Raw genomic sequence first — 144,179 nt, 5'->3', positions numbered from 1 at the left:
TTTAATGCGACTTTGAAAATTAAAGTAACACAGTTAACTAATGGACTAAAGAGGAAAACAAACCTTTTGACCAAATTTGGTGGGCGTAAACGGCAAATCGTACATTTATATATTTGTGTTACCCGCGTAACGTATTTCGTGGTCATTGGAAATACGGGGCGTCCGTCATCCCCTTCATCCGCCCAGTCTGACATTTAAAATTCTTGCCGGATTTGTTATGAAACTTATATCATAGTTTTTAGTAATAGTTTGGGCTATTTCGAAAATCAGTGCCGATCCCAATCATTTACTTTTTAAAGAGTTATGGCCCTTGGATACATTAGGTATATTAAAAATTGCATTGTTAGCACTCTCAATGTACAATTCTTGCCAGAATTTAATGAAACTTATATCATAGGTTTATATATGCAATGTCTTGGACGAATTGAAAACCTAGATAACAGTTTAAACTTATTCATTTATTAAACTGTAAGTGGAATTAATATAACAATTAGCTTCAAAGTGAATTCGAGTGTAAGAAAGATTACAAGATCGAATTATAAATAGGTCCATAATGTCTATTTTTTACGAACGAATAAAAATGATTATGCTTTTATTCATATTATATAAGTGTATTATGCAGTACGATTTAAACGCGCGTCTGGTGTATATACAAAATTTAGTCCTGGTATCTATGATGAGTTTATTTACAACCACTGGGTCGATGCCACTGCTGGTGGAGATTTATTTCCCCGAGGGTATCACCAGCCCAGTAGCCAGCACTGTTTATGCTGACATGAATTATCATTGATATGGTTATATTTATAAATTAACTGTTTACAAAATTTAGAATTTTGAAATAGTAAGGCTTTTCTACCTAAGGCATAGATTACCTTAGCTGGGTTTTGCAAAACTTTTATGAATTTTGGTCCTCATTGCTCTTCAACTTCGTACTTTATTTGGCTTTTTTGGATTCGAGCGTCACTGATGAGTCTTTTGTAGACGAAACGCGCGTCTGGCGTATATACAAAATTTAATCCTAGTATCTATGATGAGTTTATTTACTCGTTAAACCATGTTTTCTTGTATGCAATAAAGCTTTGATAATATCAGAAAAAGCTCTGTCAGTTTAGTATTTAATATGAAAAAATTGACATTATTAAACGTTATCGAAAAAGATAATTGAAAAATTCTATGATACACGTACGTTTGTGCTTAGTACAATTTTATTTAAACTATTTACAGCCTTATTTCTGACCCGACAAGGCGACACAGATAATTAGATTACTATTGGTAGCAGTATTCCATTCTGAAATAAATAAAAGATTTATTTAGTTTTTAGATTTATGTTTTGTTTAGTTGTTATTGGCTTGGAATATGCAGCTCACAGATCAGTTCTTTCTTTGGTGTATTTGTTACATGATTACTTTGCTCTGTATCGATCTGATCAGGTAAGTCCTTTTTTTAACTATTTTTAATAAATTTTTGTGTTTGTACCTGTATGCCCAGAATAGGACAAGAGGCTGGTTGGGATCCCGCAAACATTTACACCACGTCATATATGTAGTCCATATTTTTGATACACTGGCTGTCGTTTTTCTGTATATCATATTTATTTTTTTGCTTATTGTTATTAACATAAGTCAGGCTGTAAGTTTTCTAATTTGATTTGCTTTATCTTTAATTTTTAAGAGCCTTTAATTACTTACTTAGAGGCTGTTTTAAGTGTCGAAGGCCGAACGTTGACCTAACACATCATTATCATTATAATTATTATAATCACAGAACAAGCACATATAAAGAAATCACTGGCGTATATTATGTATTACTCTAGTGATTGTTTTATATGTGCTTGTTCTATGATTATAATAATTATAATGATAATAGCTTTGCTTTACTGTAGACGACTTATTTTCTCGAGCGGTGTATTTTTGCGAGTATAAGATCATCGTTAATATAAAAAAAGAACTCAGATCTACCTGTCTGGGAACAAAACAACAACATAAGAAAATAGCGACACTATATTGACTCAAAATAGGATAGAATGAGTTTAACATGAAAACAATTATCACCGAACATATTGTTTAACCGTATTTTAATAGCAGTACATAATGTTTGTCTATTTTGATCGGAACACTTCCATCATTATCGACAGGAATCACATAACTGAACCATGTCGAACATGAACTTAACCATGACATTAATGAACCAAATCATGACACCGAATTTACTGTTATCTTAAATTGAGTGCAAATGTAGGGTTTTTTTTTCGGAATAACTGACACCGATTTAAACCGTAACGAAATATGTGATGCAACAGACAGTTAAGAAAAATATCTGTACTTTATGTATTATATACGAATAATATCTTATAGATTTTGACATACGAAAGCATTATTTTGTGTCAAATTATAACTTTATGATGAGAACTTTAGTGTACTAATATATTAGCAATAGACAAAGATATGTTGTGTAATATAGTATAATGGACGTGACATTACTATGTAGACAGTACGGTAGTTAGACATACCGCGTAGTCCGGTTCCCGGGATGATCCATTGATAACTACCTAACTCAGGATAAGATCTCGGACAGTTACCAGGTAACGAGAGTTGGCGTATTTGGCGGGATTGAGAACGCAAGTACTAAGAGAAACCAGAGCTATAGTAGAAGATATTCGGTGAGTTAGTACAATTAGGAGCATTGCATTGTATGACGAATATCAGTATTAATTTATAATACTCGGAAATCACATCACTGGCGCTTGGCGAGCAGGGTTTCCTGCGGAAAAGAAGACTTTGGAGCGAGACACAGAAGTGAGTAGTCACGTGTAATTGCGGAGTTCGTATTGCTACATGTAGTATATTTATGAAGTGTTTGAACACGGATATACAATAAGCATAAAAACTTGCGTAAATTACAGTGTTTACAAGTTGTTGCATAATTGTTACACGTTTGATAAAATTGTCAACTTTGCCCGGAAAATGGCGAAATTAACCGGCAACAGATAAATTTAGCAATTTTCCGAAAAATAGCCGTTTTTTGTGTGGATAGCCACATAGCACATACACATTGAATTTTTTTCTGGTTCAGCAACCAGTGATTTAATTAAATTGTATTTGTGTTAATATAACATTATGGCAACATTAGCTTTTCAGCAGCAATGCATTAAAATCAACAGCTGTTCTTATGAAGAATTAAGGTTGTTGCCTGGTGTGGGAAATGTAATAGCTGACAAGATTATGTCTATGAGAGAGACACTTGGTAATATTCAGCCTGAGCATCTTATGGAAATACCAAGACTAAAAATTACTGAAGCATTGATAGATTTTATAGATTTTTCACCGGTTATTCAGCAACCTGAATACACTTCGCAGCCACAATTCAGTTATGAGTTACAAGATTATGTTGACATGGGTGAGGTGAAAACAACTGCATTTCATTCAGGACATGCTAAACAAGATGCAGAAACTCATGACTTTTCAGATTCAGACACACCTTCTGATGAATATTTGCTTAAACCTGAGCATGAGGAAGTCAAGCGTGATTTATCACGTCCCAGTTCAGCAATGAGAAAAATTTTAGATTATACAATGCAGTATGGAGACCATCGGTACTCATCAAAAACCTCCAGACCAGATGAAAAGAAGTCGTTATTTCAAACTGAGTGTGACGATCAAGATAAAGTTCAAGATTTTGCTAGTGATAGACAATCTAAGCCAGAAAACATCCATAGAACAGATAAATTAGGGTACACGAAACCAAGAATCAGATTAAATGTTAGGGAAAATATTGACAGTCCTGATAATTCACGTTACCAAACTACCCAGCATCAGACACCACAGTTGGGATGGCAGCAAGGTCCCAATGAAAACATTGAAAAACGTGATTATTAACGAAACCATGATCCAAACCAGCAGACATCACAGATAAGAAGGCAGCCAGGTCCCAATGAAAACATTGAAAAAAGTGATTATTCACGAGACCATAATCCACATCAGCAGACATCACAGGTAGAAAGGCAGCAAGGACCCAATGAACACAAACATAGAACAGAAAGGCCTGTTCCTGTCCCAAGACTTCATCAATGGTTAGATTCACATACACCATCAACTATTGTTCCTCGTAGGATACCGTCACCTGAAATTCAACACAGAATACGTATACCTTCACCAGAAATCAGACGCAGAATACCTTTACCTGAAATTCAACGCAGAATACCTTCACCAGAAATTTTTAGGGAACCAGTATATTCCTTGAGAACACCAAACCCAGCATACTCCTCTACAATGAACAGAAATATGTATACACCTAGACCATTTTCAAGTTATCATGAGTCACCGCAATTAATGCCTCCAGCTAGACCAAAATCAAAGAACTTAGAAATACCAAAAGGACTGAAGTATGATGGTTCCTCAAGTTGGAAAACTTTTTACACAAAGTTTCAGAGGTATGCTGATCGTTTATCGTGGACTACCACGGAACGAAAAGACCAACTGTGTTGGTGTTTACATGGTAAAGCAGGTGATTACTATGCAAATTTAATCGACTGGGACCAGGGCGTGGATTATTTTGATGTTATTCACAAACTTGAGAAAAGGCTTAACTTTCAAGACTTGCCTGAGACGTTGCAAGTGCAGTTCATGAGTGCACGTCAAAATGCAAATGAGAAATTGGAAGATTGGGCAGATCGAGTTCTCTCGTTAGCCTGTAAAGCATTTAGAGATTTTCCCGACAATTATATGTACACACAAGCTATCTGGAAAATATGCCAGGGATGCTCAGATAAAGAAGCTGGTCAACATGGAGCCACAGCCAGACCAACATCTGTTGAACCAGCAATCGATCAGATAAAATGGTTCCAACATAACCACACAGCTATATTTGGTAAACCAACAGGTAGACGTGACCCAACACCAAATCAGGATGAACCTAGTTATGATTATGATAGCGACCTAGCTGTTCACGCTATTGGTAAGGCGGACACAAAGTCAGAATTGTCTAAACAAATGGAAACATTGCTAGAAAAGATGACTGCTATGGAAGCATTGCATAAACAGGAAATAGGCGACCTTAAACAGCAGTTTCAAAAACAACAGCAGGCAAAACAGTTCCCTGCACAGAATGAAGTCCAGCCAGCAGCCCAACCATTTAGCCAGCAAACCAACAAGCAAGGTAATCGCCAACAATGGCGTAACAGAGATAATAGGCAAGATAACCAGCGCCAATCACCATTTAAAAGGCGCTGGGGACCCATACCACCTGAAAAATTAGCAAATATGGCCTGCTATTTCTGTCATCAGTTTGGACACATACAACGAGACTGTCCTGAATTACAGTCGCCGACAGGAAATAGTTCTCCAGATTCTTTAAACCAGAAAGAGTCGGGCTAGAAGGCGGAACCCTGACTCAGTCCAAACCTAACCGCCTAACATTGAACACTATTTCAAACGATATTAACAAGACACCTGTTTCGGGGACTACCCCGTTAAAAACATGTGACAATTCAACATCTACAGATGCTTTGTCTAATTCACCATTGCACAAAACGCAGCCTGATACTGATTTACCGCAAGTAATTGACCTTCAGATGCAAGATCCTGTACATTTAGGAGGAACTATTTGCCAATTAGGTTCAGCATCTATGCTTCGATTCACTTTAAAAGTACAGGGACAGTCAGTAATTTCGGTAGTAGATACCGCAGCAGAAGTAACAATAATTTCTGACAAAGTTTTCGAATCTTTCATTAAGAAACCACCCATCAAAAGAAAAACGACAATGCAGGCAGCAGGGCGTGGTATGCATATGGATGCATTTGTAGTGGGACCAGTCGAATTGAAAATTGGTGAAAGAACATACAGGACAGATATTTATGTTGCGCCAATTGATAATGACATGCTATTAGGACTTGATTTTCTTGTTAGAGCAAAAGTGATACTAGATTGCAGAAAATTGGTATTTTTCATCAATGGAGAAGCATTACCTATGATCCATGGAGATGTTGGACTGGTACTGCCTGTAAACAAAATAGCAAGAGTTGCTAAAATTACCGTTCCACATAGAACAGTCATACCGCCTAATTCACTTGTACAATTAGAGTCAGATTTGTCGGCAGAATTAACAGATTTTATAATTGAACCTAATAAAGAGATAGATTTGTTAATCCCAAGTGGTTATTACAATGCTAGTGTTTTGCCATGTGTCAGTTTACTGAATGTAACAAATAACAAGATAGTTTTACAAAAGGGAACTCTACTAGGCGAAGCAATTGAAGCTGATGTAGTTGAAACGGGGCCAGCCTCGTCAGTAGCAACAACTGGAATAGCCAGAGATAACAACCCACTACCGGAACAGTTACAGAACATATTGGATAAATCCAGTACACTCACTAAAGACCAACAGTCCGAAGTTGCGAATTTACTTCATGAATTTGTTGATGTTTTCGCACAAGTTGATTTTGACTTGGGAACATTTAGCCACATTGAACATGAGATTGATACAGGTGATGCGCGCCCTATCAAACAACGAATAAGACGAACACCCATGTGCTTTGCACACGAAGAAGAAAGCCATTTAAAGAAAATGTTAGATGCGGGTATAATAGAACCATCTATATCAGAATGGGCATCTGCGCCAGTACTTGTGCGCAAGCGCGATGGTAACGTGCGCTGGTGTATAGATTACAGGAAATTGAATTCCGTGACGAAAAAAGATGTCTACCCGCTTCCTCTGATAGACGAATGTTTGGACACTTTGGCAGAAAATGAATGGTTTTCAAAATTGGACGCAAATAGTGCGTATTATCAGGTAAAAGTGAAGGACTCAGAAAAGAAAAGACAGCCTTCATCACTAAATACGGATTATTCCACTTTGTCTGAATGAGTTTTGGCCTGTGCAATGCCCCAGGGACATATTCAAGAGTAATGAATCTCGTTCTCCGAGGCTTAACATGGAATGTTGTACTTGCCTTCCTAGACGATATTCTAGTAATGGGAAAGACATTTGAAGACCATTTACAGAATTTAAGATCAGTTTTTGAACGTTTCACAGAGTATGGGCTGAAATTGAAACCCAGGAAATGTGATTTCTTTAAAAAAGAAATAGACTTTTTAGGCAGAACAATCAATAGAGATGGTATGGCTATTGGCAGTGAGTATGTTGAAGTTGTCAAGAAATGGAAAGTACCTACGACAACCAGAGGGGTTGAACAATTTCTAGGCTTTGCCAATTACCATAGAACTTTCATAAAGAATTTTGCAGATCTGTCTTACCCTTTGTATCAATTGACCAGTAAGAAACCGTACAAATGGAGAGACTCGGAGCAAGAGGCTTTTGACAAACTTGTAGAGGCATTGACAACTACTCCTTTATTGGCATTACCCAACAATAAAGACCCGTTTATTTTGGACACAGATGCTTCCAATTTCGCAATTGGAGCAGAGTTGATACAAGTCCAAGATGGCATAGAGCGTCCAGTTGCATACGGAAGTTTTTCCTTGACCCATGAGCAAAAGCGGTATTGCACGACAAGAAAAGAATTGCTGGCTGTAGTGAAATTCACCAGACATTACAGACATTACCTTTTAGGACGAGAGTTTATAGTCGGTACAGACCATAGCAGTTTAACATGGTTGTTGCACTTTAAAGAGCCACAAGGACAACTAGCTCGATGGCTAGAGGAGCTAAGCCAGTATCACATGACGGTAAAACACAGGCCAGGTAAAAGACACCAAAATGCGGACGCATTATCACGTCTGCCAGATTTAGCCTGTCCACAGAATAGATTAGCAGCTGGAAACATGCTAAAACACAATCTACCCTGTGGAGCATGCGATTACTGTACTCGTGCTCACCAAAGTTGGCTTGGTTTTCAAGAAGACGTAGATAATGTTATTCCTTTAGCTTCACATCAGGACTGTAAAAGTTTTTGAACCTATAGGACACACACAATACTACCGAGTTCTTTGATTTCTGATGACAATTTACTGAAACAGGACAATACCCAACATATATATGTAATTACAGAGGACAATACTAGCCCAGACAGTTCAATACCACAAGATGAGGACCAGAACGTGACTAGTCACGTGAAGGAGAATTTAAGTACATTTCAGGTCCAGCAACAAGTATTTGAGAGTACAAATCAAGATATAGTAAACCAAAACCAAAATATTTGTCACAGTTCAGTTGAAATAGTCACTACACCACTTGGTATGTCAGTTTACGCGACATATTTGGACTTCCCAAATGTAAATGCCATTACTGAGACAGGTATAGAAGCTAGTACTTATTCACCAGAACAATTACGAGATTATCAGTCTAAAGACCCAGACTTGGAGTTAATACTGGTATGGTTCAGGGACAAAACAGAATCATCAGAAGCTACAATATTCAGATGCAGTCCAATAGCTAAGAAATATTGGATAAACAAAGATATGTTTTACCTAGACGATAATGGAATATTGAGAAATTTGGACAAGAAAGACAGAACAGAACACCAAGACTTGTGGTACCTAGAGATCTTGTTGAACAAGTGATATCATTATGTCATGATATTCCTGCTGCAGGTCATCAAGGTATGAATAGGACCACATTGAGAATTAAGGCAAAATATCAATGGTATGGTATGACACAAAAAATAAGAGACTTTGTGAAGACATGTAGTACATGCAATCTACACAAGAAGCCAAACAGAAAGGCTAAATGCCCGCTTACCCAGTTTCATGCAGGTGCACCAATGGAGCGAGTCCACTTAGATTTTCTAGGACCACTGCCAGAGACGAAATTTGGGAATGCTCATGTACTAGTTATGGTTGACCAGTTTTCCAAATGGATGGAATGCATTCCGTTACCAGCACAAACCGCAGAGCATACGGCAAGAGCTGCAGTGAACGAGTTTTTTTCTCGTTTTGGATTCCCATTTCAAGTTTTTACAGACCAAGGACGCAATTTTGAAAGCAAGCTTTTCAAATCCATCTGTGAAATCTTGCAAATGCACAAAGCGAGAACTACTCCGTACAGACCATCATCAAACGGACAAGCAGAACGTTGCAACAGAACCTTAATGGACGCAGTCCGTTGCTTCGTGTCGAAACAACAAGACAATGGGGATGAACATTTGGCTCAGTTGGCAGGAGCTGTTCGATCGTCAGTAAACAGGAGTACTGGTTTTACGCCAAACATGCTGATGCTTGGGAGAGAGGTTAACCAGCCTGTTGATTTATTGTACAGTGTACCTGGTGCTAAAACAGATGAGTCACAAGATGAGTATGTGATGAGACTCCGAGATGCCATAACATCTGCACACGAAATAGCGCGCAATACGCTAAAAACTACCCAGAATACCATGAAACGTGATTATGATGTACGTATTCTGGAAAGAGAATACAAAATAGGAGATTTAGTTTATGTTTTAGACACAGCAAAAATTAAAGGTAGAGCGAAGAAATTGGACCCACCTTGGAAAGGTCCAGGACTTGTATGTGAAAAATTATCTTCGTATGTTTACAAGATAAAACTACAAAAATCTGTACTGACAATAAATCATGACCGTTTAAAGCCATGTAAGGACAGAGAAGTACCACCCTGGTTAAAACAGTGCCAGCACCGGTTACAGGACGGTGAAGATGTGACTAAGGCGACTAACCCAGACTTGTACTGTTTGTGCAGAAAACCAGATGATGGACTGTTTATGATACAGAGGTTAACACTCCAATGCAACAGCAGCACGCTCAGCAGCCAGAGGCTGATCAGCCGGAGGTGAAACACTATGGAGGAAACAAGCACTCCACTTGTCCTATACTAACATGTGGAGAATCTACCAAGAAACTGAAGCACCACTGTTGGGTGTACCATTTACCTTATATTTTCAAGGACTTGCCACTAGACAAATTTGAGAAGGAGCCCAGTTTCCAGAAATTAAGGGGAGAAGCCATCCAAAAGTTGGCTTGGTGTATTGTTGGCCAACGGGCAACAGTGTATGACTTGGTACGATACGTTAATTCCAATAACATTCTGCCAAGAAACTGCACGATGATGCAGAGGTGCCAAGACCAGATGAGAAATGTTACAGCCGTGATGAACTGGTATCCACCAGCTGAGGATATTTACACCATGTACCCAGTTAATTCGCCAGCAGTATTGATGCAGTGGCGCATCTTGATAACGCTGCTAGCACAGTTGTCACCAGCAAGAAGGGCAGAGTTCCGAAGAATAGGGTGTGATTTCGTCCTACCCCAAATGGCACGACAACAGCCTCCAGTGAAGAGGAAGGCTGAGACAGCCGTAAAGGTGCCAGTGGCAAAGTCATATAAAAGCAGTCGTCCAACTGAGGGACGTATAAATCTAGCCAATCAATCGGGCAGGGCCCGTGAGAACAAACCACCAATTGTTTCAACGGTGGTGAAAACACTAACCAATTTACAAAATCAACTTGCAGGCAAACCCCTTGATGCAAGGGAAATACTGTATAGAAAGAGACAATCCCGGGATTCTTCCCGTCCTGTCGATACCAAAAGTCGAAAAACAGAAAGTCGTCCTGTTCCACAGGTATCAAATCCAGTCGTGGACAAAAATAACAACGTTAACAGAATACAGAAGGTCACCCTTGTATCAGAGGCCTTTGACAGCCATTTCCATTTGGACAGGGCAAGTTTTTTGCTAACCGGTTCCCTGGAGATGTCTGTTGAACAATATCTCCAGGAAAAATTAATTCCACAGCCAGATATTGCAGTAGAGGTGATTGGAGGAGTACTAGTATACTGCGACCCGGATACATATCCGCAAGTGTTACCAGACACCTCAAAATGGAAGATAGCCATAGGGCTGCATCCAAAAGCTGCACCCTTTTTTTTAACAATGACCAGTTTATAGCAATGCAGGAGGCATTGAGTGACATGCGTGTATCTGCACTGGGGGAAATCGGGTTAGACAGGACCGTCAACCCATTACACTGGATGTCCCAGGAGAAGATTCTTGATAAATTGTTAGGATTGGCTAGACCAAACAAACCAGTGATTCGACATTTGCGTGGCCAGGCCACGGAGACAATGTCAGACGCTGTGTATACTAGAGCGTTGGAAATTGTGCAGAACAAGTGTGAGCCGGAGCAAAAAATTCATCTCCATTGTTTCCATGGGAGTGCGAGACAAGTGGAGACTTGGCGTCGCGCTTTTCCGAACACTTATTTCAGCTTTTCTTGAAAGGTCAAAAATTTCCATGAAGATCAGATACTGGCAGCCAGGAATGTCCCAAACCATCGTATTTTGATTGAGACAGATTCACCATATTGTACTATCCCATCCAACATACGGATTAATAATCCGCGTAGGATTGGACAAGTAGCATTGATTTTAGCAGGCATCAGGAGCCAACCTGTGGCCGAGATATTTGCCATCACAAGGGACAATGGAAAAAGTTTATATGGCTAAATAGTGGACTATTATGTATGTATTGGTGTAACAACCTGCAGGAGACAGGTTAAATCAGACATGTATATATAGGATGTATAAAGCAGATTAATGTGGACTTGTGGATAACGAAAATCAGTTGTAAATTTTGATTGAAAATTAGATCATCAGTGAAGATTGTTTACATATATCAAGGAATGATATGCTAGTTACAAAGTGAATCCGCAAAGCGATAACGGAGAAAATGTGAATTTTGAAAAAATATATATATATATATATATAGGTGTGTTGTTAATATGTCGATCAACATTGGAATATGCATTATTCAAGAAAGTTGGAGATTAATTTTTTTTATCCCCGTGGTGCAACCAGACGGGGTGGACTAAAGGAATATAGTGAAAATTCAAATAGGAAGTAAACTCACTCCTTTCAAAGTGGGGAGGAGTGTTGTGTAATATAGTATAATGGACGTGACATTACTATGTAGACAGTACGGTAGTTAGACATACCGCGTAGTCCGGTTCCCGGGATGATCCATTGATAACTACCTAACTCAGGATAAGATCTCGGACAGTTACCAGGTAACGAGAGTTGGCGTATTTGGCGGGATTGAGAACGCAAGTACTAAGAGAAACCAGAGCTATAGTAGAAGATATTCGGTGAGTTAGTACAATTAGGAGCATTGCATTGTATGACGAATATCAGTATTAATTTATAATACTCGGAAATCACATCAGATACTTACCAGCTTGAATTTACATTCAGAGAGTCCTTTAGCGAAAAATCAGAATGTTTATATTGTGTCATTGATTGTCAATAAAATCTCTTAACACAACCATGTCTAACTCAACCAAACTATGACAAAATAACTGAAAAAAACGCCCCTCGATATGACGACCTAACTACCCGTGATATGTTATGATATGAATGTATTGTATGAAAATTATGTAGAGTCGTATCACAGTACAAATGATTAAGTGGCAAGTACATAGTTTACCTCGCAGACCCGCTTGTTTTGTCTGCAGGTAATACATTTCCATACCATACAATCACATTAATATGAGTTTTATTATAGTCAAAATATTTGAAAACTATTCGACAATCGTTCTCCTGTGCATAACGTACGGTTGTACAGAGCTATCAAAATAATTTATATATTGTACGTCGGAAATGTTTGAAGATCTATGATGGAGTAGGTTCATGAAGGGCGCAAATTGCCCCTTAGATATTTTAGACAATTCTAAATCAGATCAAAATACTACAAATTTAACAAAACTATATTTCTGATATTACTATCAATACAAAATGAGTTCTTTTCGTACATAACAATATCATTTATGGAGTTATGACCACTTAACTATGCATCATTAGTGTTGTAACGTTGGATTTGGTATTTAAAGCCAATTTTCTGTAATTTCTGTAATTCTGTAATTTCAGTTTTCTGTAATTAGTTAATATTTCAGTTTCATTATGTATATCTCTTTCATATTCATTTGTTAACATTTACTGTTTGCAATAGCATTAAGTATTCTATATAATAAGGATGTTCTTATCCCGTGCATAAAAACAATGCCGTATTTGTCAAAACCTTTTCAACTTTTAATCTTCAGTGCTGTACAACTTTGTACCTTTTTCACGTTCGATCTTTTATATCTAGGCGTTATGTATTCAGGTTTAGTTTTCTGTAATTAGTTAATACTTTAGTTTCTTTGTGTATATCTCTTTCATATTCATTTGATAAAATTTACTGTTTGCAATAGCATGAATTGTTCTATATAGTAAGAATGTTCTTATCCCGGGCATAAAAACAATGCCGTATTTTGCGAAACCTTTTCAACTTTTGATCTTCAGTGCTGTACAACTTTGTACTTTTTTCACTTTCGATCTTTTATATCTGGGCGTCACTGGTGAGTCTTGTGTGGGCAAGGCGCGTTTTTGGCGTATTGAATTTTAAACCTGATACTTTTTGTTATCTATTAATCATGTTTTTCTGTGTCTAATATGTTCTCCTATTTATTTGTATTGTAGTCCTGTAATATTATGTTGTCATTTCAATGTTATATTTAACTTTGCCATTAAAGTGCGAGGTTTGGCATGCCTTAAAACCAGGTTCAACCCACCACTTTTATTCCCCTTTAAAAGTGTCCTGTACCAAGTCAGGAAGATGGTCATTGTTATATATTGTTCGTTTCTCTTTGTGTTGCATTTTAACGTTGAGTCGTTTGTGTTTTCTCTTATTTTTGAGATATTGAGATAAGACGTGGCACGGTACTTGTCTATCCCAAATTCATGTATTTGGTTTTCATGTTACATTTGTTATTCTCGTGGTGTTTTGTCTGATGATTGGTCTGTTTCTGTGTGTGTTGCGTTTCGATGTTGTGTCGTTGTTCTCCTCTTATATTTAATGCGTTTCGCTCGGTTTTGGTTTGTTACCCCGATTTTGTTTTTTGTCCATGGATTTATGAGTTTTGAACAGCGGTATACTACTGTTGCCTTTATTCAGCATACTTTACTTTGATCACCATCCCTGATGAGAAAATAATTGTTTCTATGAATTAAATATAAACACTCGCGATTTTTTTTTGCAGAACAGTTTGGATTGTAGTTAACGGAAATGTGATCAATGCAATATCAAGGAATACTAGATATCACCATAACCTGTTAATAAGACTATACACATGTTTCGATGCCATAACAACACCTTTGCAGTCATACTGGAATGAGTAACATATCAATCAACCTTTTCAGGCTTGTTGTCTCCTCCTATTTTAATTATCGTAGATAGTTCTTCTGTTCGTGTGTATACTTTGGACTTAAAGGCTTTACCTTTAAGATTGAATAGCAATGGCTTTTCTGTTGATCATTTTTGTCTTTCTTTTATTATATTTAAGAATTGCCACCTAGTTAGTGGATACTATTAAGGCAGTTAATGACCGCCTCTGTCGGGCACAGTACAGTTCCCTTCGAAATCCAGTTTTCCCTTATTTTGAGCTATTGCTATCACTTGACTTTTGTGCGCTAATACCCTTTAATTATTCACTCCATTAGACTACTCAATCAGTAAAGTATGACATATTATTTCATTATGGCCTTTGGTGAAAGAGTTTATTTGTATCAGTGTGTATCTTTTACTGTACTTTTCTTCTTTTAGAATGTTTTGCATGACTTTAGTTTTAGACAAACTTATCTTCATTCTATTAAAAGAATGGTAGTGTGTTGTTGTTGGAAATATTTGTTAGTGAACGATCCAATGTGTTTTTATTGATGTCCATTGCGTGTTTGCCTGTTGATGGGGCTGGTGTTAAGTCATATTGTTCGCCCGACTTACCATGTTTATCATAGGAACCTGAAGTGTTGACATCAATTAAATTATAGATTCTTACTTGAAATTCTCAAAGTTATCAAAGGTAGCAGGATTTTTATTTAGTACGCCAGACGCGCGATTCGTCTACATAAGACTCCTCACGCTCATATCAAAATAGTTTTTAAAAAAAGCCAAACGAGTATAAAGTTAAAGAGCATTGAGGATCCAAAATTCCCAAAAGTTGTGCCAAATACGGCTAACGTAATCTATGCCTTGGATAAGAAAATCCTTAGTTTTTCGAAGTTATTTTGTTGAATTTTGTACCATATGATAAAGTAACAATTAATAAAGTAAGAAATCAAATTTGTAATGAAAAAAAAAATGTTTAAATTTTGGCGGAATTTTTTGTACCCTCGAGCGTCCTTAAGGGCATAAAACCATTCTAATTATTCATTAACCCCATTCATCAATATATATTGTTCGTTTGGTTATACTCTTACTCTCTTTATGTGTTACAGACTTGGACGATTTTTCATCTTTAATACGTACTAGAACTTCAAAATATCGAAGCTTCTGTTGCCTTTTCCCTTTCTCACACTTATCCATACCTGGAAAACTGAAAGGTCATTACAATAACTGGCGAGCATTTCGGACAAACATTCTCTTGAACCCAATCACAGAATGAGTTACCTTTGTAAGATTTTATTTGAAACCTTCCAATTGCTCTTTATATGTTTTAAACTTTTATCGAAATACGAGAAATTTTATTGTTTAATGTACAACAATGTTACATTTGCTCGCATTCACTGTATTGTGCTATTATTCATATTTGACATTTCGTACATAACACCCCATTGTAAAATTGTAATTCATTTTGTGTTTTTAGCTCTTTACCATTTTTTAGATGGGTTCTTGATAAAAGTATCAGCTGATTGTCTTCCTGCTTTAGCCCAATCGTCAGTTTTACTGGATCATGTTAATGGTCAGGCGATTACACCATTTTTTTTTGGTTTTTTATTTGGAGAAGTGATACACTTAAAATGTTTAGTGATGTTGTATGAGAGATATCCCTGGCATCAACTAACCAAATAGAAAAAAATAATCAGACTGAGTTAAATTTTCTTCAACCATGTGTCAACCTTTCAAACATTTCTCAGAATTTTAATTCATTGCATAATAGATGCTTAATATTGTGAAAGATGTTGCAATCTTCTAGTGAGGTATTGCATGCTTAAACATCAGCGGGTTATGTACTTTGAATTTGCTTTCAGTCATAGCAATCATTCATCGATTTAGTATGATATTGTTTAATTGAAGTTTTTTTTGTGTTTGGACTTTAGTCTTATGATTTTAAAAAGTGTAAGATTTTCTGTTCATTATTTCATTTTCTATTCTTTTATATGATTGCCAATAAAACAACTATTTACCAGAGTGCAGATGACGTCAATATAAGCTGGAATAATCACATGCATCTCGATCAGCCGCACAGTAGTATAAAATAGGATACATTGACGAACATGCAATGAAAATTTAGTTACAACAACATACACAAGACTGTGATACCGGTATAATATAGAAAATAGAAAAATGCAGATGTATGTAAAACAGTGCAAACTTTATAAACGTAGTGTCACAATACAATTCGCAATTAAAAATTAAAAGTCTGGAAAAGTACTTTTATATTATAATCAAGCCGTCTTTAAATGTCAGATACCATTTCATGAGACCTTATAGACCCATTAGCCTTCTGGTTTGTATTTCTTAGTTATGATTTACCTTGGCTAAGCATCGAATTGTACATATATATTATTATTGAAAGGGACATTTGCTGTCAATATCATGTTCACTGATTTTACTCAAATTCTCATACTAAATCACATATTCATATTTCAATAAACAGTTAACAATTCATATACTAGATAGTATATATTAGAATTTCTTGCGGTTTTTTTTTAATTCTAAACGCCATCTTATCTACTATCGAGATGACCTCCTGAACTTGTCGACGGTAACATAATATGATCTAAACATAAATAAATAGGTAGCGACCTCGTGATATTCGATTTTCTTTGTCAGTTTGATTTCATGTTATATATAATTTCAGTTAATAAGCGTTTTTCCTGTATAAGAATATATTTTGTAGATCAGTCAATCAAATACTTTATCTTTGTTTCAAATTCGTGTTGATATTTTTTTCCTTTTAATGACTGAACATGCAGAATTAATGCGTAATCCAACTCTAGCTTAGAGGGCTGATTGAAGGTCAAATGAATGCGAATTAAAATGAGATCGAATTGTTCACTCAATAGTGAATAATTCATCATCGATGTTTCTTAGCTTCTTTTGACCAAATTTACCCATATTGACCGCTAAAAGATTTTGTATATATCTCGTAGCTAATGCACCTTTAAGCGGCCCCTTTTGATAATTGAATTTTGACACATGCATAATACCATTAGTAAATTAAAAGCAAACAATATGTTCTTTGAATACAATCTGTACAATATTTGAATTTAATCTTCGAATTTATGATTCACTTCCTTTGAGATTGTCACTGACAGCGATCGTTTAGACATTTATCAATTAGTTATGTGGCTCATACACACATGTTTTGTCTTTCCACAAGTAAAGGTCTATCTCGGGAAGGTCTCTACAGAAAGATACTGGACTGAAAGAAAATATAATAGAACATCTTTAATTTGTAACTCATAATGTGATCTATGTGAACATTATCAGCAGCTGTAGCTGTTATAATTATCAGACATAACAACTTTATTTAAAGTTTATGTGACTACTAAAAGATGGTTGATAAGTGACCAACTGTGATCTGTATGTGTGATAAATCTAGGAGTCTGTAAGATTGTCGTATTCCTATGAAGTTTGGCTTTTACCGACGACTAAGAAATCTGAACATAACAGAAACAACATGGAACAACGCACATGTTTAAAGCAAAAGGGGCATACTTTATATTCATTACAATTTCACCAATACTATGTCCCTCTATGCACCAAATTCATCATCTGTTCTATCGCAAATAGATGGACGTACGATGATGTTTGAAACAATGTAATTAATAAAATGAAACTGTCATAGTTTAAGGACATTTTTTTGTTATCTGTATCAACATCAACACCAAAGAGGAGTGTACTTTATTCTCAGATTTGTGGACTACTGATAATATAAATAATATTTGTTTAAACAAGAAGCTTTGTAACCGCCGGGGAAATTTCAGTATAATGGCATCATGCGGCTGTACATTTATTACTTTGACAATGGTTTTTTGTTTTTCTTAGACTTCTGTTTTGTTTTCCTTCTCTTTTTTATGAACTCAACCAATTTAAAATGTTTGCCGTATTCCGTAAAAAAAAATCCAATCGTATATTTAGAAATATCTTTTTTTCCGTTCAAATGAGTTTCGAGATTTTTTTTATTTCTCATTTGTATTCGTGTGGTACTTGTTCCATTTGTGTCGGACATACAGAGATTCGGTTATTTACATAAATAGAAAAATATGATATAGTGTTATTTCGACTATGGTATTTGAAAATATATCGTTAATTGAGAAAATATTGGGTTTTGTTTACTGTTCATGCAAATTGGCTACGCTATTGACGAACTAATCAAGCTACCTATGCATAACACGGTTATACAAAGTACTCTTTTTTAAGACTAAACAATTTATGCCTGTTTCTCATCTTCACGTATACTATACGCCTTGTTAATAATTTATCAAGATACTTACTTCTTTAAAGATGGAATCATGAATATATCGTATTGCATCTCATTCAATCCAAAATTCGTGCAGTATATTTTGGACAATAGTGAAGTAGATTTTAAAGAGTTCAACTGATCTAAAATGAAAAAAACGTTCAAAATTAAAAGAATTTACAGGTATATAAACAAATATGTAATTGTATATATTCTATGTTCATGCTTATGTTATAAATCACTCAATTTACAAGAGTTTACATATGACTAAATATATTGCTCAAATGAGATATTCATTTATACATTTGTGACTGATCCATTTTAAGAAATAAACATTAACCAAGCTGGAATGACTCAGTGTATTTTTTTAAGTTTAGAATAAAATTGAGAATGGAAATGCTGAATGTGTCAAAGAGACAACAACCCGACCAAGGAGCAAAACCTAGCCGAAGACCACGAATGGGTCTTCAATACAGCGGCGAAATCACGCACCCACACGTGCTTCAGCAGGCCGCTAAACAAAAAAATGTATTGAAGAGTATCTTTGATTTGTGAAAAAAAAAAATCTCTTTTTTTTGTTATTAAATACTGAAATATAGAACATAATGCTACCTTTTGTGAAAGCAAAATCTGGATCAGATGATTCATACCAGTATCGATCTCCAACTTTGAAACGTTGAAACTGAATGCCGATAATACATGAAAAAGTAGGTCCAACACTACCGTTTTCGCCTTCTTCTAAGAGACCGCCAATAAACAAATCAACGTCATCCACTGATCTAAAAAATCAAAATTGGTATAAAGATTTTTATGTTGGTCATGATCGAATTTTTATTTTATGAAAATTCACTGATGTTGATGTGTAGGTAAATTTTTCATACTCGTCGACTAAATGTTTCATATTGAATTTTTTTTTATAAAATAATATTGAACCCTCTTAAAAACCGCTCTTGGCATCATCAGTCCGGAATGGTATGCAATCACAGCTTCATACGTTGCACCCGTTATGACACGCAAAAGTTCGCAGATAAATCTATTTCGGTGATGTCATAATCAAGGAAAAAGATAATTTCGAATGAAATACTTCAAGTTACCTATTAATAACCCTTTTGTTCAAAAGCTTCAATTTAGCAGCAATCCCCAAAAAGAAATATGGGAAATGATAGGTCTTAAATACCGTATAAACTTCTAAATCAATATTTAGATCCTACAACGCGTTTTTGTAGTTTTTGGTGAGCTCATTGGTAAAAAATGTGGTACGAGTTCACGGTAGCTATAAATTATATGATATTTTTTGAAAGCTTCCTTTATTTCACTTAAAATATTACATAATGAATTTTATAAATATTGAAACATTCATTTTAATCTTCATTTGAATTATAAAAAAAAAACATACCTATATACTAATGCAAGATTCGAGCCAAATTTTCCAAAGTCCTCAAAACGTCTCAATTTTTGTAGTCCACAGAATTTCCTCCATTCATTGTATGCAGGAACACCTTGGTCACGTCCTCGTTGTATATTTAAAGCAAACAGATCTGAACCTGGTGGTGACGTGATGAAGAATAGTTTGTCACGTAATCCTTCAACTAGGAAACTGAAACAATATAATTATTTTTCCATTCCGACATTTTTTTCCGATATGTGAGACTGATTTATTTCATGGGTCCGTTTTCCAAAGAAATCTACGAAAATTGGTATCCAACGAATAATAATGAATCCACAGTTGCTAAAGAAGCAAACGGAAGCAAACAGGGTAATCGAAAGTTCTGAATATGATCGAAAATAGCTGAGTTAGGGGAACAGAGGTACCAAAAGATCTGAGTATGATCGGAAATAGCTAAGGAGGCAAACAAGGGTGCACAAAGTTCTGAACATAAATACTACTAATGATGCCAAAGTAGTCGTTCAGGCCCTCTTCCAAATGTTACATCTTTCGTCATCTTGTGTTTTGTAGACTCATGAGTAGTTGTTTCACTTGCAATCATATCATCCTTTTCCCTTTTTTTAAGTATTTTTCATGAATCAAGAAAATACCAGAGTAAGAGAAAAACGTTATTAGTGATACAAATGTAATCAAATAAGAATAAAGTTGGCAATCATGGTCACTGTTTGAACAATTTCATAGGTTGTTTTCAATGCTAATCATGTTTGCAAATATTCTCCAAACCATATACTTACTACAAAAAGCAACATTTGGAACAATATTTGTTTTTAATAAATTTACTTACTTGTCAATTTTTAATGCTGGTTCCGTTGCGAGCCATCTTGAAAGATCTGTAACATGTTTTCCATAGCCGTATTGCCATAAATTAGGACTTAATAAATTATCTTCTATTTTATGTTCGAATATAGTTTTGTAGTCATCTTTTAATTCAGATTGTTCAGCCATTACTTGCGAATGTCCATAACGCCATGGAGCTATTCCAAAACTATTGAGACAGGAGGCGTCAACACTATCATCATAACAATTATCAAAACCATTTGGTTTAGAGTATAAGTTATATTGTCTCATTGTATCTTGATCAACAACAAGTGGTAGAAAATGATTATACGTAATATGTTGAACTTGCGCTATGATAATGCGACGAGTTTCTTGGAAAACCTTTTCATTACTCCAACATGGATTTAGCTCGTGAAGTTGTGTAGATAATCGGTTATGTTCCCTGACAAAAATCAAATGGTTTAAACCCAGATTTGGTGATTCGTGATTTCGCTTGTCGCCTGAAATAGTTAAGTTCATTTAGAACGGAAAATGAAATTGTAGGTACATTTATTCTAAATAATACAAACAAAGGATTACAAAATGACGAAAATTATTGGACATTACACTCAAGTCCATCAACTTTCATCTACATGTTATAAAAAAGACATAAACACAACGAGAAAAACATGGTTCAATATCTTGAATTAGACAGACATAAATTTCCTAGCGACAATATGTTAATATGTCAAAAAAGTAAAACAAACTCTGGCTATTTAACAAATATATGTTTTTGGGAAAACAAAAAAAATACATGAAAATAACTGTAGCTTTTAACTAGATACAAACATGCACTAAGTAATTGAGGTTTGGATGCACATTGATTGTCACGTGCCATACATGAATTTCAAACTGGTGTACGAGAGGAAGCTCTGGACAATGTTTTTTTTATTTCTTTTAAAATTTGTATGTAAATGCATACCAACTTGATAAGAAAATGTTTACAGCAAATCTTAATTCAGTGATATGCACTTGAACAGTATCATTCACGTTAGCTATATCTTATTTCATTTTACAATTCAAACATGTGTAGCCGTACTCAAAGACAGTGACAAAACAACAATTATAGAGAAAGTTTCACAGTCAGAAATTTGTCAGTCATCGGTAAACCAAAAAAAAAAATATATATATATATATAACTATTCCTCTTTTTCAGCCAATCCATATCTGAAAGGCTAAATCTATATCCGCATATAATCTTTAAAAACATATCGGTTTTTAGATAAGATATTAAAAAGACTGATTTTACACCCTGAACATGTATGAAATAATTGCAACTGGACATAATGCAAGCAACACTCAACCAATCAGTCATAATTGTTGATTTTAGGTAGTTTAGGGGTATACCACCATCTTGAATCGTACAATCACAGTAAATAATCGGTCTAGTTCTTCGTCAAATTCTGCAAATTTGTAGACAGATTTGCAATTTATTGGTTACACTGTGTATTTATACAAACAAAATTTTGTTATTCTTTGCATTATCGAAAATGTTTTAACAAATACCAAATGTTTGTGCTTTTAGAATTATTTTTTTCAAATAAGCCATACAAGGGGAAAACTCTTTTAGTACAAAATTTATACTGGACATACAAGGAAATTTTCATTTTTTACTTGTAGAAAGAAAACAAGTTCGGTGACCATTTTTTCTTTTTATTTTCTTAAAATATATTATAAAACCCATCTTCTCATATCTTATTATACAATTCTGTCTCATAGATTTCTTTTCATGCAGAAAAGTGTGGGTTTTTTTTTTCACGAACAATCTAAGCAATTTTTGGCAGTCGTACCTTGAAAAATAGTGCGGTACCCATACTTTTTTTGAAAAAGCTTAATAAAATCTTTATTTTGACAAAGTATAGGAAAATCATGTCATTTTTTCATACCCCTGAACTACTTAACTCAGTGTATATATGAATATGAAACAATTGGTTTACAATTTATAAATTCATATGCATAAAAGGTTTGTAAATTTTATCATATTTGTGGAACATGATATACATGCGACACAATGCTGTAAAAAGGTAATCAAGTGTAACTTAATGACATCAAACAGGTGAAAAAGTTGAACAATGACGATGTGTTTAAGTTCATTTGATAATAAACTGAAGCAGTCAGTTTTATTTTACATCGATTTAACAAAACTCATCATTTTTATCAGAATTGAGATTTAATACGCTAGACACGCGTTTCGTCTATAAGATGTTTGAATAACGTGTGCTGGTTGTTCTTAACTTTACTGTTACCTGCAAATGGACATCTATCATTATTTGTCAATTTTAAACAACTTCCCCCTTTACGTGTTGGTAAAAGGTTTCCTGGATCTGTCTTCATCAAAACTATAAAAAAAGTACATATAGAGTGAACACATCAGATGATTATGATAACCTACATGTTTAATTAATGAATATTTTACGTGATTCTTTTTTCACATTACACAACAACAAAATGCATTGTCATGAAGTTTTCCTACAAAAAATGAGTTTAACTGAATCATATATATTGGAAAATCTTAATGTATATCGAATGGTCTTATTATCGCTATATGTCTGTTTCATTAAAGACCGTCAACTCATAATTTATAAAATCTCAATAATAAACATAGCCATAATATTTTGCTTAGCAGTCCAGAGTTCATATTTAAGAAAAAAAAAAGCATTTGTGCTTAAAGGAAGAACCAAGCAATCAATCATTCCATGTCATCCATTATATCAGCGTCAGAGACCCTCGAGGAGGGACATTTCCTATTAACAAGGGGATAAGATGTACCGCTGTAATAAGTCATCTTTTTAAGCTTGAAAATATGTGATTTAGTCGGGAAATTCATCAGAAATAAATGATAAGGTCAAAAAAAGTGTTTTAACTTTTAAACTACCAATTTTCTTGGATTGACGAAAGCTTGCATTTTCAAGTCATATGGTTTTGAATTGCGGTTTTCATTATACACTATGTCTTCATGCACATTTTTATTTTATTAGGGAATCTTGTGCATGCTGACTGTTGTTTTGTGACATTTGAGCAGAATATTTTGATTTTGTAATTGTGACAGAAAAATAATGTTATCTGATTGACATCTTCTTATTCCAACAGGTGTGTGTATTATTTTTGTTCCTGGAGAGAATTAGTCGCGTTTGTCAGTATCTCCGTATTTTCGATGTTAAATTTCAATTGCAAAGTCGGGACTGGTAAGGAAAATTAAATCCGTATGTATATTTATCATGTGATATGTAGAAAAAGACTGACATGAAACAATTGAAAATTTAAAAGAGAAGAAAAGTTGAACAATGAAAATTCAATTGAGTATATCTACACATTAATGACTTACAGCTATTAGGTACTCTAAGTTCTAAAGTTAAATTATGCTGGTTCCCATATAAAAATGAAGCATCCACGTGGGAGGAGAGCAGATTAATCTGTTCCCAATAAGCTGAAAAATAAAGATTTATGATGAATTGTTGATTGTTCTTTTGTACTTTCATTTGCTTTTGAATTAGTTAAACAGCAAACACACACTGATGTGAATGTTTTAACAGGTCTGCACATTAATATTGAAGTCAGATTTCATGGTAAGATATTATTTTAAATACTATTTTTAAAAGTTGTAATATCAAAAGGGAAAGACGTACTTGTAAACTACAGTAATAAATATACCCCATCCCTTCACAGTACAATACAAAATGATTTCGACGAAAACTATATGTAGGAATGAACATAAACGGCTTTGAATGCGCACATGTTTTGTACTTATTTCAAACTGGATGTGCATTGGTATTCCCTCAAGTAGATAGTGTTTATTTATTGACATACCGTTTAACTGGTACTGTTTCTATAACAACATTTCTGAATCTTAAAAAAATGCCTGGACAGTATCACACACAGCAGAAATGTTTACGTCAGAGTATTGTTTTGTAATGTTTTAAGCGTTTTCGTACTTATATGACTTATAAGATACGTTTGGTGTGAATTAGTTGACATGATAAAAATTTGTTTCGTGTTGTAAAAGGAAAGTAATAAACCGTGAACAGAATAAAACTTACAAGGCAAATATGGGTCTTCTTTTGCAGGTTTTGCTCTTATAAAGTTTTTACATCCTGATGGAAATCGTTCATCACCATAAGAAACATCAAGAGGAAAACATACATCAGGGCTATATAAAAGTAATTTAAGAAATGCTGACCAAATATATTAAATATTTCAGTTTTTTTCCAACAATGATTTATTTTTAAAACAATTGTTCAAAGAACAATTGAAGATCTTTCCAACTTACATGTTGATTTCTAAGATTTAAATAATAAATATATTAAAACTTATTTTTTTTAATAACAAAAATGAAGCATTACTTTTAAAAAGAACTATGTCAGAAGATAATTTATTTTTTTCTCAGAGTAGAAAATAAAAACAGGACGTAGTGCCCTTGATTGCTTAAACTTTTATATTGACACATTTTATATTAAAGATGTCCGCTTTGTCAGATTTCTTTATTAATATACTTGGTAGGGCACTCCTGTAGGTTTTTTTTAATCATTCCGAGGATGTCCAAATTAAAAGCACCTTTTACATTCATACATTGCAATTGTCCTTTAAAACCAATAATGATAAAAAAAAAAAAAAAAAAAAAGATAATTAGAATCTAGGTCATACTTCCCAAAGTTTGGATCTGATCTATTACAACAGTCAATCCCTATGAAAACAAAACAAATATTTGTTCTTAACAATATTACACTGGTTTCTACATCCATACGATACATTTAAATGTCTATTAAAGATTATTACGATATCACTAATCTGTTTATTTTAATTACTTTTTGGTTTCCACAATCTTTTTTCTACATTTCATTGTAGTCAAATTTATTGTAGCACTCTTTTTTTTTAATAATGTGCAAGTTATTTTTCAATTTATGACGCTTAAGCCCTTATATCTGAGATTTTTTATCATATATTGTTGTCAATATAATAGAATTCAATTCAAATGGCATACATGTACATGATTGATTGATTGATTAGTGTTTGCTTAAGGCCACATTAGCGCAAAAAGGCTATAACATGGCAGACATACATGTACAGTGGGAAGTTTTACTAGCTTTAAAACCAGGTTTAATCCTATATTTTTCTACATAAGGAATAGATGTACCAAGTCAGGAATATAACATTTGTTTTCCATTTGTGTAATCGATTTGAACTTTGATTCGGTGTTTTTGTTATTTTACTTTTTTCTTTCTTTACATTAAACATTGTAGTATGTGTTACATTAAATAGATATATACACAGAAAACACTATCTTTTTCAATATTTTGTTTTTACGAAACTGTTTATATTCAATATGCACATAGAATATCAGTTTCATATACAAGTGTCTTGCAGTATCACATTGTTTATCAAGTAATAATTATAAATATCAATTTAAAAGATTCATTCAAATCAATACTTATTAAAGAGGATTAATTAGTTTAATTGAATATCATTTGCCTTGATTCAATTGTATGCTATTTGTTGGATTCTTATCAATAAACTTGTTATAAATATATGTCAAATTATTTGACTATACCTGATGGTATATCCGTTTCTATGAAATCATGCGCCAGTAATTGCCCGAATGCCATGTGTTGCCCTGTTCTGATTTTATCAAACTGATTAAATGGTCCTAATGCAGGATCAGAAGCTACATTACTAACCAGTCGCGGATCGGGAAGTCTGTTCGGAAAACCTCTTGGCAAGCTTTTTCCTGTTGAGAAATTGAAACATTACCTAAACAATTTACGTTTTGATATACATCAATATTTATTATGCGGAATGAATAAATTATGTTGCATGTTATCGGTGATCGAAGTATTAAGAAAACTCTTAACAGTTGACTGACAGTTATACTGTGGATTGATTTAATTTCGTGGATACCAACTTTCATTTCAGGAAAACTTGTATATTCGTGGATATTTAATTTCGTGGTTGTGGCAAAGTCTGCATTCATTCCTTTAGAAAATGTGTCATTCGTTGAACATCTAAATTCGTGGTTCTCTCGTACCCACCAATTTCATGAAATGCGGTATCCAACGAATATTATACCTGCCAGTCGTAGCCAAGGAACTGCATCCAATCCTGGTGTATCAGATTAATCTAAAGTTTTTCGATCGTGCTGGCGTTGCTTTGTAATTTGTTTTTTACTGTTTTGAATCTTTCCTTTCTTTTTTACTTCTTGAAGTCATAAATAAATAATAAATGAATATTACATTATAAAAGTCATTGTATTTACATGAGCAACACGACGGGTTCCACATGTGGAGCAGGATCTACTTTAACTGCTGGGGCAAATGATCTTTGTTTTTCTCATCTCTTAAACATTAGAATTTGAATATTAAAATATATTGATTTCAAGCATCACTAATGAGACATTACTTGTCGAAATGTGCATCTGGTGCACTGACATTTGTATATCTTTTATTTTATAACACCAAATAAAATTTCAAACAAAAGCATTCAATTATTTCTTTAAAAAACACATGATTGTTGTTTGCCAATCAAAATAGTTGAATAAAAAAGGAAGATTTGTTTATTTGACTTACATATCAATATTATATATTCTAAGCTAACTGGTTTTAAAATATACATGTGTTTATATATTAAAAGTTAATCCCTTACCGTCCTCATATGATACCATCGGTCTTCCACTTATATCCTTCAGTCTTCTCTGAGCTGTTCCAGCCTGTCCCCAAGTTGGATGTCTTAGGTTGTTACAAGACCCATCAACTGATCTATAGCGAGCATTCTTTGGACAATCAATTACTGTGATAATAATCATATCCGAAATAAATAAACATGGAACCAGTATAAAAGTTTCATTGTTTTTCAGATTTTGACATTTTGATAAGTTTGAATTCCGCTCGAGGTATTTATCCTCCCCTTTTGAAGGTTATTCAATTCCCTTAATCGATTTTTGAGATCTTAAATTCATTGTCTAATTTTGGCACTCCTAAGATTACACTTGTTACACAGGTCAAATATTTCATTGATTCCAGTCACGTATTGTGAAGCATTTCAATAACAAAAAAACAAGAATAAAATATATCACACGTTCGAGAAAAAATAGATAAATTTGATAATAATGAAATGGAGAAAAATTAAGTTATATCACCTCATCCAGCCATCCGAACAAAGAAAAGAATAAAACTAACAAACTAACTAACTCGATGGGATAGAACTAAGACAAACATATATCTATAAATGGAATTCCGTCACTGAAGTTAGCAAATGCCAACTGGATTTTGTGTTTGCATGCTTTATATTTTTTTGTCGACACCACAATGATCGGAACAAATAAAAAAAATTCTGTTTATTAGCGTAAACCAACAAAAGGGATAAAATTAAAAAAAAATAAAAATAAAATTACCTTTGTTTTACCTGACCTTTTTTTTTTTTTATTATTATTAAATTACTGACTGGAAATGTGCTTACCTTTGTGATAGTAGCCTGAGCTGGCGCTATCGATAATAATCTGCAACGTTGAAACATATCACTGAATAATGCTTTAAAAGTATCTCAACTGACAAGTACAGTAAAACCTGTAAAAACCGGGCGGCTACGGGACCATGAAAAAGGGCCGGTTTGGGCGGTTATCCGGTTTATTCAGGTTTCCGTTTTGACCGGAAGTTAATGACTTGTGACCTCCGATATTTTGCATGTAAAAGTTTTCTCTGATTGTAAATTATATCTGATAAATTAAAATACTTCACTTCGTTTTACATTGTTTGCATTTGCATCACAATGCTCGCGTTTTTTGAATTGTCAATCGAGAGTTTCGATTTACTTCCATGATCATTAATTTGAAATGTTGGAATGGCCGATTAAAAAGCCAAAATATTATCAAACGTAATTCCATCACTATCGAAACGATGTCCTACAGCGTACAATACCAATTGATTGTTGTCATCTGGGTGTTTTTCATTATCAGGGTCATTTGTTTAGGGGTTCACAACAGGGAATCCGGGACTTCGAAATCACGATGTAAATTTCTTACTCCACGATTTAAATTTGTTTATCCAAGTTACAACGTAATTTCACTCCGAGATATATTCGTTGTGTCTTTTCGTTTAATTGACAAGTTTATAATGTTTAAATAAATAATACAGCTCACTACTGTACGATTGTAAGTTCACAGTTTAACACTTGACGAATTGATTATCTGAAAAGCCATATTGTATAAACAAATATGTTTTGAAATTAATTAGACAAACCGGTTTTCACAGGTAATAATTAATGTAATTAAGAGTATTGGAACTTCGTAATTAGACCGGAATTCGGAATACACAAGGTCCGGTTTAAAAAGGGTATTTTAACAAAGACTTTGAAGGGGGAAAATTGGGACTTTCATTTTCGGCCAGAATGGACAGGAAACCGGTTTATTCAGGGTCCGGTTTACTCAGGTTTGACTGTACGTTGTTATCAGGGGTTTTTTATAGTGTAGAAAGCGTATTTTTCTCTTTACAAATAGCATTAAATTTAAAGTCACTGTTCTGTCTTAATGTCATATATATCCCAGCCATGAAAACTATAAGAAGATAATGGTAACCGTATCTCAATTACACAATTACTATTTGAATGATAATATTGACACAGATTAACAACTTCAAACTAAAATAACATGAACACGTGTGTGCAAACGATCAACTTTGTTTCTATCTTTGTCTTGAATTGCAGTGAGTTTTCATTATTTCAGTTTTCATAGGGATAGATGTATTCATTAAAGTTATGTTAACATTAACATGTTTAACCCTGCTGCATTTTGCGCCTATCCCAAGTCAGAAGTCTCTGGCCTTTGTTAGTCTTAATATGTTTTTTTTTTTATTTCAGTTCATGAATGTGTTTCGGAGTTCGTGTGACGTCTATTTTCACTGAACTAATACACATTTATCATCTAAACCGTTTCTAGATACGGGATTTCCTCGCTGTTTTGAAGACCCATTGGCGGTATTGGGCTTTTGTCTGCTCTTTTGTAAGATTGTTATTTCTTTGACACATTCTCCATTTTCATCCTCCATTTTGTTAGCTGAGAATTCGATGCTTACATCAAACACAAACTTACCAACACAGTAGCTACTATAGTGATGTAATACATTTTAACTGAAATAAAAAATGAAATGGACAGTTAGAGAATCACGAATATTGTGAAAAGCAATTTCTTTGGGATTTTTTTTTGTATAAAAATAAGACAAGCACAAGATAAGGGTTTCATAAATATTCATGATAAACATATTAGACATTACAGTTACTTAAATGGGCACTAGCTGTTAAATTCATAGTCACCGATTTGACTCAAATTCTCATATTTGATTTATAACAATGTAAAGCATTTATCCAAACTATCAAAAGTCTAAAATAAACAGTTTACAGAGCATGGGGTAGACAATATATAGGTTCGTTTCGTGTGTATTTTAGTCCAGACGCTATCTAATTAACTATCAATTTGACCTCAGATGACCATATAAGCGATGTAAACATAAATAAAGATATGAATAGATTAAACCAACACGTGCAATTGGATTTTTATAGATCTGTTTGATTTGATTTTATAGATTAAAAATAGATGTTTCTCATTGCTTTTAACCGTATTAGAATGATTTTATGTGCATCGAATTAGTAATCAAATGATTTACCGTAGTTTCACTTTCATTGTTGACATTCTTTTTTCTTTAAATAACCAGTACACGTACAATGCATGCGTTGTCAATCTCTAGCTTGGGGTTAAATTGAAGTTCACATGAATACGGATTTAAAGAGGTCGACTCATTCACTTGCAAGTGAATAAATAATTATCAATGTTTCTTAGCGTAATTTGAAAAAAATTAACCTTTTTGGCTGCAAAAAGCGAATTGTTATTTCACTATTTCACTTTCATTATTGATTGAACAAAAAAAATCAAACTTTAGACTTTTTATATATCTCGTAGCTAGTGCCCCTTTAACATGTATACGTTTTACATCAATTAGAAAATAATTGATGACAGCCGTAGATTTGTTTACATTTAACCATGATTTGGTCATTCATATAAGATTATTTTATCTTATTTCTTAAAATTTAACATAGTTATTTCGTATAATGGTCAAACAATCTGTAAACCTTTTAGTGAAAATCAAATTAAATCTTTTTGAGTTACAGGAAATGTAAGTGAAACTGGAATGTGGGTTTTTTTAACATGTCGCGCCATATCTCAAAAACGAAGTATTATAACTACATCAAACTTTACATACTTCTTAGTTATATAAATCTTTTAAACTTCTGTTTACTTTTTGATGATGTTTAAAATTTTGATTTAATAGAGTGATTGATTTTTTTTTTTTGGTAAAACAAAAGGGGGGTCACTTTTTGCGATGTATCTCAAAACCTATTTATGATTATTGTTTAAATTTTACTCACTTCTTATTCATATTAATCTTAAGATCTCTATACTTTTTGGTGATGATTCAAACTATTATTTTAGAGTTATTTAATTTTTTGTAAAAAAGAATAGAGGTTTTTACATGGTCCGCCCTATCTCAGAAACTATTTCTGATTATTGTATACAACTTCACTCATAAAACGACGGGCGTATCATGCGGTCATGGCGCAACTGTTTATTGCCAATTATAGTACAAAATTCCCCTCTTTGACAAATTTAAATTAGTTTGAAGTTAAGTGAAATAAGGGATACACCTTTCATTAGGAAATGTGTATTACCATAATTACCTATTTCCAAACGTGCCCGTTTAAAATAGATTTTAACACGCCAAGTTTACTTTACAATAAATATATATTTAAATTCTCGAAAGACAATGTTCAGATCCGTGTCAACGTTGCTTTTTATTAATTTGTTTGTTTAAAAAAAGCAAAAAAACCCGGGTGCTATATATAGACGAAACCGGGTGATTGTGTAGTTAACAACATTGACGAAACCGGTTTATTTTAATTTGACATGACCCTTTTCTTTCGTTCCATACACAGAAATACAAGTATTGAGATGCTCATTTTAACTAAATTTGCAATCTTCGGGTCAGTATATATCTTCCCGTACCTTTCTTTCCGTACAATGTGAACAATTTAACGAGAAATTAAACAATTTCGAGGCAAGATTCACTCAATTCGTCATTTTGACATGCATTTTTACTTATTTCTCCGTTAATATAGAACAGTTGTAAGAAATATTGCATATCACAATAGAAAATAGTTGTATATGTATATATATTCTTTGATATCATGAAAAAAATAAGAAAATAAGGAGAAATCTATCTTTCTTCTGTCTATTGATGTTCCGTCATTGTGCCCGATGTTAGATACCATCGATTTCGAACAAATTTTGCCGGTGTGGTTTAGACACAGTGAATAAAGAACCACAAATAAAAACCGCGGGAAACACATAAATCCTACGAGGGGACAAAACCGGAACTACAGGGTCCTGGGTTGCAACAAGTCTAAACAAATTGAAGCAAATCAAAATACACCATAGCCTTACAATATGACCTGAACACATCCCAGGATACTATAGATTAAACAATATGAACCCCAGTTTTGGTAAAGACAAATGACCCTTGGAGTTTAAGAAGTTCCTGTTCCAATTTTTGACACAAGATTTGTTGCTCATTCCATGCATAACCTTCAAATTACATTCGCATATGGTGAAGATATTAACGACGATGGATTTATGACAACAAATTTTACAAATGACCGGGGTAGTCATATATGACATATGCATTAAATAACGGTCGACCATGTTATAATAGCATTCGTAAATTTTTCGAACGTCGCCAAAAAGATAAAAAAAAAAACTTCAAGGTTAGCAGCAATCCTCTATCAAAGAAATCCCCATACAATGCGTTAGAATCAAGTTTAAGATATATACCCCGTAGTGAGGTGCATATTATATGAACAAATTTCTCAGTGCTATTTACTATTTTTTTTATATATAAAATGCGATATCATCTACAAATAGGTTTGAAAACATAGATGTTAAAATATATATGCTATGAACTTGCCTTTGTGAATTCAATTTCTTGCAACCAGTAATAATTACGAGACTGTTATGTTGCTGATTCCGTTGAATTATATATGACTTCTGGACTATTACTATTTAATTATATATGATTCTGGATTATTACTATTTTATTTCAGATTTTCTTAGATTATCAAACATGTAACATGCATGTTATTGCATCGAAAATTTCCACTGCATTTGTGATAAAAAAAATATATATAATAAAAGATTTTCATTAAACATACCATCAAATACAAATGATATATTCGAAGAAATATCAAATAACTTTTTTTTGTAAATTCAAATTCTTACATCTAAAACATGTGACGAGTCTGTTCTATTGTCGATTAAATTGAATTAAAATGACTGCCAAAATAGTTTATTTAATGATTATTTAATTTAATTATTTATAGAAAAATCGTAACTTTACATAGTGGTCCTCCCATGTTTCAACTGTTGCAGTTTACTTCCACTACATTTGTAACGAATTCATTTGTAGTCATACACTACGCAGTTATTTACCTGATTAAACATAAATAAAAAGCTTACACCAGCAGAATATAAGTACATCTAGTGCACTTTTGTGTTGTTATGTTTTTTCTTCACTGGTTTTGTTATTGCATGTTTTTCTTCATCCAGTTAAGTAAACTTACATCACAGTTAATTGTGTATAGTGACAAGTAAACAGTTTACCTTGTTTACTATAGTGTCTTTTTGTTTTGTTTACGCATCGTTGTCAATATAATGAAATTTGATGCGACTGTGGTACAAGTGAGAGGTTTAGTACTGTCTATACAACCAGGTTCAATCCACCATTTTCTACATTTGAAAATGCCTGTACCAAGTCAGGAATATGACAGTTGTTGTCCACTTGTTTGATGTGTTTTATCATTCGATTTGGCGTTTGGTTTGTTTTATCGTTAGATTTTTGCCATTTGATTATTTACTTTCCGTATTCAATTTTCCTCAAAGTTCAGTATTTTTGTGATTTTACTTTTTGCAGATCAGCCTTTTTTTTGTCTTTATTTAATAATTTTACTAACCATGCAGATACATCAACATCAATTTTATTATATACTAGTACGTGTAAATTAGTGAACACATATCGACATGACTATCAATATAATTCATATATTCTTTGCCCAAATTAAGTTTAGCCCAACAATGGCATATATAAAAAGGAGTAGGTTAACAATGGGCTTAAACCAGCCCTAGGATATTTCAGAATGTAATATTAATGAAGCCAAAATACTACAAATTTAAAAGTAATGATAGTTGAGATATTACTGTAACTCGCATTATATACTATGAAGTAATGACTACCTGATTATGATTTGATCGAGTGTTTTTCTTACGTATGATAGTATGTAGCATTCACTTACTTTCGCTCCCTTATCTATGATCAAGAAAATATTTGTTTATATGAATCCAATAGAAATCGGCATCTTTTGTTGAAAAACATTTTAGATCTTAGATGGCAATAAAGTTTACCTAAAAATGCACAAACTCGTCATATTTTGTCTACTTCTTCAAAATCATGGAGAGATTTGATTAACCAAAATAGTTCTAATAGTTCTTGAAATGAACCCATTTAGGAATTTAATTATTATTTAATATGTGATGATTTATAATAAAGTTGAAATGCAATGCCATATTTTGCCTAACGTCAACCATGATCTTTGTGTTAGCAAATCCATCAGTGGTACCCTGCTTCTGTGACGTCAAACTAATTTGGCAGATGCGTGCGCCAATTCAGTTCCAAGCTTACACAATGAAACAACTCATGTCAATCGTTGCAATATAAATGGAAAACAAAATTGTATTTGATCAACGCTAAGGAGACACAAATAGTGTAAATCGCACATGGAACTCAGCTTCAATGGTGGGTTAACATATCGTATGTGATGACTAAATTTATTTCTTCAAATCTGCATGATTATTCCTAGATGAGATTGTGTGAGATTTGAACTTTTTATTTTAAAACATTGCTGTAAATTACGAGGTCTTTCTTTTATATAGTATGGTTAACAGGTTCTGATGTACGGCTTCAAGTGTGGTATATGATTGGTAGTAAAAAAGATGTCCGAGATACGGAAATGTTGTCGATGCATTAATAAAACTTACTTGAAGAACACTCCGTTTGCTTACAGACAATTAAAAACCAATAAATTAGCCAACCACTACACATATGTTGTCAATCCATTACAATCACTTTGCAATCAAACAGGTGTGAGTAATAAACCCACAAACTTGCTTACAACTTTTATCCCACGTTGAAATGTCTTCACGGCATAGAACAATATTAATTATTTTGATTTTGTAGTTGAAGTGACACACCAAACACATGTATTCTGAAGTAACATTGACGTCAATTTACTAACCAGAATAAAATACGCATACTGAACTGAATTTTCTTCAACATTTCAACATTTCTCCAAGTTACTATTCGTAAATGATAATAATACTTAATTTTGAGTAAGCTGATGTTATATTAAAGTTTTGCATGGTTTTATACCAGCAGGTAAGTACTTTGGATTTGTTTTCAGAAAATGCGACCATTCGTAAATACAGTGTATTGTTGTTTTGGTTGGGTTTTGTATTTGGACTTTCTTCCTCCGTTTACATCTTTTACGGTACTTTATTTGTATATAAAAATAGAGTAACGCGGTGGGGTTGTCAATCAGACAACTATCCATCAAAGTTTTAATAAGTGGATGAAAGCAATCATAAGCAATCGTAAGGCCATTATATGACGAGAAGCCAATACCGTATATTCGGCTATCAAAGACATCGACAAGAAAAATGTAAAACAGCTCAACTGAGTAAATAGTTATCAAAAGTATCAAGTTTATAATATAATTCGACAGACGTGCGTTTCGTCTACATAAGACTCATCAGTGACGTTCAGATAAAAATAGCTGTAAGGCCAAACAAGTGGCTCAGGTAATCTATGCCTTGGATAAGAATAACCTAAGTGATTAGAAAAATGCAGACTTTTGTAAAAGGAAATTTATAAAAATGAACATTTAATTGATATTCATATGTAAAGTTACGGCCTAATTTATAACACAATAATTTACGAAAAGCAAATATGAAAAACATAAACAAACAAGAACCAATGACAACAGGCTCGTGACTAAGGACATGTACATAAAGAAGGTGGCAGGGAAAAACTTGTTAGTGAGTGCTCAACCATCCCCTAAGCTGGGACATTGATGTGAGAGTAAAACATATAACAAATATAAAAATCTGTTGAAAAGGGCTAAGCTCTTCGGGTCGATTCAAAGCCGAATAAACATATGTTTGATATTTTATATGATGGTAAATGTGAAACCTATCCACCAGAGTGCAGATGATGTCGGTATAAGCAAATATTGGTCACCGTTATGTCTTTAACAATGAGCAAATCCTTTACCATATAGTCAACGGTTATAAAAGGCAACAATATTAAAATCAATTCAAATGAGAAATTTTACGGCATGATATATGTCAAACCAAGTAACGAAAAACAGCAACCAACCATAACATGATACTCATTTTCTATTATATTTGCGTGAGATGACAGGGGGGTGATTGAGATATTGATATAAGTTTAACCTCATAACACATATGATAGGGTTTAACATGATAGTATTACAAATAGATAGTACTAAATCATATGAATCGACGAATTACTGCATTATAACTTATCATTTTGAAATGTATAACATGCAAAATGTGAAATTATAGATTAACGACTGTTTAGGGATTATGTATGTAACTATCGACGTTTGATGTTGTAAACAACATCTCTTTTGTTGATATGTTAATTATCTGTCAATTACTATTAATAAATTAAAATGTTGAATTATTCGAAATTAAAATGTGACACAATCGTTATTTTGAATTTTAACACGAGACAAATGCAAATTCTAATAAACAAATTGATTTTTATATTTCTAAATTTTGCCTAAAAAACAATCTATCTCTTACAAGAAAATGTTGCGTAGTACAAAGATAAGAAAAGAAAGAAGGTAGGAACTTCAATTATGAAAAAGCATATAAAACGTAGAATAAGTTGACTTTCATCTGCAAAGCATACTGAAACAAATAATCATTGTCAAAGCCAGGACAGAAAAAGTAATCAATTATATGAAAATCCAGAAAAACGTGAACATACATGATCAAACAGTAAGAACTTAGTCGAGAATTTAGAAAATATAATAATCGATAACAATATAATTTTTGTATATGTTGTCGATATTGACTCAAACTGCAGTGTATATTTTCAATTGTTTTATATATTTTTTAAAACAAATATCAAACGAGAAATGCCAACACCTGACTAGTGATAAACAAAATAAAATATGGACGACAACAACAGCCTCATATCTTGAAACAATTGAGTAATCTGCATAGAAATTTTAAGAAGGGGTTTGGCAACTAATCCGTTCTGTTTTCAACTTATTCAATTATTTTATTAGTATGTCCTGTTTATTTTAGTTAATGACAGATGATAATGGTACCTGAAACATTAAGAAATCAAAATATGTACCTATATAAAAGTTTTGTTGGCTGTTAAGACAGGCTTACCTTAAGATATAGATATAATTGACTCAATGGAACAGAGCTTTGCTACTATACTGTGATTAAAGAAGGACATTCAATGCTTTTCAATGAATAAAGTTAAGAGGATTGTGTATGCAGTATGAGAATGAAGTTAAAAATACATTCAAAGTAGTTGAATTTAATTAAGCGAGATCAATTCGTACAAATGTTAATTGGCTTTGAATAAGATTTTCTGTAACACTGAATAACATTTAATGTAAGACTAAATACAACAAGAATATAACTACAGGTGACATTTCATTCGCTGTTGGTGGAATATAAGGCGAGTGACATTTTCAGAAAAGACGCTTAGTTAGTGACTGTAATGCACCCACCTAACACACAGCTGAAATTTTTATATGTTATAGTATAATATCTGAACTTTCTTTTTTGGTCGGTCGTAAAAGAATCGTACGGTGCAATTTTTGTAACAATTGAATTAAAATCGAGAAATAATTCCAAATTGAAAAATGACCAACAGTGTTGGAGCGTGGAAAATTAACATTCATCTTTATTTTCTGTTGCCACAATGCTAAAATTGTGTACGTTTAATATGTCAATGTATAAAAACTTACTTTAAAAAAATAAAAGAAGTAATTTTTGCGAAAAACAAAACGATTTTTGTAACATTTTTGTTATTTATAAATAAAATGGTGCGAATTTTCATATTTTTTTTTTCATTTGATAGATATTTTCGGCTTGAAACCCAAATTAATGATGTTCGTATTATTCAAAAGTTCGTTACTTGTTTAATACATATCGTTATCACTGTATTATTCTGGATTTTATACACTTTTACACACTCCCCCTTATCAATCAAATTTCCGAAATCGCTTTATCTGTTAATTTCCCTAAAGTTAACGGACCTAAACGCTTCGAAAAAGAGTATGAATAACCACGAAGGCATTTTTTTTTTGGTACAAATATTACGCAAAGTAATAAAAAAAACTCAAAGGACCATAGAAGCTGAGACGTCAAAGTTTTTTCTTGGTAGAAAACCAATATTTTACTATTCTTAGTCAATTTGCACTTATAAAAGGCAGATATTATGAAAAACTATTGAAACAAATACTTATTTCTCAATTAGATCAATGCACATTTTAGTTTTGCAACTAAAAGTACGCAAAAATGTGTGAAATCTGATATTTTCCCCATGAACTTGAACGTGAGATATGTCCACCTTTTTAAATTCCTACCGTTTCAACCATCGAATACGGTAGACCTATTGATGGTGCAAATTTGGCCAGTATTTTAGAGAAAGCATAGTGTATGTGCTAGGACCACTTCAAGAGCATGTATGTTGACATGTTTTAAAAAAATATATGGGGATTTCTATTCATTCAGTTGACAAATTTTGAATTCTTCGTAGATATTTGAAATACAATAAATGTTCTACCTCAGGCGAATATATTACTTAAGCCGTATTTTAAATAGGATTACGTGTTTTTAAATATTCTTCGACGATTTACTTGGTTCGAGCGTCACCGATGAGTCTTATGTAGACGATACACGTGTCTAACGTACAAAATCGATCATATGCCTGATGTCTTTCAAATTCATTTGTAATTTATTATGGTTGTCGTTAGTTGTCTTTTTGTGATTTTTGCTTTATTTGTAGTTTTCAGCATAAATCAAGCGTTTGGGTATCTAATTAAAATTGTTTTAGAACCTTTATAGCTTATTATACAGTGTTTGCTATTGCTTCTTGCTTTAGGCCATACGATAAGCTATAGTTTACGTTAAAGCATTTAGTCTCTGGTATACATAGATCATAGTGTCCTTTTAATCATACATATCAAAGGTACCGGGCTTATAATATGATATCTTCAGGCTTCTTATTCTAAATACAGGATTAACAATTTAAAAGTAGCAATGTCAGAGGGTCAACGATGACCAGACACTTCGTTGTATTCTTGACATGGAACAACTGTGTGCTGTTTAAGAGTTCTATAACCAGTGGAAATTATGGTTGTTTTTGTGCATGTATAGTTTATTTATTAGATATATGTACCTTTATCAGCAGTTAGTTCATGCTCTTACAAGTTCTAACAGCGGGGTATCACAAATTATACAAAATTCATATTGACACGTAGATAACTCTAAAGTGTCCGAAACCAAAAATAAGTATGTATAAGTCTAATCCCGACGATTTGAGCAAGCTACATATCAGACTTCCAACCAAAAAGATAGCAATCGTGTCACGCCTACAACCAAGTGCATCATCATTCAAACAATATGCTCTGAACGCTAGCAAACAAAGGCATGACGTCATAACAAACAAATATGGCAGTAGGGTTACCCAAGTATGAGTACGGATGTCAACAATACCCCGGTCCTGTAAAAAAGTAAAATCACAAAAATACTGAACTTTAAGGAAATTCAATTCGGAAAAACATAATCACATAGCAAAATCAAATAACAAAACACATCAAAAACGAATGGACAAGAACTGTCATATTCTTGACTTGACAGGCATTTTCAAATGTAGAAAATGGTGGATTAAACCTGGTTTTATAGCGCTAACCCTCTCACTTTGATGACAGTCTCGTCAAATTCTATTATATTTACAATGATGCGTTCACTAAGCAGACACAATAAATGGAATAGTCAAAATATGGGTACAACAGTCATCATCGTGTAACAATGTGGTATTAAGAAGTCATACTTTCTTCAGGATTTGATAAATTTGTTCTTGTAAAGGAAACATATATGCATTAGGGAACTTGTGCATGTACTGAAAGCATTGTAAGACTCTGCTACACAGAATTGTGTCAACAGCGAAGAATCAGGAATTGTTCCAATAAAGCAAAAGCTTCACAGCCTCAGTTTTAAAATATGAATTTCGGTTGTCTTATATTGTAAAAAATTACAAAATTGAAAATTGCATTATTTGTAATAAATTAGATTTATTTCGTTTCTTTTAAAGAAATAGATTCTTCACAGAAACTCCCCCAGAATGACAAAAAAACAATATATAGGTTACGCCGAACTAACACGCCCCCCCCCCCCCCCCCCGCAAATTCATATTAGCTGATAAATATCTAAGAGATCTAAGTTTTGAATAGTAAGAAATAAATGCTTGCATTTTTAACTGCAAACCCTTTGACTGCACAAATGTGAGTGAAATTAAATGTAAAAAAGTAAAAAGTAAAAGTAAAAAAAACGTTAAGAAATTAAAGTGTTTGTAAAGTATATAATCCCAAATATGAAAATTAAGGTCACCGTGGGAGCTAACTATAGTTTGTAAATTACCGCATTCTAATTTTGCATCTGGGGTCAATTTCATAACACATCTTTCGACTAAAGCCAAGAATAGATCAGTTTACTTACGATTGATATTGTCTTAAGTTTTTTTGTGAAACCGACTTCTGTATCTGAAGTTTGATAAACCTTAGTTTGCAGCTATATATGTCGCGGGTAGGATTCCATTATGATTGGATCCATATCACGGTGACCTGATTTTAGTTGATGACCATTCCCTATTATGTGATGTATATGCATACTCAGTTTGGAAAACCCAGGTTCAACCGTTCAAAAGATATGGACCGGACACAAACCAGACAAGCACGAATCAAACAATGTTTGAAAACTTGACGGCTCAAATGTCAATGTCAATGTGAAAATGAACTTTTTTAATTTATGAAGAACCATGTGCCATCCTATAATACATCTCTGAACTAAGTGTGTTTAAAATCACATTAAAAGCAATGCATTTTCTTTTTAAAATCATTGGTTTTTGGATGAATTGTATATCTGTTTTACACTAGTAATGTTTTGGCCCCTTTATAGCTTGTTGTTTAGTGTGAGCCAAAGCTACGTGATGAAGGCCGCACTTTGACCTATAATGGTTAACTTTTATAAATTGAGATTTGTATCATCGGCACTCATACTACATCTTCCTATATCTATGGTTGTTCATATAAATTCATTTCTTTTGATTGGAATTTTTCATTTTGCTTGTTGTGGTTATGAACGACTGTAAATCCTTAGATAATCAAACTAGATATCATATAACCAGTTTGTTGCATGTTTTCTTTAATTAACTAGAACAGGCATTAAGCTAGGGTCAAACATTCATGATTCGGCGAATTTGTCCCGATAATCCCGTTCTCAATCCGAATCTATTCCGATTTTTAACTTTCGTATGGTAAAATACTACCGAGTCTGTCAAGATTGAGTCCCGATCCTATCGAATTTGATCAGACAGTGACCAGACAGAAACCTACGCTGAAGAAAGTTATCCGTTAGAAAACTGTCGTCATATTCGGGATGATCAGGTATACTGTCGGAAAGTAATCCTATCACGGTCCGCTCTACCGCATTGCAAACGGCTTTGTCTGATCTCCGTTGTATTGTGTTCTGTAATTGTCGGGAGTCTGACGTGGGTATCATTGACGAATTTCGTTTTAATAACGGGACTGTTCCGGAACGGTTTCGGCAAAGACGGTTCGCATTCGACTAGATCTGGATGTAATCTAGACTCAATTGGCAAAAAAAAAACGCAATGAAAAATTTCTCCAGATCATTCCCGTCCACAGGACGCCATCCAGAAAATACAGAACATTGTTAGGATTTTGATCCGATACAGCAGAATCTATTACGACATAGTCACGCTTGTAATCCGACTAGAAAAAAATCGGCTGAGCTTCGCTGAATGTTATGGTACTCACTTAACTGTCGGGTGCTTAGCTGAACTTTCCGGACCGTTAATTGAGGATATTAATCCGACTTTTTCACTTTTCGTGTCTTGTCGCTGTCTGATCTCAAACGGAAGCAATAATCGGCAATGTGTGAACGCCGCATTAAGGCCGATTTAAGATTAAACACTAAGTCAAACTACGTGTCTCGTGGCACAAGTCATTATGGACTCTAGAATTCTTAGATATTCAAACTAAATTTGGTACATTTTTCAAATAAAATTGAGAATGGAAATGAGGAATGTGTCAATGAGACAACAATCCGACCATAGATCAGACAACAGCCGAAGGTTACCGATGGGTATTCAATGCAGCAAGATTATAAATGAACATTATTTTCTACGAATTAGAACGAGATTGAACCCAGTCAATCTTGAAATTCAACATTTTAAAACTACAAGAAAAAAGTGGAATACAACTCGTAAGAAAATAAAATTTTCCCTCTTTAACAAATGCCTGATGAGTGATAACTAGATTTAAAACATGGCATTTTGTAATACTCATATCAATTCTATTTATAACTATTAATAATGTCAAATTATAATGGGTATCATAAAAGGCGAATGCAAAGAGTTATATGTAGGTTGAACTACTCATTATGACAACAGATGGCATTAGAGTTGATTCAATAATACGCCTTCTCTCGTCATAATGAGACGCTTAACCTAGCTCTGTCTGCATTCAACGTTATTCTTTTGATTTTTCTAATATTGTGTTTATTTTTTTAAAACGTAAAAAAAACAAAAAAAAGTGCAAACTTTGGTCATGATCGTGCATCATAAAGATTATAGCAGAAACGCGTATCTAGTGTACACTAGTTTATTTTCTTCTATCTGAATCTTTTTTTGTTAACCACTTAATAAAATAACATTTAAAATACTTTTTTACAATAAATTCATTTTTGAAAGATCTTTTGTATCTATTTCGGTGAGTTATAATTTAGCCACTGATGAGTCTTTTGTAGACGAAACGCGAGTCTGGCGTACACAATTTCAATTCTGGTTATATATGATGAGTTTACCTAAGCACTAAAATAAGTTACATATCTTATTATCTTCAAATATACAGACATATTTTTTAAATTGTGTATGGAAATGGAGGATGTGTCAAATGGACAACAACCCGACCATAGAGCAGACAACAGCCGACGGCCACCAATGGGTCTTCAATGCAGCGAGAAACTTCCACACGCGTAGGCGTCCTTCAGCTGGCCACTAAACAAATATGTATACCTGTTCAGTGATAATGGACGTCATACTAAAACTCCGAATTATACACAACAAACTTAAATTTTAAAATCATACAAGACTAACAAAGGTCAGAGTCTCCTGACTTGAGACAGGCGCAAAATTGCGGCGGGGATTAACATGAATTTATCTCAAAAGTATTTTAAAATTTGTTATTTTTATGTTGAACATTGTTTATATAAATCGTGTTAAAATGTGCTATTGAATTGATGGGTAGATTTCTGTTGAATTAACCTAAAAGCAGAGAGTCCTTCCTAAAAAACATTTAATGTTGTTCAAAAAAATATGATTTGAGACTGAAAAACTGTATGTAGTTTTTTTTATAGTTCAAAACCTTACGTAATAATGATTTGTAATATTACCTATGTAATACCTTCTTTCCCAAAGAACTGTATTATATGGTTAGAACATGTCCAAGAATTTTGTCATATTCCGGAACTTATATCTTCTTTACCGTTTTAAAAGTAAGTGGCCCCCTTCTTTTAAAGTTGTTCAAAATACTAGTATAATAAATTTTACCCTTTTTAAGTTAAAAATTCTTCTTTTTAAAAGTAAATGTTTAGTTTTATTCATTACAATGTAGACTCTAAGATAAGTTTGAGAGAATAATCATAGACGACGATAGGCCAAACTCATCTCATTTAGGGGGGGGGGGGGAGGGGATACTGAGAAAAAAGGAAAATTTTAAACGAAAATATATATATGTTACTTGGCGGAAAAAATAATAAAGTGGCGAAAAAAATAATTGACCCAGGGGAAACCCTGCTATGTATACTTGGTATTTTCCCTGGTTATCCAGATACTAATTTCACACTGATACTCTGCTGACTGATTAAGGTAAAAACAATTGTTATAACTGCAAAAGTAAGTCCATTAAAGAAGCTTTTATATTTTATTAAAAAGAATATAATATAAATTTCACATTAATAGTATAAACAAAAATCCGTAATGATACAAGGCCAATATTTTCATACGCAATACGCGCGTTTCGTCTTTACAGGACTCATCACAGGCGTTCTATTCAAATCAGTAGAATGCCACATTAAATGCGATATAACTTAATCATTGCTAATATTTTCCTTTTGCGTTTTGAGTTTATCACAACTTATGACGGACTGTAGAATTCTTAGATATTTGAACAAATGTCATACACCAATTTGTTGCATGTTTTCTTTAACAAGTTTTAACAGTCATTAAGTCCGATTTAAGATTTAACACAACATGATACTTCTTGTCTCTTATTTTGCTCTAGTAAACATTCCTTATGGTATAATATGTTAGTATCGAATGCATTTTAAGTGCATTTCAATAATCGGAGATCTTAAAAAGAGGAATTCACAAGCAGTATGATTTTTAGATTAAAAAGATATTCAAAATAGTTGCATTTTACCATTTTATATCCCTACAACTGTTTGTTCAATTTCAATAATATATTCCTAAGGGAGGAATTATATATGATTATAATTGAACATGAACGTACTACGAATCAGAACGAGAAAGAAACCAGTAAATCATAACCTTCAACGTTTAATAAAAAAGCGAAATACAACTCTTCAGAAAAACTGATTATCACTCTAAATGAAATGCCTGATGAAACATGAAATATGAAACATGAAAACTTAATTAAACGCCTATTTCTACATATACAATATGTATTCAATGGCGTTGTACATAAATGACATATAAAATACAAAAATACTATACAAAAATACAATATGTATGTACTATACCAAAAATTGAAAATATACACTGTGATACACAAGAAAAAAGTCAGAAAAGTTCAAAATAATTTTCGAAATACAATGTTTTCAACCGACATTTAAAAGTATCAAAAGATTCAGAGTTTCTTACATTTGTACCTAGTTCATTCCACAATTTTGGCCCAATAGTACTAAAGCTTCTTTCTGAAAAAAGTTTTCTTTTTGTTATATGGGACTGCATAACAACCAATAGATGACTTTGACGACCTTAATGAACGTTTCGACACTTGAGGATTTAAAAAATTGATCAAATATGACGGTGCATTACCTACATGACAGTTGTACACATATGTTAAGATTTTGAATGTAATTCTGGCTTTGATGAGATAATAAGATCTAGTATAAGGTATTGTGTCATATTCGTTTTTTCGATTCTTATAGATTTGTAATGTTTAAAGTCATATGAAACGAGTGTCTGGTGAAAAATAATGTTTGTCAATTTCTTGAACCAATGCATGTGTATATCATAAACTTAGTCTTCTGTGCACGATTTTATCATTTTTTACACATATATATCGTATAATCGTCAAAATCCGAAGTTTATCGATTGTCACCTTATAGTAAACAAATTACTAAAAAGCATGGATATTGAGCACGTGTTTAACATGTACAATCAGGTAATAGTTTATTTCAGTGACAAATCTATGCGTATTGCGATCAACGGATTTTTACGAGAAGGTTCACGCTTAGGTCATTTTGCATACGGAAAATATGTCGGCGAATTGCTTCCTGGACGCAAGCAATTAAAAAAAGTAAACTCCTTCTAAATGTGGACAAATAAAAGAATTTTCTTTAAAAAAAATATATGTACATAAGTTTAATAATGAAAACTATCTATTTTCTTATAAAAAAAAACATATGCATGTTTTTTTTTTTAATCTGAGGTTTCGTATGACTTTAAATGATTAATATTATAAAATCAAATTCAAATAATTAGGTTGAGCGTCTAATTATGACGACAGATCACAGTATAGTTAATTCAATTTTTCGCCTTCTGTCATCATCATACGCATTTTTTTAAAACACGTTAATAACAAATCGGAATGTAATTTCTCGTGAAAAAGACACGAAATATCTAGCTTTCACTTATCTATACTAAAAATACGCTGAATATTCACATTACATATGGTAGATTGTCCATCTGTATCAATACCAAAGAAAAAATTAAGACATGAAGCATACCTTCTAGTTTCTGTAGTATCCTTTATATCAAGTTTCTCTGGGTTATATGAGATATGGCCAATTGAGTGACAGGACAATATCAATATATCTTATAATGAGACCAAAAGATACATTTCTTTAGGTGATCAGGTCCTGTATAAATTCTGCTTCCATATGAGTACAAAAAAACAAGTTGGTCAGTAGTGGTGAACAGTTGGAATCCACAAAACCCACAACATATGTTGGCGATGAAAAAAAATCTCTAGTATCTTAAGGTGGTACCCAACACTTTGACTAAAATTAATTTGGCTCGTTTCATTTTCATAAAATTGTGTCAAAGTATTTACTTTGACCCTTTAACAAAAATATAAAATTTTCAAAAACTTTCAACCAACCGTTTTGTCAGAAAATTTACACTGGTTATATAGCAGTTTGACAAACACCAATTTAATCATTGAGAAGCTTAATATTCCCTTTACAACACAACGTAATTAAAACGTTAAGCTGACTTTACAGAGTTATCTCCCTGTAGTGTTAGGTACCACCTTAATACTCTGGATTCTTTATTTTTCATTGCAGACCAAACTTCGTGGATTTTGTGTGTATAGGTAAACTACGTGTTCAAAATTTCATCCGAATCACATTTTTAAGGGCTTATAGCAGTATTTGACCAAACCATAAATTAAATATCTACTAAATTATTAGGATTTTCATTTGGAAATATTTGTACCCACGAAATAAATGATTCCAAGGTATTATCATCTTCTATGTGTTTGTCTTTGGGATTGTCATGATTCTTCTTCAAGGAAGATTTTTCATGACCTTAAAAAAAGGAATTTGTATGTATAATTTTTATATTTAGTATAAAATAAACTCATCATAAATACCAGGATTAAATTTTCTATTTACGCCAGACGCACGTTTCTTCTGCAACAAACTCATCAAGCAATCCAAAAAAGTTAAAAGGGTCACATAAAGAACGAAGTTGAAGAGCATTGAGGACCAAAATTTCTCAACAAAAAAAAAGGTCTGTTTGTAAGACTATTTAGTCGCTAGTTCTTTGATCATTCGTTTAAAGCGTACAAACTACTACTGTTAATTGTAAGTTCGAGGATAGCTCCAAGGAGCTAAAGGAAAGAGATTAATTCTGATTTCATAGACATTTTTTGACGACGAACTGTTCAAATTTAACCCACACTTGAAAATACATGTTAATCAAAAGTTCATCAAAAAGTGTTGCTGATCTTTGATTCACAATAGTCCCCAAAAGACGTTGTAAAATTAAGATTATAATAACATTTTTATGCTAAGATTTCATGTTTTTTTAAATGTCTTGACGTACATATGAAACCAAACCACACAGGAATGTTATTTTGGCGCTACTTACTAAAGTGAATAACAAGATTGTGTGAAGCAGACGACATTGACCTTTAAAAGATCGTATTGACATTTGATGTCCAAAAATAGGCAAATCCGGACATTTATTGACTTTATCTACTGACTACATAAATTTGGGATTTATTATTATTATAATATTCTAATGAAACTGAAAATTAAGATAAGATAAACAATAATTTTACCTGGCGTAGCCATGTGTAAAATGTATTTCGACATTTCTCTTCGAAAAATGACGGGTTTAATGGAATAGAACGTATTAATAGTAAACTTTCTTTTTTTTTTCTCCGCAATAGGTTATCCAAAATTAAGTGTATATGGAAAATTATGTGAAAATATCAAATGTGGCAATTGTTACCTGTCATACCTTTAGTTTCATTGATAAAACGCAATATGCACTGGTCTGCTGTCCAGTTTGACGCTCATTTAATTTACTGCACACATTCATGCACGGTCTGGTTTAATCATTTTACTCGTATGGAAAGCATAAACTAGGTAGGGGAAAATCCAATCGAACAAATGTTGAATATTATGGCTAAAGGAATGAACATTTTATTTTTTTCTATGTTGGTAGGAGGTTTTCCCGGATTGTATATTTGTCATTAGGTTTTGAAAGTACGACTTGTTCATAATCTTGTAATACAAATTTGCAATATAATATCTAAAATTTCAGGTTTTCTTTCCACATACATTTAATCATTTAGGTCCCATCCATTTAATATTTCATCCATGCTTTTTTCGGTAAGTTTATATGTTCATTTTGATTTTTCAAATGAATAAATCCAACCCAGCGTCTGTAGATAATCTTAATAAAAGGGTAAACGAAATTTCATGCTGCAGCTCAGCTGCAAATTTCAACAAAAAGATCACCAGAAATTAACAGAGAAACAGGGAAAAAAATGTCATCAAAATTTCTCGTAAATTGTTCAAGGAGAGGTTGGTGACTTTTTATAATATAAATGACATTATACAAGTACATGTTTTTTCCTATTAAACACGGCTCATTCCGTGTTGATATCTTTATGTTTTTCCACAGTTTCAAAAATATACTTATTTCTTGTAGCAGTCGGAACTTTCTGTCTTTATTCTGGTTGATCTGCCTGAACGGTAAGTTTTTGATTTAGTTGGGATATGATTATCTTAAAGCTTAACTATTGGGTAAAATCACAAAGTTATAGAGTGGTAAAAGGGTATGGTAAATCAAATTTATCATTTTAATTATTTCTTTTTTATCCTAAATATCATGTTATTCTAACTTTATTGATTTGTTTTTTATTGTCTCTTAATTGTTAGAATAAAAATAATTGAATTTGTCCGTTTGCAATCTAAATTTGCAACACCTGAAGCTTAAAAAATAGTTCCGAAATATAAATCCTAATCCTAATAAGGAAAAAAGCATGTTATGAACAACACTTTAGTATTTTTAATTTATTTTATCATTGTTTGATACGTCCCGTACCCTACGTTCTAAAATACAGCTGTCAGTTTGTTGATAAAAACAAAAAAAAAACATTTTTTCAGAAATTTTGACTAATCAAGTAATATGGTTTGAATAATATTGTTCTACTTTTCTGTATGTGTTCATGTCACGACGAACGAGTTTGAGCTGCATAAGACTTAAAAATTCATTAATCAATCGTTGAGTTTCTCATCCTTGCAAAACCTAATCGCTTAGAGGAGTGAAATAGATATAGGAACATGTGGTGTGAGTGCCAATGAGACAACTCTCCATTCAAATAACAATTTATAAAAGTAAACCATTATAGGTAAATGTACGGCCTTCAAAATGACTGTTTTTAGTTAAAATTCTATTTGGGTCTTTTATTGTAAAGATTAATGTTTTTAACTTTTCAAAGTGTTGGGAATGTATTTGATACTCACATTGAGCTACCCTAAAACAATACATACTTGGTTATGAGTAATAAGTTCTTGTTACTGCCACTTTACATATTTAAGATTTTTTTAATGTCTAATATTCTTTATCCTGATTTCTTGTTTGCTTAAATGTGGGACATCAAATACTTTTCATTAAATGCAGCGCCAAGTTTTTTGGTAAGGGATATATAGGAACCTCAGGGTCGAACTTAGTTCCTATCTTATTTAATTTAAACTAACAGCTCATTTCTATTAAATATGTTTTATTTGTCAAATTGCAGTAACTTCTTAATACAAATTTATTTTTTAAATTATATTGATTATTTACTTAAACATGCCATTTACATGTAATACTTGATATATAATATATAATATGCAATCAATATCTATACGAATTTTCTTTTTAGAAATGAATACATCTCATAATTTTCTATTTTTGTACAACGTAGATGTCTCCAGCTGTGTAAAATTGAATCACTGGACCAAGAGAAAATTAAGCAGAAATATTTTAAAAATTTGACGGTTATAGTCTGATTCTTAACCGGTCAAAGTGTGCTTACTCTAGGAAAAATATGATAAATTTAAATGTTTTTTTTTTATCGATTTCAATTAGAAATAAACATTTAGTTAAATAAAAGAATTTAAATAATTAAAAGATGTTACAAAACTGAGGCAATATATATACATATATACAGTTATGTTTATTTGAGTCTCTGTTAGACATCGTATTCGTGAACATGTACTTAGAAAAAATAAAAACAACGGACACACTGTTCTATGACACTTCATTTTCATAAAATTGTCTGTAGTTTTGCAGAAACAATGTGTATCACTATTGGGAAGACGTCTCTAATTAGTTGGTATTCGTACGTAAAAAGTATATTCAACCTCTATAAAGAAGTTACATGTATCATAAGGTCATTCATAAGAGACGTGGCTCTGTACTTATACATCCCGTCATTGTTCTATGATATTTCTTATATTATTTTTTTATTCTATATTCATCATGTCTTTATGCCTTTTTGTGTTTCTTTGTTACATATGACGTGGCTCTGTAGTTATAGTCATTGTATTATTGTGCCATGGTAAACGTTTCTTTGTATATTTAGATATAGGAAGATGTGCTGTGAGTGCCAATGAGACAACTCTCCATCCAAATAACAATTTAAAAAAAATGTAAACCATTATAGGTCAATGTACGGCTTGTTTGTTTTTAAAGTAATAAAGATATTAACACAATGTTGACACTGTATCCATATTTTTTCACATTTGTACCTATAATGTCTGTTTGTTTTGTTTACATCTCATTGTCAATCTAATGGAATTTTATGCGACTGTCATACACATGAGAGGTTAAGCTAGCTATAAAACTGGGTTGAATTCTGTATTTCCTACATATGGAAATGCCTAAACCAAGTCAGGAATATGACAGTTGTTATCCATTCGTTTGATGTGTTTGAGGTTTTGATTTTGCTTTCCAATTTGAATTTTCCTCGGAATTCAGTATTTGTGTGATTTTACTTTTTGCAAGTGTTCATATCATATCTTGATGATTGATTTTCTAAATAGTGTATAAAAAGAACAGGACTGACAATCAAGTTTGGTTATTTTTGGAAACTATAGAAAAGCAAAAATTATCTGATTGCGTCCTTAACAGAAATCGACAAGAGACCCCCAAAACATTTCTTTTTAATCCTAATTATGTTTTAAATATTGAGGGGGGGTCTAATATCATCTTCTGTGAAAGTTCACTGCTGGAGATAAGTTAGCAAGAACTACGAACATCGAAATGAAAGAATTAAGGTTTAATTGATTGAATTATCTCATTTGATACTTGTCATTTGGAATCTTATATACCCAAAAATTAATTGTCAATTAGAAAAATTTGAGTAAATGTTTAAATTATATGGAAGGACTGCAATAAATATAAATGGAAAATGAAACATAGAATGAAATTCAAAACAGTGTGGCTGTGGCCATTGATTGACACATTAAATTCATCCATTGACTGGGACAATTTAGGTGAACGTTTTTATGTAACGACCACTGCTCACTATGTACTTTTTAAAGACACTTCAACTATGGGGTCACCAAAGGTTCTCAACACCTTAATAAAGTAATTCGAAAAATTAATCAGAAATAACACGATGTTTTGATTTATACCAATTATATAAATCAAAACATAAAGGTTATTCCTAATTAATTTTCGAATTATTTTATAATTAAAGGCGTTAAGAAACCTTTTGTGACCCCACAGTTTAAATGTCTATCGTAGGTACGTCGTGAACAGTGGTCGTTACAGACAAACGTTCACGTAAATTGTCCCAGTTAATAGATGAATTTAATGTGTCAATCAATGGCCACAGCCACACTGTTTTGAATTTCATTCTATATTATCTGTACATGTGTTATCATAGAAATGCTATACTTTGTCAACAATTCTCTGAAAAATGGTGTGTGTCTTATTTTATCAGTTAGAAAAGGGAATGTTTCTTGTTGGCAAAATAAAATGTCCACGACAGAAGATAAAATCTGCCCTGAGATGTGCATTAGCCTGTTAAAATCATGTGTCAGCTTAGTACAAGTCAGAGATAGAAACACGCGTATGGGGCATTAAATTATAATCCTGGTACCTTTGATAACTATTTACACCACTGGGTCGATACCACTGCTGGTGAATGTTTTGTCCCCGAGAGTATCACTAGACCAGTAGTCAGCACTTTGATGTTGGCATGAATATCATTTATATGGTCATTTTTATAGATTTACTGTTTGCAAAAGTATGAATTATTCAAAATACTAAAGATTTTCCTATCCCAGGCTTATATAGGATAACCTTTGCTATATTTGGCACAACGTTTTGAAATTTCGGTTCATCAATACTCTTCAACATTGTACTTGAGCTATTTTGATCTGTGAGTTACTGATGAGTCTTATGTAGACGAAACGCACGTCTAGCGTAGTAAATTATAAGTCCGGTACCTTTGATAACTATATAGTGTAAGATGCGTTATAAAATAATAATGATATGAAAAGTAATATTATCATAGCATACATATTTTAGTATAAGAATTATTCTTCTGATGGTGTGACAATTTTAAATTTGTGGTAGCATCAAATTACCAACTGTTCTCCTTTATCTTGATTTTATATCATATTAAAATATATTTTTGAATGTATAAATGCAGGAAAATGATTTTTTTAATCATTTATGAAAATAAAAATATATGGTGTGATATATACAAAAACCAGATTGGCCTGTACATGCTGTGTACAATACAGACATAAACATGTACAGATTGGTTAAACAGAATTCTGCTCCACATGTGGCACCCGTTGTGTTGCTTATGTAATAACAGATCCGGTAAATAGTCTAATTTGGTGGGTCACATTCATGAAAGGGAAGTTCACTTATGCTCGATACATCTTAACAATTAATGAAACAAACTGGGTTTTGTTTTTAGATATTTCTTCGAAATATAAAGTGTACTTTTAAGAACGTACAAACAACCTAAATCAGTACTGATATAACACCTTATTACTAAAATATATAAGGTGCAATAAATTTACATTTAGCTGGAAAGGACTAATAGTTTTCAAAGGATAGTTTAGATGTTGTTTTTTTAAATGTAACTGTAAAAACCCTTATGTCAAATCAGACTGAATCAGACATATTCAAAATCAAACATAATGTGTTACTAATTTGTGTGCTTCAACGATATTCTAAATCGGGATTCATATCGAGTTTTTGCCTGAAATTCTGTTTTATCATTTTTTTTTTTGGCATATTTTAGAAATGTTGAATATTTGATACTGGCTAAAGAGGAGAGTCACAATAATAGTATTAATATTAAATTAATCCGCATTGTTAATGTAAGATAGAAGATATAAGAAGATATGGTGTAAGTGCCATGAGGCAACTGTCCATCCAAGTTATAATTTACTCCATTATAACATTATTTTGTACATGCTTATTACCTTTATCAACAGTTTGTTTAGGTTCTGTTTTATTACTAGGTTTATCATAGCTTTCGAAATTACGACACATTGTTTCTTAGATTGGCAAAACAAAAATGTTCCTGTTTGAACTTCTAACGTACCAAGGGGGCGTTCTTTAAGTATAAATAATTTCGATTAAGAGAGTATTTAAAGAAAAATTGCGATACAAATCTTCCTCAGGCTGACTGTTGTGTCTATAGAGACAACGGTTAAGATGCGAAATCAAATTTAAAACATTGACTCGCAGTAACTGCTCCTCTTTATCTGAGACTAGCTGTTTATTTTTCTGCAAGTCCCAGGATATGAGATAAAGAAGAATTATTTTCAAATGTCCAATTAGTTGCCTTAAAAGTAGACTGAAAATTATTCAACAACCAAATTTAGAATTTGATGTACAAATTGATCTAATAAGAGTGTGAAATAACAAACATGTTAGACAACAGGCGCCACTATAATCTTAAATAATGGAACTCATATTTCTTTATTTAAATAATGATAAAACAAATGTAATAATCTTTTGAGACACTCCTTTTCCATTATCTTGTTTTCATCCTCAGTATGATTGTTTTGCACATACACCAACCAATTGATCTTAATTTGTTATGTGTTCATCTGCACAAACAAAACCTTTTAAATGTATGTGACCATGATCAAAGTTTCATTTTCGGAAGATATTATTTAAGACCACATGTTCCATTGCTTAAGTTTAATCAATACACTTTGGGAATATATATTGCAAAACAATACTTATTAGGAATATAGGTACTAACAATTTCAGGGTACCTTACAGTTAAAGCTGTAGCGGCTGTTAACAGCTTTAGTGCAATAAATTTATATTCAATTGTTAAAAAAAAGGAATATAGATATCAACTAAAGATAGTGAAGGTATGTCAAACATTTTGCGTTCTTTTCTTTTCTGAATATTGCTGAAGTTTTCATTGAAAAATTAATTTCTGTTATGATTTATACGATTAGTATTATAATTATTATAAAAACCCATGTTAAGGTATATTACATTTATTGTTCATATCTTTATTCGTTGATTTACTATTTATAAGAATAGCTCCAATTCTATTCGCAATAATTTTTCTGAGTGTAAAATATACTTTACCTATAGTTGTTAATTTCTGTGTCATGTTGGTCTCTTGAAGAGAGTTTTCTTTTTTGGCAATCATACCATATCTTCTTTTTTGTTAATAAAAACATTAATTGACCTCAATAACTTCCTCTATCTGCTTTTTGTAGTTTTCCCAAAGAAATGTCGAAATTTGTGATTTTACTTCTTCTTGCTGGTCTTCTTGGTATGTATATTATTTTGAATCTACGTTGATTACTTAATGTTGAAAAATGGTACAGTATTAAGTATTATGTATTGTTATACATTATTCATGACAGAATACAACAATTTAGAATAAAAATTGTGTTTTCAGATCAAAGTTAAAATAAAAGCATAGAAACAGCAGATGCATTAAAAACAGAATATTCCAAATATAACACAGAAAACAAAGAGAAATATAACACGAACTCCTTAATACACATTTCATTTTTCTGATGTTGTTAGACGAAGCTTGCTCATATAATGTTAAAGATGCAAGAAAAGAATTGTTCTACTAAAAAGAACCAAATTATGAGACTGATATAAAAAGAAAACGATATCGTGTTAAAAGAATATAGATCGTTTATCATTTATTTATCAATTAATTTTTTTAAATATAAAAAACAAATCTACTATCATCATCAATGGAGAAGATATCATATATGTATTTTTTCATTTTAAAGTTATTCAGGAGGCGGAGTCCATACGTTTTTGTAAGCGATATCGATCTGTGTGTACAAAGCATTGTTGGTGGCGTTGTTGTAAATATAGGACTTATACTGAATATTATATTTGTGGATATGGTAAACGGTCCATCGAGAATGACGTAGAACTAGGTATGTTTTCTCCTATATTACATATCATTCTTAAGTTATCATGTCATGGAACAAAGTTCCTTTCATTATAGTTTGATTTTTTTAAATCTATATTGACACTTTTGCAAATAACAACGATAGGATTGCAATGTAACTTTTCCATAGAAAAGACATTCTACATTTCAATTCTACTTTGATATAGTTTTTAAATGACAATAAATATGTCATAATATGAACCGCTCGTGATGGTCTCCGTTTAAGAATTTTGTTTTTTTATTCTCTTTTCGTTTTTGAAAGATGAATCACCGTAACCAATTTAAAAATACACTCAGAAAAACGCAGGGTTTAGGTGAAATATTTTGACTTTGCTTTTAAACAATTTTAAGAACGTGTATAATTTTTCAAAAAATGTCAATCTGCGAAATAACTTTTTTATCTTTGATATTTTTCAGCTAAGCTCAAAGACACCTAGATGACTAAGACCAAACTCAGCAGACAAAAGATCAATCTTCGTGTTATAAAAAACAATATATTGAAACTTATTTTTTTGTTTGTGTATATTTTCATAAATTAAAAGATGAGACAGAGAGTCCTATGCATTCAAGACAAAAAAAATACAGTATTCTTCACTTAAAAAATTATGTATTGTAATGAGTATTATTTGGTAAAGATACCAGATGGTCATTCAAATTCATAGATCGAAAATAAACTGTTATCAGCTAGTTACATCCTTTCAATGTGGTGTAATTATGCCCTTTTGAATCAAATGAATTAGTTATACATTTGGCAATTTCCAGATGTTTGACTTGAATTAATGTTCTCCTATAAATCTTTTTTTTAAAACTCTCATATATATTTTCAGGCTTAGAGATGAAAGGTGTTTTTTACTTTACCATTAATTTTACCAAAAAAATGACTGGTCATTTGGCACTTGATTCTAGTTAGTTTTCAAATGTGTCACGCAAAATCAGGTTTTCGTTCTTAGAGTTTACGATCCTAAACGTTGGTTCTTGACAAACGTGTAGTAATTGGTAACACCTAAAAATTCTGAAATTAGTGGATTTCGTTTACTGGAAGCGACATTTTTGTCAATCTATTAACCTAAACTAAATAAGTGTCCTCACAAACAACGTTATATTGCTGGGTCTTCCAAGTGTTCCACGAAACCTCGATCTAAATCATTAACATCTTTTTTTATCAGCAATCAAAAACGGGCTTCAAAGTTATTGTCAAACTGCCTATTCTAGAGGCAACGTGAATCAGATGTGGATACTTACAAATTCCAAATATCTTTTAGAGTACATACAATCTTTCATCTTGCAATAGTATTAAAACATTTGACTTTTCTACACTTTACACAAGTATTCCACATTCCAAACTAAAGGACAAATTGATAGAGTTGGTATTGCTTTGTTTCATAAAAAGAATGGCCAACGTAGATACAAGTATCTTGTCTTAGGGTGAATAAATCCTACTTTGTAAAGGATCACTCTGATTCAAACAAAAAATTCTCTGAAACAGACATTATCAAGATGCTTTATATCTTGATTGACAACATATTTGTTACGTTCGGAGGACGTGTTTTTCAACAGACTGTCGGCATTCCAATGGGAACCAATTGTGCCCCTCTTCTTGCCGACTTGTTTCTTCATTATAATGAGGCTGACTTCATACAGGAACTTCTTAGGAAGAAAGATAAAGAGTTATCAATATCCTTTAACTCTACTTTCCGCTATATAGATGATGTTCTTTCACTAAATAATTCAAAATTTGGTGACTATGTTGAACACATCAATCCCATCGAACTAGAGATAAAGGATACAACAGATACAGTTAAGTCGGCCTCATATCTTGACTTACATCTAGAAATTGATAATGAGGGTCGGTTGAAAACATAACTTTACGACAAAAGAGATGATTTCAGCTTTCCAATTTTGAACTTTCATTTCTAGTTCCTTACGTCGTAACTACAACCCCCATCCCTTTCATGAATGTGACCTACCGAATTAGACTATTTACCGGATTTGTTATGACATGAGCAACACGACGGGTGCCACATGCGGAGCAAGACCTGAGATCACCCCTAGTTTTTGGTGGAGTTCGTGTAGCTTATTCTTTAGTTTTCTATGTTGTGTCATGTGTACTATTGTTGGTCTGTTTGTCTTTTTCATTTTTAGCCATGGCGTTGTCAGTTTATTTTCGATTTATAAGTTTGAATGTCCCTCTGGTATCTTTCGTCCCTCTTTTATATGTACCGAAAAAAAAGCATTAACAAAAATACCAAACTGCAATGTAAATTATAAAAAGGGGGAAAACATATTTTTCCTGACTTGGAACAGGCGTTTGTCCACACTAAAAACCTCAAACTTGTATGGCAGTTGTTAATAGTTTAAAGACAAAACGACTCATGCATCAAATACTGTTATATAATTATTATTACATTCTGAAAGCCGAGCAGATTATTTTTCTGTGGTATTTATTTCACGATACCACTTCTTCCACTGGAAGTTCGAAAGGAAGCAACCAAATGTTTAATAGATAGTTTTAATTAAATAATGTGATGAATAGGCGTAGATATACAAATTACAAGAATGAGACATTTGTGAAAAAGATTTCTTCAACTATAACAAAATATATACCAGGAATAATTACGGAACACGACTTGTTTTATTTGTCTTTTATTTTTCAATGATAAAAGTTGGATTTTTCTGTGATCCAGTACTAAATTCCTAAGAGTAATAAAATCAAAATGGAGCTAACACAGAATTTAGATCGATGCAAACAAATTGATTTGTAAATACGCCAAAACATTATTTTGAATTCCAGAAAATAACTTGATCACAATAATCTAAAAATATGTGTGGTTACATAAAGAATTAAGTTAGCTAAGAGGCATCTTTGGACTCAATTATCATGTTAAATGTTTCAAGAAAAAAAGTTTTAAGTTGATGAAAAGCGAGTGAGAAATATAACTCTTCAGCCAAAGTTTTATTGAAAGCTCTGATTTTAAATCCCGATTATTAAAAAATATAGAGATTTTTGTTATTAACAGAATTGCCCAGATTTCAGTCAAATTTAAGCCAAGGAAACATGATATAGCACAGGCTTCGAAAACTAGACTATCAAATTATCAAAAGTTTAAAACAAACCAGTAATGAAATTGAGAATGGAATGGGGAATGTGTCATAGAGACAACTACCCGACAAAGCAAAGAAAACAATCGAAGTCCACCAATAGGTAGTCAACACAGCGGGAAAATTCCGCAACCGTGGGGCAGGCTTCAGCTGGCACCCAAACCAAATGTGTATTAGTTCAGTGAAAATTCTTAAACATATAAATGAACTAAAATGGAAAAGCATACAAGACTTACATAGGTGATAGACTATTACAAAGATATATTCATCCAATCGTTTTCCTTAGAATGGTGGAGCTCCGAGTAAAACGATCAAAACTGTCACACAACAGCGATCAAAAATTACAAATTAACATCGAAAACCCAATCGTTGCTACCAAAATGTTCATTTGTACCTTGTCTGATATATATTTTCACCTGTTTGAAAGTTTCAAAGCCATCGTCCCAGTAGAAATCCAAATATATTCATTTTCTCCATCTCAGATATTCTCAATAAAGGTAAATGCAATTTCATATTAGCAAAATATAACAAAAAGGACATCAAAAGTAAACATAGGAACGGATACAGAAAAGACATAAAACTTTCTTGAAGAAAAATGTCCGAAACATAAATATTTATCCTGATAAGGAAATATGATGTTATGAACAACAATTTAGCATAATTAATTCATTCTATTATTGTTTCATACGGTCGTCTCCTATCCTACGTTCTACAGCCCTCGGTTTGTTGCTTATAATGCAGGCAATATTTGTAAGAACATTGAACATTGTCTCAGTAACTTTGAGTAATTAAGCAATACGGTTTGAATAATATTGTTTTATGTTCTTCCAGCTGTTCTCATCGCGACGAACGAGTGTGAGCAGCATCAAAATTAAACCGTCATTAATCAATCGTTAAATTTCTGTTTCTATTTCTGTTTGCTTGAATGAGTAAAATAAATGTTGTCACCTTAAATTATATTTTGAGCTTCATACTTAGTGATGAGTGATAAGTGATTATTATTGTCTCTTTTACGTGTTTGAGATTTTGATCATGTCTGATTTTATTTGGTTCTAATGGTTTGGTTTCTAGTCTGCATGAATTATTAAACATAGAACTTTGCATACAAAACGTCGGCTAGTCTTTCGACAATGAATTTATAGGGACCTCAGGGTTGAACTTAGTTGCTGTCTAATTTAAGTTAAACTTACAGCTCATTTCTATTTAATATTTTTGATTTGTCAATATGCAGTATTGACTAAATACGTAGTATATCAAAATATTTCCGTTCTTGATAGTGAGCAAGTTTGTTTTTTTTAAATTATATTGATTATTTTGTAAACATGGCATTTACATGTAATACACGATATATAATATGCAATCAATATCTATACGATTTTTTTTTCTCGGAATGAAATACATCTCATCATCTAATGGTTTTGTACAACGTAGATGTCTCCAGCTCTACAGCATTGATTCACTGTACCAAAACAAAACAAAACAAAATCTAAATATTTACAAAATAATGTGTTGTCGTCGATTTGATTTTGTTATTACTAGCATGTATTTTTGACGATTGTAGTCTGGTGGTTCTTATCCCCCCTTGCAAATCATGATGTAATTAAAGCGACATATACCCGTTTTATCCTATTTCAAAGAAAAATAAATATTGATATCAACAAATTAAAGCTTAACAAATGATTAAAAATAATTTAAAGATATAACAAAAACTTGAGTTGGATTGGGAATGGGGGGGAAGGGGGGTGGGGTGGTGTCTTAATTACAATTCTTAGAAATTTTTAATAATTTGTCAAAATGTAGTTTTTATCGTGTTTTCTTTCCAAATATAGTAAAAAGTATGGGTCACCGGTTTTTTTTTCATGCTACAGGTTGTGCAAAATTGTCAGATTTTATTTAGATTATGCATGGAAAAATTAAAAAAAAAATGTGATAAATTTGTTAAATTCACCATAGAATTTTAATAGAAAATAGAAAATAGCTCTTATAACATGCTTTCAGATAGGGGGAAAAAGTGCGTCCCCGAACTTCATCTGAGTTATCTCCTCTTCTATCTGAGTTATCTCCCCGTATATGGCAAAGTTGAAAAAAATTATTATTTTTTTTAGAAAAAACAGCCGTAAATATAATCAAACACATTACTATCTGCATTAAAATTCACACTCTTCCACATGCATTACATATCCTCTCAAATGTGCACATATCATTAAAGAATAAGACCAATTGTTATCTTTTTATTCAAAGTCTAAGATAGAGGAAGACACTCAAGCCACTTTAACCGACCGTGCGAGGGCTGTATAGCCAGCTATCATAAATAATACACACATAACAACAAATTTAAGTTTTCTCTTTCCATTAGTTCTTTATTACAGTTTTCAGACACATGGAATTTTTGTATAAAATGAACAATTTATAATGTATTGTAAGTAATTGACTAATAATAAATTTTGTTATAGTTATTCTTTCAAGATTAAATATGTATCCTTTATCTCAAATAACATAGATTTTATGTACAGGGGCTAGGTACTCGCAAACATGCATAACCCTGCAACATGCTGTATCTATCTGGTCTAAATCAGGACCTTGTAATTCAATGGTTATTGTTGTTAGTTGTCTATTTGTTTTTCGAAACGTGTTTTTTTTTCATAGACAAATCCGTTGGTCTTTTTGTTTTAACTTTTTAAAGTTTTCTATGTCTTCTCTCTTGTAAGTTACTTTAAAGTTTGGATTTTGCTCATTGTTGAATGCGTAATTTGATTAACAGTTGATTATGTCTACATAATTGTGTCTCTTGTGGACAGTCGTTTCATTGGAAACATACCATATCTGTCTATTTTTATACTTTTAAAATTCCTATTAATTAGATAAAATTCTTATGAATCTGGAATTAAGAATATTTTAAAGGCATACAAAATATAATTTGTTGTTCATTGGCGACATTGATATGGCCGGTTTAAATGCTAGTATTCGAACGTAGATATTAACGTAATTATTAGTCTTATACTGATCTATATTTGTATCTGTCTACATACAATTCTTCAACGTTTTTGATTAGTATAAAATTATATTAACTTTTATTTTGATAGTTTATATGTGTATGTAGAACAATAAATGTTTTCAAATATCTATGAAAAGAAGAATACGTGGTCTAGTAAGTACATTTTGAGTTATATACACAAACTAGATTAGACAGTACATGCTGTATGCAATACTTACATAACATGTACAGATTGGTGAAACAGAATCCCAACAAACAGTATGTTCAAACTAACCTTACAAATTAAAATAAACTGTAAATAAGTGTCAAAAGCAACACTTAATCTAGTATACTTCCATATCGCTAAATCTTATATATTTTTTTTAATTATACCTGGAGAATTGCGAGGACAATTTATTTGAAAAAGATAAAAAGCAAATGCTAATAATTATATTCTGTAATTTTAAGGGGTGAATTATAGTTACAATGCCGAGTTTCTGTCAAGGACGAGTTATGTTGCGTATGGAAAAAAAATTCAAATTAGAACAAATTCTTTTAAAAAATGTCAGTTTCAAGTTAATTGTATGTATCCTTGACCAAACTTTTATTCTCGGAACATTTAATTGATTCCACATATTAATGAATTTGAGAAGTTTCAGTCAATATATTTTGGGAATATAAATTGACTAAATAGCGATAATAGTGTATTCAAATATTAACAACTGGTTGCGCAGGTAAAGTAAATATTTTAATCAATTTCGTTCTGGATTTTGAATAGATTTTAAATGATAATGTTTTAGATTTTTAGTTTGTTAAATTTTTAGCAAGAAAAATCTTTATTATCTTTACATGTGGATTTATTGTTAAATTTGTTTTACAGCAAATCTTCAAAATAACAAACATAATTGATGTTAGTCTGCATTAGTTTCATGAGAAGTAAACAATTTTCTCTGTTTTTTGCAGAACTATAATCAACAGAAAAAATGTCCAAAATGATGATTTTTCTTCTCCTTGCTGGTTTGGTTGGTAAGTATATTATTTCAGAACATATTCGTTACTTTTTGGTACATCAGAAGGCCCAAAAACATAGTGGTCTCATGGTGTTCGTTTGATATCATACATTGCTGACCACAGAATGGATAAAGATTGTTTTGTTTCTTGGTTAGTCACTTCACTATCGATTTTAGATTAGAACATCGATAAACTGTTTAATTTATAAACCTATATGAAGCTGATGCTTTACAGCAATATTTGACACAACTTTATATCTTTTTTTTTTATCATCAAAGCTCGAAAACAAATGTTTCCTTCTATTATTTTGTTTATAACGACAATGATGAATCGTTTGTGAACGAAACGCGCCTCCGGTGTACTTTCCTTTTGGTCTTGTATTCTGCGTGAATTTTTTATAACCTTTTTCGCTATCTGGTATAAGGTGCTGGAATCCGTGGAGGAAAATTGTCGTCGCTATCTCAATAGCTTTATTAGTTCGATTACATCTGATAGAACAATTTAAATGAAAGTGAAATAAGGAATCCATATTTTTCAAAATAAATTCTTTAAAGATCAATGAACATCAAGAAGACTTTGTCAACAATCTTCATTAATTCTGATCTTCTTATAGTTATCCCAACTGCTGACGCAGGTCATGGTTGCCCAAATGATTGGAAGTGTGCACAGTATTGTCGTAGACTGGCATGTTACGCAGGTTATTGTAAATGGTGGGTTGTATGCACGTGTTCAAGGTGTAGAGGAGGTAGACGTTCCGTCGAAAATGAAGTTGAACTTGGTATGTAATCACTTATGCTATAAATACTGTAGTTACACAGTCTCAAGGCGAAGTACATATACATACTTTAAAAAAATATCTGTTTTTTATATTTATATACAGGCTTCTATCGATTAGAACAATAAGGTGTTTCTGTGATTTTACAATAGAAATACAAATACATATGCATGTAGGATTAGGAAATTGTTATTAAATCATAACTTTTTATATGCAGAATTAAATTTTACCATTGATTTTCCCGTTTGAATGGTTTTACTAGTAATTTGTGGGACCCTTTATAGCTTGCTGTTCGGTGTGAGATAAGGCTCCGCGTTGAATGCCGTACCTTGACCTATAATGGTTCACTTTTATATATTGTTACTTGGATGGAGAGTTGTCTCATTGGCATTCATACCACATCTTCCTGTATCTATTAATTCAATTGCAAAACAGCTTGAAAATAATGTATATCAGATTCAACGAAGCATTCAAGATAAGATGGAACTGAGAGTTAATGAAAAAAAGTAAAATTTGAAACAGAAAGTTGCAACAACAAGTGAACTGAAGAAGTAAACATGTTGCCTTGTTCATCGTGAAAATTCGGATATAGGTCTTGTTTAGTCTTGTTTGTTTTACCATTATTATCAGACATCTAAGATATTGAGCTAACCGTATTCACTGCAGAAAACTTAGCTAGATTAAAAGTTAGCCACAACCAGTATCAGAACATATCTTTTTTGAATAAAAATAATATGATTCGACCATAAACAAAACAAAGTTATAAATTCAGACGATGAATACATGATCGATTAAATCAATTAGGAATTAAGTATAGAAGTACGCCACATCCTTTTACAATAGTTTTGAGTATGAAGTCAAAATAAATGCCAATATACATATAACTATCTAATCTATTTTCAGCTGAGCTTGAAGAAAATTAGCAACAGACAGATTTAAAGTAATAAAAAGTCATGCTAAATCTATTTGTATTGTATTTCATACAACGAAATGGCGCCATTACTAAACCAACATGGAACACGGAAAAACACAAATACTGCTCTAATCCTCCAAAATGTTTGGTTACATGAAATAAAATTTCTTTTGTTTAAGAAAATATTGCGTTCTATTAAAACACACATTTTCTTCATTCGTAACAAATACGTCATCATTCAAAGAATTAGCTACTTGATTTTTAAAAAAATTGGGTCCATATAAATAATGATTTAGTAAAAATTTCCATTTACCGTGTCCTATCTCTCCTTTGCTTATGTGATAACAAATCCGGTAAATAGTCTAATTTTATAGGTCACATTCATGAATGTGACCTACCGAATTAGACGTTTTACCGGATTTGTTATCACTTAATTAACACGACGGGTACAACATGTGGAGCAGGATCTGCTAACCCTTCCGAAGCACCTGAGATCACCCCTAGTTTTTGGTGAGGTTCGTGTTGCTTATTCTTAAGTTTTCTATGTTGTGTCATGTAAACTTCGTTTGTCTGTTTGTCTTTTTCATTTTTAGCCATGGCGTTGTCAGTTTATTTTCGATTTATCAGTTTGACTGTCCCTCTGGTATCTTTCGTCCCATTTTTACAAATGGTGTACGAAATCGAATTATTTTTATTAAAAACATTTAAAACTGAAATAAAACCTATTTATTAATATCTGCGTGTCAACTATTTTCCTCCCTATTATACTAAGATTTTCTTTTTGTCTTACCACATTAGGGGTTTTGTGGTTAAATGTTTCCCGTTTGCCTAAACCCAGACCTGTGAAGGTTGAGTGTTTTAACCGGAGCTTAAAAATTTTGTTTGCTGTTTTATAAGAACTTCTAATAAAATCTCAAACAAGTTGAGATGTTGGCCTCAGAATCACCACAAATGTATTTAGTGGATAATTTTTTTTTAAATAAAGGCAGATTGTTTCTTAGATCAGACAAAATGATATCCTTTTCTATCCCCACTAACGTGCCATTGCGCGATCATTAAGTCTAAATAATTTCGATTAAGAGTATATATATATAAAAGTAATAGTTGCAATCTAAAATATTAATCAGGCTGACGATAATTAGTGTCTATCGCGACATAGTTTAGATGCCGAATCAAATTTAAAACATTGCTTTACAGTAATTTAGATTTTCATGTTTATCTGAGACAAACTTTCTATTTTTCTGCTAGTATCAGGATATCAAGAAGAACTTTTTTCAAATGTCCTATTATTTGAAAGTAAACCAAAAGTTATTCAACAACCACATTTCTGAGTTTAATTTAAAATTTGTTCGAATATGACTGTGAATTCGAAATAATTAACATACTATACTAAACAGACTACAATCTAAATAAAGAAATACAGTACTTATACATAAAATTGTTTCGGAATTTTGTGTCCTCAGTGCTCTTCAATTTTGTATTTGTTTGGCTTCATAACTATTTTGATCTGAGCGTCACTGATGAGTCTAATGTAGACGAAATGCGCGTCTGGCGATTAAAATTATCATCCTATATATCAATGTTATTGCACAAACCCCAGTCAATCCATCTTAATTTTTTAAGTGTTTCAGCTGACATCTGCACAAACAAAACCTTTTAAATGTATGTTACCATGATCAAAATTTCATTTTGGGAAGATATTATTTAAGACCATATGTTCCATTGCTGTAGTAAATCAATACACATTGGCAATATATATTGTAAAACAATACTTATTATGTATATAGATATCAACTATATTATACTTCCTTTCTTTGCATTTTGTAGTTGTACTTTCCTGAAGCAATGTCAAAATTTGTAATTTTTCTCCTTCTTGCTGGTCTTCTTGGTACGTATTTACTTTTAAATCTTAGTTTATTACTTATTGTTTCAAATATGTTAATGTGTTAAATAACTTAAAAATGTGACAGTTTAAAATAAAAACAGTGGCTTTATAATTATTTTAATCTGAGCTTCACTGACGAGTCTTATGTAGAACAAACGCGCGTTTGGCGTATTAAACTATAAGCCTGGTACCTTTGATAACTATTTTGAGATCACATTAAAAATAAAACCATAAAACACAGAAGAGCATGCAGATACATTTAAATACAAAGTATTCGAAGTATAAACAGAAAACAAAACGAAATATAACACAGACTCCTTTTAAGGAAGTACAATTTTCTGATGTTGTTATACGCAGTTATACTCGTATAATATTAAAAATGCAAGAATGGTGCTGCTAAAAAAAAATATAAGCAAAGTCTATGTATAAATTTATTTCTTTTTTTTTTAGCAAGGATAGAGATATTTAAAGAAAATGCTATTGTGTTAAAAAAATTATTTATCGTTTGTTTTTTCCCAGTATAAAAAAACATCTAATATCATCATGAATGGACAAGATTCAATATCAATAATCTGTAATGTCTGTTTCATTTAAAGCTATTCAGAATGCCGAGGCCATGACTTGTAGTAGGCCTCGTTATTTTTGTATACGGTATTGTGATGATTGGAATAAGCGTTATTGCTGTAAATATTGGAGGCATATGAATTACTATACTTGTGGTAGACGATCAATCGAGAATGAAACTGAACTTGGTATGTTTTCTCCTAGATTTCAAATTAAACTGTTGTTGTCATGGCAAGGAACAAGTTTTTTTCATTATAATAAGATTTTATTTAATATATATTGACAATTTCGCTAATAATAAACAATAGGTTGCAATGTGAATTTTTTTCTATCTTAGAAGAAGCATCATTGAAACATTTCAATTCTAATTTTATACAGTTTTCAAATGACTACTTCATTTGTTATAAGTTGAACAGCTTGTGAAGGTGTCCGTTAAATATTATAAAAAAAAAACAATATTGTGGAATGATTGCCAATGAGTCGACTCTCCACATGAGACCAAAATGACACAGAAATTAACATTTATAAGTCACCGTACGGCCTTCAACAATGAACAAAGCCATACCGCAAAGTCGGCTGTAAATGGCCCCGGCATGACAATGTAAAACAATTCAAACGAAAAAACTAACTGCCTAATTTATGTAAAAAAAAAATCAACGAAAAACAAATATGTAGCACATAAACAAACGACTACCACTGATTACAGGCTCTTGACTTGGGACAGGCACATGCATTCAGAATGTGTCGGGGTTAAAAATGTTAGCGGGATCCCAACCCAGCCCCTAACCTGGGACAGTGGTATAACAATACAACATAAAACAAGTTATAAAAATCACGTGCAAAAGGCTTAACTCATCCGATGGATAAAAATACAAGTGTACGTGGAAAATTTGTGATTTTTTATTCCCTTTAAGTTTTTAAAAGATGAATACACGGACCATCAACGGTACTAATTTAGAAATACAATTAGGAAAACGTAGGGTTAAGGTGAAATATTTTTAATTGACATTCGAAAATACTAAAGAAAGTGTATACATTTTTTTTGAAACGTCAATCTGCAAAATAACTTTTATCTTTTGTATTTTCAGCTAAAGACAACTAGATGACTAAGACCAAACTCAGCAGACAAAAGATCAATCTTCGTGAAATAAAAAAAATATATTGAAACTAATTTATAGTTTGTGTTTATTTTGATAAATCAAAATATGAGACAGAGAGCCATAAGCGTTCAAGACAAACCAATCAGTATTCTTGACTTAAAGAAATCATATATTGTAATGAGCATTTTTTTGTAAAAGAAGGGCGAAAGATACCAGAGGGACATTCAAATTCATAGAGCGAGAATAAACTCTCATTTAATTATTTCCATGGGGTGTAATTGAGTCCTTTTGAAGCAATCAAATGAATGAGTTATACATTCGATCATTTCTGGAGTTTACGATCCTTAAAGTTAGTTCTTGAATCACGTGTAGTAATGTGTAACACCTAAATTCCTGAAATTAATGGAATTCGTTTATTGAAAAGACAAGTATTTGTCAATCCATTCTAGGTATCGAAAAAAAGTATTCACTAAAAAATACCAAACTCCAATGTAAACTCAAAATGGAACTTTATCAACAAACTGAGTGACTGAAAACTGTCATCTTTCTGACTTGGTACAGGCATTTTCCCACATGTTGGGTTACACCTGGTTGAATAACTATCTAATCCTCAAAACTTGTATGGCAGTTGTTAAAAGTTTATAAATGAAAAAGACTTATACATCAAACGCTGTAATATCATAAATTATTACATATAGAAAGTCGAGCAGATTTTTCCCAGTGGTATTTCTTTCATGATACCACTTCTTTCACAGCAGCTACAATAGGCAACAACCAAATGTTAGATAGATAGGTAGATTTCAATAATGTGATGAGCAAGGCTTGGATATAAAAATGACAAGATTCAGACTTATGTGGAATAGATTTGTAGGACTCGGAGGTGCGATGGGGAGGCTGAAGTGCGATGGTCACGCTGAAGTTTGATGGTCTTCACCGAAGTGAGATGGTCCACATGCTGATGTGCGATGGTCTATTTGACGCATGATTTCTAGTTTAAAATCCACAGACTTGCAATTAGTATGAAAAGTAGATTTTTTAATAGCAAATATATGAAGTTACATGTTATTAAGGCCTTTTTTACAGTTGCATACTAAATGACAGATTGTCATCTTTAATTTCCCATGTAAACATAATTTTGCATCAACATTTTATCTTTCCTTTCATGTTCCTCTTATGATATCCTCGTTTTAAATACCGTAATACAAATATTTTATTCATGTTCAGGACGAGAACAAGTTAACAATAAATACAATGGGTAGGTCTCGTAATAATATAGGCCATCCGGGATTAAGGTCGGGGAAATTTGGACTGCCATTCGAAAATGAGGATATATTGGATAGGGACGGACATTTTGCCTTTGAACATGCCACCTACGGACCCCTCAAAGGGTTGTTGTAAGGGTTCTTTACGTGTAAAGAGCGTGTCACTCTCTTACACAAGCATCGGATTTTACGTTCACATTCTGACATGCCATGGCTGCAAACTTGATACATCCCGCACAGTCAAATGGACGCCCCGTTTTGGCAAGCGTTTTACTGCCGGTCGGAAGAAGACCAAGTAATCATATTTCTATTCCCCAATCATCCTATGGGGACAAAAATCTCGACAGAAGTTTAAGTTATACCCTATCCACCAATCCTCCGATTTCTCGTCATATTTATATTTTCTACGCATCTAAATTATCAACTTAAAAACCGGGGAAACTACTTCTTCCATACACATTGACTTCTACATCGAAATAAAAAGCATTTAAAATTTAGTTTAAGATAAGATAAGATAAAAAAAAACTTTAGTTTGATTCGGCATAAGTACAAATAAGTACAAATAAGTTTGAGTAGACCATCGCACTTCAGCGTTATCACCATCGCACCTCGGGTTAGCTATCAACAAGTTAGCGTCACAATGTCACCATCGTACTTAAAAACGCACTTAAGCGTCAAACCATCGGACCTCAGCGTGACCATCGTGGTTCGGAGTACCATCGCGGTTCAGAGTCCTACAGATTTATACCAAAATATATAAAGAGTAATTACGGAACACGACTTGTCTTATTTGTTTTTAATTTTTTACCGATGGAAGTTGAAATTTTATGTCAGTTGAGTCAAGTATTAAATTTCTAAGATAAATAAACCCCAAATGCATCTAGCACAGAATTCAGATCGATGTAAACAAATTGATTTTTATGTAACCACATTTTGAATTTCAGAAAAGAACTTGTTCACTATAATCTCAAACATGTTTTAGATGATTAGAGTAAGTTGGTTAAGGGGTATCTTTGGTCCCAATTATAAAGTTTAATGTATCAAGATCAAAAAAAGTTTTCAAGTTGTTATACAGACATGAGAGAAATTTCAATAGAACTATTTAAGCCATAGTTTTCTTCAAAAGCGTTGATTTTTACATCCAAAATAGGCAAAAAAGGACTTTTGTGAAATGACAGTCAAATTTAGGCCTAAGAAACATGATAGAGCAAAGGCTTCGACAGACTAGGAATTACAAATTAGTTATTACAAACAAGTACGTTCATGATTAAGTCATATAACACTTAAAATTTAACCCCAAAAAATTAGTATTTTTTATATACTGTTATCCAATATCTAAACAAAAAATTAAAAAAACATGTGTAAATAGAAGTTCTTTCAAAAGATCTTTTTTTTAACAAAATATTCAAATATTTACTGCTTTTGAATTATTCACTCCCAGTACTCTAATTCGCAAAGAAAGCTGATCAGTATATATTGACCTTAATCATGACCCTTCGCTAGAAATTAGGAAATCGCAAACTGGTTTGATATTGACTTGATACTAAACCAGAAATAAAACTATTTCTTAGAGAAGGGAAAAATTACCAAGTTTGGGATATTTGAATTGTTTACACCTGTTTACATTACCTTTAAAAGTTTTACAAAATTGCATAATTTAGGATTGAAAGAAAAGTTATTGAGAGAAATTAATTTTGTCTTGATAACGTATAAAATAAATAAATATGATAGACTTCTTGAGATAAATTCGTTGAGTAATTTTGCGATGTAATCACATGTGATCAGTAATCATGCAATTTTATACAATTTATTTTAAATACCCAAGCTTACTTATTGTTAGTCTAAAAAAATAAGAAGTCATTTGCACCTGTAAAACATATGTGTGTCTCAATCAGCTTATTTCCAATTTTTCCACATTTTAAAATTTTAGACTTATGATAGGAAACGAGGAAGACTACGTTAAGATCCCGACAGAAAGGGTGACAAAAGTCGATCAGACAAATAAAATATACTGGTTAAAGAAAAGAAAGAAAAACGAAACAGCTTAAGGCTTATAGTGATATAAGGGGTCCAAAAGTGAAGAAAATCAGCTAGGATTAAACTCAAGTGATGTATGTTATTGATATCTCCGCCGATGTGGAGACTACATAAATTAACTAGTACAAAAAGGCAACAGAAGTATACCGCTGTTCAATAGTCTTAATTCGATAAACAAAAACAAATCTACACAAACTTAAACGGAGGGAAACACATCAACTATAACAGAAAAACAAAGGAACAACAAAAACACTGAACTACAACAAAAGCAAACGCCATTATACATAGAAAAAAACTATAGATTACAACTTCCCCATTCCTGACTTGATACAGGACATTTTATTTAATCACGGTGGGTTGAACCTGTTGTTTAGACTAGCCAAACCTCCCGTTTATATTGCATGTTAAAAATACCGCTAATATGACAACATTACGTGACAGGAATACAGTAAAAACAAACGCAAGAACACTCAGCACATTGATAAACATAAATAAATAATATAATACTGCATTTCAATATGTAAAACGCGGAACAAAAATAACTAAGAATAAAGATGAAGCGATACACTATAGTTGAGCAACTTTATCTACTAGAATCAAATGTTATAATGATCTTCAGAAACGAATAAATAGAGAGACGTTATGATACATGCTTATACATTAGAAACACAAAGAACTTTCTGTATATCTAAGAAAGAAAGGACACCATAGAAACATTTAAAGCAACTAAAACTCAAATTATGATAAGTAAGCCCCAAGTCGAATTTTATACGTTGTGTCTAAAGAGGCAAGATACGCCTCAATGTCTTCCCTTATCCCTAGTAAGATAAAAGAAATGATAAATTTTCTCACAATCAAAAGTAACTTTCGGCTGTTGGACATCTTATTTAATCAAACTGACTTCTTGGTAACATCATAAAAATGAGGACAAACGAAATGTGAACATAAAATGACCTCAACTCTTATCCCACCTTTCTGGGTCTTACATTATTTTGAAAACTTTAAAAACTTACATACTCATCTTCATCTTTTTTTTCCTTGGCCACATTTGATTGATGTAAGAAGATGATATAGAAATGAGATCAAAACAATATACAAGAGTAATGTTCATTTCTAGATAAATGAGAATGCATATTAACCCATTTGTACATATTTTGTCATTTCAAATAAACATGAAATAGAAAGTTGGCCACAATGGTAGTATTTATGTATAAACAATAACAGAATCATGTCAGTTTCCCGTAAATGTATTTAACCTTGATCAAATTAATATTCCAGGAAGGTACTGTTTGATTTGATCATTATTTAATTACAGAAATTGTAATCAATATACTTAGGCATTATATATATAAAAATTGACCACAAAAATAAAAATATAGAGCGAGACAACAACTACACATTTAATTTTAGAAGGTAAATTGGGTTTTTTATAATCAGTACTGCTTCTTAATAGTCATCGTAATGGTTTATCTGGTATTTCTTTAAAATTTTATTCACTGATTAAGATTTACCAAATAATGTTTCAGTACTTGAAAATACATACAAACTACGTATTGAGATTAGTTTACATTCATCTCTTACGTTGTTCAATGACTTATTAAGTGAGAGGTTTAGCGCTGTAAAACCAGGTTCAATCCACCATTTTCTACATTTGAAAATGCCTATACCAGTCCGGAATGCGGTTCGATAAAATTGCTCCCCTTGTTTATTTTGCTCTCCTGTCAAATCATGTAATTTCGCTACCTCCAATGGTAGACGCTACAACGACGGGTGTCGTCAAGAAAGGTTCGATTAATGGAATCAGCTAGGAATTAGACGATCACCATTGGTATAGGTGAGTTGTTTAATAGTTGTTGCTTTGGGATAAATGTATGTTTTGAATTAATTCATAATCAGGAAAAGCTGAAAAGAAAAGAAACGTGTTGCTACGTGAACCCGGAAAAGCCGGGACGAATTTTAAAAAAAAATCTAGAGACGATCGTTCTGAGTGTGCCACCTACAGATTCAAATGTGTACACAGACATAGTATTCCTTATCTATGTAATGTGTTTTCATAATTATGTGATATAGGGCAAAAAAAGGTAGCAGTTTTTCTAGTCTTGTTGTTAAGCATTTCCAGGGGAGATAATGTTACTTTTCACGGTGTGTTTGATAGGTTTGTTACAGTGTAATATTACATAATACACACTCATAAAGTGGATTAAAATAGCCTCCCACACTCAATTAACTAGATTTCAATTATTCTATTTACCGTAGTGCTATTATATAAGACTTCGGAGGTTCATATCACTTATATTCAACGTTTTTATATCGGATTTTTTTTTACTATTGATGTTGAACGGTTCATAGTAAAAAAAAGAATCCGACAAAACCGTTGAATGTAAATGGTATGAACCTCAGAAGTCTTATGTATTGTCCTTTAATATAAGACCGGAGGTTCATATCATTTACATTCAACATTTTTATCGAATATTTGTTTACTATCAATTTTGAACGGTTCAACGGTTCAACATTGGTAGTTAAAAAAATCCGATAAACATGTTGAATGTAAATGATATGTAACTCTGAAGCCTTACATTATAGGACTATCGTTTATTAGTTCTTCGTCTTCGTCCTAACTAAATGTTTTTCAGTGTGGTGTATATTACAAAAAAAGGGGGGGGGCTTTTAAAAATACCAAAATACCGTAACAATTCTACAATATCTGTTTACAGAATGAGAGAGATATTTCGTATTCTGAAACTAATTTTTCACACATGTTTGTTAGATATGTTGAAAATACAGATAAAAGTTTAGTACATATATTCATCCCCTCTTTTTCAATTTATTAGTTAAATATACAGCTCTGAAGAATATGCAATAACCTAACATTGATAATTTAGCTAAACAATAAATTCAGTACATTTTTCTTACAAGTGAAGACCAATGAAAACATTTGATATGATTTGAAAACATGGCCAATTAAGTAGGATCTTGTGGTTTCGTACTCGTAGACATAAATGATGTTTCAACATTTTCGATTTATATTTTTCTTTATTTCACATTCTAGTATATTTAATAACATGTTTATATTTTGTGATCTGATGTATAAATCCAGTGGCAGATCCGGGAAAGAGCTCTTGGTTCTGATCCGTTTGTACGGGGAACATGTGGTTGCAACCCCCTCTTTAATTGCCTATTCGATTTTTTGTTTGCAGTGTCGAAAAGGGAGATAGACAGCAGTTTTATCAAGAAGTTATGTGAAGTTCCGCTATACATCTGACAGTCAGGAACTATTCTGAAGTACACATGTCGACCAGTGGCTTGGACCAGAGAGGAGAGGTTTTTAAGTACCAGATGCTTATCTAAGATTGAACTAAAGAAAGCAATATATAAAGATATGTAGGAGAAATAATCTATATGAAAAAAGTTATGCCACAAAAGGAACTTGTTTTTATTTATATACAGAATTTGTCAAACGTATCCATAACAGAGGAGATGTGAATGCATCCTTCATAGTCTTATAGTACTGATGGTAATAATTTATATAATTTCTGAGGTGATATAGCAGTGCCATTGGTTACCCCTTTCTCCTTCTTCAAAGAACTTGATCATCAGAACTCTTTATTTTTTTATAATTGGAGCCCTGTTTAAGAACAGTTAAAAGAGCATATGCTTAATTTTCGTTATCTTTTAGAATCATCATTTTTTTTAAAGATAAAACAGGTTGTACATTCTACATAAAATATGCCTGTCAACCGTAAATGTTAACACCCAAAAAAGGTTTTTAGTATATTAATTTTTCAACTTACAAAATATGTCAAAGGTTTAAGCATCCCAAACATTACCATGTGACTTGAGTCTTTGATTTGTCAATATCAAGCTCGATATTTTCCATAACATCATAATAGTTCCGTTTTATCATTAAAACAACAAAGGACTAACTAAAGATCAATGTAAGATAAAAAAAAACTTAATTCAAATAGTTGGGGGGGGGTGAACTGCTGCAAGATGTGGTTATCCGACATTGATTTTTACATATATCTATATGGGTCAATTAATTTTTCCCAAATTAAATTAAGGTTAAGAGGAAAAGGGGGGGGGGTGTCAGTGAAAAAACTATGTGAATTAAGTTTTTTTTATCCTTCATTGAACTTTTGATGTCGTCCCTAAGTACAATTTTAACCCAAGCCGTTTGTGGGGGCGGCTTTCGTCGGAAAAATATGTTTGATTAAACATAGGGAATCACTGGAACGACTGGAGCGAGCTACCCTTAGCTCAGTTAGCTCCCCTCCCCCTAATGTAAAATTCTGGATCCGCCACTGAATCATGATTGGTTTGAACAGTGCGATGGAAGTCTTTAAATGTATAAAAAAAAGATTATGAAAGTCTGTGCTCGTTATTTACATATGGGAACGAAAACTTAACTTCAAATTGTGAAAAAGAGTGAGGGGTAAGATATCGTCTGACTCAAAATTCGTTCGAAAAAATATTGTTGTCAGGCAAAATTTGAAACCAAAAAAGAATATATGAATTCTGATCAAGATTCTAAAACCTTACAGTGTTAAGTTTTGAAAGAACAAAATATTTGATTGATGGAGGCGGACAATAAATGTTCGCGCTCAGACAAGAAAACCATACCCCCTTTGAAGCTTAATGATTAACTTACTTTCTTGTTGATGGATTGTTTCCTCGCTTGCTTTGGTAGAGTATTGTTGAATGTTTCACATTCGAGTAATATATACGCATGTGTAGTACATGAAATATGAAGACACCGGTGTAATACTATAGTACTTGACTTGTACTAGTGAGTATGTATGAGAAAAATAGAGTGAGCCACCGTATACGGTAAAAATTCAATATAAGGGAACTTTGATATTCTTGAATTTGTTTGTGAGTTGTGAAGAACTAACATACAAATAACGGTTATTCAAGTAAAGTACTATAATACAATCGAGTCTTTATGTGATAAACTATAATAAAATTGAGTCTAATGTAAAACTGTTAGATAAGTAAAGCCTCTTTATGTCTTGTACATTTTCGACTGTAGGTAAACTATAAATAAGAAAAGAAAAAGATATAAATAGTAAATTCAAATCGTATGAATCGTATGAAAAATATTGGCGAACAAAAAAAGTATCATATGTCGTCGAACAATTGTAAAATGCTATAAGATAGACTAAAAATGTATCGAAAATATAGCACAAAAGAAATCACAAATAACCCAATTTAAGATGCAAACACATCAAAAGAAAAAGAAAATCACACCATATCTCCACATGACACTAAACAAAAACCAACTGCAATCAAAAAATAAGACGCAAAGAGTCACAAGAAATAAAAAACAATCCATTCGCTGGCAGCAACCGACTTATACTGTATGATCGAACACAAACATAGCCAAAATATGACACCAAAGAAATAAGACGCAAACTAAATTACAAGAAATTGCAAGATCAATAAATGATGTATAAAAAATAATTCCGAACGACGATTGGTTAACACAAACAAAAGGAATACAACGATATAAATCTATGCTACGCCAAAAACCCAACTTCACAATGGTCAAACAATCTGGGTTACTGTATAACTGAGGTGCAACAAAATGTGTAACAAATTTTTTTTAAAATAGTACAGAAAATATGACTGTCGATGTAATTGTAATTGTTTAAGAAAAAACATGTCAAACATGCAAATATTATTAAAAAACAATAGTTTTAAATCACTTAAAAGTCATGTGATGTTACATATAAAGGACGGGTGTGTTCGATGCGTAAATTAAGTAACAAAACTCCGTCATATAACATCCAACTTTGAAATTGCGTCCAAATGTCAAATTTAGGTGTGCCACTTTGGGAATGGTCTTAAACGATTGACAATTCATTTCTCAATTTTTATAATTTTTCCCAGATTTTTTCTATGGCGGGCAAAAAAAGTAGCAGTTTATAAGGAGACCCCCTAAATGACGTAACAACTTGACTTTTGGTCGTTTTAAAAACGATTGTTTGCAAGTTGAATTGTTAACAATTGTACAATTTGAAAATCAAACAATGTGAATGCAAATATTTATAATGACTTTACGGAAAGTTACTTTTGTGACATCTTGACAACCGTATACAAAGTTCATTTCACTTTTCTACCTTCTAAACACAAGATGTCGAATTCTTTTGTTCTCTTTAAACCGCATATCGGACTGATACCAAGTCAGGAATATGACAGTTGCTCATTCGTTTGATGTGTTTTATCCTTTGATTTTGCCTTTTCATTAGAGACTTTCCGTTTTGAATTTTCCTCGGAGTTCAGTATTTTTGTGATTTTACTTTTTGCTGTTCTACAAACACGTGAAAGCTGTAACTGATTCTAGCATAAAAGAAACTGATTAAGTATTAACTGTATTACAGTGCTGTTATCAAAAAGGGGATCAAAATGTCGAAGTTGATGATTTTTCTTCTTCTTGCTGGTCTTTTGGGTAGGTTTATTCTTTATTTCATCTACATTTTATTTAAAGATTCTGAGATAGATATTACAGCAAATATCTTCATATAAATTTAACGGTACCCAATTTACTATACAGTAAGGGAATTTCGACAATTGATGGCTCTTAACCGATGATCGATGCCAAAATACTTAAAAACACACAATCGTATGCAAATGTTTAAAAGTATATATCATAGAAAAGGTCAAAGAGTGGATCTAACCCAAAAAATGGAAAAACAGATACATATAAATTATATCCAATAAGGAGATACATATCTTACTCATGTATATTTTAAATGATTTCATAACAGTAAATTTCAATTAAACAATATCCATTAAATTATTTATTCAATTTTAAAGAGTGAATATATTTCAATTTTTTTCGTGCCAATATGAAATTTGAAAATAAGTATTATTTTTCACGGGAAGACATATACAGTGTGTAATTGATTTATTTTTTAAAGTTGTTCCTGATTCAGTGGACGGTTATTGTTATTGGAGATGTGCGGTGCGCTGTAGTGGAGGGAGAAGATGTTGTAGATGGGTGAGGAATTGTTATGTACGAAAACGCTCAACCGAGAATGAAGTCAAACTAGGTATGCAACAACCAATATTACAATAACTTTAGTAATCTAGTTGTTGAATTGTTCGATATGTTAAAAATGAAGATTGTTTCTTTCAGTTAATTTTTGCAGATAAGACCAATGAAATAAATGATGTAATGTGTTTGACGATGATAGACAACATTTAGAAATTTAAAAAAATTGTGTGATGTTTTTTTTTTGTATATGTTTAAAAATCGTATCACAAAAAAAAATATAAAAATATATAATAACGGAAATGACAGAACTATTAAACTTAGTTTCAATAAGCATGATGTAAATTGAGCATACGTGTCTTAGTGTTAGTCTAAAAATTAAATTCAATTCAAATTAAACAAAATAAAAAATTTTAAAAATGGAACATTCAAAAAGATAAAACCGATAGAACTCAAGGATTAAGTAAGACCATATATTTATTTAAGTAGAGCACGATGCTCGGTATGCAAGACAAGACGAAAGTAAAAGTCGCCATGGCTGTAAGTATAAAAGTTTTATAAATAATAATAAAAAAAAAAAAAAAAACGCAACGAGAAAATTAAAGAAGTGTAAATTTATATTGTTGAAAAATTACATAAATTAGACATTGTGAAAAAAATATGTATCTGTGAATGCTTTGTATTGATAAGAACAAAACACTCCACGTCGTTTCTATGTAGATGTATCTTCCATTTGACTTCTATATACTTGTTGTTTTTGTTTAGGTAATCAACATTTCAAAAAATAAAATTAACATTGAGACCTAATGTGGTTTTTTTTAATTATTGACCAAAATTATGAATTAATAGTCACGAGTTCGTATATATCATATATTAACATATATCTAGGACAAAATATTGATTTATAAAAATAAATTTCAAGAATGTTTTTTTGCAAATATATAGAAGTAAAATGGACAATAGATCTTAATATTACATTATTCTCATATTTTACAGATGTGCTAGAAGACAAGCTAATTCACGATACCTACTAAGCAGATGACAAACGGATGCTTTCAAATAATAAAAACTTGTATTGATAAAATCTGTTTCATGTGATTATTACCGTATTTTAATTGTGAAGATATAGAACCCTCTATCGTACAGGACTAACTTATAACTCAAAATATTGAAACATTATTACGTTTCCTTTTAATTCATTAGTAGTATGTAATTCCATACTGGCATTATCTTAGTTTTGTTTGACTTTTAAATTGACAACGAGGGTCGGTTAAAAACAAAACTTTTCACTAAAAAAAAATATGATTTCAGCTTCCCAATTGTGAACTTTCCATTTCTATGTAGCAACATTCTAGCTATTCTTGCATACGGATTATATATCTCCCAATTAATATGATATTCCCGGGCTTGTATTTCCTATCATGATTACCTTGATCGAGTGTTGCTGCTCACAAGAAATCTATTAAACCAAGAGTTCCAAATGGTGAAGTTGAAATCAACCCTTCGAAATTTATGGACGCCATAACGTGTGGGTTGATTGTTATAGAATATCTGTTTCACAGACGATATCGAATATGTTCCGAATGTCGTAACTACGATCCCCTTTCATGAATGTGACCTACCGAATTAGACGATTTACGGGATTGGTAGTTTAACATGAGCGACTCGACGGGTGCCACATGCGAAGCAGGATTTGCTTACCCTTCCAGAGCACATGCGATCACCCTTATTTCTGGGTTGTCTTCGTGTTTCTTAATCTTTATTTTTCTATGTTGTGTTTTGTGTGCTATTGGTCTTTTTCTATTTTAGACATGGCGTTTTTAGTTTATTTTGTCACTATGAGTTTGAATGTCCCTCTGGTATCTTTGCTCCTCTTTTATTTCCATGCGCGTATATGCATATATGTTTATTTTGAAATATTTTACAATCAAACCGTTATTAAATTTGCTTTTATTTATGTGTTATACTACCAAATCATAGTCCGTCAAAGGGTAGAAAAAATACTCCCTTGAATTTGACAGTTGTAGGAAATCAATCCTACATGTCATTGCAGTAAAAAAAATCTGGGTCATAAACAAACATCTAGAGTGTTTCAAAGCACAATTGGTTTATAGTTGTTGCTTCTATAGAATATTTTGGAAACTTTATGTTACATTGTTACTCAAGCTTGTTAACATGGAGAAAAAAGAGGTGAACATGTGATTGGTTAACTTCAAGTGATGGTTATTTGCGCATATGCAATGAAATTTTCATGTAAAATTGTACCTATAGAATTGGGCTGGATAAATATTAACTAATGCCAAGTAATTTATTATTTGAAACAAAAATAAAGAGTGCAAATTTAACAAAGTATAATAGCAGAAAATCAAATATGGTATTACACCTTCTATATGTAGTATCACGATGCACTTGCTTTACTCTTACCTTTTTCTTTTTTAGCCATGTCGTTGTCAGTTTGCTTTCGATCTATGAATTTGACTGTCCCTCTAGAATATATAGCCCCTCTTTCGTCTGTTTGTCCCTTCGAATTGCACCCTTTATTCCATATCTAGAATATCGATAGAAAAAAATATTCCTCACGTGATTTTTTGAAATGAAAAGGTGGCTTAAACCTGGTTTTATTACTAGTTTAACCACCTTCGTCTATTTTCTAAAGATTTCATCGAAAGATACCAAGACCTTGTTGATACATAATCCGTATCCACTCCACAAATAATACATGATAGTCTTGAAGCATCGATTCTTGTGTAGTCCTTCGAGTGTTTTTTTTATGTTCAAATAACCAGTGGATGACCATTTAATATTCTAGAGGCGCAGGAGGAGTTTTTTTTATTATTTGACTGCTCTTTTTCACCTTTCGCTAAGCATTCTTATTTTTCCGCCTTCCACCTTCTGGGCATATCTTTAGCAATCTATGACGGACAATGTCATTGAAAAAGTTTTTAAGGTTACGGAAACTGTAAATATATTAAAACTTTTCCAAAAAAATCTATTCTGATCGTTTTTCGGTTTTAAAAGACCCTATTAGCGTTTGCAAAGGTTAACTTACAGAGGCAACTGATGGAAGTGAGTAACTATTTTGATTTGTCGGGGAACTTAACAGTTTTCTATGAGCTCGATATAATTATCGTGTTCCTATATTACAATTCCATAAAGATCAAAACTCGGCTGATACGACAATGTTGTTGTTTTTTGCAATTATAGGTCAGTCAAAACGACATAATTATTTACAATAGCTAATCTAGGATAAATAGTGTCAACTATCAAACCAGACAACTTAGATGTTTAAGCATTAGATAATCTAATAGTTAAATTAAGTGACAAGGGTGTAATCGAATGCAGTGTTTTGAAAAGTGTATATAAAAAACTAAATAAATATAGGCTATTAACATTCTTTTAAAGTCATGTATGTACACTTTTGCATTATCTTAAGTTATGTATTGACCTACGGATATAAGTTCGACAACCTAGTGTCTTATGTTGTTTCATGCAATGACCCAGTCTCTTCTTTTATTTAGTGTCTTTAATGTGTATGTTCATCATACTTTTAATATGTCGATAAGAAAACATGAACAGATTTAGAAATCTATTATTTACTATAAAAGAAAAAACTTATCAAGGATAGCATGCTTATAACTGAGCACAATATACATTCGTTTTACCTACAAAAGTCTCATCACTGACGCTCGAATTAAACAGTTAAAATGTCAGTTACATTACGAAGTTGGAGACATTTAGGTCTAACATTCCGAAAAGTTTAAATATACACAGCTAATGTCATATATTCTTGTGAACGTTTAGTACCTCGAACTTTTCAAAGATTTGTATATAGTTGATTCATAGATATGACAATACCAATATGATAACATATGTCAACACAGATGTCGGTGCTGACATCAATTTTATTTCGAGAAACAACTTATATTTATAGTTTTGGTTTTAAATTTCATGTATTTCAATTACTAATCAATAATACAAAAAAAAACTTGTTTCATTTCCAAAAAAAAACTCCAGTAAAATGTATAATAATTGTTGGTTTTTATATTCCGTGCACATTGATTTGTTTTTGTTTTATATTATGTCGTTACTTTTCTCAGTTGAATAAGTCCACATTTTTATATGTCAGTAATTTTGAGAAGGTACACAACTGCTTAACTGCTAATACAAACTAGAAAATTATTATTGTAATTCCATTGTGGTTCAGTGTCAAAAGAAGACAACAATGATTTTCAGTATTAAGTCAGTGTCTCCTATGGTAATCCAGTGACGGATCCAGAAATTTAAATAAGTGGGGGCACTGACTGCCTAAGAGGGGACTCGCTCCGGTCATGCTTCTGTGATTCCTTATATAATCAACCAAATTTTTCCCAGAAAAAGAGGGATCGAGCCCCCTGACCCCTAAATCCGCCTCTGTAATCGCGTTTGTAGCTTTCTGAAGGTGGTTTGAAATGTCTACAAATTGAGGAAATTTGTTTCTATCAATTCTACAGACATAATAAATCATATCCTTCAGGATGATGCAAAACTTTTATGAAGCAGTTAACGATTATTCGAGGTTTCAGTTGAATGTCCTTTTTGTATATTCCGAATTTTTTTTCTAAATTTCTAATAATTACTATCCATCTCTATTTGCATGCATCTTCTACACTTATGCTCTACATTTATCCTTTAGATATAAACAAAATGAATATAAACATTTCATGTTCCATCGCGTTAGTATAGGTGATTTAATTTTCCATGTGATGTACTCACTTTACCTGCGTAATGCAGATACCTTAATTAATAGTTATCCCACGATGACGCGGCGTGTCAGTGTAAGATCACCCCGATGGCCGGAGGCCAGAGGGTGATCTAACACTGACACACCAAGTCCGGGTGGGATAACTATTTTACATCCAAGCTGTTTTAGATTAGATCATGTAGACGAAAAACCATTTACAATTCATAAAATCTAGTTTAGAACGCCACACAACCATTATAATATACTTTATACATTACTATATGATTTATATCCTTTTTGACCCCCGAACACGTTGAGTAGATATCAAACAATGTCAACTCGCCCCATTGGCAAATCGGCCCATCCTATATCGCCACTTTATGAAAAAAATCGCCCCACTCTTGTTTACCGACTCGCCCCACTTTTGAAAAAGTTTAAAATCAAACTGAACAATCACTGACAACTCACTTATTAATGAAAAGGGTTTAAACCCCACTGAATAAAGGTCTGCCAACTCGCCCCACTTATAAAAATATCTTGCTTCCTTTAAGTATGTTAAATTACTGATAGTTCGTATCCAGTCGTCTGGTGTAGTGGTTGTGTCGTGGCTTGATATGCTAAAGGTGTTGAGTTTGAATCCCAGCATATACACTGGATTTTTTCTACGTGAATTTTGATAGATAGTCTTTTCTGTATTTTTGTATATTTAATTATAAGTTTTATAGTGGATTTGACATTCCCGCCAAAATGTTACAGAACAAAGGAAAGCATGCATAACAAAGAAACTCAAACTGGGGTGATCTGGTAGGGGTGATCCGGCTCAGATCACCCCTGTTAGAACAAAGGAGCTGGGATGTAACTATCTTGAATTTGTATTCATCTTTCAATTGAATATAATCAACAGTGTGACACAGATGAATTTATGGTAGCATGGTTGAGTATTGTGGTATAGCTATTTGTAAGACGCGACTGTTAAGGTGTGCAGACAATTCATTAATGAACTGCATGGCACAATGACAAAGTAAAATATTTCTACTGTGATCTCAATTCCTTTACGGCTCGCAGTTATCTAAAATTTGCTTCCTTAGTGAAGCTATCTACAAATTTAAACAAGGCATAAGGCAGACAACAATTCTTCGAGTACAGCTGTCGGACGAATGCTCATATTAACATATCACCTTCGAGTTCAATTGTAAAGTGTAGTTGAAGAAGGGTGATAGCTCTTTTGTTCCAATTCATTTGAAGTTACATTAACCTCTACTATCTCTCTCTCGGAAGATATTATTTTATTTCACATATTTTTCAGTTGCAAAGTAAATACAAATTATTCTAAAAGAGTATGATTAACAGAAGTCCTAAAAAAATGTTTACTTGTTTTACATTATGTATAAGAAATAGTTATGTTATCATCTTTGATGGAAATAATTAGCTGCGATAAGACAGAAATAAAACTTAAACTTATTTGATTAATATTCTCTCTTAAACAGTAGATCAACATAAATAAAAGCAACTCATTGAATATTAATTTAGCGCAGTACGTCTCACTTGCAAATGGCGGTATCATTTGAGAATCTATAACTTTTCAATTTATATTAAATTTCTTGACATATTTTTTTTGTTTTATAGTGATTAAGATTTAACACATTGTTTACTGTTGTACCCCTATTTTTGACATTTTTTACTTATTATGCCTGTTTCTTCTGTTTACACATCGTTGTTAATATTATGGAATTGTATGTGACTGTCATACATTTAGCTAGCTTTCAAACAAGGTTTAATCTTCCTTTTTCTACATAAGGAAATACATGTACCAGGTCAGAAATTTGACTGTAGTTATCCATTTGCTTGATGAGTTTGAGCTTTTGATTTTGCCATTAGCTTATGGACTTTCCATTTAGAAATTTAGTCGGGGTTCGCTATTTTCGTTATTTTACTTTTTTTCTTAAAAAATATGACATTCTTGAACCCAAAATTCATAAAACATTTTGAATAATTTGATGAAAAACTGCACATATATTCATCTATTTAACAGTATATATATATTTAGAATACCTGTAACTGATATCATGATTTTAATTCAATTTCCAGTTAATTGTATGTAACCTTGATCAAATTTGTTTTCTGGGAAATATTGTTTGGTACAACATGTTGTTCCATTACATATGTATCAATCAATATATTTTGATAATAAATATAAACAAAAGCAGAATAATGATGTATTCAGATATCAATTAAGGTTGTGTATGTAAGTATTATATGTTGAATAATAATTTTTATCGATATAGTTTTTTATTTTAATCTATTTATTGAATTTGTAATTATTTAAATGATAAATCGTTTTGAAATTGTACAAAAAACAAATTTTAGGAAATGTTATATTTACATATATTTTAAATGTGAAATGTTTTGTAAATATGTGTCTCATAGGCCAACCTTATGGCTGGATACTGATTTGTTTAATGTATATTTTTATTATGTCATTGTATAATGTTCAATCAGTATGTAACACAATAATAAAATTAAAAAAATATATAGTTAAATCACTTCTGTTAATGATATTCATTTATTCATTAACAATGTTTAAGTTGAGATAAATTGTATATTAGTTATTTTTAATTATGAAATGGTTTTCAACGTATATTTGTGAATTCGAAATTATTCGGTTCGCAGATGTTTGTCAATTTAAAAAAAAATCGTCTCTTCTATACGGAAAATGATTAAATTATAAAATATATCAAATTCTAATAAACAGCTAACCTTCAAAAGAAAATTCTAGTAGACATTATTAGATATATAAGTATTATGAAAATGGCTGATTTTGTATTTTTTGTAGCAGTGCTTTAATTACATAAACGTGGAAAATGTTGAAATGTGTGATGTTCCTGCTTCTTGCTGGTCTACTGAGTAAGTAGTATACAAATCATATTCGTTACTTATTAATTTTTTTAGGACTTTGCTACAGTGTTGTAATTTACTTTGATACTAATTTTCATTGACTTGTATTGTAGGTTCTTATCTCGTTGACTTTAAAAATCTCCTTGTCTTGATTATTATATCATAGTTCCACTTTGATCGTGGGACTATACAACATTTACATGCTCTGTACGTAGGCCCGACACATAATTTCCTCACACTTTTCTCATATGTATTACTCGATTTGTAAGACACATATTCCATGACTGATATGGATACTTTGAACTTTTAATTAAATGATTTTTTTCGACACATTCTCAATTACTTAGGAACGGGGTGAGTTCATATTCAGCAGATTTTCAATGATGAGTTTCAATTTTAAAAATTCTTTTCGAATCTGCCATGCACCTGCCTCCTGTTCTACGGTACTTTTTACAGTGGCTTGACTGTTAGTGTTGCTATCCGACTATTGCAACTCATTCAAAATTCTGACCAAATTGCAATTTGTTTTATAAAGTCAAACTGTTCAACTGGTCAAAATTTTGAACAAACTGTTCAGTCAAAATGTGAAAGTGCAAGGTGATAAAATAAAATATACTTACCATCCTATGAGACTTTAACTCCACTTTAATGATGTTGTGACAAAATTAGTTTATCAGTTTGTATAGATATATTATAGTCATTACCATGCAAAAGGTGAAACGTAATTTTGAATTGCTATAAAAATGTCCAAACTATGCTTTCATATAATTTTTCTTTTGAAAGGTCTACTATATTTATAAGAATCAGACATCATTTGAATTAAAACATCATTTATTCATTAAAATATCTGTGAAATAACAATACTTTATTGATAAGTTTCCATGGGGAGATAACCTAAAACATTATTCTTTTGAATAAAGACTTTTTGAAAGTAAAAATGATTATCTCCCCATGGAAACTTCCTACAAACATCTTGTAATTTCACACATATTTTACTGAATATGAAATGTTTTAATTCACATAATGTATGATTCTTGTGAATATAGAAGTCTTTTTGAAAGAAAAACTATATGAAAACTTAGTTTGGACATTTTTATAGCAATTCAAAATTACATTTCACCTTTAGCATGAAAATGACTATAAAATATCTAAACAAACTGATAGACTAAATGTTCACATCAACATAAAAGTGGAGTTACAGTCTTATAGGGTTGTAAGTATATTTTTATTTTATCACCTTGCACGACTTGACTGTGATTTTCTACAGCAGTTTGTTCAAATTTCTGACCAGTTGAACAGTTTGGTTTTATAAAACAAATTGCAATTTGGTCAGAATTTTTAATAAGTTTCAATAGGTGGAGAGCAACACTAACAGTCAAGTCACAGTAAAAAAAATGAACATTTTGAATGAACATAATTTTTTGGTCACACATTGATGACTTGTAACGTTTAATGGTTATCGGTTCTGTCAACAACTTACTTCTAAATTTTGGAACTTTGGATAACAAATGAAAAAGACACGGTATTAATTTCAAGTGTCCAAAGAGTTTTTCTGGATTTTCCCTCTAAAAAGCTATATGACCAATAGACACATGAAAAATAGCCGAATTCATCTGAGATCAAATTTGCCTGAGGTAGTAAGAAAATTAGTTTCTCAATAATTTATCATGTCAGTGATAAAACACTTACTACTGAGTTAATGACACCCGCTATGTTTAACATTCCACCAACAGCTCTAGTGGTATCGCACCTAGAGCTATTAAATGGAAATAACATTTTAATTTATTGCTTTCGCAGCACTTTTCTGGATTTACCTCCATCAGGAATGCTCTAACCCAAAAATTTGAGAATGCCAAGGGACAAGAAAAACGTAATGAGCTAAAAGGAGCAAAAGGGACGAAACGTTTGATTTCGAAAGATTTTATGGACTTTAATACATTTATTAAACCCAGGTTTTAATTTTACTTTTTAGGGGAAATTATTTTAATGTTGTTCCGAATGCCGTGGTGTAACAGTAATTACATATATTCAATAAATTTCTTTATTTTAAGTTGTTCCGCACGCTGTTGAAGGAAAAACTTGTTATAAGAGGATATGCTGGTGTAAATATCGATACTGTTGTAAGACATATTCCTACCCGTGTTGGGGAAGAAGGCGTTCGCTGAACAATGAGGTTCGACTTGGTATGTTGCCTTTAATATTACGATAGTGTTTTTATTGAGGAATCAGCAAAGTCCTTTCAATATATTTATATTATCTTTATTTTCAAGTTTTCTAGAATACAATAATAATGTTGAAATATAGTTCTCTTAAAAAAGACAATATTTAAACACCAAAACTTCCGATTTGCATGGTTTAATTTTATAAATGTATCTACTAGTTTAGTCAGTTGCATTACACAAAAGTTAAATAATAATGGAAATGGCGAAACAATGGTTTCAACAAAAATGATAATTAAAAAAAAGTAACATACGCTTGATCTTTGGTTTTGAACTATAGAAATGAACTAGTCCAGATCACAATAAGATATGATATGATTGTTTATGTAATGAAATAGTCTATACCACTGACCAAACGACAAGGGTGAAAGTTAAGGCAAAGTAACTGAAGTTTTCATATGTTCATTGTCCATTCGTTTTTGATGCGTTTTGTTATTTGATTTTGCCATGTGATTATGGACTTTCCAAATTGATTTTCCTCTGAGTTCAGTATTTTTGTGATTTTACTTTTTTCAAATCTCATCAAGATAAAGATGGTAAAATCAAGGCAACAGAATATCTCTTAAAGAGGGGCAAAAAATATCGGACGGACATTCAAACTCATAAATCGAAAATAAACTGACAATGAAAAAAAGCTAAAAAGAAAAAGACAAATAGCCAAAAATAGTACATAAAACACAACATAGAAAACTAAAGACTAAGCAACACGAATCTCACCAAAAATTTGAAGTGATATCAGGTGCTCTGGAAGATTAAGCAGATATTACTCCAGCTTTAACAGCTGAGAATTGGGAGGTTGACAATTAGAGAATTAGAAAATGCATGCCGCCTTCAACAACAACACATACAATCGTAAAATAAGATTACAGTCAACATCAATATTCGTTAATTAGCACATTAATATTATTTTGGGATTAACTATTTGATACATCCTTTAAGTCAGCTATGAGGTACTTTTGAAATAAATAATTGTGCTGTCATTATGTTTGTGGATGTGTTCACTTGTGTTTTGTTAAAATGTATATTGTACCTTGTTGTGTGGAAAGGTTGTACTTAGACTATTTAATAAATCATTGTTTACCCTCAACTACAATCAACAAGACCGACGGAAAAGGGTAGAGGATGAAATTTAAATTGTGAATCATAAAAAATAAACGTAAATTAAAAAAAAAACTTTACTATGATATATTTTCAGATGACCTAGAAGACTACTAGTTGGTTGAATTGTCTCAGCAGTCAGTGAATGCAATAATAAAAAGTTTACCAACAAACTTATTGTTTATATAGAATAAAATTCAAAACAGTGTGGCTGTGGCCATTGATTGACACATCAAATTCATCCATTGACTGGGACAATTTAGGTGAACTTTTGTATGTAACGATCACTGCTCACTATGTACTTTTTAAAGACACTTAAACTATGGGGTCACCAAAGTTCCTCAACACCTTTATAAAGTAATTCGAAAAATTAACCAGTAATAACACGATGTTTTGATTTATATCAATTGTATAAATCAAAACATAAAGGTTATTCCTGATTAATTTTTCGAATTATTTTATAATTAAAGGCGTTAAGAAACCTTTGGTGACCCCACAGTTTAAATGTCTATCGTAGGTACGTCGTGAACAGTGGTCGTTACAGACCCACGTTCACGTAAATTGTCCCAGTCAATGGATGAATTTAATGTGTCAATCAATGGCCACAGCCACACTGTTTTGAATTTCATTCTAAAATCCAGTAGATGTGGTATGATTGTCAATGAAACAAATATCCAGTAGACTAAATGTCGTGGATGAAAGCAAGCAATAGGTAACCGCACAGCCTTTAACCATGTGCAAACCCTATCCAACATAGTAAGCTGTGATAGCTGTAAAGGACATGGACAAGGAAACATAATTATCCTGAAAAAAGAAGCAACTGAGACTTAGATGTTTATGAAATGAAATTGAGAATGGAAATGGGGAATGTGTCAAAGAGACAACAACCCGTCCAAAAAGCAGACAACAGCGAAAGGCCACCAATGGGTCTTGATTTTCATATCAGTAGCAACAATAAATTCTATCTACCTGTCCTGCAAACATACATTGATATGATATATTTAGTATTGTTACTTTTTGCTGCATTTTTACACTTAAAACACCTCTGTGTAGCAATGCAGTGAATACTTTTTATGAACTGGTTTACTTGTGTTTTCGTGAACTGTTCATTTGTTACATGCAACCTAATTATAAATTAATGGGAGAACTAACAATACTATTTCAAGATTGAGATATACTCCATATCCTAAATATCTCGTCCAAATTTTGTCTTTGTGTAGATGTATGTTAATTTTGATTTTTATGTAGTCCGTTTCTATGTATTTTGGCTTTAGTTTTAGTAGCAATTAAGTGGTTATGTTGTTCGGTTGTTTCCTCTTACAGTTGATGTGTTTCCCTTGGTTTAGGTTTGTGACCCGGATTTGTTTTCTCTTAAATCTATTTATGACTATTGAACATCAGTATACTGTTGCTTTCATTCACATGAGAACTGTATGTTGGTTGTAATTGTTCTTTAAGATTTTTTGTTTTGATAGGTGCTGTCTCATTCCTGTTATTATATGTCAAACATATTCTTTTGTGCACATTTCAAAGAATACTTTTGACAAGTAATGGTCATATTGATAAAACAATTTATGACAACTTCCATACAGGATCAATTTGTTCTTAAATTTAACTCCATTTTGCCTATAGGTTATAGCAAAGATCGTAACATGGTGTCAATAAAGTAAAATTCTGTGAAGATAAATGTTAACATATGAATTCACATATAAATGATTTCATCGGTATTTAACAACTTTAATAATATATTAACTTAATACATTTGAGTAAATTTACATAAATTAACAACAACAGAGTGCACATTATAGCATATACCCTTTATTCATCTCCCCATCTTAGATTCACATTTGCATTTGACAACCAGGAATATTTATTTTTCTATTTAAAAATTGATTATATGACAGGTTTCCTACAAGACAGACAAGACATTATCTTTTTTTCTATATATCTGAAAATTTACAAACTAATCGGTTCAAATCTTAATAATGCTTAATACTTTGAGGAAATTAATGGACTTGCCATGAATACAAGAAAGTAATGGTTATGTAAAGAAAATGATTGTACTTATTTAAACGTCACTTCAACTTTTAAAAATATCATTTAATAATATTATGATTAACTATAAGTCTCTTCAAAAACCTTTTACACATATATTTCTCTCTTTTCAAAACCTTTTAAAGATATTCTTTCACATCTTTCACAACAATAATACATAAAAACACAATATAATTATCTGGTTATCTGAGAATCAAAAATATGAAAGTTATGTGGTATCTAACTAGGTATTTTTTAATTTCAGAAAAAATAAAATCTTTTATAGTATGGATTAATATATATTTTCGTCAGTATCAATTTTCATGGATTGATGAAAACTTGCATATTTGTGGTTATTTGATTTCATAGTTTTGCAAATCGCTTTATACAAAGCCTATTGAAAATATATTATTCGTTTAACATTTGAATTTGTGGTTCAACTGTACCCATGAAACTCACGAAAGGAGTAGGTTCAGTAAGACCCCTTTTTGGCCTCAAAATATAGCAGTTTTAGAAAATTGTGAAAATGTAATCGTTTAGATATTTATTGCAAAGTAGAATGCCTCTGCTACATAAATATGGGCTGTTTTTGACAACACAATGCACATATAACAGGTACCAGCATCATTAAGTCATGCTAAATTACTGAAATCTTCACAATTGTAGCATTTTAGTTAAATTTTAGACGGTTTCCGTCTGAAATGAAAGTGGCCGCATTCGTGTTCATTCATTATATTGAAATGTAAGTTGTATTTGATGATAATACATAATATATATAAAGGTTGAGGATGATCACAGATGCGGCCACTTTCATTTTTGACAAAAACCATCTGAAAAGTGACAATTTTTGGCATATTTGATAGATTTTTCATATTTAAGCTTGAATCGGGGCGTTTTCAATGACTTATTAAGGTAAAATCTTCCACATTAACGAATTGAATCAATTGAATTAGACACTTAAGTGTTTAGAAAGTGTCTAAAATCTTTCGTTAGATGAACTTGAAATTTGAGACCGAAATCGGCCCTTACCAGACCTACTCCTTTGGTATCCAATGAGTAATAAAGAATCCATAGTAATTTAGCTTGAAGTATGGACACTAAGGAATCTTAATAAGTACAATCCCATTTCTAAAATTTTGTACTAGAAAAATTGTATGGGTCAAAAGAAAGCATACTGTTTAATTATATTGCAATTTTGTATGTTTCATTATGATACATTATTATGATTGGCTAACAGAGATCTCTTGTCATTCTGAAATTAAATTAAACCTTCATGTAACATTCATGATGACACATGCTTCCACAATAAAGTGCACAGGTAAATAAAAGAAAAACTTGATAGAAATTGTGTTTTCAGGATCCTAGCAAAAAAATGTAATTATAAGTATTGAATGCTTCTTTTAGTCATTTCATAGGATTGTAGAATCATTGAACATGCTCACATTTTTAGTTTGAAGTCCTTCTGCACCTCTTACAAAATGTACTTCCTTCAACGTGTTAACACTTATAATTCTATTCTTTAACAAATGCACACAGTATACAGCGGTTAATATTTATTTTGATACATTAGTGTGTTGTAATAGTTACTCAACAGTTCAATGCAGAATTTTTATCAGAAAAACAGATATTATAACAAAGTATTCCATAATAATATTTCTATGGAAATAATAACATCAGTGGATTAAGTATGATAGTCTTTTCTTACACTGACATATTTACATTCAGTTAGATCATTAGCCAAAGTGATAAAATGTAGACATTAAAAAACTCATTATCAATGAAATTTTGCTCCTATTAAAAAAACAAGACCATTTCATCCTTCCTGCTATGTGCAACTAATACATTCAATCAAAAGATAATTAACACTTAACAAAATTGTTGACAAATGTAATCTTCATTATAAATATGGTTGAAATTCAGCCAATTTTGTCAAATTTTACTAAAATCACATATTTTGACCTTTTTGGGATGTAAAAATCAATGTGTTAGAATAAAACTTTGACAAAAATAGTTCTATTTATCTTTCTCACATGTCTTTAAGTCATCTTGAAAATTTTTTTGTCTTTTAACATTGAACTTTATAATCCGGGCCTTTAACGAACTTACTCCTTTAGAAAGATCATATCATAGAGAACATGTTTCCTAAGTTTCAAGAACAAAAACTTACTCGACTAAAAATTTTAACCAAAACTTTAACCTGAAGTGGGACAGACAAAGGGACGATCAAACAGACGGAAAGACGAATGAACACACAGACCAGAAAACATAATGCCCATAAATGGGGCATAAAAAGAACTAATCTGAATGTTATAGGATGCTTCAGTAAAATCATTTCTCTAAATGGTTTAAGCTTACCAAAATAAACAAGCAAAAGATGAGAAAACAAAAGTTTAGTGAAGAAGAAAAAAAATGACCCTCTTCCTCCCATTTCCCCCTTTTAAAAAATCCTAAAACCCAAAAGGTTCACCTTTTGTTTTATTTTGTTTGAACACATATTGATTGATGCAATGAGATCAAAAAGTGAAATGAAACAAAACAAAATGCTGTATTATTCATATAAAGATAATAATTGTTCATTCCTTATTATTGTGAATTGGAATAATATTATCTGTAAATACTGTGTTGATGTAATAGATCATTCCTGATCAGTGAGAAATGAAATAACAGACAATAGGTCACAGTGCTGTCCTTTCTGTATAAATCACAACAGAGTCATGGTTTATTAAAGTGTCTGTATCATCCTGTGACCTAGGTAACCTTGGTAGTCGTTGGTTACGTAATACTGCTATAGCTGCTGCACTTTCAGTTCTCATTCGACTAGTTCTTTTTAAACTTGCTGACTGAAAAAAAAACATATTCATATTCCTTATTTTTTTACATATTAAACTTACATAATCTTGTTGGTATAATTCATATTGAGTTATCTCCCATTGATCACTGTCTGATTTCGATTTAATCCAGTTGAATTTCAATTAAAAGTCACTAGAACATACATGTTAAAGAAAACTTTGAGAATTTTGATAATCTTAATTTTATAAATCCTATAAATCTGTGAAAAAATAATAACATCATTTAACTATAACGCATTAACTAGATAATTCTTGTTGACTTTAACATAACTGCTTTGATTCTCAAGATTAATAGAATGATGTCTGCAGGCAATTTTGTTTTCTAAATGTAACTTTTATCAAAATAAGTCAACGGGTATAATACCTCTGCCAAGAAATCTTCTGAAGACAGCGTCATAGAAACAGCTAGTGATTCTGTTTCCCCTGTTTGATCTTTGTAACCTGGATTTTCTATTCCTAAAAATATCAATATCATATGAAGACATCTTCAAATCAAATGTGTTACTAGTGGAGCAGAAACAACTGGCCCTTCCAGGGCACCTGAGTTACCAATTTACATACTTTTCTAATAAAACCTTTCATGAATATTAAACAAAATCTGTAGAATAATGTAGGTGTGATGCAGCAAGCACCAACTAAAGATGATCATATATAATATTCAATGACATACAAATTACTTTAAAAAAACTTCAAAGCCATAATCTATAGACTCTTTGCATGCCTACACCATTATCACCATATGATTTTAGGGCAGTTATCCCTCATTTGGTCATGCATTTAACTTTTTAAAATATTCATTTTTACAAACTTGTGCCCAATATTTGCTTTAAGTTGTTGATAGAAACCCTATCAAAATCTGTTTTTTTGTGTAGCAACATACCATTTATAGAATTATTGCTTGATCTCTTTATAAGCTGTGTTCCTGGTACCTCTAAAGAAGATATAACTATTGAAGGCTGTTCCTATAAAAAGAAAGCAAAGAGTATTCATAATAGTTATCAAAAGTACCAGGATTATAATTGTATACGCCAGACGCGCGTTTCGTCTACATAAGACTCATCAGTGACGCTCAGATCCAAATAGTTAATAAGATAAGATTATAACAGAAGTCATTTAACAAACCTGTTTGTTATAAACAGATTCACATCATATTTCATTAAAGTCATATGAAAAGAGTGACGGTTGAAAAATAATGTTTATCCAATGCTTGAACCAATGCATGACGCCTCCGGGTGCGGGAATTTCTCGCTACATTGAAGACCTGTTGGTGACCTTCTGCTGTTGTTTTTTTCTATGGTCGGGTTGTTGTCTCTTTGGCACATTCCCCATTTCCATTCTCAATTTTATGTATACATCATAAACTTAGTCTTCTGAGCAAGATTTTATCATTTTTTACTCAAATATATCGTATAATCGTCAAATTTTTTTTCTATCTGTCCGATAAGAGGTGAAAAAATGGCAGCTACCTAATTTTCGTGTTTTCAAGCCGTAGTTTACCGATTGTCACCTTATAGTAAACAATACACAAAAAAGCATGAATATTGAGCATGTGTTTAACATGTACAATCAGATACTGTTTATTTTAAAGACAGATCCATGCGTATTGCGTTCACCAGATTTTTACGAGAAGGGTCACGCTAAGGTCACTTTGCAAACGGAAAATATGTCGTCAAATTGTTTCCTGGAAGCAAGCAATTAAAAAAAAGTAAACTTCTAAATGTGGACAAATTAAAGAATTTTCTTCAAAAATAAGTATATGTACATATTAAAGTTTTATAATGAAAACTAACCATTTAGTTATGAAAAAAACATATGCATCAATTTTTTTTAATTTGAGGTTTCATATGACTTTATGCCATCATAATTATGGTTTAACCATGCTTATGCAGTACACTGCTTTTTGTTGCCTGTTGCAATCTTACTTTTCTTTGTTCACGTCTTGATGAAGCTCTGAGAATTTTTTTTATGTCTTTCAGTTTCTGGACAATGAATAATATTTTTTTTGCAGAAAAACATAACCTGTTTAACATGCAATGCATAATGCATATGCAGTCGTTGACATTGGTGAAAAAGAATTTGATTTTTTTTATTAGTTGTCTAAGAGTCTTATGTAGACGAAACGCACGTCTGGCGTACTAAATTATAATCCTGGTACCTTTGATAACTATTTGAACTAGCTGTCAGTAACTGGGAGTACTCTCAGATCTGTACTTAGTGTCTTTTTCGTTTTGGAATAAACAAGTATGCTATATCCACTCTTTGTAGTATTTCTATAGTATCCATCTGATGAGTTAATCCTTTTTCAACTGATTTTTATAGTTCATTCTTATGTTGTACTGTTATACCACTGTCGGAGTTCAGGGGGAGGGTTGGGATACAGCTAAAATATGTTTAACCCCACCACATTCTGTATGTATGTGCCTGTAATTTAGTGGTTGTTGTTTGATGATGTGTTACATATTTGTTTTTTGTTCATTTTTTGTAAATAAATTTAAGGTCATTCAAAGTTTTCTCGTTTTATTTGTTTTACTTTTGTCATTTCAGGGCCTTTTATAGCTGACATACAGTATAGGCTTTGCTCATTGTTGAAGGCCATATGGTGACCTTCAGATTTTAATTTCTGTGTCATTTAGTCATTATGGAGAGTTGTCTCATTGGCAATCATACCACATCTTCTTTTTTATATGTTTTGATTTTGATGTAAAGTATTTGCTGTTTATATCTGGGTGGAAAACATTTATGCAACTGCCAAGATGTAGAACAACAATTACAGCTTTGTTCCTTTGATATATTGATTAATATTTAGGTACCAGTAATCCAAGACTGATCTTCATGATGTCCTATGAACATCTCTATGTCCCCCATATCCATTCTATTCAAATGCTGATTCAACATCAACACTCAAGAAGTGCAAAAATGGTGAAAGTACATGTTTGATAGTTCTAACAACTTATAGAAATAAATCCATTACATAAGTGGAGGTTATATGTTAAGAGATGATCCAACATTTTCTTTCACATGCAACCTATTTTTTTCTGTAATATAGCTTTTTGTGCTGATGTGGCTTAAAGCAATCACCAATCAACTATCTTTTATCTCTGACGTTTTTTGTAAATATACTTATGATAGAAAACATTAGTCAGACATATTAGTATTCAATAACAAAGATTGATCTGAAAAATGGCCTATGATGTTCAAAAAAATTCATACACATTGTGATCATATCTACAAATTTTCACAATCTTAAAACATATTCTTTCAAAGATCACTGTATCATATTTATACAGTTATAACAAAATCTACCTTCAGTATTCCTAAATTACCTTCTTTGTTTTATTATTAGATCCATATTGTACAGTGTCTCCTACAAAATCTACCTTCAGTATTCCTAAATTACCTTCTTTGTTTTATTATTAGATCCATATTGTACAGTGTCTCCTACAAAATCTATTCTCCGTAATGATCCCCCATCGTCTAACTGTTCAGATTTAGATGTTCTGAAATTATAGAAAAATGATAAAGAAATAGATCTGTATGCTTACACACAAAATGGTTAAAAGTTCAATATCAAAATAACAAAACCAAATTTTTTTTGGCAATGAATTGACAAAATATACCTGTACAATTCATGTCAAGCAGATGTATTTGAATGTTTTATCCAGTTGAATAAGAGGTGATATGTGAGGTATACATCAGTGAGGCAGTAACCTAATGACACCAAAAAAGACATCTATAGGTCAGCATTAGGTCCTTCACAATAGACAAAGAGTCTAGGAGATTTGAGAATTAATTTTACAAAGATAAACTTAAGCATTATTCATCAAAACCTTATGCTCGAAAACCAAAATTATATAAAAATATCAATAAGATAAGACAACCATTGAGAAAGTTCTGTGACATGCACTTGAACATGTAGCAGGTTTAAGGTGGTACCTAACACTACAGGGAGATAACTCTGTAAAATCAGCTAAACGTTTTAATTACGTTGTGTTGTAAAAGGAATATCAAGCTTCCCACTAATCACAATTGGTGTTTGTCAAATTGCTATATAACCAGTGTAATTTTTCTGACAAAATGGTTGGTTCAAATTTTTTGAAATTTATATATTTTGGTTAAAGGGTCAAAGTAAATACTTTGTCCAAATTTTATGAAAATTAAACGAGCCAATTTGATTTTAGTGAAAGTGTTGGGTACCACCTTAAACTATTTTCTTTCAGACCTCAAGCAATAACTTGTTACTTTAGATAATTAACTTTTTTAAAACTAATTTCTGCATATTTTATATAATCACGAAAAAAAAATAACCCCTCCACTATAATTTCAACATTTACTGTAACAGTATTGTAAAAAATTAAAATCAACATATATTCAATTTTATATCTTACATTAATAAGAAATGAAATCTTACCTTAAAGATTTGTCTCCTTGTAAGTTTCCAAATACTGCAGGATTCTTTGTATTCACTAAAACATTTAGGTTAAACTTTAGTTAAAACTGGTAAAAGTGTACATGCTATAATATTCCAATTAATTTCTAATAACTTAAAGTTGTAGCAGAGACAGGGGCAGTCATCATCAAATGTGGTTGACCAATGTTAAACATAACTGGCTATTCCATTGAAATCTGTAGCTTGTACATATATGAGGGACTTTTTTCTTTTTCTCATTAAGTTTGAGAATCAAAATATCTTATACAATTATGAAATATGCATAATACAGTCAATTTCATGCACAACATAAGAAACTCTTACTTGTATTTAAGACTTCCATTTCTATCAACTGCTTTTCACATAAATTTGTTACAATTCCTAATATTGTTTATAGAATTATTTCTTTCATTTTTTTTCCTCATGTGATATATAATAACATCTGTTTAATATGGTTTAACACATATACTAGCTTCCTTCTTCCCATTTCTTAAATCAAGATATTTAAAGTTATATGATACTTTGTACCCTTGACCTATAAACAGGTGTTAATTTCTACAATATTTTGTAAAGAAATCCCCAAAATATACTCAACAACAAAATAAATACTTTCATAATTGAATATTCAAACTGCTATTCCTAAAGCTTTTTACACATTGATTTTTTTTACATTTAGAGCACTAAATTTTATAAAGTCTTCAAAATTTGGAAAGAAAAAAAAAATCTAGAAAAAAAAAGATAAAAAATTTGTTTTATACCCTCAGATCTTTTTAATTCTTTTGTTTAAGGGCTATTCCAGTAAAAATTATCCAGGGGGGGGGTGGAACGCCACTTATTTTTTGACCCCCCACCTATGGAAAAGATTAAAAAAATACACCCCCACCTAGAACATGTATTTTCTTCCAAGACCCCCTACCTAGAGAAAAAAAAATAAAAGTTAGCTAGTTTTTTAAAGTATACAAAAATGTTGCATCCTGTCAAATAAATGTAAAATTTGTTGGTTTATCTATTTCAGTGCAGAATATTGGAGTCTTTTCATTTGAGATTGCATTAAAAGACATTTTGAAGCAACAGTACATGAATTATAGTTTAGTAGGACTAAAGAATTCCTGCACCCCTGTATTTCAAATGAACCATTCATGGAAAGAGAGATATAAAAAATGGACCACTCCTGTCCAGAAGCATAAAAAAATATGTCAAATGCCAGATGACTGAATACTCTGAAAATGTTTCACCAATTTATGTTTTGCAATAGCTTTATGGCCTTTACAGTGTTCATATTTAAGTATATTCTTTCAAATCAAGATCATCATGCAGACCACAGTCGATATTAATGAATGACAACAGAATTTTATTTCAAAAGTGGGTCTCAATTCGGGGGGTCCCTTTCCCTAAATCCTATCATAATTTTTACATTTTCTGCAGTTTCTGACTTCCTGTATCATGCCAGACTTCATTTCAGGTTTTTATGTGTATTTGTATGACAATCATGAATCATTCTGACTCAAAAAGTCTGATCCCATGTCAACTGTTGACCCAATTGAGACCCACTTACAGGTGTATGACAAAGTTGTTATCTAACATATCTAATGTCTGATAAAAATCTTACCATGTGTACCTACGTGGCCGTACGGTGACCTATAATTGTTAATGTTTGTGTCATTTTGGTCTTTTGTGGATAGTTGTCTCCAGTGGCGGATCCAGAAATTTTCATAAGTAGGGGCCCACTGACTGACCTAAGAGGGGGCCCGCTCCAGTCACGCTTCAGTGATTCCCTATATAAGCAAACAATTTTTTTTACAAAAAGGGGGGGCCCCTGCCCCCCCCCCTAAATCCGTCTCTGGTCTCAATTGCAATCATACCACATCTTCTTTTTTATACTAGCTATGTTGCTATTAAAATATAAAATGAAACATGTAACAATGTTATGGAGCAGCAGACGACAGATGCAACATGACGGCAATAGCTCACAGTGACCTAAAAAGGGGGGTGCGATTTTAATTATGGCCCATTTTATTTTTAAAACTGTCAATAACATTTTCAGGTACGACATATTCTTCAGGTGGGGAAACTGGTTGGCATCAACCATATTTCTTTATACATTTTTTTTTCAATAGGCAAATGTTGAGGATGATGATATACTCTCCTGTGTAACAAGGCCATATTTTTCAGCAAAAATTAGGCCATTTTTTTCCTTCAATACCACCCACGCAACATGCGCAATAAAAATCTAATTGTCTGTGCCAAATATAAATATTCGTATACTGACAAGATTAGCCAGGACCCCAGGCTATGAAGAAGTCATGTTTACAAAATGTCAAAATGAGCCAAAGACCAAAAAATGACAAGGACAGTTAAGCGTCTTTTATGGAGACAAAAACTATATTCCTAAAAAGTCTTTGGGGTTCTTCAATCGAAATAATAGCAAGCTAAACTAAATGAGATTATTATAAGGGCTAAATCTCGTCTGTACTAGCCAAATTTAACAAATTTAAAGTTGTTTATAAAAAAAATATATATCATGAATGATGGTTAATTACGTTTTTCGGGTTATCAGTTAGACCGCATGGTTTTATTATTACAATAGGAAAACATCCGAGACGTGAAATCGCATGGTTCTATTGTCATAGGAAAACATCTGAGACGTCCCAAAAATATATAGGTGCTCCTATTATTGGGGGAACATTACACAGTTGTGTACACACACATGGCGGCATGGAACACGATCGAAAATTCATTTGACGATATCTAAACGTTTCGAAACGAAGTGAAAAGTATCGTGCGCCACGTGGGCGCTTACATTTGTCACTGTATGCGCCATTTCTTGTCAATATGCGCTATAGGCGCAGGGGGCACGTCCTTCCCTATCACTGGTTTGACAAGAACACAAACGGACGCTTAAAATTAGTGGTCTGCCAACTTTATTTGCAGTCGGACGACCTTTTCAGGAGAATCTTCCTTCATAACAGGCGGAACAATATGTTTAACCTATCATTCAGAAACCCCCCACCAATAGAAATGAATTTAAATCGGGACCACCACCCTCCAGAATACAATTATGTTGACAACCCCCCACCTATGGAAAAAAATATCGTCGGCGTTCCGCCCCTCCTAGGTAAATTTTACTGGAATAGCCCTAACTTGTTTCATTGAATTGAAAGAAAGAACAAAATCATGATTAAAAATTGCATTTGTTTGTACAATTTAAAATTTATTTACCCAGGATAACTTTGCTGCAAGATTTAGAAAGAGATTTCTCCAATTATATTTACCTTAAGAATAATTTCAAGCTTTTGTTTCAATTTTTTTTTAAATTTCAAACCAAAGAAAAGTGAAAACATTCAAACAACAGAAAAGGATATGGTTATGTTTCTTGAATTGCTGAGTATATTAATGTACAGAAAAACCTGTAGAACTAAATCTGCATAGAAAATGTTATCAAAGAACCAACACATATCATTCCTGCTTAATTTGATTTTGATTATAGAATGAGGATTTTTTGGGGGTGGGAATGTTGATTTCCACCTTTTTCTAGGCCTGCTTTTTTCTTAAGGTTTTACAAGCAAAGAAATTCCTTTCCAAATTTCTACTGCTACCCCTTTCCTAGAAAATCAATTGGTTGTGCCCATGGCATTTTATGCTTGTATTCTACATATAATCAGGATACTCATTTGTGGATTTGTTAAGCTGTATCTCTACTGGGTTTGTTTTTTATCTGTTCCTGAATTAGGTGTAGACATCTGATCTTTGTTTGACACTCTGTTAAACTTGTTCCCTTTTCATTACAGTGACTTGACTGTTAGTGTTGCTCTCCACAAATTGCAACTTATTCAAAATTCTGACCAAATTGCAATTTGTTTTATAAAATCAACTGGTCAGAAATTTGAACTTACTGCTGTAGAAAACTACAGCCAAGTCATGAAAGTGCAAGGTGATAAAATAAAACATACTTACAATCCTATAAGACTTTAACTCCACTTTAATGATGTTGTGACAAAATCAGTCTATCGGTTTGTATAGGTATATCATAGTCATTTCCATGCTGAAGGAACTGTTATTATTTTGAATTGCTATAAAAATGTCCGAACTAAGCTTTCATATAGTTTTTCTTTCTAAAAGTATTCTATATTCATAAGAATCAGACATTATGTGAATTAAAGCATTTCATATTCAGTAAAATATGTGTAAAATTGCAATAGGTTTGTAGGAAGTTTCCATGGGGAGATAATCATTTTTTCTTTCAAAATGATTATCTCCCCATGGAAACTTATCAATGGCATATTGTTATTTCACACATATTTTACTGAATATATGATGTTTTATTTAAAATGATATCTGATTCTTATGAATATAGAATACTTTTAAAAAGAAAAACTATATGACAGCTTAGTTTGGACATTTTTATAGCAATTCAAAATAATAACAGTTCCTTCAGCATGGAAATGACTATAATATACCTATACAAACTGATAGACTGATATTGTCACAACATCATTAAAGTGCAGTTAAAGTCTTATAGGATTGTAAGTATATTTCATTTTATCACCTTGCACTTTCACATTTTGACTAAGCAATTTGTTCAATATTCTGACCAGTTGAACAATTTGGATAAATAAAACAAATTGCAATTTGGTCAAAATTTTGAATAAGTTGCAATTGGTGGAGAGCAACACTAATAGTCAAGTCACTGTAAGATTCAGGGTTACTAAGAACTAGATATAGGATAGAATCACTAGTGAAGACATTATGTCAACCTCAAGACATTTCGTTTTAAGTATTTCAGTTTCGCTGGGTTGCTTTCTTATTGAGATAAACCCCACGATATTTATTCACATCATAGTAATAATGGTTTTGTAGCAAGAGTTCGAACAGTAACTATTCAATTCTAAAAAAAAATATATGTTCACTATTTCTGAATTTTCAAATTGGGAAGGTATACAATTATAAGAAATTTTGTGATTCTCCATAATATCAGATTTTATTGTTGTAATTTCACAATGCATCTTACCATATTTAGCCTGGTCTAATCTTTTCCTCCTGATACATAAGCAGGTAACCAGTATTATCACCATGACAACAAGTACAGCTCCCGCTATAATACCACCAAATACTGCTGGCGATAACACAGAGTTAACTCCCTTAGATTGAGAGAGGCTGATTGTTGTGGCCTCAGTTGACATTTCCTCCTTGGTTGTTGTTGTTTCAATAGGCAAAGGTGGCAAAGTGGCTAGAAATAAAATTTTGAGTATCAAATTTTTTCCACAATAAACGATGAATTGTTATACATATTTTTCTTTGGAAATGGAGGGGGGCATTAACTTCCATTAAGTATATTCTTACTGTGTGACTATAAGTATAAGAAGGAACCAATTGAATATGTTCAGTATAAATTGATAAATTTGATAAATTATAAGAATAACAGGCTGTTTTAGGAAACAGAATGCTTCTTATTCAATGTATGTTTTTTATAAATGTTACGTATAATAAAAGTCTTGAAAAAAGTTTTTACTAAAACCGATTAGTTTTATAGGCTACTATAGGGTATGGGTTTTTCTCATTGTTGAAGGCCAAAGGGTTGCCTGTAATTGTTTACATTCACTTTATTTGAACTTTGGTGGATAGTTGTCTCATTGGCAATCTCACTCATTTCATTGAGAACTACCTGTTGATGCTGTGTAATAAATTCTGTTTAAACTAGAGAGGCTAGAATGTTTTTCCATATTTATTTTTTCCACAATAAAAAGCAAATTTTTGATTCATAGTTTGTTTGGTTTTTATTATGTTTATTTTTTTTTTGGGGGGGGGGGGGCATTAAATATATCCTCACTGTGTATGAGTATATATATAAATATATAAAATAACATCACCATGCCTTATATATCATGTACTGTAGTACGACGCTAGATTAAAACTGACGAGGAAAGGTAACACACAGCCACTGAAAGCTTTATTATTGTGAAGCCCAGGTGGTCGTGTGGTCTAGCAGGACAGCTACAGTGCAGGCGATTAGATGTCACGATATCTCAGTAGCATGGGTTCGAATCCCCGCGAGGGAAGAACAGTTCTAACATTGTTGGGTTGATGTTTAGACGAGTTGTATATACATAATGTACACAGCCATGTATCACCATCATTGCTGGTGATCCGATGGATAAATCTGTTGTAGAGTTGTCACTGACTCAGACGTACTTATAAATATAATTACTTTCTGTGACTGTATCTTGCATTAATTTGTAGGATCCTTTACTATAGATAATTGAGCTGATCTGTAAAAATAACATCTCCATGCCTTATATATCATGTACTGTAGTACGATGCTAGGTGTCACAATATCTCAGTAGCATGGGTTCGAATCCCGGCGAGGGCAGAACAAAAAATTTGCGAAAGCAAATTTACAGATCTAACATTGTTGGGTTGATGTTTAGACGAGTTGTATATAAATATATATATATAGATATATACTCATACACAGTATATATATATATATATATATATATATCAATTGATATTTTTCCAAATTATAACAAGAACAGGTTGTTTAAGGAAACACATAGCTTAGTAATCTTCTTCAAATTCTTTTTTTTAAAATATTGCTATAACAGTCTTGAAAAAGTTTTTACTCAAACAGAATGTTCTTATACCAGACTAAAAGTTATATTTTTTTTTTCTCATTTTTAAAAGCTGTACAGTCAGTCACCTGTAATTGTTTTCATCCACTTTATTTGAATTTTGGTGGATAGTTGTCTCAATGGCAGTCATAACTCATCTTATTGTGACAGGGGAAATAACTCTAGAAACTTTTTAAGAGAACTACCTGTTGATGCTGTGTAATAAAACTGGTCTCCTACACCAGCACCATTTACTGCCACAATAGTAATCCTAAATACATGGCCTGGTGAGAGATTTGGTAATACCACTGTAGTCAAAGCTGTTTCGATTCTTTTGACCACTTCTGTAATAAGTAAAAGTCTTATGGATTAATAAAGAGACTAAGTTGGGATGAAAAATTCTCAGAGAAAAAATTGATTTGCGAGAGAAAAAGCACTAAATTAGCAATGTTTTTTTTCCAAATATACATAAAAGATGATCAGATAAACCCCACTACATGTTGTTTGACACAAATGAAGTAAATAAAATATAAAAATTCGTTAACTAAAACTAAACTGAGACAAAATTATGGTGAAGAAATAAATCATGAAGAAAATCTGTAAGTACTTATTAATGAATGAGAATGAGATTGGTGCAGTTAATCTAGTATTAACAAGAATGTGTCCCCAATACACCGATGCCCCATCCGCACTATCAATTTCTATGTTCAGTGGACCGTGAAAATCGGGAAAAATCTCTAATTTGGCATTAAAATTAGAAAGATCATATCATAGGGAACATGTGTACTAAGTTTCGAGTTGATTGGACTTCAACTTCATCAAAACCTACCTCGACCAAAAACTTTAACCAAAACTTAAACCTGAAGCAGGACAGACGGACGAATGAACGGCGAGGAACAGACAAACAAACGGACGGACAGATAAACAAACGCACAGACCAGAAAACATAATGCCCATAAATGGGACATAACAAGAATGTGTCCAAAGTACACGATTGCCCCACTTGCACTATCCTTTTCCATGTTCCATGGACTGTAAAAATTTGGTAATAATCTAATTTAGCATTAAAATTAGAAAGATTATACTATAGGAAACATATGTACTAAGTTTCAAGTTGATTGGACTTCTATTTCATCAAAAACTACCTTGACCAAAAACTTTAACCTGAAACTCCCACTTTCATGTTCTATGTTTAGTGAACCGTGAAATTGGGGTCACAAGTCTAATTTGGCTTTAAAATTAGAAAGATCATATCATAAGCAACAAGTGTACTAACTAAGTTTCAAGTTGATTGGACTTCAGCTTCATCAAAAACTACTGTGACCAAAATCTTTAACCTGAACGGACGCAGAAAAGGAACAACAGACCAGAAAACATAATGCCCCTCTACTATCGTAGGTGGGGTATAATAAAAAATCAAAAGGCTGTGCTCTTCTTAACCTATATTTCCATAAAAATTGTTCAGGCAATACAATAAAGTTGAGAATGGAAACAGGAAATAAGTCAAAAGGAAAAACAACCTGACCGAAGAGCAGAAAACAGCCCTAGGTCGCTTTTTGGTACTATTTAATTAAATGAAGTACATGAAGATTAAGATAACAGGAAGTAAATCAGTAACTTGTCTGAATGCTTTATATATTACTTGCATATAAGTTTCTGTGAGGGGTTGGAATTGCATAATGGAGTTCAGAAATCATTGTATGCATCTATAATTGAGATTTTGGAAGAATGGACACAAAATGTGAGATTTATTGCAATTTAAGGAAAATCTATATTCTGTTTTAGATATCAGAATGGGAGTTCTATAATTGCTTTCTGCACCAAGTCACATTTTTCACATAATAAAAACCTCACAATAGTTTCTGAACAGTTGAAGTTACAGTAATTGCCTTCAACAACCCCCATATGTTTTTTCTAACACAATTTTACTAGAAATCAATACATTGGCATACAAATTTCAAGTTTTTAAGATATATATTATGTAGATTGGGTACATACTATACTAGGTAATTAATCCTTTATCATAAATCATGAAACGTAATCTATATACAAACAAGTCTCCAGTTTATTTACATACAATTTTTATTCACAGTCAGTAATATCTCCTCTATATAGATTATACTAGGGTTATTAAAACACATAAAGTACTCTCCTCTTGACATCATACTATAGCCACTTCTTAGTCAAATATAATTTCTAGTACAATTCAACTGTACTTTGGTACTTTTAATTATAACAGGACTTTAAAGTTTTTAGATAGGAACTTTAGTCATCAATCTGACGGACATATGACAACCCATGGTTTTTCATATTTTGGTCAATGCATTTTTTCATGATTTTGTGGTAACATTTTTCCTTATATATATTTAACATACAAATATATATGTATAAACTTAACAGAAATACTTATACTGAATAGCTGTAGGTTTAAAAATCAAAATTCTATTGATTAATATGAAGGACAAATAATGATTGACATCTATATTTTTATTTTTTTTTTGTTACTGCACGTTTTTTTTTTATGTTTTTGTGGTGACAGTTTTATTAATTTTATCCAATATGTATACAAAAATAACAGAAATCACTCACTGAATAGGTTTGTTTTTTAATGTTTGTAGTCTAGTCAGAAGACAGACATTGAAAGCAGTAAAATGATGAGATACTAACCTATACCGAATATAAGATGAAACTTTGCTGGCTGAGTGGGCCCTTAAATATCAATTTCCGTGTTCTTGGGTTTTTTTTCATTTAAATAATTGTAGGCACCCAGAAATGTTGCTCACCAGAAGTAAAGGCCCTTTTATTGTGATCAAAATTACACTTAGTAAGTATTATCTATAAAATCTATCTTTCTTAAGAAAGTAATTCTAATATCACACTTTCGGATAGTAATTCACAAATGGGTTTAAACATCCAATTACAGTGATTGATTTCCACCTGTTTAATATGATTTACATTCTTTAAAGCAATTCTAAATTCTATTTTCAGGTCAATATAATTGATAATTATGTAATTAATATCACGATCTGTGTTAGGAGTGGTTTTATCTAATTTTCTGACATAATCTACTATTGTATAGATAGGCGCTTAGGACAGTCTGATGTTATTCTATACATAACATCCCACTGCATTTGTTTGCACATGTCCTAATTAGTCAGGAACCTTCCGCATTTTCACAAAAAGTCTTAAGAGTAAAAATACTAGTAAGTCATACAAATTTCAGTAAAACTTACAATCAATTTTTTGGGGGCCCTATATGGCTTGCTGTTCTGTGTAATCCAGGGCTCTGTGTTGAAGGCCGTACTTTGACCTATAATGGTTTACTTTTATACAAATTTCAACTTGGATGGAAAGTTGTCTATTTGGCACGCATACCACATCTTTTAATATCTATATAAGGTCTATCATAACCTGACTGGTAAAATTTTACTTCCAATTTGCTAATTAAATTATGTGTTTGTCAATATACAGGATAATGACAATGGATGACCTGACATACAATAACTGAATCAAGAGATTTTTCTAAAAATATATAATTTTGTACTAAAAATAAATTAAGATTGATTGTAATTTTATATTTTGTTACTGCAGTACAGGGTATTAGTATTTATTATTCAATTGACTGTACTTGATTGCTAGTTTTTAAAGTGAAATGCAGTGACTAATACTACTCGCAAAGTTGTGATGAGAACAATTAACAATAATTCTATTTATGAAAAAGTGGGTGGATCAAGAAAAGGGCAGATAATTTTAATACCAGTCAAGGGTATGGAATCAAAAACACAAAACGAGTCTGAATAAGATTTGAAGATATAAATTATGAGAAAAATAAGAAAGATACAACCATGTATGTATTTGCCTCTCATTAATTAATTATCAAATTATGAAAATATCAATAATGATGCAACAGGTTCAACCCATTGAATATCAAATCGTCATCCTCCTCTGAATATTTTTTTCATGAAATATATATACATTAGCCTATTAAATATTAAAATAAACTTACCTTCAAATTTTACATCCCATATGAAACATAATCCTTATCTTTCTGATAGGAAATATACTATGTATGGTCAATCAGTCAGATTACTTATTTACAGTATTGTTAAAAATTAATTATATTTCACGTATAATCATAATTCCAAGATAGATATTTATAAAACTTCACAATATAATCATCAAATAAGATTTATTCACCTATTATATAAACAAATCTCAAATGTCAGTGATCTATTTCAATCTTTATCAATACCTTTAATTAGATATCATTTTACCTGTATAATTTAAACAGGTGTGTAAGTTTAGCTGTAGGCCGTAAGTTAAAGTTAAAATGCAGATTACTGAATAATTATGACTGATGAAGATGATATACATCAAGATTTGTTTTCACATCTTTTATTTCATCGTAATTAGAGACATTTCATACATGACACTGGAAATTCCACTTATGGCCATATAATCTTTTGAAATATCATATAGCTCTCTTATTATAAAAGTACTGATTAACTTACTGACATACATTTTCTCTTTTAATTTTTTTTCTATTTTTTTTATTTTGCATTTTATGATTTTAAGGTTTGAAAAGGTATCCCGCCGCATTTTTGCACCTGTCCCAAGTCAGGAGCCTCTGGCCTTTGTTAGTCTTGTATCATTTTAACTTTTAGTTTCTTGTGTACAATTTGGAGTTTAGTATGGTGTTCATTATCACTGAACCAGTATATATTTGTTTAGGGGCCAGCTGAAGGACGCCTCCGGGTGCGAGAATTTCTTGTTGCATTGAAGACCTGTTGGTGACCTTCTGCTGTTGTCTGCTCTATGGTCGGGTTGTTGTCTCTTTGGCACATTCCCCATTTCCATTCTCAATTTTATTATCTATTAGAATAAAGATTTAAAAAGAATATAGATGAAAAATTGACTAGATAACGAGAAAAAGTTTAAAGTCACAGAAATAGGGTGGTGTTGGTATGGCTGATATTTATTTTTATAATCACTTTTAAACTTTTAAACCCAGAGTCAAAAGGATATTCTTCCTTCCAAATATCATTCTTCAGTGCATAATTTCGTTTTTTCCCAACCTCAAAACAAGAGAAACTAAAGTAATATCATCTTGAAACAATATGTTTTGGACACACAGATAGAAGGATAGAAAGACAAAGTCACAATTATAATATATGCTCTGGAAATATTTTTTCAAGAGCATACAAATGTTACAAAGCAGCTGGACACATATTTTCTAAATAACTAGTGTTTCTTATATCAATCTGAAAAATAGTAGCCTAACCAGACAATGAATTAGATTTCCATTTAACCTGAAGCTGCCTTCAAAGAAAATGTTTGCTCAAGTTAAAGATTTATCACCAATGAAAAAAGAATGCTTAAAGGTCTTATGTCTATATTAAGACCTAAATTAAAATCATACCTCCCAATGTTTAGTCCATACAATTGAAGTTGATAAATTTTTTATAACCCCCAACATTAGTCCATATTATCGTAATTTGATAAATTTTTTATACCCCCAACATAAGTCTGTATAATCATAAGTTGATAATTTTTTTTACCCCCCAACAATTGATATAAAATCGTAAGTTGGTAAATTTTTATACCCCCCAACATAAGCCTATATATAATCATAAGTTGATAAATTATATCTACAAATTTGTTAAGACTGACTTAATATACTCCTCAAAATAAGTCCGTACAATCTTTATTTAAGTTGATAAATTTTTATAATTACAAATTTGTTAAGACTGACTATATACTTTGGCCGTGAACCAACTATCCTGACAGTATGATTACTTATAAAACAAATTGATGTTCAAATCATCAGGAAAATCATTCATGTCTGACACATCCTATACACATCCTCAAGTGCAAAGTCAACACATTATACACCATTTGTATTTTATGTTCTTCAATTACTTTCTTTTAAGTTGTTTATTTCAGTCAATTTAATGTTTTCAATTTCTATTAAATCTAAAAGTTTTACCTCTGGCAACGGAATAATTTTAATCAAAATTTTTAAATTTGTCTTCAAGTTTGAAAACGATTTTTCTTACTTTGTGGAAAGAATAATTATTATTTAAAGGTTAATGCTAAACACATGTTCTTTTTGATCATTTTTACATTTGTTACATAACATGTTTATCAAAAAGCTTCTCATCTGATCAATTAGATATGACATAAGTTTTATGACATAAAATACATTATTTTTGTATTTACAAGTTGTATTTCTGTCCTGCAATAAATAAGACAAACTATAAAAGAAGAATATTTCTGAAAACATAAATGAAAATAGAAGGGACAGAAAGATGGAATAATGGAAAGATAGAGAGACAAAAGGATGAATGGTCAAAGGTAACACTTAATGTCACCATTGCCTTTAGCAAGGGCCAAATGAGGTCAAGGACAGACACACCATGACAGACAGACATTTAACAATCATTCAATCAATATATGCATTAACTATAGTTGACCAATTGTTTATAGTATCTAAGAAACAAATATAACCATGAAAACTTAACATTGACCAATGAACCATGAAAATGAGGTCAAGGTCACACATACTAAATAAAGTTATACTTTAAAAAATGTAATCATAATCAGAGAAATTATCTTTACAAAACCTTTTTTTTAAATTATTCACTGAATCCTGTAAATGAGGTTAAGGACAATGGACATATGACAGACAGAAACTTCATAACATAAGACATCTATATACAAAGTATGCAGTAACCTTCTAAAATATTATGCCTTCTAAAATAAAAAGCTTCAAAGTAGTTAGTTACTGCCCCAGTAGTCACCGCTGGATCACTTATACCTATCTCGAGCTTCAGAGGTAGACTCGACAAAAATCAATGTAAGGGCAATAATTTTTATACGGAGTCCACTGATAGTTTCAGCTATGGATACATATTTGTAGATCTTGCCTTGCAGATCAGGTTTGCTGCTTATAGTTTTCTTTCATACATTAATTTCGGCAAAAATCATCTTAAAGGGCAATTACTCCTAAAGAATGTTGACACACTATTTTGGTCATGTTGATATATTTGTAGATGTTGTCCTGCTGATCATTTGTGATATTTTAAATTTCTATCTATCTTAAAAGTTTTCAAGAAAATAGGCAAAAACTAATCCAAATTGTAAAAATTGTTAATGGCAATAACTTCTATAAGGAGCCAACTGACCAATTTTTGCTGTTTTAAGTTCTTTTATTTTGTGATAGATTTCAAGTCAAATTCAGGATGATAGGCAAAACTAAAGAAAAAAAATGGGTAAAAGTCGTAAAGGGCTATAAAAAAGATGTCATGACAGTTTTGATTTACTGTGGGTTCATTATTATTCGTAGGATACTAATTTTCGTGGATTTTGTGAGTACAGGTAAACCATGAAATTAAATGTTCAACAAATGACAAATATTCAATGAGCTTGTATGCAGACCTCTGCAAAACTACGAAATAAAATATCCATGAACAAACAAGTTTTCCTTTTTACACAAAAATTGGTACCCACGAAAATAAATGAATCCACAGTACATAAAAGGACAGATGGTAGATTTTCAACGTTCTAAACAATTTAGCTGTGCTATAGAAGTTTTCAAGATATTAGACAAAACATGCATTTTACCTATGTTTTATAAGGTAAATATTTCTAAATAGATGAATCATTAAAGTTAAATTGACTGTGACTTACCATTTCCAGACATAGTATCTTCAGTTGTTGGTCTAAATACCAGAATATTAGATGTGAGGTGGTCTGCTCCTATACCTTCATCCTGGTACTGGATTACATAGTGTTGAACAACTCCATTTGGTTTTTGTGGGGGTGACCAGGTTAAGGTGATGCTTGTTGGTGTGGCATGGTGATTGACATTTCCAACTGTACCAGGTGCTAAGTTGCAAAAGTATATTTTCCAGCATTGTACATAAAGAGTAATTCAAAAAATATTACAGTTAACACTTTAAATAAAGCTAAATTAAAGGTGCTTTCAGATGGACTATAGTTGAGAAACAGTAATTGACCACTTTAAATGCAAGTTACATTAGATTACAAAGTAGCGTAAGCATGGATATTTTTACAGGTTTTTATTTCACTTTTTCAATGAACCAGTATTAACTATTCCCACAAGTGATAAATTCATGCATTGAATATATATTGAAAGTCCCCACCCTGTAGAAACTAGTCACAGGTTCCTTGTTACTTTTTTTTTTTTGGGGGGGGGGGGGGGGGAGGGGGGTATGAAAAACTCTATGCTCATGATTGGATGATTGCAAAATTTTCTTCCTACCTGATTCATTAGTCCTGATAGTTCTCCATTCTGTATAAGGCCCATCACCATTGGGTACACTGTCTGTATATATACTTAATCTTATTCTGTAGTCAGTCCAGGGCAACAGTTGTCTGTTAAAGCAAAAGTAATAATACATTTTTCAAGTCACTTTTATTTTTTAAAGCTACTAATGAAAAAATTGAGAAACAGCCCAATAACAATTTAGATCATGCGAGAAAATTTAAAAACTTAAAATAGCACTGATTTAAATAAATGGGGAATGCTTCCATGGGACACAGATGATGCCCAAGCTTGCATATAACGTTATAAAGGGACATAAATTAAGAACAGTAAAAGTGACAATACTCTAATTAGTATTTGATTTGAATTTTGTTGTTATAACCATTTTGATTAAGTTTCATAATAATTGGTTAAAGTAAACTTAAGTTAGAAAGAATTAAAGAACAAGAATGTGTCCAAAGTACATGGATGCCCCACTCGCACTATCCTTTTCCATGTTCCATGAACCGTGAAATTGGGTAATTATCTAATTTGGCATTAAAATTAGAAAGATCATATCATAAGCAACAAGTGTACTAAGTTTCAAGTTGATTGGACTTCAGCTTCATCAAAAACTACCTTGACCAAAAACTTTAACCTGAAACTCCCACTTTTATTTTCTATGTTCAGTGGACCGTGAAATTGGGGTCAAAAGTCTAATTTGGCTTAAAAATTAGAAAGATCATCTCATAAGCAGCAAGTGTACTAAGTTTCAAGTTGATTGGACTTCAGCTTCATCAAAAACTACCTTGACCAAAAACTTTAACCTGAACGGACGAACGGACGCACAGACGGACGGATCCACAGACCAAAAAACATAATGCCCCTCTACTATCGTAGGTGGGGCATAAAAAATACAGCACTTTTTCCATTTAAAAAGGGCATAACTCTAGAACAGTAAAAGTAACAGCACCAAAAATAAAACTTCATCTGTGTTTTGTGGTACTAAGCATTTTATAAAAAAAATGACATTCCCTTTGACATTAAAGCAATTTTTTTATATAAAATCACAAAACATTTATTTTAGGCAATGTTGAAGTTTAAGATTAATCTTTGCAGTAGATCCTTTCCAATTGCCCATGTCAACTTTTCCTACAACGATCTTAGTGATGTGTTTTGATTTTTGTAGTTGTTATGATTGCATTTTTTAGGGTAATGATTGACATAGTTTATAGGAGTACAGTTGAAAAATCCAGCATGTTTTCCTTGATATCATTTGCTGCTTTTATCAATAGATATCAGAGTATCCTTAATGTTAAAACATCTTGTTTGAGGGTGTGAGCCTTCAGTTAATCTTTAAATATATCACAGCTGAATTCATAATGAAAACGGAAAAACTGTGCTTTTTCTTTAAAATATTAATTTTTAGTATTTTATGAGATGTATTTGCACAAGTCAACTTTGTTGCATAGAATAATACACATACATACCTGATTGTCAAAGAAGTCCTCTGTATATTATCAACATAGTTTGTCTCTACAGAATTTCCATCTGTATACTGTATAATAATTCCTGTTAATTTACTGTTCCATGTTCTCTTGTCTGGTAACTATAAAATAATTATTTGTATAACAACATATCATTTATGAACAAAAATGTGTCCATAGTGAAATTGAGAATGGAAATGGGGAATGTGTCAAAGAGACAACAACCCGACAATAGAACAGACAACAGCAGAAGGTCACCAATATGTCACCAATAGAACATGGATGCCCAACTCACACTATCATTTTTTATGTTTTGTGGACTGTAGAATTTGGGTCAAAACTCTAATTTGGCATTTAATTAGAAAGATCATATCATAGGGAACATGTGTACTAATTTCAAGTTGATTGGACTTTAACTTCGTAAAAATTACCTTGAACAAAAACTTTGACCTAAAGCGGGACATACAGACAAACAAACAGACGAATTGAGGAATGTACAAATGAATGAACTGATGCATAGATTGTAAAACATAATGGCACCAAGTTGGACATAAAAAGGTTATCACAAGGAAGTATACAAAAAAGAGAGTGTTACATGCAGTACAACATCATTTCTACAGACTTATGATAGTATTTATGAAAAGCGTATATTATTGTATGACCTGTTGTAAATATATTATCTGTATAATTTGCCTCTAAAAGATTTGTCTTTTTTAAATTTAGGGTTATCTGTCTTGTGGGATTTATGCATTCTTATACAAAGTTTGGTGAAGATCTGATGTATAGGGTAACATCTATAATGTTTTAAAACATGTATACTTGACCTTTGCAATTGACCCATACATGAACTATGATTCCAGTTCTCCTCAAGAACAATCATTTTACAATATTTAGCAAAAATTCAATTAACAACTTATAATATATACCATACTAATGAGTTTAAATTTTCTTGTCATATTGCGACCATGAGCAAGACCCTCTTATCTTGAAATTTAATAGAATTTCATTTCCAAGCATTCTATTTTTGACAAGGACTCAGGATGAAAGCTGGAACTTAAACTGTATATATTATGACCTCAACCTATTACCGTTATATCTGAAAACTAATCATATGCATGTTCATGCATAGGATGGGGTCTGATGAAGAATTTATGGTACCTTTAGGTTTTCCATTATGATGTGACCTTTGACCTTGAAACTTTTTGCAGTCACAAAGTTTAAAATGTTAATAAATGCTATACCAGACCAAAATAATGCCTACAAACGTTTTATAGACATGTTTATACATACCATAACACACAGAAGGATAGAAATGGTGTTAATTCATTCTCTTAAACATCTTAAATTAAAATTCTAAAAAAAAAAAATTCAACACCAACCTGAGACTACAGTAACAAATTAGTCTCAGCTCCAACTTTCATTGTTTTCATATATGTCCTTTAAATAAATTACTATATGCTATTTACCTGAAATGTTACTTCAACTTCTTTATCTGATGCTTGTATAATTAAAATCACTGGAGGTGCTGTTGGGGCTGAAAATATATTTTTTCATTAAAATCAATCTACTTTGTCTTCACAATTATTGAAATTGAAATGCTGACATCCATAATCAAATCATAAAACATCTCCTTATTCATAATGGTCAATTATCTTATGCATATTCAGGAAAAATCACATTTCATATCAAATCATAATGGTAGGTTACTCAAAATTAATGAGCCAAGATTATTAAAAAAAAAAGCATTGGATTCTCTTCATATTAGTTACTAAGATGAAATAACACAACATGAGCAGCTCTTTTCAAACTACAAAAACTAAACTGATAATACCTGATGAAAATGTATTTGAAATAACACTATTGCTTCTATCTCCCCAACCAGCTTCATTTCCAATCTCCAAGACAAAAGAGTACCATCTCCATGGTGACAAGGTGGTGATATTGATAGAAAAATGTGCTGTTGTCATCTGATTTGTTGCAGAGGTAAAATTTAAATCAGTAAAGTATACACGATACTTCAAACTCTGACCATTCCATGTATTCATTGGAGGGTCCTGAAACAAATATCATATTTAAACTGAATTAATCATATTAACTATTAATTTTCTTAAAAAAAAACTTGATTACTTATTTATTCAACATTGTAAAGATTGTTACCAATCTTTAAATTTACAAACAATATCTTTGGTTTCTGGATATTAAATAATGACTAAACAACTTTTAAAAGTATCAGAGATTATTATTATCAATAATAATAAATACAGGTAAATGAAATACAATATGTTAAAATGGTTGAATGTGTTTTCGTGTATGTGTTATTACCTCTTTGAATCTTTCAAGATCAGTTCAAATTCATTTGCTATCAGCAAAATCCATTTTTTTATAGGTCTTAGCACGCCTTATCCTTGCGTGTACAAATATAGTTTGTTGCCGGTCAAGGTTTATCATGTAAATAACTGTCAGTATGTACTTAAATATGAATTATATAGAAAGCAAGCATGATTTCGTACATCTCGACACCGATTCAACAATATAAAGCATGTAAATACAAGTAACTAAAGAAATGTAAGATTGATAACAAGCAAGAAAACAAAGTTGTTATTCTTTCAAATTTGCCGGGAAAGACGTAACGTTTACAAAAAGGTACTGCCGTGATATTTAACGTTCACAACAAACATAATAAAGAGTAATGTAATGGAGCGCCTTTGATATTTAGTAGGGGCCTTGGTGACTGAGTGGTCAAACTACTGTATCACTAGCCATTCATCAATGAGATTGTTAGTTTAAATTCCCAACAGGGCATGTGCAATCAACTCCAATCTCAATTGACTAGGCTCGTCAGTTTTCATACAGAAGGTCTTTAGTTTTCACCAGGCACTCCGGCTTCTTCCACCAATAAAAACTGACTGCAAAAAAATAGCGTTGAAAGTCAAGTTAAACACCAATCAATCAACCAATCAATTGATTTGTAGTATAAACCCCTCACCAAACTATTTGTTTCGACCAATCAATTGATTTGTAGTATATACCCCTCACCAAACTATTTGTTTCGACCAATCAATTGATTTGTAGTATATACCACTCACCAAACTATTTGTTTCGACCAATCAATTGATTTGTAGTATCTACCACTCACCAAACTATTTGTTTCGACCAATCAATTGATTTGTAGTATCTACCACTCACCAAACTATTTGTTTCGACCAATCAATTGATTTGTAGTATCTACCACTCACCAAACTATTTGTTTCGACCAATCAATTGATTTGTAGTATCTACCACTCACCAAACTATTTGTTTCGACCAATCAATTGATTTGTAGTATCTACCACTCACCAAACTATTTGTTTCGACCAATCAATTGATTTGTAGTATATACCACTCACCAAACTATTTGTTTCGACCAATCAATTGATTTGTAGTATATACCACTCACCAAACTATTTGTTTCGACTTGAATGGGCTACACTAATCTAAGCATAATTTCTACTCATCTAGAGTCAATCAGAATAGGGGATTGATTTTAAAGACAAAATCATTTCAGCTAAAACAAAGATTTTTTTCTGTTTAACAGCCTATTTTAAAAACTTTGTTTCTACATACCTGCCATCCTACTTGAATTGCAGTTGATGATAATGTCTGTACTTTTGTGATCTGTGGCACATCACTTGGAACTGAAAAAAAATAGAATATTCTTTATATCTTAATAGATATTTTCCCACAGACTAATTTTCATTCATTTGCCATAAGTTTATCAAAATTCACTTAAATTAACTTTTTTTGAACTTGAGGCAATCATTGACAAAATTATAACCAAAAAACTTAATATTCATGGAATTATTAAAATCAAGAACACTACTAAGTAAAGCTTTCTCTAATTTTTGAGCTATTTTCACATTTCTTGATCGCTGTGAGAAAATTATTTCTCCTCACTAGTGAAATATCTATACTCAGCAAATAATTGGTTGAAATTTAATCATGACATCAAATTTCTAGGTTTCTTTTGAATTTTCCTATAATGGTGTCATGAAAAAAAAGATCAGCATGACTAATGATGTCACATATAAAGAACAAAACTTTCTGAAAATCTTATATGATGTTATATCTATCTCAGTGGTTGGTGGTTAATGACATTTTCTGTGGTGTCAAACATTTATAGTCTACCCAGCTATCTTTTTGGTAAACCATTAAGTTGTTATACTCTTCCTAACATTTTTGTTTTATTTCTTTTTTGGACGACACAAAAAGCTGTTGCCCCAAACTCTGCATGTCTAAGATACAAATGACTGTATCTCTTAGAAATTATCCATCCAAATAAAAACTATATTCTGTCATGTTTTTGTAAACAAAAAAAACATCAAGCAGTAATAGTGTCAACACTAAGATAAGTTGGTCAGGAAAGGACAATGGACAAATCAATTTTCAGACTAGACTTTTTAACCACGCCACATTATTAATGTATGTGCCTGTCCCAAGTCAGGAGCCTGTATTTCAGTGGTTGTCATTTGTTTATGTGTTACATATTTGTTTTTCGTTCACCTTTTTTTTACATAAATAAGGCCGTTAGTTTTCTCATTTGAATTGTTTTACATTGTCTTATGGGAGCCTTTTATAGCTGACTATGTGTATGGGCTCTTTGATGAAGGCCATACGGTGACCTATAGTTGTTAATTTCTGTGTCATTTTGGTCTTTTGTGGACAGTTGTCTCATTGGCAATCATACCACCTCTTCTTTTTTATATTTTGATATCATTTGATAAATGGAAGATTTTTATATTCACATTTATACTTCTTCTTTATCAATGGCATGTAATACAGATTAATTCAGACCTTTTTTGTTAAGTAAATATAAAAAATACCAACCTGAAGCTGATGTTTTCACATCAACATAGCCTGATAATTCTCCCCACATATCTTCACCACCTTCTTTTGTAGCACCTCTGACCTTGAACTCATACAGAGTGAAAGGGTCAAGATTACTTATTGTCATGGTAACTGATGGTTTGCTGATATCTTTAGTTGTAAAAAGGGACATAATCTCTAAAATGTAAAACCAACATGTAATAAGGACACTAAATCGTAACAAAATTGCAATAATTGGAAATCTTATACCTCACAGGGTTAAACTTCAAGTGTTTAATGAAGCTTGTCATGAATTCTTAGTACCACAGAGTCTAAGATGTTTTTTAGTTTAGTTTTAAACATATTTATTTATAGTGGATTGGGAAACAAGTTTTGCAATTGATATTAATCCCTTTCCACTTTGCGGGTGTGAGTGCTGCCTTGTAGCGGCATTAGCCTACTCTTTTTCGAAATCTACAAGGGTGTCTTTAACGTGCAAGAGATATGGCTCTCTCTTAACACAGGTCAGCCATTTATCGTCCCCTTTCGACGGACTATCATCGTTTCCTCAAAACCATACTCGCAGATGGTGTCAAGGGAGAGCCGAAAATTGAGTTCCTGAAATTTTCATCCCAAACGGGAATTGAACCAGGAACCTTTGTGTTAGTAGTCCTATGCACTAACCACTACACCATGGCTCTCTTGATGTCACAGTCTTGTTGGTGTTGATTCCTGTTCTCTCCTGTCAACAATTAAAAGATTTAAAAAACTCCAATATGTTTTTGGAAACGATGTGTCTCACTAAGGAATATCAAAATCCATCGCAATAGACTTGATAAACAAATATATAGGTAAAATAAACAATAACAGGAGAATTGTTTAAATCTTCAAGAATTCTAGATATATAGTCATATGAATTAGTTGTTTAATTTATCAGACTTTACCTTCATTATGAGAACTGATTTTCAAATTGCTTAGCAGTATTATCTCCCTTTATTTTATACCAAACTTTGGATTTTCTGATCTGTCCTTTTTATTCAAATGAATTACCAGTGTTATCCCCTTTATTATTTACCATAATTGGTATTTTCTGATTGGCCATTTGTTCTATATTACTAACCAGTGTTATCTCCCTTTGCTTTATACCATACTTGGTATTTTCTGATTGGCCATTTGTTCTATATTACTAACCAGTGTTATCTCCCTTTGCTTTATACCATACTTGGTATTTTCTGATCTGTCCATTTGTTTCAGCAGGAATTTCCCATTCCAACTGCACAGTTGAGCTGTTTGAAAACAATATTTTCAAATTTCTTGGTGGTGAAGGGCCTGCAAAATTATAATGATTGCAAATACTGTCATACAAAACTAGGTTTGGATTCATCAACTATTTTTGGCCCTTGTTCAAAGTAAGGAATGTTATCCCTGGTAGGTTATCTTTTTTATCATACTTGTAGTCATGCAGAAGAATTTACCATGGAAATAAATTGTTAAAAATACATTAATTTTCATGATTTTGCAGAAGTTAATGAACAAAAAAAACATTATTATTTTTCCATCTATAATTACATAATGCAGATCATATATTTTAAATCTGTTGCACTTAAATTATTTATATTATTTCCACTTCAGTATCTAAAGAAGACAAACACAATGAAAAATATAAGTGAACTTTACCTGAGTCCATAGTTTTAGCAGATAACACATTACTAAGCCTGCCTTCTCCTGCTGGATTTACCCCTGACACTACAAACATATACATGGATCCTGGAGATAAACCAACCACTTCTATCTGTGTATCTGTACTGCCTGCTGTAATGGGTAGTCTTTTGTAATCTACATCTATTCTGAAAGTATATAACAGCAAAGGATTATATAGCACTAATAAAGTACTGTGAAAGCACTTTTATTCGTGGGGAACCAATTTTCATGGTTTTCGTGGATGACTTTATCAACGAATTTAAGTGTCCAATAAAATGAAACAACCGTTGTCCAAATCAAGACATGGAAATATCCCCATGTAGGTTTGACTACTGATAGATCTAGAGAGTATATTAAATATCATCAAATCTGAGAATACTGTAATAGTAGTCACAGGGAAAAGCACTATGAACTACAACTGCAGACAGGATTATGCCCATTTAATCTTTAAAAAAAACCTAAATTGTACAACTCTTGATCTTATAATTCTCATAAACAAATATTTTTGATCGATGAAAGTCAGATTTTCGGTATTGATATGCTATGATAAAGTGTTCATTTTATATCTTCATAATCTCCTATATGTGGGAAATAATAAATTCATGCTGGGGATGCTTTTGATAAGAATTATTTTATAATTCAAGATATGTTTATAGCATTTGATTATGTAACTGTTTTATTTAAGTCAGCCTTATTAACGCATTTGATGGTCTTTAATCTGTTGATCACTCTTTCTCGGGTTAATTAATTTGATCATTCACAGTCAATGTTTACTTTGCAATTTCCTTCAATCCAGACAATTTGTAACCTTCTTTTCTAATGGCTTCAATTTTTCAATTTTTATTTTTTTTAGAAAACTAAAATCCACGAATTTAAAAACCCACGAACAAGTAAATGTTGCTCAAACCAAGAAAATTTATACCAACGAATTAAAGTATTCACAGTAACTGTGGTTTAAGGATGTTCTCTTGTGAAATTAAAAAAAATCAAGAAATTAAAATTGATACTTTAAGTTTGAAGAGCACTTATAGTTAAGGAACAAAATAAGCTAAAAAGACTTTGAATTTTACCTTATATTTGCATTGGTATTGATGAGGGTCTCCATCTAGAAAAAAGAAATCTAGAATCTGTTTAAATTTTGGTAAATGAAGTTTTATGTGCTTTTGAAGTAATATACAAAAAGAACTAATGGCTCTCAAAAGCCTGTGTCGCTCACCTGTTACTGTATTTACTGATGTCAGCCATCTTGGTTGGCAGGCAGGGTCATTAGACACTTTTTTAAAAAAGATACCCTAGTAATGATTGTGGCCAAGTTTGGTTAAATTTGGCCCATAGTTTTAGAAAAGAAGATTTTTGTACAAGTTACAAAATTGTTCAATATTGACTATAAAGGACAATAACTCCTTCAGGAGTTCTCTAACAATTTTGGTAATGTTGACTTATTTGTAGATCTTACTTTGCTGAACATTATTGCTGTTTACAGTTTATCTCTATCTATAATTCTATTCAAGATAATAACCCAAAACTGCAAAATTTCCTTAAAATTACCAATTCAGGGGCAGCAACCCAACAATGTCCGATTCATCTGAAAATTGCAGGGCAGATAGATCTTGACCTGATAAACAATTAAACCCCATCAGATGTGCTCTAAATGCTTTGGTTTTTGAGTTATAAGCCAAAAACTACATTTTACCCCTGTGTTCTATTTTTAGCCATGGCGGCCATCTTGGTTTGATGGCCAGGTCATCTGACACATTTTTTAAACTAGATACCCCAAGGATGATCGGGCCAAGTTTGGTTAAATTTGGCCCAGTAGTTTCAGAGGAGAAGATTTTTGTAAAAGTTTACGGACAACGGACGACGGATGCCAAGTGATGAGAAAAGCTCACTTGACCTTTCAGGTCAGGTGAGCTAAAAAAGGGTGTCATGGAGCAAAGTATTTAACCTGTATTGATGGAAAAAAATCAAGGGGTCTGAACATCTGACACAAATTCCTAAACCTCACCTAGGTACATCCTAAACACTTGATGTGGTGCAACTTATGTTATGCCTATTTCTAACATTTCATAGGGACTATGCTACACCATAAAAATATTTACATAACTTAATTATTAATGAAGAATGTATTTTGCTTACTGAATGTCTTTTGATCAAAATCATCATAATCAAAGAGCAGAATGCTCTGTGGGATACAATTGCCATAGTTTTCATTGACACATGTATAGCCATTCTGCCAACTTTTCATTAAACAAATGCGTGAGATTTGGCCAAAATTGATAAGATCAAAGAGGGAAAAAATAGATCCAAGGATACTGCCGCAAAAAAGCATAAACATGCGTGAGTCTCACGCATAATTTTTTGGCAGCCCTGGTACAGCTGGATAGTTTTATTTTCAAAACTAATTCAACTGCACATGTAAAATGTAATAATCTGAATAGTCACTCAACTTTAAAAATAGCCAATCCCGGAAACAAGTGTATGAGCAATGTACCTATTGTGTTTTATTTTTGAACTATCAATTTCAAGTTTACTTTCCACAGCAGTCACTGAGAGTGAGAGAAGGTATTTCACTTCGTATCTTATCACCGTAAATACTAGAAGGAACCCCATTTCTAACTCTTTAAATATCAATTTTCCTTGGTTCGTGGGCATGACTCCTTTCCACACACACTCCTCTGTTTAAATTGAGATCGTTCTTAATATAATACGACATTTATCGACATCTAACGAGTTAATTTTTCTTGACGAGTCGTATTGTATTTCCACTTTCGATTTTGACGGAAAAATACTTCCGGAAGGGAGACAACTCGAAACGATAATATGGAAGACTCCATTTCGGTTGAAGGGGTGTTATAGGTAAACACTACATTTATTCTAATTTAAATGATGCATATGATTTAAAATTATGCAACAACAATAACCCTCAATAGCAGACAGACATAGAAAGAAAGAAAGAATCCCACGAATTTCAAATTAATCAATGAAGCGGGGAATCCAGAGCAACCACTCAATCTGATACCCCTTGAAATCAAGAAAACTATACGCATGCGCATTAATACATAAACAAACCTGCGACTTGCGATTTGGAACAAGAACGTTTATTAAATGATATGATGAATGGTTCTCCATTTCTTTATGAGAGTACAGTATCAAATATCAGTTTCATAACGGTAAAATATGGAAAAACTCCATTTCAGTTCTTATATGACAGAAATAGAATTATCGGAATTCAGAGAACTCTCGCATTTATCAAAACTGGGGAATTCCCTCTGACGTGTTGCTAAATTCTAAATACTGCTTAATTCTGATTCTCCGTGTTGTTAAAAACACGCATATAGGTCAAGGGAAATATCAAACATGAACATTATGAAAAGAACATTACAGGAAAGTTGTTTATGTTCAATCCTTTTGCTTGTTTTTACCTTTTAAAGCAAGACAATCATAAGAATCTGAGATGTTGCTGAATGTTTAGAATAAAACGGTTGACGTGAGGGAATGCAGCGCTGAGTCAACGGTAAAAGTCTTCAGATTGCTTGAAAGCAATCGTATCCCAAAAAATGCTTGAATCCTTTTAAAACACTTTGTTCATAAAAGGTTTGTGAAATAATTTCAATCAATTAATTCCTCAAAAAGTTTGAAACACAATGTAAAGCATTTGATGTTAATCCAACATTATACTTGACTTACTCTTTTTTGTAATATATGATGTACTGAGATAGTGGTGTGTTTGGTTTCTGTGTTGAAGGTGACCATGTCAAGGTCACAGATGTGGAGGTGAAGGACACAGCTCTTGTCAACACTGGTGGAATTGGAGACTCTGAAATATAACAAATTAATAATAATTGATCAATTAATATACAGACCTGCCAACTATCCCGATTTGAGTGGGATATCTGCTATGGGGGCGTTTATCTGAATTCTAAATTATTTATCATATAAACTGAACACCTAATCAGAAGTGAGTTCAAAGAATATAAAATCACATATGTTCTCATTTAAACAATACATTAGTAGATTAAAAACACTTATGACAAAATAAGAGAAGCATTAGTTCCTCTTGCATATAAAATCACCCATGGAGATTTTGAAAAGTTGGCAGGTATATGAATATATCAGAATAAAGCCTTTGCACGTCTATATATCAATGTCTCTGTTGCATTACTCGCTGCAATATGAAAGTATAAAGAATGATAATAGATTACTTTCTGTCTACAAAATATTAAAATAACAACATATATAACTGTTTTGAGAATATCAATTATCCTTACACTCATGACTGAAAGGTATTAATGTATAAAACATCCATTATGTCTGAATTTTTTCTTTCACAGTTGCAAAATTCCTTAATTTTTTGGCTGGTTTAAGTCACTCTGAATAATTTTTCTGATTCCAAGCTGACCAGTCTTTTCTATTTCTCAATAATGTTGCACAGAAGAAGCAGAAAATTATAGAATTGTGTAAGCCTTTGTTCAAAGCAAAACCCTTCCACAATCGAGAATTATGCTACTACCCGACCGCTGAGTTGTACATGCTTTTGAAAATGTTTGACAATTATGAATGACACTTAAATGTGAGGAATAAAAATACTTACCGATGACTGTAACTGTGATTGGAAATTCTGTTTTCCCAGCAAGGTTTTCTGCCACACACTTATAATCACCTAGAGTATGAATTAAATATATATCCTATACATTTGAGTAACACCACATAAGTAATCTTTGACAGAAGTTTGTTTGGTGATGATTTTTCTTTCTGTATTGCATGATTTCATATCAATAACATAAACCACATCAACTTCAAATTGTTGACAAATTTTAGCTCAGCTAGTTCAGGTTACATCTGTATAAAATAAAATATCTATCATAATCGCTACAAGCTTTATTTTCGATAAAAGTTATGGTTTATTTTGTTCTGTTGTTAGGTAGCAATATCAATGATGGTAAAATCAATTTCCTTTTAATAATTATTAAGAAAATTTTCATATAAAGATTCATTGCCATAATTGGTGCCATGCATTATAAAACTTAGCAATTATAAGACCTTCAAAACCTGCAATCAGAACAAACCTTGATCAGAAACTTTGACATATTTAATAAAGAGTTTGTTTTGTGCTGGTATAGTCACTCTGCCATCCAGTGATGGGACGACTGCTGTGTCTTGGTGAAACCATTTTATTGTTGGATTTGGTATACCACTAACTGTGCAAGTAAGATCTAGCTCTTGGTTCAAATAGACAACAGGATCTCCATTTATGGCTTGTATTCTTGGCAAAACTGAAACAAAATCATACGATGAAATAATTATGTTCAGAAAAGCAATGACTGTATAACAATGTCCGACTAGTAAACAGACAATTATATATACATTTTCTACTTGATACTATTATTGCAAGTGACATCATTACTTTGATTTCATGTTTCAGGACTAAGAAATGTCCTTTTACTTTGAAAAATGTGGTTGAACAAAGACATAATTGTAAAAAAAAACTTTAAATTTAATTCAATTCAAAAATATTTACATAAGTAATGTACAAAAATAGCATTCATTTATACTTTCCATGTTGATGACTAGAGAAATAAAAATATTACTAAATTGCATCATTACAATACCTTAATGAGAATCAAATGTATACGGTAAAAAAAACAACCCTAAAATATCAAGGTACAAGGGCTACAGAAAAATAAGATAATAAATACAAATATTTCTAAAGAGCAATAGAATTTTATAAATCATACCATGCACACTTAACCTCCCATCTCTAGTGGCAGCTTCCAGTATGTTAGAGGCTACACAGGTATACAATCCAACATGGCGCCATGTTACTATAGCAACATGTATTCCATGATTATCACTTGATACAATAGTGCCTGGTGGAAGTAGGTTAGTACCCTGAAAAGCATATCAGAATTCTTAAAGGAGTAGGTTTGGTAAAGGCCATATTTGGCCCCAATTATTTCAAATTTAATGATTTCGGATAAAAATGTTTTAAATTGATGAAAAGACATATGAGGATATTAACTAGACATTTTTTTGTCAAAGTTTTATTCTGAAGCACTGATTTTTGCATCCATGATAGGCTGATTTTTTACAGGAACTTCTTAGAAAGAAAGAAAAGAAGAGAGCAGTATCTTTAAACTTTTCTTTCCACTATATTGATGATGTTCTGAGACTCACTAAATAATTCAAAATTCGGTAACTGTGATAATGGATACAACAGATATAGTTTAGTCTGCCTCATATCTTGACTTACATCTAGAAATTGACAATGAAAACAAAACTTTATGACAAAAGAGATGATTTCAGCTCATAATTGTGAACTTTCCCTTTCTATGTACAGGTAGTAACATTCAAGCAGTGCCTGTATTTCCTATCATGATTTGTTTTGTTAGGTTTGTACTTACATGAGCAACATATGTTGCTCAGTCTTTAGTTTTCTATGTTGTATTTTGAGTATTTTTGTTCGACTGTTGATCTTTTTCTTTTTCAGACATAGCATTCTAATGACTTTGAATGTCCCTCTTGTATATTTCACCTATCTTTTTTAATATCATCTAAACTGAATACAAAATATTTCATCAACAAGAATGTGTCCATAGTACACTGATGCCCCACTCCCACTATCATTTTCTATGTTCAGTGGACCGTGAAATTGGGGTCAAAACTTTAATTTGGAATTAAAATTAGAAAGATCATATCATAGGGAACATGTGTACTAAGTTTCAAGTTGATGTAACTTTAACTTCATCAAAAACTACCTTGACCAAAAACTTTAACCTGAACTTTGCACTATCATTTTCTATGTTCAGTGGACCATGAAATTGGGGTCAAAACTATAATTTGGCGTTAAAATTAGAAAGATCATATCATGGGGAACATGTGTATTAAGTTTCAAGTTGATTGGACTTCAGCTTCATCAAAAACTACCTCGACCAAAAACTTTAACCGGACGGACGAACGGAGACAGACGGACGGACGAACAGAGGCACAGACGGACGGAGGGACGAACGGAGGCACAGACCAGAAAACATAATGCCCCTCTACTATCGTAGGTGGGGCATAAAAACAAGTAAAACTGTGAGCTACTGCTCACTTATGCAATCTCTGCTTTTAGAAATTCAGTAAATAGGGAGTTGAAAATCTATGAATCTGAAAATGCATCTCACAGTAAAGTATGTTGACAAAAAGCGTGATTAACAAATTTCAAGAAGCTCTTGTTTGTAGTTCTTTTGAAAAATTACATCAGATTGACAGACATAATTTAAGGGCTTAGTAATTACTTGCAATACTTATTCATAATGTTAAATCTTACATTAAACAGCCAAGAAACTGTTGGAGTGGGATTACCTCTGACCACACATTCCATGGCTACAGACTGGCCCATGGTTACAGTTATGTTCAATGGTGACTTGACAAACTCTGGTTTCACTGCAAAAATAAACTGATTTTGATATTTCAGACTAAAATTTCTCATCTACTATTGTTTAGGAAATGAACAAGAAATGTGCCTTTACAAGCACCCTTAGTTTTATGGAAGGGTTCATGCTGCTTAGTCTTTTTCTTCTTCTGTATAGTGTTTTGTAGACCTTTGGTTGTCTTTTTTACATTTTATATTTTTGGCATTATATGTTTTTCTTGCATTTATGGTTTTTGAATTCCCCCTTTGTACCCTCTACCTCTTTTTTATGCAACTGCTCTATTTATACATTATACAAGCTGTTGTGAATATTACCTAAATCATCCCACTTTCTCTAAGCTAGCCTAGCTTATGTCAGATTCTAACTCTGTCTGATGAAGGTGTCTAGGACAGAATATATCTAAAGATATAATCTATATGATCTAGTCATGGAAGCATATTTTCGAAACTTATTGTTGAAAGGGTCTGTTGTGGAGGATCTTAAGTGAAAATATAATTGTCTTAACCTAGAGTTTGGTATCCCAAGAAATTGCCTACCAACGTATATCTGGAAAAACCCTTACAAGGACAGGACAAAAATTGATTGATTGATACATACTGTTAACTGTGACAGTCGCCGTACTTAAAATAGCCCCAGCCATATTGAATGCATGACAAGTATAGATTCCTGCATCCTTAAGATCAACTTTCTTCACAGTAAGGTCAGATGACCCAATAAGAATCCTGTCACTTGAATTAATATCTTTACCATCTGAAAAAAAATACCATAAATAGATGAATTTCATTGTCTTAAGAGATAATTGGACAAGAATGTGTCCAAAGTACATAGATGCCACACTGACACTATCATTTTCCATGTTCAATGGACCGTGAAATTGGGTAAAAAATCTAATTTGGCATTAAAATTAGAAGGATCATACTAGGGAACATGTGTATTAAGTTTCAAGTTGATTGGACCTCAACTTCATCAAAAACTACCTTGCCCAAAAACTTTAACCTGAAACTCACACTTTCATTTTCTATGTTCAGTGGACTGTGAAATTGGGGTAAAAAGTCTAATTTGGCTTTAAAAATAGAAAGATCATATCATAAGGAACATGTGTACTAAGTTTCAAGTTTGATTGGTCTTCAGCTTCATCAAAAACTACCTTGACCAAAAACTTTAACCTGAAGCAGAACAGACTGACGGACAAACAAACAGACGAAAGGGACGGACGAACGGTACGTCCAACGTACGGACATAGGGGCGCACAGACTAGAAAACATAATGCCCCTCTACTATCGTAGGTGGGGCATAAAAATCAAATATATTTTATGGCCTTTTGGTGTAAAATTTAAAAATGTATGCTTCTTCACATCAATATAACGTGTGTGTTGTCATCCCTAGATTGCAGCAAATTAGTTCAACTTTTAAATACAAAAGTTAGAATTCGAGCATTTTACATCTTTTCTTAAAACAAGAATGTGTCCCCAGTACACGGATGCCCCATCCGCACTATCATTTTCTATGTTCAGTGGACCGTGAAAATGGGGGAAAATCTCTAACTTGGCATTAACATTAGAAAGATCATATCATAGGGAACTTGTGTACTAAATTTCAAGTTGATTTGACTTCAACTCCATCAAAAACTACCTTGACCAAAAACTTTAAACAAAACTTTAACCTGAAGCGGGACAAACAGACGGACGGATGGACGAACAGACGAACGAATAGAGGAATGACGCACAGACCCACAGACCAGAAAACATAATGCCCATAAAAAATAAATGGGGCATAATTATCATTTGGTATTTGACCAATGTTTACTAGGAATCAAAACTAACCTTTTGACCACTGAATAGTAGGTTTGGGATCTCCATTAACATAGCAAGGTAGTACCAAATCATGGTCTGATATTACTGTTACTGTTTCAGTAAAATCTACAATTACTGGTGGCACTAAAACAAAGCAGAAAACAATAGATACATATACACCATTGAAGTTCCGGTTAAAAATACAGGAGTCCCTAAGTATGCGACCTGGGCTACATAGGTATTTATATATTAGGAAATGACTGAATAAAATATTTGTTAACGCAAAAAAAGTTTCTTTTCCTACTCTTGCATTCAAATCTGAAAACACATCAGAAATCTTTAGGGAGTCAATATCAAAGGGCATCATCTCCCACAGAGAGAACCTTTATCAAGCACGATGAAAATACAAGCTGTATTATTTTTGTTTAACCCTGCAAAATGTTACCCCTGTCCCAAATCAGCCTCTGCTCTTTGTTAGTCTTGTATGCTTTTTTTAATTTTACTTCATTTTTATGTTTTTGAGTTTAGTGTGGCATCCATTATTACTGATCTAGCTACAATTTTTTTGTGCAGAGGCCAGCTGATGCCCTCCTCCAGGGTGCAGCCTTATCTCACTGTGTTAGTAGACCATTAGTGGACTTCAGCTGGCCTCTGCTCTTTGGTTGGGTTGTTGTCTCTTTGATGAACGAGCACAGACAAAAATTAAACTATGATACCAGAAGAATAAATTTCTTACCTAGAACTTTCAAATAAGCAGTAGATTCAGCTTCACCATAAACATTTGTAGCTCTACATGTATAAAGTCCTTCTCTTATCTTATTTACATTTGCCATGTAAAGTTCTTGGTTCTGATTCCTGTAAATTACATGCAGATTATTCAATACTACGGGTTCTTTTATAAGATGGTAGAAACTAGGAATCTTCTTTGAAATTACAAATACAATTTTCTTACAATGAACACTAAAATATAGATTAACAAGAGAATGTGTTCCCTGCTTCAGATACTTTGCCTTGTTCATTAAACCATCAAATCAGGGAAAAAACAATATTTTGTATACAATTGACAAAATTCACATCACAATAACAAAACGTTTCATGTTGATGTGACCACAACTTTACGTTAACTACTTTAAGGGGCTCCTGGGTATAAATCAAATTTTTTTTCTAATATAGGATTTCACTATATTTTTTTATAACTGAACTTTATCATATACTTAAAAGAAAAATGAAATAAAAAAATGGGGTCACCGTTCATTTAAGCTCACAATCTGCCTCCGGAAGAAGCATAAATTTTTGTTAATGTCATTTTTTCTGTTGAACTAATAGGAGAAATAGAGGTAATATCGAAATAAAAAAAATAACCTAATTACAGAAATCGCTTAAATTTTACAATTATTTAGTTTATGTACAGCTTATATGAAAACAATAATAAAAAATATAGGTTACCAATGAGTTAAAAAAGATATTTCAAATTTAATGCCAAAAAATGGCATTTTTGCACCAAAGGGAGATAATTTGGAGCTTTTTCAATGATATAAACATTTTAAAAGTCAGTCAAAATAAAGGTTCAATTTTTTGCTGAAATTTTTGTACCCACGAGCCACATTAACCAGAAACTTTAACCTTAAAATGTACTGATTTTCCACTATCACGCTGCTATGATCAGTGAATTCTGAAATGAGGATAAAAACAATATTTTTTTTAAAAATTGAACCTGATCGTCAATAGAAGAAATATCAGGCAGATGTTATTCAGACCAGAAAATGTTGCCCCACGCTATTCTAAGCAGGGTATAAAAACATGGTCTCATGAATTAGGATAAAAAATTATCAATGGATTAAAGGAGATATGAGAGTAAAACTATTTTTATTTTTTTTCAAAGATACACCTCAGAAAATACTTTTTAAAAACTTACATCAATTCTTAGGTACCATCATTATACTTATGACAGAAAAGAAAGGATGTGAGGTATTCATGACACAGAATCTGTACATACAGAGCAAAAATATACAAAAAGAGCACCCCGACCGTGCAAGGGCTGTATAGCCAGTCAAGGTCGTTAAAAACTTCCATTTGTAAAAGAGCACTTTCATTGCTTTTATTGTGTTCATTCTCCCTATAATTGTGTATATGTATATTTTGTTAATTGCACTATTGCATGTGTGTTTTTCTTTAATATGTGTGTCTAAAGACTGACCTTAAAATTAGTGTATCATCAGGAAGGACCATAAGTCCATCTAAAAACCAAGTAATCTGTGGGAAGGGATCTCCTCCAACCATGCATATCATCTGTGTCCCTTCTCCTGTAACCACAGAGGTTGAAACTGGAGGATCTAAAAACACTGGACCACCTACAGAGCAAATTCAAAATATCATCACTTTTACGAAACAAATAATAATTTGAAAGCAAAAAATTGAATACAAGTTTTTTTTATCATCATTATTAAGATCAATTTCAACTTCAGTGTATACAGTGTACTTGACCTCGATAAATTTGCTCACTGTCTTAAGAATTAAAGATTTTTTTAAATTAAAAAAATTGAACTCTTTAAACATACTGGGTTCAAAATTCATTATCCACAATGTATCTATATATAATATGAACAAGTAAAGTCTGAGTGATCTCAGACAGCATACCATCTTTTATTACATATTTATTACCCTTAACATACCTCCAATCTGCAAGTCTGCTGACTTTGAGGTTCTAGATGTTGGAATAGCATAATTATTTGTAGCTACACAAAAATATCTGCCTTCATCCTGCTTCTGTATATCTGTAAAGAATAGATTCCAGATTCCAACCACAGGATCAACAATGTAAACAGCCTGTTCTCCTGTCCTGTAATAAATAATTATCTGTAAAAAATAGATTCCAGATTCCAACCTCAGGATCAACAATGTAAACAGCCTGTTCTCCTGTTCTGTAATAAATAATTATCTGTAAAAAATAGATTCCAGATTCCAATCACAAGATCAACAATGTAAACAGCCTTTTCTCCTGTTCTGTAATAAACAATTACGTACTTGTATCTTTTAATCAATGTTAGTCAATTATCATGGCAATGGTAATTTCTTTCAATCAATTATAGGTATGTTGTTTTTTTATTTAGTGTAAAATCAACATATATGTACAATATAAAAAGAAAATTGAAGTCTATGCATGGCCTTATGGTTTTGATGGATACCGGGAACTGGTATTAAACGTAAGGTATTGCCAAAGCTTAATATACTTGTTTGAATTATCTCCCCTTAGACATGTAAAATTTACTAAAAAATAGCTAAAATCTAAATTCAAAAAGCAAGTTATCTTTAAATGCTTTTCCCAAATGAAAACTGATCATTAAAAGTAGATTAGTTGTTCTCAATGAATAAATACTGACATCAAGATGCATAATAGCTCAAGAAATATTGAAGATTTTACCTGTATACCATTGGTTGGTTGTTTTTGTACCATGATACATTAGCTGGAGGAAAGCTGATTGGTGGAGAGCAGTGAAGAACAACTGGCTGTCCTGCTGTTATATACAAAGACTCTGGTTCTTCTTGGAATAAAAGGTCAATATCTGTAAAAAAACATTTTAAAAAATTACATTGTAAATATTGAGATCACCATACAATTTGCAAATATTTCAGCATGATACTTTAAGGAAATTTACAATCATAATTTGTTTATATGAAAATATTCATTTCACAAGATGTGAAAGAAATAAATATCCCTGGTTAATGTACTTACATGATACTTGAACAAATACATCCTGAGTTCTGACGTGACCAAGATAGTTACTGCCTTCACAAAAATAGTAACCCTGGTCATCTTGAATCAGTAGCACAAACTCTAAACTACCATTAGTTAAGACTCTCACTCTGGAGTCAGGAACAATAACATCTTGGAGTTTGTACCATGTGATGACAGGTTTAGGGAAACCACCTATTGCACAGTTGAGAACCAATCTAAAACCCTCTGGTGCCATCACTGTAGAATTCTGGGAAATATCTACATCTATGTATGGTTTTGTTTCTATAGCTGAAAGAAGTAACCTCTATTATTACATACCAAGTAGAAGAAAAATAAACTGTTAAATTAAACAGACTCGATTATCTGTAAATGATTAATAGAAAATGTTATTATTTAAATACTGTATATTCAAACAAAATTGTGATGTTCTTATCATTGCAAACAATGTGACCTCATATCTTTCGCAAAAACAGAAACTTGCATTTTGAATTTTGACAGCTAATTCATATAAAACATTTCCTTAAACCAGAGGTGTGCCTTCTTCACACAAGACAAGACAATGGCAATAAATAATCTCTGATGTTTGTTCATTGCTTATCAATCCCAATAATAAATGTACAGAATTTTTTTCTTCTCAGATTTTACAGCATTGAAAAAATAAAGAAAGAATGAAGTTTTCTTCATATATACTATTGGAGGAGATATTATTCAAAATGGTAACCCTCTATTGAGAAAGTTACTGAACATTTACTTAGTTTTGCCAATTTTGAAAAAAAAAAAATTTCATTAAAGAAAATCAAAAGGGTGTACATCTTCCAATTAAAGAATGTAGGAGAATTATAAATTACACAAAGAAGATACCCAATTTTCCCCAAGTTGCTCATTACTCACTATTCTATCACCCAGATTACTTAAAACATGCAAAAATCAAAATAATTGTTGTTGTAAAATGTATCTCAGCTTAACTGATGTTTTCTTACCAGATATTTTAACCTGTACCACTAAACTCTTTACTTGTATTCCTTGGGCTGTGTTAACTGCTACACAGGAATATAATCCAGTCTCCCTAGGTTTTGAATCCAATATAAGCTTCATGTAGTACTGTCCAATCATGTCATATGAATGTGTTCCAAATCTTGCTTTAAACTGTGAACCAGAGGTGACTTGCTGTCCATCTTTCTCCCAATAAACTTGAGGGGGTGGGGCACTTTCCCCTGTTACACATTCTAGTATGGCAGATTCTCCTTCTGTGACTGTTACTTGTGATGGATTATTTACAAATGGTCTTATATCTTCAATAAAAACAATTAATTTTGTTTTGAAAATCATTTAATTTGATCTGTCAACACTGTGTTTACTCATCCCCAACTTTATTTCGAACAATATGGGAGATAACTCTGCACTTATTTTGCATAATATGGGACATAACCCTGACCTTATTTGGCAAAATATGGGAGATAGCTCAGCACTTATTTGGCACAATATGGGAGATAACTCTGAACTTATTTGGCACAATATGGGAGATAACCCTGACCTTATTTGGCACAATATGGAAGATAACTATGTTTATATCTATGAAGTTAACATTATGAACTGTTCTGCAAATGTTCAGAAAGTATTTTATTCATTTTTTTGGAACCTATTCAGTAAAACCTTCATTTGTATACCCATTATGTACTGCATCTTAGAATTTTTTATATAATATTGAGTCTGATGGATGGTTCGTCTTATATTACTTTATTTTGTGTTTAACTCTTTCTGGTCCATTTCGTGGCTATCTGATTTCACTATTTTCAAATTTACTTGAAGTAGATACATAAGTAAAAAGTTTAAATATTCATGATTTATATTTGTGTTATTTTTTTTATCATGAAAGTAACAAAATAAACCGCTCAGTAAACAGTAAACCAATGTTTATGATGAAAAATACAACTTCTCAAGCCTGTTTAAAAATAATCTTACATGCTTGGATGAGGACTGCTGATGACAATATGTTGGTCTCTGAATGGTTACTGCTGGTCACATGACAACTGTAGTTACCAAGTTTACTTTGCTGTACATCAACTATCAACAGGGAATTGTTGGAAAATACAGAGGCTGTCAACTGGGTCCTATTGTGGTACCAAGTATATGTAAGGGTACCAGGTTGATCTGTGACAGCTTCACAATTTAGTACTACATTGTGTCCAAATACAACAGCTTGACTTAGTGGCATTTGTGTGAATTCTGAAAACAAAAACAGTTAAATCTTGAATAATGCCTATTCAACAGTTTTGTTTCAGATAACTAATATAAAACACTATTTAATATTGATGTTGTGATCTTAAACATCTAAACCTCTCGACATTAAAACCTTTTAAATTTCAAGTTAATTTCTGCTAATTAAGTTCTTTCAGGTAAATTCTATTTAGAAAGTTTACTTGCACTCTATCCATTATCATCAAGTATTAACAAGTCAAATTGATCTATAAAAATATAACAACTCACACACCAGAGATCAAGTGAGATAGAAATTGTACCATGTGTATAGGGATATTCTTAAACGACATCTTTAAAGAACACTGAATCATGGTTTACATGTAAATCATCTCCCATCTTCCAAAAAGGGACTCAAATCTTAATATATTTCATCTCCCAATACAAATACACAACTATACTTCAGGTCAATCTGATCAAAATACAGAACCAATTTTTGCTTACAAGGGATCTGGTAACACTCCATTTTACTTTCTGTTTTAGAGAATCTCAGAATCCTCATGTTGTTTTATAATAATGAAACCCACCTTCAAAACTTTAAAGGCTGAAATATCATTGGCAGATGTGATATAGAAAAGAGAACTGAATCTTGTTATACTGAGATATTTGTTAGTGAAGCATGGACACAGGATCTGTATTTTTATTAGATTGATAGCAGATTTTTTTAAAGTCCTCATATTAGTTGACAGCTGCTTGCTGAATATAAAGTTGCAAATATTTAATGAATATTCAGTGGCAAATGATATGCATATTTAAGATGAAAACAACGTAATGTGATTTAGATATGAACCAATGTTTTGCACTAGACTGACATGATCAGCCAGAATTGTTGTGGAGTTCTCTCACTCAAGGCTAGCACACTACCACAATAAACACAGAGGCTATTGATTTAATATATATATAGATATCTTTTTAATGTACATACCAATGAATGCTATTACAGGTACTACAAATAAAAGGCAGAAAGTTAAATGATGGTACCACATTGTCAGTACTAATTTATTCCTGAAAAAAATAAAACCATAGCATTAAGTTATTTTATGCATCATTTTTCTATTATCAGTGAATTCTTTACTTTGTATTCAAAAAGACATTTTTTTCAATCTTTACTGTGTAATGAAAATGTGTACCAAAAATATGTTCTTAATCAAAACAAAAATTAATTTTTCCTATTTTTTACACATAACAGCTGATTTAAGATCAAAACTGAAACTTGGTATTTTCAATACCAGCAAAGGACAACTTTCCAGTTCAATGCATTTACGTCAAAAACTTTGGTTTTAGAGAACATGACTCATGCGTTAAGGGGTGTTGTCACTTACGTTCCAATGTTGAGCAAGTGGTTGAAAAACTTCAAAGCTATATTGCATGAATTATTCGGCAAATTGAATTCTCATAATTGTTTTTCAAAGCAGTTGTCATATGGGAATTGTAATTAAGTACCTACAGAACAAATATTATTTCTCGTTTATCCTGCACAATGACGATCACTAAGACGCTTGATGAATGTTTATAATACAGGGATACAGGCAATCCCTTCTATCTGGTAAATAACATCATAAAGGCACGCATAATTGAGTTTTTTCCAGTGACTGACAAACTCGAAAGTGGTCTTTTGTGACCAAAAAACCAGAAGGTTACTCAGGTATACAGAAACTTTTTATTTTAAATCCTTAGATGCAATTACAATTGATATACTACTATATCAATATCAACTATCATAACTTGAATATTGGAATAATAAATTCAAAGAAACCGATTTTAAATGTTACTTTAATTATTGAAACTTTATCAAAATTAAATCCTGTTATCAAATTTTAATAAACCTAAGCCCTCCCACAATAGGTATATCAATTGAAAAATTAATAAATCTTAAATTTATCTCAGAAATTTGTCACAAAGTTAAACCAAAACAGTATCATTACAATGACCAAGTTCTTATAAGTCATGCTAAGATATTTAATACAAATAAGTTAAACCTAATTTGATATGAACCTTCCAGTCATACGTCAACCTAGTTTATTGACCAAAGAACTGCTAAGCTCTAATTTAAATTTTGTTGCGTTATCATATGTGATCTTTGTTACGATACATCGACCCAAAACAGAGGAAAACTGAATATCAGAATGGACATTCAATGTGCCAATGGAAATTCAAATTTCTAAGTGGAAGAAGTATTCTGTAATATAATTAATGGCTATTTCTGTATTTTTCCTTTAGTCTTTAGTTGTGGTAATTTTAATATCATACTACTCACTTGAGATAGAAAATCATCGACAGAAATTAAGGGAGCACATGCTGTTGTCAATGTTAATATCAACTAAAGCCCTGGTCTAAACAAACCTACGACACATCTATACAATGCCACAACATTTGGTCAAATCGCTTGCCATCTGTGGTCGTTGTATGACAATCGCACAACAATCGCATGATATTTTGAGCATCGTAGCGCTGTTGTGTGACGAAAATTTGACATGCACCTTTTTCGCTCTACGATTTTTTATCGTGTCACTGTCTTGTGGCTGTCATGTAAGTGTCTTATAATCGTTGTGCGATAAACACATTGTCGTGGGTATTAATATAATCAAGACAATCTCACAACTGTCGCAAGACACTCGTGATACAGTCGCACGATTGTCTCACAAATAACAAATTTCGTACGATGATCGCACAACATTGATTGTCTGACGTACGACAGTGATACCATCGTCATGCAACATATTTTCGTTGTATTTAGAATAATACAATTCGGTGGGAATGAATGTTTGGAAAAACTTACCCTCTACCGTTTAAACAGGATGGCTATTTCATCAGAACGATTATGCTTGGCCCTGTTGAAAAGGCGCCTTGGCGGACTACAACATGAGCAAAATATTGTCCTGTAAGCGTTGATTCAAGCATGTAAACAGTACAGGAACCAGCAATACGTCCCACGTTTGTTGGTTAGGCCATGGATCGAACAGCGCCTGATGTTTGGGCAGTATAGTACACTGATGTGAGAGTTGGAAGGGGAATCTGCCGGTGATTTTGTTGGATTCATGCGGATGGAGCCTGCAGTCTACACGCTGAATTGCTAAAATTACAGGCCCGCAGCTCAATTTTTGAAAATAATTAGTTAGATTCTGTTGGCCTGTAGGTCTGATTTTTACAGGCCCGAGAGCAATTTTACCAGCCTGGGCTGCCTGGGCTGCCACTCGGCGTGAAGACTGAGCCTGGCATGTTTCAAGAGCTTTTGTTGAGAGTCGCATCACAGTGGCACGACAGTCATACGAAAGAGGCACGACAGTGACACGACAGTAACACACACATCCATTGACATGAAAACCTGACAAATAGCCCCAAACATCTCACGATTGTCGTACGATTATTGCACGACTGTCTCACGACTGTCGCATGACTGTCACACAACCGACTTGCAACTAACCTATGACAGTACAATTACAATTCTTTTTTCTGTCTTGTACCCATCGTGGAACCATCGTGGACATGTAGTAGATGATGTGACCACTCGAAATATTTTTTTGACATTTTGCATGACAGCGCCACAACAACTATTTTATAGATCTTCCACAACAAAAAATTGTATGATCTGTTGTGACCGGGGCTTAAGATGAAAGAAAAATAGCGATAAGCAAATTATCAATGGTTTTCCTACAAGGCTTATTGCCCTTCAACATGTAAAAACAATCACTATTTATTTTATTCAATTGTAATGACCTACTTAAGCTTTCACTTTCAATTTATTTTCAAAACTTTTGGGATATCTTTACTATTGAAATAAAAAAATATTGATAGTGTTATGTCTGCATTAATTTATCTTGCATATTTGTACATTTTTCAACAAGGCGTAATTAATAAATGCACACACAAATTTCTGAATTTAGAGAAATCTTCTTTTTTTTTCATTCCTTCAATTATCATTTTGAAATTTTCCTCAAGTCATGAAATTTTATTTTGACTAATTGATCAAGCTTAATTATGTGAAAGTGAAACAAGATGTATAAAGAAAAACTTTAAAAATATATTTTATTACTTTTCACCTTAACATAACTCTAAACATCTTAAAAGAAGAATTAAACTCTACCCTCCACACAACTCCAACCCAACCCCTCTCTCTTTAAATAGCAGGTAGCCATGGAATTTTCTGGAGATACATGTACGTTTAAATTCTAATTCACCCCAAAGCCCAAGGGGGTATACATGTACCATAGCAAAAGTTATTAATGCCCAATTTAAATTGTTGATTTTTTGCTTTCATTTTGGTTAGTGTGTGACATTGTTGTACTCCTATTACGAACAACATAGATTATTTCATTTACCTTAAATTATAGTGAAGCACAATCCAACGTTTATGTTAATCTAATGCCAATTTCTTCTGTCGTTCTGGCAGATGATTTCTTAACCTATTATTTACATAGTTAACCATGGAATTACCTAACGACATTAATTATTTATCTTTTGAGTCAATTTACAATAATTAAGATGTTGATTTTTCATGCTGCCTGTGCCACTGGTGTTGTTATTTCGATTGATGTAAAATATTCATGAAAATTTGCAGTAACAGTAAATCGATGAATCGGCTTCAGATGTAAATAAATGGGAGATAACCGAGTATTTATGGCGGGAAGTATTTCCCGCGAAATTATGTATTATTAACTGCAATTAACATGCTGTATGTGAGACAATATCTGAAAAGGTATAATTTCCATGTCCCGCTATTCACCAGCAATTATTTTTTTATTCAGACGTCTTTTTGGAAAATTTTAAGTTTCAGTATTAACTCGAGTATATAATGCATTAACTACAACCAATTAAACATTCTCATATTTCATTTAATGCAATTTTATAATTTAAATGGTCAACCCCCCAAAAATCATGTTGTCCCCTGTTATTTTCTGAAAGTTTAATCATTCAAAGAATGTCTATATCAACTAAACATCCTTCCGATTTTCACAAATCTGATAGATTATATAATATATACTTCTCCATTATATTACTGGTCTTATTTTGTTATAACTAAAGCATGTAAGAAAATTTTGCATTTTTAAGGGTCTTTTGAATGTTGTCCCCAGGGGTACTTTCCCTCCTATTACCGCTGGGTTTTTCCACCTGCGGACACGTTTGAAAGACCAACAAATTATTTCTTGTAATGTAATGTGAAGAGCATCATTTCCTGAATGTATGAATCCAGTGGCGGATCCAGCCATTTTAAAAAGGGGGGGTTCCCAACCCAGAGTAAAGGGGGGTTCCAACTATATGCTCCCATTCAAATGCATTGATCGGCCAAAAAAAGGGGGGTTCCAACCCCCGGAACCGCCCCCCCCCCCCTTTTGGATCCGCCACTGGAATCCATATGTTTAGGTGAATAGCAGCCAGTTTAAAAAAACTGAACTCCCCAAAGATCAGAATTTGAGAAAAATGATGTTGTTTTTCTCTCCTGTTACAGCCTTTTCTGTACCTTCTGAGAATAGTTCATTGTCAGCACTATAACAGAACATGTGTTTTTATAGTGTCAAGTATCAAATTGATATGTAGATGAAAGTAAAGCTCTACGCAATTCGAGTAAATGAACAAAAAGTACTGCGTAATTCCTTTCTGTTACGTTCTGTCATGTTACCTAATAAAAAGTAACAGCATAACCATAATCAGTAACAGGAAGGATGTTCAAGACAATTTCACTGATGAATCAAAAAGTTAATCTACTATATGTCAACCATTTCATTTAATATAAGTTTAAAAAATCATCACCACATTAAATAAACTTCAAAGTAATATACAGTATATTGAATGAAAAAATAGTTTTTTTTGCTTTTGATAATAGCAGAGAACATTATGCAATTCTAGTATTATAGTAGATAGTAACAGAAAGGAATTTATTTTAGAATTTGTCATCGCCTATAGGCAGATTTTTCATCTGGCAAAATACAGTTTCAAAGGATAAATGACATTGTTTGCTGTTCCAATTGTGACCAATCTGAAGTGATGTATTTTTCTTAAACTATAAAATAAAGCATTTTTTTGAGAAAAAAATCCTTTCTGTTACCAACTCTGTCCTGTTACCGCTGTCCTGTTACTCAAGATTCTTTCATGTTACCGACATCTGTGACTATATTTTATCATATTTCTAAACGGCCTTTTGTTTTACAAATGCTAAAATCAATAATTGGCATTTACTAAACTATTGCAGGATATACTAGTAAACCACAAATAGTGTCTTAAACTTATTCCTTATTCTCATTAGAAACTTTTTAAAATTGATTCATTTTGGTAACAGGAAAGAACTGGAATTATTTTGTACCATTTTTGAAATTGCAATTGTTAACACATTTAACAATTGTTTGAATTACAGACAACAGTTCCTAGATACCCAATGTGTGTTCTTCGATTTGTGTTTTTATAATACCGGGTTTAAAGACTTTTTTATTTTTTCTTATTGCCAAAAATTAGACTTTTTCAGATATTGTCTCATGTCGCCAATTTTGCAAAGCTTGGATTCCAGTCATAACCTCCACTTCGCGTAGAGTCCACTGTCAAAAATGAATATCTTGCACTTGTCTGGCAGAACAAACTGTATGAAAAAGAAATAGTCAGGAATCTGATGTTCATTAGTTGTTGTTTCGTATTTTATATAGATTTGACCGTTCGTTTTCCCGTTTGAATGGTTTTAAACTATTAATTTTAGGGCCCTTTATACTATAGCTTGCTGTGTGGCCGTGTTGAAGACCGTACTTTGACCTATACTGGTTTACTTTTTCTAAATTTTGACTTGGATGGAGAGTTGTCTCATTGGCACTCTTATATTTATCTATGTACAAACTGCATGACTGTCTGAAAACAAAATATGCAGACGCAAATTTTGAAGGGTGCAACGTTATATTACACCAATGTTGATTGCAAACAAGGCATTAAACATATTAAACATGATTGTCAATTGGGTTTTAATAGAAGGAAATAAATCCAGACTTTATGTTTATACTAAATTGCCTTTTTCATTTACTAAATAAATACTGTGATATACATACACTGAAAAAGGCCGAACTGTTTGCTTGTTTTCTGAATTTAAAAGGGTTGTACTTTTCACAGCTTGAAAATGGGTGAGAGTCACGAATGACCCAACGTAATTTAAAAGATTTTAAAGTGCGTGGGATAAAATCACTATTGACTAATTCGTCTCCAATACATTGTTTCATCTTTATCACTTTTTGTGGTTTATTTCCAAGTAACACCTGAGTAGGGCGTTAATTTCTTTAAATTCACTAATTCACATCTATTGGCTTTAATTGTGTGATGTTTAGGGTTGAAACATTTAAACAGCGTATTTATACAATATTGTGGTTTAGTGTTTGCAATTATATATATGCTTGCTTCGTAAATTTACTGCGTAGAAAACTGCATGGTTACTCATCAATGATAATGCTAACACGAGTTGACTTCTTCTACAGAGCTCATCTAGGAATGTATCAATGATAGACTGTACCAATGTAGTTTTGAACAACCCTTATGGTAAAGGTCTGGGGATATGTTAAACGTAAACCCTGATCATTGTTATAAGATATCAAATATATTAACCCCTTTTTTCATACCCTCAGATAATGTGTTTGCTTCATATCTAACAGCATTTGTAACTTGAGTATACTCAGGACGAGAACAAATTAGATAGATTAAATCAAAGGCAAAATATTTGAACTGCCACTGGAAAATGAGGGTATGCTTGATAGTGGAAGAATTCCAACCGACATCAAGAACACGTACAATAATTTCTAAATAAGGTTAAAATAAAGTTAAAATACAACTAATGTTCCATATAGTGGTTATTGAACTGGTTACCGGTTATGTTACTTTTATGTTTCGGCATACTGTGGATGCCCTTTGGTTAACTTTCCACACACTAAAG

General features: G+C 32.1%; 2 protein-coding genes and 5 long non-coding RNA genes across 9 annotated transcripts; 5 read left to right on the top strand and 2 right to left on the bottom strand.

Moving 5' to 3' along the window:
* Positions 1-16,685: 16,685 nt before the first annotated feature.
* On the bottom strand, positions 16,686-27,457 carry LOC143062507 (salivary peroxidase/catechol oxidase-like). Its single transcript, XM_076234179.1, has 10 exons — positions 27,298-27,457; positions 26,210-26,386; positions 24,702-24,836; positions 23,990-24,091; positions 22,911-23,003; positions 20,633-21,125; positions 19,798-19,998; positions 19,014-19,180; positions 18,436-18,544; positions 16,686-17,360 (listed from the first exon to the last, which is right to left on the bottom strand). Exons 1-10 carry the CDS (start codon positions 27,455-27,457, stop codon positions 17,276-17,278), a joined length of 1,722 nt encoding a protein of 573 aa, XP_076090294.1. The 3' UTR covers positions 16,686-17,275.
* Positions 27,458-48,549: 21,092 nt separating this feature from the next.
* LOC143062302 (uncharacterized) lies at positions 48,550-55,833 on the top strand. 2 transcript variants are annotated; one of them, XR_012974677.1, is made up of 4 exons: positions 48,550-48,613; positions 54,626-54,681; positions 55,160-55,312; positions 55,744-55,833. It is a non-coding gene; the product is annotated as an uncharacterized LOC143062302 (long non-coding RNA). The 2 variants fall into 2 exon arrangements; XR_012974676.1 differs by lacking the exon at positions 48,550-48,613 and adding an exon at positions 54,040-54,265.
* A 6,224-nt stretch (positions 55,834-62,057) lies between these two features.
* Positions 62,058-63,162, top strand: LOC143062301 (uncharacterized). 2 transcript variants are annotated; one of them, XR_012974674.1, is made up of 3 exons: positions 62,058-62,133; positions 62,363-62,425; positions 63,024-63,162. It is a non-coding gene; the product is annotated as an uncharacterized LOC143062301 (long non-coding RNA). The 2 variants fall into 2 exon arrangements; XR_012974675.1 differs by having other exon boundaries at positions 62,111-62,138.
* Positions 63,163-65,905: 2,743 nt separating this feature from the next.
* On the top strand, positions 65,906-67,718 carry LOC143062300 (uncharacterized). The gene is made up of 3 exons (XR_012974673.1): positions 65,906-65,986; positions 66,580-66,735; positions 67,636-67,718. It is a non-coding gene; the product is annotated as an uncharacterized LOC143062300 (long non-coding RNA).
* A 4,954-nt stretch (positions 67,719-72,672) lies between these two features.
* LOC143062299 (uncharacterized) lies at positions 72,673-74,368 on the top strand. Its single transcript, XR_012974672.1, has 2 exons — positions 72,673-72,780; positions 74,144-74,368. It is a non-coding gene; the product is annotated as an uncharacterized LOC143062299 (long non-coding RNA).
* A 10,479-nt stretch (positions 74,369-84,847) lies between these two features.
* LOC143062298 (uncharacterized) lies at positions 84,848-89,045 on the top strand. Its single transcript, XR_012974671.1, has 4 exons — positions 84,848-84,905; positions 85,494-85,564; positions 87,607-87,738; positions 88,970-89,045. It is a non-coding gene; the product is annotated as an uncharacterized LOC143062298 (long non-coding RNA).
* A 1,543-nt stretch (positions 89,046-90,588) lies between these two features.
* Positions 90,589-140,864, bottom strand: LOC143062506 (contactin-4-like). Its single transcript, XM_076234177.1, has 32 exons — positions 140,605-140,864; positions 137,211-137,290; positions 135,992-136,255; positions 135,010-135,321; positions 134,027-134,317; positions 133,715-133,856; positions 132,966-133,132; positions 132,491-132,644; positions 131,030-131,148; positions 130,324-130,437; positions 129,098-129,250; positions 128,395-128,510; positions 126,821-126,974; positions 126,152-126,358; positions 125,677-125,745; positions 124,773-124,902; positions 121,062-121,231; positions 120,576-120,713; positions 119,406-119,582; positions 118,146-118,216; positions 116,374-116,596; positions 116,009-116,076; positions 114,546-114,664; positions 113,074-113,207; positions 112,479-112,676; positions 104,996-105,133; positions 103,190-103,408; positions 98,164-98,218; positions 97,153-97,252; positions 94,636-94,717; positions 94,120-94,211; positions 90,589-93,746 (listed from the first exon to the last, which is right to left on the bottom strand). The coding sequence occupies exons 2-32, from the start codon at positions 137,269-137,271 to the stop codon at positions 93,582-93,584; spliced, it is 4,602 nt and encodes a 1,533-aa protein (XP_076090292.1). The 5' UTR covers positions 137,272-137,290; positions 140,605-140,864; the 3' UTR covers positions 90,589-93,581.
* Between the last annotated feature and the right edge of the window lie 3,315 nt (positions 140,865-144,179).

The sequence above is a fragment of the Mytilus galloprovincialis genome, chromosome 2 (genome assembly GCF_965363235.1).
Source record: "Mytilus galloprovincialis chromosome 2, xbMytGall1.hap1.1, whole genome shotgun sequence".
Taxonomy (NCBI): Eukaryota; Metazoa; Mollusca; class Bivalvia; order Mytilida; family Mytilidae; genus Mytilus; species Mytilus galloprovincialis.
This window is presented reverse-complemented; position numbering and strand designations above follow the sequence as displayed.

What these genes read in the sequence shown, in the direction of transcription:
- LOC143062507 (XM_076234179.1), bottom strand. Translation starts at nt 27,457, where the DNA reads ATGATTATTATCACAGTAATTGATTGTCCAAAGAATGCTCGCTATAGA. An exon ending in AGAAACGGATATACCATCAG is followed by an intron (nt 24,837 to 26,209) that starts GTATAGTCAAAT and finishes ATATTTGGTCAG; the next exon opens with CATTTCTTAAATTACTTTTA. An exon ending in AATCTTGCATTAGTATATAG is followed by an intron (nt 19,181 to 19,797) that starts GTATGTTTTTTT and finishes TTGATTTTTTAG; the next exon opens with ATCAGTGGATGACGTTGATT.
- LOC143062506 (XM_076234177.1), bottom strand. Translation starts at nt 137,271, where the DNA reads ATGTGGTACCATCATTTAACTTTCTGCCTTTTATTTGTAGTACCTGTA. An exon ending in ACCTGTAATAGCATTCATTG is followed by an intron (nt 136,256 to 137,210) that starts GTATGTACATTA and finishes TTTTGTTTTCAG; the next exon opens with AATTCACACAAATGCCACTA. An exon ending in AAGTTGAAGTAACATTTCAG is followed by an intron (nt 114,665 to 116,008) that starts GTAAATAGCATA and finishes ATTATTTTATAG; the next exon opens with TTACCAGACAAGAGAACATG.